The 140205-nt window shown below is 33.0% G+C and overlaps 8 protein-coding genes and 3 long non-coding RNA genes across 15 annotated transcripts; 4 read left to right on the top strand and 7 right to left on the bottom strand.

Annotated features, from left to right (window-relative positions):
* The first annotated feature begins 19675 nt into the window (after positions 1-19675).
* Positions 19676-24253, top strand: LOC107625815 (patellin-6). Its single transcript, XM_016328539.3, has 5 exons — positions 19676-20522; positions 20738-21048; positions 21253-21377; positions 22893-23034; positions 23746-24253. The coding sequence occupies exons 1-5, from the start codon at positions 20030-20032 to the stop codon at positions 24007-24009; spliced, it is 1335 nt and encodes a 444-aa protein (XP_016184025.1). The 5' UTR covers positions 19676-20029; the 3' UTR covers positions 24010-24253.
* Positions 24254-41525: 17272 nt separating this feature from the next.
* Positions 41526-43153, top strand: LOC107625816 (protein transport protein Sec61 subunit gamma). Of its 3 annotated transcripts, none has more exons than XM_016328540.3 (3): positions 41526-41712; positions 41782-41897; positions 42902-43153. In XM_016328540.3, exons 1-2 carry the CDS (start codon positions 41619-41621, stop codon positions 41895-41897), a joined length of 210 nt encoding a protein of 69 aa, XP_016184026.1. In that variant the 5' UTR covers positions 41526-41618; the 3' UTR covers positions 42902-43153. The 3 variants fall into 3 exon arrangements, with proteins under 3 accessions (XP_016184026.1, XP_016184027.1, XP_016184028.1); XM_016328541.3 differs by having other exon boundaries at positions 41533-41712; positions 42890-43153; XM_016328542.3 differs by lacking the exon at positions 42902-43153 and adding an exon at positions 42021-42721 and having other exon boundaries at positions 41533-41712.
* On the bottom strand, positions 42726-45071 carry LOC110269009 (uncharacterized). The gene is made up of 2 exons (XR_002357865.2): positions 44849-45071; positions 42726-43993 (listed from the first exon to the last, which is right to left on the bottom strand). It is a non-coding gene; the product is annotated as an uncharacterized LOC110269009 (long non-coding RNA).
* A 4046-nt stretch (positions 45072-49117) lies between these two features.
* Positions 49118-49564, bottom strand: LOC107627723 (uncharacterized). The gene has a single exon (XM_016330544.3). The coding sequence runs from the start codon at positions 49562-49564 to the stop codon at positions 49118-49120; it is 447 nt and encodes a 148-aa protein (XP_016186030.1).
* A 1668-nt stretch (positions 49565-51232) lies between these two features.
* Positions 51233-53950, top strand: LOC107625820 (uncharacterized). 2 transcript variants are annotated; one of them, XR_015904879.1, is made up of 2 exons: positions 51233-52887; positions 52981-53950. It is a non-coding gene; the product is annotated as an uncharacterized LOC107625820 (long non-coding RNA). The 2 variants fall into 2 exon arrangements; XR_015904880.1 differs by having other exon boundaries at positions 51233-52016.
* Positions 53951-54560: 610 nt separating this feature from the next.
* LOC107625819 (uncharacterized) lies at positions 54561-57831 on the bottom strand. Of its 2 annotated transcripts, none has more exons than XR_015905322.1 (5): positions 57697-57831; positions 56056-57000; positions 55894-55946; positions 55754-55806; positions 54561-54840 (listed from the first exon to the last, which is right to left on the bottom strand). It is a non-coding gene; the product is annotated as an uncharacterized LOC107625819 (long non-coding RNA). The 2 variants fall into 2 exon arrangements; XR_015905321.1 differs by having other exon boundaries at positions 54561-55094.
* A 6425-nt stretch (positions 57832-64256) lies between these two features.
* On the bottom strand, positions 64257-64685 carry LOC148575233 (uncharacterized). The gene has a single exon (XM_088506129.1). The coding sequence runs from the start codon at positions 64683-64685 to the stop codon at positions 64257-64259; it is 429 nt and encodes a 142-aa protein (XP_088362255.1).
* Positions 64686-65558: 873 nt separating this feature from the next.
* Positions 65559-66825, bottom strand: LOC148575234 (uncharacterized). Its single transcript, XM_088506130.1, has 2 exons — positions 66237-66825; positions 65559-65884 (listed from the first exon to the last, which is right to left on the bottom strand). The coding sequence occupies exons 1-2, from the start codon at positions 66823-66825 to the stop codon at positions 65559-65561; spliced, it is 915 nt and encodes a 304-aa protein (XP_088362256.1).
* A 21984-nt stretch (positions 66826-88809) lies between these two features.
* LOC107625818 (indole-3-glycerol phosphate synthase, chloroplastic-like) lies at positions 88810-92432 on the top strand. Its single transcript, XM_088503795.1, has 10 exons — positions 88810-89182; positions 89662-89925; positions 90034-90210; positions 90488-90562; positions 90680-90724; positions 90792-90956; positions 91429-91507; positions 91616-91698; positions 91788-91856; positions 91981-92432. Exons 1-10 carry the CDS (start codon positions 89048-89050, stop codon positions 92065-92067), a joined length of 1179 nt encoding a protein of 392 aa, XP_088359921.1. The 5' UTR covers positions 88810-89047; the 3' UTR covers positions 92068-92432.
* Positions 92433-93228: 796 nt separating this feature from the next.
* LOC107627724 (putative protein phosphatase 2C 65) lies at positions 93229-96851 on the bottom strand. Its single transcript, XM_016330546.3, has 5 exons — positions 96642-96851; positions 95703-96014; positions 95437-95554; positions 94630-94856; positions 93229-93399 (listed from the first exon to the last, which is right to left on the bottom strand). The coding sequence occupies exons 1-5, from the start codon at positions 96849-96851 to the stop codon at positions 93229-93231; spliced, it is 1038 nt and encodes a 345-aa protein (XP_016186032.1).
* A 7357-nt stretch (positions 96852-104208) lies between these two features.
* Positions 104209-106434, bottom strand: LOC107625823 (methyltransferase). Its single transcript, XM_016328544.3, has one exon. The coding sequence runs from the start codon at positions 105911-105913 to the stop codon at positions 104384-104386; it is 1530 nt and encodes a 509-aa protein (XP_016184030.1). The 5' UTR covers positions 105914-106434; the 3' UTR covers positions 104209-104383.
* Positions 106435-140205: the final 33771 nt, after the last annotated feature.

Consider the following 140205-nt stretch of genomic DNA (forward strand, 5'->3'; position numbering starts at 1 on the left):
TTTTTTGAAAAACTTACAAAAAGTGTTGCCTATTTTCAACTAGATCTCAAAATCCAAACACGCGTTTTCATTTTGTGTTCCTCACTCTCGCTCTTAGTGCTCTGAAATGGTGAAACCATCTCTCCATCCTCCTCAATTTCTTACTCCACCTCTTCAATCTATCGCGCCCCTCATCGATCTCATGGTTCACAAATGGAAACCATAAATCGCGTGCTCTACGCTGAATTCGCCTCTTCATTCTCTCATTTGCTACTATCATCGAAGTCGCTGCCATCATCACCGCCATTGTGATGATAGGCAAGGATATTTCGAATTCAATCTGAAATCTCTACTCTAGGATCTGAATTGGAAACTCTCGAGGTACATAGATCTTAATCTATTATTTCATGACAAATAGAAGAGAAATGATTGAAATTACTTCTCTTATCTTTCCTTGAAGTAGTAATTGCATGAGAAATGAGAATAGTAACATGCAAGTCGATAGTAACTAATTAATTGTATTTCTCACTCAACTGATTGAAACTTCTCATGATCTGCAATTGAAATTACTCATTTTGATCTTAATTGCATGTTAAAGCTTCGTATTGTAGATCGAAGAAGAGAAACTTCAATTGCACAAGTAACTTCTCTTACCTTTCACTGATTTTTTTTTTCATTTGGCTTCTCAATTATAGCTAAAAAATTATAGTTAAGGATTTTCATTGTTATGCGAATGAATACATATGTTGTGTTTGATAATGAATCCAAATTTTTTTAATATAAATTTTTTTATAAAAGTTCTTTGAGTTTTTGGAAATGCATTTAAGGTATTTGAAGAAATGTCTCAAAAAACTTTGTTACTATATATCTTAGAGGAACCTAGACATGGTACAATTTAAGAGAGTCTGCTTCAGCTTAAGATTTTAGATCAAAGTATTACTATCATGATTTTACAGTCAGAGATTCTGATCAATATAATGCATATTCTGATCAAAGTAGGTCTCGGTACTTTGCCTGGCCTAATTCCTTTCATAATATGTGGACTACTCAATGTGCCATTTGCAAAGGTGATACAAAAGTCTCAGTCTCAAGTCATGTTAGCACAAGATGAGCGCTTAAGATCAACTTCAGAGATACTTAAGAGCATGAAGATCATCAAGTTACAATCATGGGAGGAAAAATTCAAGAGCTTGGTAGAGTCACTTTGCGCGAAAGAATTTATATGGTTGTCTAAGACAAATATCATGAAGGGTTATGGTTCAATTCTTTATTGGGTGGCTCCTACAGTTGTTTCTGATGTTGTCTTCCTAGGATGTGTTATATTCCATATTGCTCCATTGGATGCAGGGACAATTTTCACAGTTCTTGCAACATTGAGATCATGTCAGAACCAATTAGGATGATCCCTGGGGCTCTCTCTGTTCTTATCCAAGTTGTGGTATCTTTCGATCGGCTCAATACCTTTTTGCTTGCTAAAAAGTTAGGCAGTTATAAAATTTTCCTTTGGACATCAACTAATCCCTAAATTTGGGCCTCTGCATCCACCCCTCCACCTTGGGCCTCCACTTCAATATTTTAGGCCTCTCTAATATTACTTGGCCCACTATCATTATCCACACACTCTTCCTCAATAACCTTGCTTCCACCTCCAACATCTAAATAACCAATGTCATAACAGAAATCATCAGGGACTGAAGTCTTATGCACTACATACAAGTCAACCACCTTTTTTTCAACTCCTATATTTACCATTTCCATTGCTTCTTTGTCACCCCTCAACAACTTCAATCCTTCTAATCCTAACTCAGCATCTTTGTACCACAGTATCCCAATGTTCTCAGCAATGTATCCAAGTTTTTCAACCACATCATAAGCCTCCATCTATAACACTCCATCTATCTTTGTCACACCAGTCAACTGTTGTCATCTCACCATCAATATTCTCAGTTTTACCCTTATCATTACAAAACCTACCCCTATGATAAACCTAACACTGAAATCATCCATCCTGCCATTATAAAAAAAATTTCAGAACAGAGATCAAAGTAACTAACTTTCAAAAATATAAACCACGTAAACATGATATTTTTCATAAAAATAGAACAGAAACCCCTCAATCCCTGAATGCAATAGAATCTTAACAGCAATCAAGAGTGATAAAAAACCCTAACTGTTCAAACAATGCAGTTTCAAAACTAAATAGTGGCCTACCTCGGTAGAAACCTTGATCAAACGGCGCTATCCCAGACTCCCTTGTTGATGACTGAACCCTATCCCAGGCTCCTCGCTCGGCCCGGACGGTGTCGCCACCTACGCCATTCTGCACGTCGCCGCGGCGGACTGAAGACAACGGCACGACATCTGACCACCCGTCAAGTTTCTTTGTGTTACTCTATTTCTCTGGCTATATTCCTTCATGCCAAAGGAAAAATAAATGGGTTACATTTAAAAAAAAGGAAGACAATTGGGTTACTTGGGTTACTCACACAAGGATATTTTCGGGATTTCACTTTTCTTGCCACATCAGACACTCCATTTTACCACATCACTAATGCCTTTGACGACTGATTTAAACGGCATCAATTTAAAGGATAGAATTGATGCAAATCGAAAATTTCTAGGATAAAATTGAAACAAATTGAAACTTAGAGGTAATTTTAAAACTTTTGGTAAACTTCATGGACAAAAGGTATACTTTACCCTTAAATATAAATGTAGTTTCGACTGAATTTGCAAAAAATTTAAGAGAAATACAAAGCGGTAAAGAAAGAAATGTATGACAATCATATTTTAAATTATGTCTATATAAAACTAGTTTATCTGCACAAGAATTTTGCTTCTCTAAACTTATAGTAGAGGTTCCAACTCTCTATAAGATGAAGATCAATTAAATCTTAAAGACATATAGCCACAACTGTTTTTGAGTTAACTTTTATTTCTACTTGAGCGAAATTCATATTCAGTGACAGATTCAACCCCAAAAAGAAATATATGACAATTATATTTTAAATTATGTCTATATAAAACTAGTTTATCTGCACAAGAATTTTGCTTCTCTAAACTTATAGTAGAGATTCCAACTCTCTATAAGATGAAGATCAATTAAATCTTAAAGACATATAGCCACAACTGTTTTTGAGTTAACTTTTATTTCTACTTAAGCAAAATTTATATTCAGCGACAGATTCAACCCCAAAAAGATGTACAAAAGCTCAGCAAGCATCATTATACAAGTGCTCAAGTTAGCACTATAGGCCATTAAGAAATTTTCTTCATGAACCCTAAAAATTTCTCCACATACTGCATTTTCGTCATTCATCATAGAAACATCTGAATTAAGTTTAGTGAACGGAAATTTGAGAGACAACAAATGCACCTGTTTCCTATGAAATTATCCATTCCCTATTCCTTTTCCTTTTTTCGAGACTTATAAATTTATTATTTTAAAATTATAGATCGAAATTATATTGTCGTAACTCATGATTTGAGAATCAATTGAACTACCTAATTCGATTAAATTAACCGGGGAATTAAGGGTATTTATGGGTTGGGACTAGCCAAATTTAATTAAATACGAACCCAATCCTAAAAGGACAACGGGTCCATTTTGACCCGACCTAAAAGTGACCCGAAATAAATCGGACTAACCCAATACAAAATTAGTGTATATAAATTTATAAATTTTGTATACTAAAGTAATAAAATTTTACTTTTAAAAATTAAATTTAACAAATATTATATTATATTTATACCAAAATAAATTATTTTAAAATAAAAATAATACTGTATAATTTAAAAAATATTAATTAAAGTGTAAAAATATAACTTGACATTACGAATTTCACTCTAATATATATATTTTTTAAAAAATAACTTCAAAGCCAGCCGAGTCATCCGAAGCATAACTCGAACCCAATCCAAAAATGACACAAGATAAAAATAACAAATTCGAATATGATAAATATGTCTTGGATTTGGACCAAATTTTAGACCAAGTCAGATCTTAAATACTCTTACTGGAAATTAATCACTTAGCTAATTTGATTGAGACAAAAAAAATTGTTGTAACAAAATTAGTCAAAACCGGTAAATTAATCGAATCGATTTGAATTTTTTTAGATAAATTTATTTAATTTTTTAAAAATGTATATTTTATAAAAATATACTACTTTATAATATTTGATTCAGTTTCAATTGAATCTCAGGTAAATTTTTTAACTTTTAAATTTCTAAGCAAAGAGAAAAAAAATGAAATAGTCCGTAGTCCCTCATTTTTATTTAGTTTTTTTACTTGGAGTGGTCCTTTTTTTGTTATTGGTTGTATTATCATAAATTGACAAATCCAATTCAACCTGTGATAAAATAAACAAGCTCAGTAAAAAGTGTACGTATTGCCAAACGGTAAAAAGCTAATAAAATGAACTGGCATGACTGAAAGTCAAAGTAAATAGAAACTAACAAAGAAAATACAAGGGAGAGGGGGAAAAGAGATAAAAAGTGTAATGACAAAGAATATAAAAGGCTGAAATGCTGAAATACAAAGACAAAAAGTCAAAGGCTAGAAACAAATGGAAAATAGCTAGCCTTGTGTTTAATTGATCGTAATGTTGTGTAGTGTTTTGTGAACAGTTTACAGAGACTATTCATATAGGTAATAGGACCAAGTCCAAACCCCTAACTAAATACTATCTAGGAAAAAAACGCATTATTTATCCAATCAATAATGATATTATTATGGACAATTTACACATTTAAAATTTAAAAATTTTGTACTCATAAATTAAAGTCATAATCAAAATATAAATAATTTGAGAATATTATATTTATGTAAATTTAAATTTAATTATTTAAAATGTATAAATTATTCTTATTTTCATCCACGAATATGATTATACTTTTTAAATATCTCGATAACTAAAAATGAGTTCAAAATTTTAAAGATTTTTTAAAGTTCAAATTGAAGATATATAAAAACTTTAACATTTGATTAAGAGAGAATGAATTTTTTCTGTTTAATTATATTCCCTGAATTAAAACTTTTTAAATTACAATATAGAGTAACATTTTTTTATTTTTTTAGCAGAGAAACTAAATTTTTAAAAGGCAGTAGTTCACTGTATAATTTTTATATAATACAATAATAAAATAAATAACATTAAATTCTGTATTAATAGGTAAATTCCAAAATTCTTACCTAAAATTTCAACCTGCAATATCAATCAAACTTAGATAAATGTAATTTTACACTCGAAAAAAAAAAATTTTTTTCTGTCTTTCAAAAGGATTTGCATCCTCTAAAGTTTGAATTTCACTTTAGAGAAAAAAGTATGATCTTTTACCATTAATTTTATAGGTGGAACCAATAATAAATATGAAAGAGAAACTATTCAAGGATAGAAAATCACACTTTATTCTCTAAAGTGAAATTCAAACTTTAGAGGATCTAAATCCCTTTCAAAATGCTCGAGTATGACTTCAAGTAGTTATGATTTTCACATTTAAAAATAAAAACAAAAAATAGTAAAATATGAGAAATATAGGAACTATTAAAATTTATTATTTTTTGTTATTACTTAACTATCAACTTAATTCGTTTAGTCTAGTAATTAAATAACATATTTTTTTATATTTTTAAATTTTAAATATTAATGATTAACTGATGACAAAAACAAAATAAATTCTAATAACTTTTTAACATTTCTAAAAAAAGGGATTTTTTTATAGAAATTAAATATAATACATAACCTCAAACTTTTATATAAAAGAGTTTTAACGAATTTTTTTTTTAATATTAGATTCAGATGAGTGTTATTCTCTTAAAATAACTCATTATGTGTGTTGTACCGTAGTGTGGAGTGCTACAATTTTAGTTTTTTAAATTCGTTAAAATAATAAAATGACGATGTCATTTTCTATTTTAGCCATTTTTTAAATTTAAAAACAAATATTTTTTAATAAAAATGTCAATGACTTTTTTTAATTAATTAAAAAATTAGAGAAAGTGTTTTCTAAAAAAAATTCTATAATAGAGTAAAACTTACCTGAATTCAAATAATCTAGCGTAACACATATCTTTGACCAATATTAAAAAAAATTAGCCAAATTTTAACTATTAAAGACATGAATAAATAATATTTCTCACAACGTTTGTCCATTCCAATATAAATAATGGAGTTATCAAATTAAAAAAGGAGGGATCAATATTAGAATTTAGAGTTTGGGTTCAACTGAAAAAATAATGCAAAACATATTTGTTATGTTATACAAAAATGATATACATTATCTCATCCATTTTAAGAAATTTAATTTAGATTAGACTCTAATTATTTTATATTAGATATACACAAAAATTAGTTATTAGTATAAAAAATTAATTAAAATATAAAATATATATTAAAATAAGTTAAACTACATATTGAACTAACTTTCATCAGTTCAACATAGTAAAAATACACAAAAATTAATTTCAAATTCAACACTTAGAATAAACATTTTTTTCTGTTAGTTTCATTTTACTCATATTTTTTTTTGTTTTAGAATGTGGTAACTCATCTTATCTTTTCTGTTAGGATAAGATTCTTTTTCTAAATTTGTTCGTTGTTATATAAATTTGATGGGCTGTATAATTTTTTTTCCTATGTATTTTCAATCTTTGTAATCATTAATCAATAATGAGAATACAATATACATTTTCATTTACTCTTTTACTTCTCTACCTTATTCTTGTTATGATATCAGAGCCATTAGGGATCTATTGATACCCGAGTCATGGTTAAAACTTTAAATTCGAACGGAAAAAATTTTAAATTCAAATGTTCAGCATATACCATCTACTCTTTCTTCTTCATCATATATAATGGATATTTTTCAAGACCAATCTAATTCTTATTATACACACCCTAGCAAAAATTCTACATCTATACTAGTTACGACTGTTCTAACAAGGAATAACTACCATTTTTGGAGCTCCTCACTATGGCAGTTATTTTAAAAAATAAACATGATTTCTTTAATAATACAATACCTTCCTCTCTTTCTGATGATCCGCTCTTCTTAGCATGGGAATGCTGCAATAACCTAATACTTTTTTGCTTTTTTATTCTCTTTTACCGTCCATTACTTAAAGTGTGATATACCTCGACATTGTTGCCTCTTTTTGGTTGATCTTCGTGAGAGATTTTCTCAGTCAAACCTCTTAGAAGTTTATAGCCTAAAATATGGTATTCTTACCATCACTCACTTCTACACTTCTCTGAAGACCCTCTGGGAGAAATTCAAAAATTCTAGGCCGCTTTCCAACTACATCTATCTAGCCAAAAATCATCGAACCCAGGACTTCATCATTAAGTTTTTGAAGGGCTTGAATGAATGTTCTCTATAGTTGGTTCTCAACTATTTCTAATAGGCCATCTGTGTCTTTTGTGAATAAGAAAAATCAGGTCCAAATTCAACACTCAAAATAAGCATTTTTTGTTTCTGTTAATTTCATTTTACTCGTGCTTTTCCTTTTTTATTCTAGAATGTGGTGACTCATCTTTTTTGTTAGGATAAGATTTTTTCTTAGATTTGTTAGTTGTTATACATATTTGATAAGTTGTGTGATTTTCTTTCTGAATATATTCAACTTTTATAATCATTGATCAATAATAAAAATATAATATATATTTTCATTCACTCTTACATCTTTGTCCAATTTTTGTTATTACACATGAATTTATAAATAAATATATAATAATTAATTTAATGATTAATTTTTTTTGTATACATAAAATTTTTGATATATTAACACCTCAAAATTAACTCGTCTCTAAATATTTTGACTTTATAATAAATGATAAAAAAAATTATTTTCATTGACTTTAATCCAATCTTTGATGAGATTTTCATTATTGATTTTATTTCTAATCTTTGTTGCAACTTATTTAATTTTGGACCAATTTTATGATATCTATTATTTAGTGTTTATTTTTTATTAATTTATTTTTTATAATAAATCTTAAATATTTAAAAATTATTTATTTTTATATTTTTTAAATTAAATATTTATTTTTTATTTTTTTAACAAACTAAACATCATTAGAATCAACTTAATTTTGAGCTTGCAATTAAATATGAGATCATGTTATACCCTTAATATTTCCTTTATGGGTTGAAGGTGCAAATCTAAATATAAAATTGGAAGACCTTGTGGGGCCAATAAAGTCATGTTAAGCGGATCCTTTGAGTTTGTATTAATGTATATCCTCAATTAAAGGGTGAAAAGATAGAAAATCAAGATGCATTTACAGTTTGGCAAGTATAATAAGATTGATTATTCATGTATCTATTTGCATATTTTGATTCCATTATCGTTGTTTCTAGTAATTTGTTGTCACTTTAGCTTAATCCAGTTGAAGTTTAGGTTGTTATAATATCACTACAACAAAACAGTATTTTGACGACGGTTTTTTTAATGTTTGGTGACGGTTTTAACTGTCACTAAATGGTTTTGTGACGGCTAAAAAAAGCGTCACAGATTTGAGCGTCGCCAGCTAACATAGTGACGGTTTTGGACCACCGTTGGTAAGGAGTGTCGCTAAATTGTTTGTGACGGTTTTTTAAAGTATAAAACCGTCACTAATTTATAACACTTGTAAAGGTGTTTTTTTATACTATATTTCGCGACGTTTTGAAACCGTCGTTAAATTACTAAATCATGTGACAATTTTTAGGCATATTTAGTGACTATTTAAACCGTCACTAAGTTACTAGTTCTTATGATAATTTTTAGGCACATTTAGTGACTATTTAAACCGTCACAATATTTTTAGTGACATTTTTTCGATTTAAAACCATTACTAAGTTACTTATTCCTGTGACAGTTTTTTTTTGTATTTAGTGACTGTTTTAAACTGTCATAATCTCTCTAACATCAAAATTTCTATTATCAAAAATTGAATTCTCCATAAATGACATTATTTTTCAACAAATCCAAATTCAATCCCACAAGTTTTACAAAAATAGTAACAATGTATTTCAAAAGTTGAATTCTACAAATTTTAATTACATAGTAATAATCCATATGTAAATTCAAAAAATTCCAACTTAATCCAAACTTGTAAACCTAACAATTCAATCATAAAACTCCTTTAAACGTTGGATGGCCTATGTTGTTGAGGTTCATGACTAGCAGAAGAATATGATCTTGTATGTGTCGGTGATTCAAAATCTGCAACCTACAATTGAAAATAAAAAAAATATATATTTTAGAAAATATTTTAGAAGGATACTTATCAACAAGTGTTATACAAGAGGCTATGATTACAAACTACAATCATTTTAGAAGAAGTTGATGACAAAATTAAGTACGCAAGTCTATAAAATTAAGTATAACACATATCCTTATCTTACCTCAGTAGGAAAACCGGGTGGCAATTGACCCTTTTGATGATTCACAAGAAAATTTACTTGCTCCTGTAGCAATTGTACTTGTAACTTCAAGTTTTGATATTCAGCTCTTGATGGTCCACCAGTTGTAGTAGATTGCATAGACTCTCTTGAGCGGGATAAGGATCCAATCATTTGAGATGGACGAACACCAAATCCCATACCTCTAACATAGCTTGAATTCTCTTTGCCAAATACTTTAACATATGCTTCATTTTCAGAAGCACACTCACCAATTTCCTTTTGTAAGTCTTCCTGGAGTGATTCATAGGTAATTTTCAAGTAAGAAAACTAAAAAGCAGAAAAAGTGGCTAAAGTGATCACAGGTAAAGAAAACTAGCTTCATGACCCAGTTTTGCACTAACTACACTAGTGACACACAAATCCAAACTGATGAAGTGGGGTGGAAGAATGTACATGCAAACTGATAAACTGATAACTATAATAACTCTTGGCAAGCAGCTTGCTCCACAAAACCAGAGCAACAATTCAATGTACATGCATCACTATGGTCAACAAGTTGGTTAACTAAACAAGTTTCCTTCACCTAAAATTTTGAATTAAAATAGTGAGAAAAAAGAATTGCAGCCTCTATTGAGGGCTATAAATAATTTCTGAAAACTTGTAAGGAACAAATATTGTGCAAATCGAGTCATGCATGTAAATAAATTTTGTTTATGAATTTCATCATCTAAAAGTATGAGAGGATAGTATAAATTGGAATGTGACTGATAATAGTATCAAAATAACGCATGACAGTTTTAGTAGCAACACTGATCAATATATGACTTGGCAAGAAGTCCAGAAAGCTTTAATAGGAATCTTAACAATAACAGGATTTTTATATATCCTGTAGGCAATCGAGAAGGATCAATGAAAATGAAATTAATACTTCCTCTGTTGAACTTGATCCATAAGAACATGCAAGCTTTATATGAGTTGAAAGTGAGCAATGATGTAACCTATCAATGAGACTAAACTCAGAATACATGTAAGCTGTCATTGGTGGAAAATCTGCTAGACTCTTGTGGAATAATAATAAGGTTTGAAAAGTAATTTTAATAGTTAGAAAAGTTTTGATTCTTAAAAATAAATCCTTATCATAAAAAAGTCAAAGTATATATATATATATATATAATATGGGAAATGCTTTAATTAAATTTGACGGTCCAGGATCCCAATAGCAGATGTCTTAGTTCTATCCTTCCTGATCCTGGTCCAACATTGAAAAACACTAATTCTGGTCCAAAACTGGTATTAACGAGAAAGAAAGCACTAGTAAAAATAGCAGCAGCAGTAGTCTCGCGATGTGAAATATATTAGCAATGGAGAATTGGAAATCTCATATATATATTAGCAATTCCATTTCTGTCTCATGACACATATGCTACATTAATTTATTTCCTATAATATAGAAGTTAGACACCTAAGTCAATATGAAAACAAGAAAGTTAGTAAGAGATGGTTTTTTTATACTAGTAGTGAGGTGGTCTTTTGCTTTTAGCTTTTGCTATAAATTAGTCATCAAACTTACATCAAGTTTATAGGTGCACAAAAACAAAACTACCAGGTTTTACAAGGATGGACATAAGATAGAGAGATGAAATCTAAGACTAAAGTTCAGCTAATTAACTTTTCCATTTCTAGTATAGCAATTTGCATAATTCAGGAAGATGACTAACCGATTCATGATGTCATCAAGGCACAAAAACATCAAAGAAATCAAGAGAAGAAATAATAAAGGGAGAACTCAAAGAAATCTAGTTGAAGCATTTCATCGAACATGTTAAGTGCAGAAAAAAGAAATCAGAGAATTCAAGATTATATATCCTAATACCATAACTCATTACGAAAATAATCATCAAGAAAGGAAAGTAAGAGAAAAATATGCCACTATTTATATGCAATTGAATAAATACATGATTATTACCTTCAAAGGAAGTTTCCTTTCTCTTCCTGCTGGATTAATCACACCCTTCTCCTTTAGATTCTTCAAGGCCTTGGTCCATGCAAATATCTATCCATCCCTCTTCAAAATTCAGATGCCTAACGTTGTGCCAACCTTGTACTTAATTGGACCATTTTCTTAACATCAAAAACTTCAAAAACTTCCAACATATACATATATATTATATTATATTTTTTCCCATTAAATCCCTAATATCTACAATATCTTTTGGCAAGGCCATTTAGTACTATTCTGTACATCAAGCTGTACTAGTACAACTTGATGGGGGAAGTAACTAACGCTTCATTGATGACTTCGCTTCTCCCATCTTACTCAGAAAATTTGAATTCACATCTATGATTTATTCCTCTTATATCCAATTTAATTCAAACATATTACTTAGAAAATTTTAAAATGTGTACAAAGCATTGATTTTAAACTACAAGAATGAAGAATTAATTCTCAAATATCCAAATCTGACATCCCTGGTAGATCTGAAAACCTAAATTAATAATTCCAAAAAATGCATTAATTGCTCAAGTTTGAACCTAAACCAAAATTAATCATACTCAGATCATTTGATTCCAAGACACTATGATAGATATATATAGTTTGAAACTTACTGCGGCAATGGAGAAGAGCAGCTCCATCGCAGAGTTTCAAACAGAGGAATGAGGCTTCTCCACAAAAATGAATGGAAACGCGAACACTAACAACGAAAGAAGGAGGCGAAGGAAGGTGAACACGGTGAAGAACACAGCGAAGAGCGCGAACCGCGAAGAGCGCGAACCACGAAGAGTGCGAACCGTGAAGAACGCGAACCGCAGAGAGCGCGAACCGAACACTGAATGGCGAAGAACACAAACATCGTTGTTACCTTCTCTTCTCTTCTGACCTCAACGCCAATTGCTACTGGAGCAATCCATCAATGGAAACTAATTGAACCATTTAAGGTTCTGAGAAGTAGAAATGGTTATGAAAATAGAAAATAAGAAAAAGGAAGGAAAGGGATAAATTGCTGTTACTTATTACTTAGACATTTAATTGTTAGTGACGGCAAAAAAATTATGTAAATAAGTGATATTATTTTATTTAACAATGACTGTTTAAATAAGGGTCACAAAATAAGTGTAACTATTCATCTGATTTGGTGTAGTGTATATATATATATACATACACACACTACAAAAAAAAGGGGATTTTGCAATGCTTTTAAAGCGTGCCAAAAAATGTGAAAAAGAGTAACGATAATTTTTTGCCATACTTTTTGAGCTATCGGCACGTTTTTAAAAGGGTCACATCTACAAACATGTCGATTACTCTATCGCCATGCTTTTGTCGATCTATTGGCACGCTTTATATTTTGTCACACTTTTATTGATTGCCACGCTTAAAAGCATGGTCATATATATAACCCTATAGCCACGCTTTTAAAGCGTGCCAAAAAGTGAATATACAACTACGCTTTTAAAATGTGCCCATTGGGTTGCTTTTGGCTACGATTCAAAAGCGTGACAATGGGATAAGATATGGCTACGCTTTCTTAAACATACCTAGATGTGAACCTATTGCCACGCTTTTAAAGCATAGCTATATCTTCATCAAATTAAAAAAAAAAATTCCTAGTATGTGCTTTTACATGTACTTTAATGCACTCCAAAAATAATTAAAAACATTGACAAAAATATGTGAATATTATTTAAATAAGCTTGCAAAATTAATAAATTCCTCAAACATGTCTCTCCTATAAAGTGGTAAAAGAATAAAAGTTAAGTTATAAATATTTTCCTTAACCATACTCCATAAATCTCTTCATTTCCTCCTCCACTTCAAATCTCACATATGTCACGTGAGGAACTGTCATCGTTGTCTTTCAAGTATGTGTTTATATTATGCTTCACTAAATACTCAGCTATTACTTCCCTCTCACAAACAACAGCATAACACAGTGGTATTTGTCCATCATTATCCTTATAAAAGTACAAAACACACGACAATATAAGCAAAGTATCAAATTCAGCATTCGAAAAATAATTAAAATGCATAGAACGATCTTCTAGTGCACATGCTAAACTGAGAGTTAGAGTTAAGCAACTATTGCAATAAGGAATAACAACTTAATTTAACATTCAAGCTAACTTCCATCATGTTTCCGTTCCAGAAAAACAGTGGCAATACCTCTAAAACTCTAAAGCATATAGATTAGCTCAAATATCTTAAGTACTTAAATTGGAATGCTTTTAATTGCAATATATGAAATATCTTGGCATTAATATCAGCATTCCTGCTAATAAGCAACTCTGTGACATTAAGGTGGCCACGATCCACGGCCCAGTGTAATGGTGTCCAACTTTCAGTGTAATATCCAACCACACAGAACTTTACGCTTAAGACGTAAACCTGAGGTGGTGAGGTATTATGACCTCTAAAGTAAAATATATACATAATAATAGTTGAAAGGAATTTATAATGAGGAGCCATGAAGGAAAGTTTAAACAAAATCGTGAAAATAAAAGCGCAACGCTCATGTAGCCAAAACTTGCGTACGAAGGAAAGCAAACACACACACACACACACACACATATAAGAGTGGAGTGTCAAAAGATACAGAATATTAAGCTCCGAATTCGACCTGCGAAGCCAAGGCCGGCCAGAGAATACTTACATACATATATACATATATATAACCCAAAGTCTCTCCAAAAATACTCAAAATAAACACTTAGTTCTCCATTAAGTCTCTAGGAGTTTTAAACATAACATACAAGTGGAGAAAGGTCTAGATACATATATAAATACATAGTAAAATATCATAACCCACATCCCAACTTCGCTTGTAGAGTAAATCCAGACGCCTAGCGCGGTGTCTCTTGACTTGCATCTAAAAACCACAAATATATGTATAGAATGAGAACCGGGAGTTCTCAACATAGTAATGGTGCCAACATACATAATATATAAGGTCCCAGAAAAGCCAGGGGCGATCCTAGAACTCCGACACTCAGTTAAAACTTAAAGGATTAACTAAACCAGATCTTTAGGTGCATAATCTAAGGTTTTTCAAGTTATATCTCAACTACTAACTTAACCCTGCGAATCTTGCTTCCTCCTGCCCTCTGAAACACCGGTGGAACTGCCCTCGTCACTCCTCCACTAGATAAGGGGCCTCTCAGTTGTACAGACAAACAATACAGGCAAAGAATTTACAAATAAGATGCAGTTACAGCAGATAAAACATATAGCAAGTAGACTTAGTAATTCAAGTAGGCAAACCGAAGTAATGTAAACTCAAACAAAATAAACAAATGCATATGATGAATGCCTGCCCTATGGCTGATGATATCATCTGTTGGTTATATAGCCGACCCAACATCTCTTGGTAGCTAACCTTGGACAAGAAACACCATTACAGAGCAAGTGGAATGAGCCACAACCCCCTTGCTACTACCCAGACGGGTGTTTAAAAACTCAACTTGGAGCAAGTAGAATAATCCACTACTGCTACTACTATCTAGGCATCACAATCACTGACCTGGACCAAGCGAGATGGACCACAATTCTTGCTATTGCCCAAGTATCTCAATCACTAACCCGGAGCAAGCGGGACGAACCACAATCCTTGCTACTGCCTAGGTATCTTAATAAAAAATCCATTCAGTCTCAAGTCAATCATCAATCATGATTTACCACTTCACAAGCTTTCTTCATTTCTAAATTACCACCCTCTCAAGGTTCAACCCCCTCACTATAATTAAAACTAAGTTTTAGGGCCTTAAAGAGTAAAAATAGAGGTTTAGAAGTCGGAAATCATGTTTGAATCATAAAAATGCAATGCTTTCGAAAACAGGGTCCCGCGTATGCATGCCATGTTGTGCATACGCGGGGGTGTCATTTACCTCACTCGCGTACGCGACTATTGTTCGCGTACGCGAGCCCCCTAGACAGAAGAGAAGTCCTGCGTCATTTGCCACTCACTCGCGTACGTAGCTTGCAAAATTCACCTCTCGCGTACGCATGCACACACCAGCGTACACGAGAACGTCTGGATAGAACTAAACGTTCACATCGCCTGTGTGCTTGCGTACGCATGCCCCTCAAAAATGGTAAAAAGTTAAGTTATGCAAAAAGTACTCTTACACTCCGAACATCCGACGCGCATAATTTTTTCGTTAAAAATTATTTTTTGTCCGTTCTTCGAACGGCGTAAATTTCACGGTTAAAATTTTTATTCAAAATAAGTTTGGAAAAGTTTGGGGGTCCGGAAGCCGAGTTATAACCCGTCGAAGTTTGGTCAAGAATCAAGTTTCTCTTCAAAATCACAAACCTCTATTTTTGCAACTTCTTAACCCAATACCAATAACCCAAGCTTCAAAACATCATCAAAACAAATCAAACCATATCTCAACACTCCTCTTTCACTCCATAATACACCAACTATACAATTTCATAAGATTCAACTCCAACCATTCATAATCAATACAACTTTATACTCAATCATCAATGTATCATTATTAGTCATCAAAATCATCATTTCACCAAGCATCACTCACATTAAACAACACAAATTCATAACAAGTTTAACATTTTCATCATTTACTAACCATCAACATGCTAACATAATCTAACCTATCATATGGTCATCTAGCCTATGTTTTTAGAAGACATTACATATTATCTATGAGAAACCAAAACCATACCTTGGGCGATTCCTCCCTAAGCCAAATACACCTCAAATTGGCAAGATCCCAATCCTCCACCACCAAGATTTTAGCACCTAAAGCACAACTAATCTTCCAATCTCCTCAATTATGCTCCAAAGTCACATACATACTACCTCATTCATACCATTACATTCACACTCACAAACTCAATACTCAACCACATATAATCAAGAAATTTACTAGGGTTTGAGAGTTCTTATCTTACTCATGCATCAATTTAGCAAGACCCACTAATTTTCTCAAGTTAATTTGACCCTAGAATATCAAAACAACCAAAAATATCAACATCCAATTATCAAATTTTTGAAATTGAGGAAAAGAGAGACTGAGAGTGAGATTGAATTTTTCTTACCAAATTGGTTAGTGGGCTTTGTAGAGCTCGACGTGGTAGACACGTGGCTGCAAATAGTGTGGTGATCAGAGCTTGGAATTAGAGGATATATAAGATTGAAGTTTATGAGTGAAAGTTAGGGTTTCGCATGCATTCTTCCTACCTCTCTTCAGTTTTCAGCATGGTATGAAGTGTTCTAATGGAGAGAGAGCTGAATTTTGCTTCTTATATGATGGACCTTGGGTCCGGTCTAACTGGTTTGGCTCGTTGGCCCGATTTTGGGCCAAAATTTTTAAAATTAGTGTTAAAATTAATATTTTAATTATTTCTATCTCATTAAACTATAAAAATTAATTTTTTAATTTATTTAAATAAAAATTTAATTTATTAATTAATTAGTTACTAATTACCCGGGATTTACATTCATTGTCTGCAAAAATAAGAATGTTAATACAAGAATCTAATGTAAATAGTTTTCTGAATCGATGAAACTGTGACTTAGATATTTATATTAGAGTCATAGGATCGTTACATTTTACATTTTTTTTTTATTTTGTGGTATTATTGTTGTAGATCCATTTGTTATCATAGACGATGAGTTCGTCATCATAATGAAATTTAATTCTAAAAGGATTATAAGTACAACAATCAAACATTATATTATTTATAGATTATTGATTATTAGGTGTATGAGTCTGAACTAACGATATTTTATGCTAAATACATACAATATAGAGCAATATGTTGTGATTGGCTTAACAAGATTAACATGATCTGAAAAAAGTATTATTGGAAGATAAGATGAAACAATTTACATCTGCACCAAAACAATTTCTTAGGATCATTCTAAACTAGATTCAGACATGATTGCAAAAGGAATTAAGCAGTTTGTAGAAGCTGACTCATTTATAAAGGGACGCTATGTGATTGTAGATGTTTACTCAAAGTTTAATTATATGATAAGTTACCGCAAAGTATGTATGACTAAATAGAAGTCGGTTGATAAATTTTTTGATAGTTGAAAAGCCTCTTATAAAGCGTTGTCGATATGAATTGAAACAATGTATAAAAAAGAGCTATCAACAACTGTGATATTTGAAATGATATCTACCTACCACGGAATGAGTTGGCTCTAGAAATCCAAATATTATATCGAATTTTTTTTGGAGTTTTTACCATTACGTTATAGCATTCAGATACAACAAATCGATTGTACCGATAAATGACACACACTTGTATGAAAAATATATAGGAACTCTATTGGTTGTCGTTTTACACGATAACAACTAGAATATTATGTCTATTGCCTTTGCTATTGTTGAGGGTAAGACTTCTGATACATGATACTTTTTTCTCTTTGCAAATACATTTGATGACGAGGGATGACATGGGTCTTATATCTTATCGACATGACTATATCAGGTCCATCATAACTCGTAGTAATGTGGCATGAGAACCTGCGAAAGCTATCTACATATTTTGCATCAGAAACATAGCATTCAACTTCTTGATGAGGTTGAAGACACCGTTCTTGCAATAGTTTGTGATCAACATAAGTAAATAACATGAGTAATATAAGATTGTAAGCATTATGTGATGATAATGATCAACTCTACAATTAATATATAATTGCGGTCTACTTTTTTTTTTTTTGCAAAGTTATTCCAAAACAATGCGTAAATACAACATTAATTACCAACGATTATGTGATCGAAGGCGAGGTTTATACTCAGTTGCTGGATGAGATCCCCCACTCACAACATGCTTTTGGCATACAATGGTGGATATCCATTGGGCCATATAATCACGAACTTAGTTAAGTGCATCTTTTCGGCGTTGAAAGGAGCGCATAATCTTCTGTGATAATACTTATTAAGGAAATCTTTTATAGATTAAATGAGTTATTCACCAAGAACAGGGTTAATATTAGGCTCGAATTAGTACGTGACACGTATTTTCTGGATCAATGACCCAAAGATTTTAAGCAAATTAACACATTGCAGAAACGTCAGTCACTTATTTTGATAAGTAAAATGACATATTTGAGATGCGTGAGATGTCCAATGTTGTGGAATATATTAAGGATTTATCCTTAACAATGGGTTGCTGCATGCACAAAATAAAATTTAAACACCTGACACTTTCTTAAATGGACAAGTCAACTGATTACTCGACCAATTCAACTTGGTTAAATATTGAGTAAACTATCATTTCTACCCATAAAAATTTAAAATGCTGACAAATCTACCCACGAATAAACAAAATTATCATTTGTACTCATAAATGATGGACTTTTACTAACAAAATTATTCGAACCCTAAAAAATTATTTGAAATTTCCAAAATACCCTCTAATATAACCTAACTCTAACTTCTCTTTTTTACTCCACACTACTACTCCTCCAATCCCAAACCTCACTACGACCCAAATCCTTCCTCACCACCACCCAAATCACTTTTTACTCCACACCACCCGTCGTCCGCTTCACCACCTCCGCCGCCTCCTCCCCAGGTGGCCCCCTCTCTACGAGTGCCCCGTCTGCTGCGTCGCCGCTGAAGCCTCCAAGAACCTTGACCGCGCTTTCTCCCTCGTTCGCAAGTACAAGCGCCGCTCCATCCTCCGTCGTGTTATCACCATCGTTTTTGCCGCAGACTTTCGCAAAGTTCTCTCCTATCTCGAAGCCTCCATCGGTGACATGCGTTGGCTCCTCTCCATCCTTGACACTGACACCTCTGCCGCGACTGCTAGTGGCAGTAGTAACATTGTCTTTTCGCTTCCTCCAATCGCCAGTAACAACCCATTCTGTCTTAGGCATGGTCTTTTATTTCTAGTGTTCAAATAGGTCAATTGAACGATAGGGTAGAAGCTACTAATGAATTTGCTTCGCTTGCAAATAATAACGATAGGAACAAAATTATTGTTAAGGAAGGTGAGATTCTATTTTTATTGAAGTTCTTGAAAGAGAATAGTGGTGGTGGAGTTTAGGATTGAGAAAATGATGGTGTGGAGTAAAAAAGAGAAATTAAAGTTATGTTATATTATAGTATATTTTAAAAATTTTAAATAATTTTTAGAATTTAGGTAATTTTATTAATAAGAATCTATTTTTCATAAGTTGAAATAATAATTTTGTTTAATCATAGATAAATTTATCGGCGTTTGTTATCTTTATAGGGAGAAATAATAGTTTATTTATTAAATATTTATGATAGTACTTTGCTAAAGTTAAACAGTGCTTAATTTAGATATTCTAACCAGGGCATTCAGGCCAACACAACTCAACTTTTTGAAACTCTGCAGAAAAGAAAACGCAATGCAGTGGAATGATTGAAACACACAGCGCGTGCTCTCACTCACTCTCTCATTCACATTCAAACTCTTTCTTTCTCTGCTTCCTTCCCCATACAACAATAACAACAGCAACAACAACCTTTGTCTTTGTCATTTTCCTCTCCCACTTCCAAAACTCACATCTCGCTTCTCCCTTCTCTTCTTCTTCTTCCCTCGTCTCTTTTTCTCTCTCTGAAGAAAGTTCTGCTTTTTACAAGCATTGGATCACGGAATCACCGCCCCATTTTCTTCTAAGGCCTCAAAGGCTCAAACCCAGTTGCATTCTCCATTTTCATGCAGAGATTCCATCTGGGTCTCTCTCAAAATCGAACCTTGATGATGGATTCAAGTGCCCCAAACACACCCTCCTTTCAGAACACCCCAGACTCTAACATCACCACCAACACTCTCTCTCCAAAGCCTTACAAGAAGAGCTTCGTCACCACTCTCATGGAGGCAGCAACACTCCGCACTCCTTCCTTCAAAGAAGACAACTACTTCGTCTCTCTCCTCAGACCCTCAGAGAGAAAGGCACTTCAAGAACTCAAGGAAAAGCTCAAAGCTTCTATTGACAGTAAGAATGGTGAAAATGATGGTGCTGTTATGTGGGGGATTCCACTCCTTGGTGGTGATGATCGTGCTGACGTCATACTCTTGAAGTTCCTTAGAGCAAGGGATTTTAGGGTTGCTGATGCACTCACCATGCTCCTTAAGTGCTTGCAATGGAGGAAGGACTTTGGTGCTGAAACCATTGTTGATGAGGATTTGGGATTCAAGGAGCTTGAAGGTCTTATAAATAAGCATTTCAAATTTGTCATCTTTTTTACTCTTCTTAAAAACTTTTTTTAAAGATCTAAAAGTAGAAATTCATGCATTGAATTAAGTGTTACTAGAATATTTAGTTTTGTTACTTTTTGGATATTTAAAAAAAAATGCCTCATTACCAATTTATTTATAAAATTATCACTTATTATTATATTTGGTGTTTGTGCAAAAAAATAGGTGTGATAGCATATATGCAAGGGTATGACAAAGAAGGGCATCCAGTGTGTTACAATGCATATGGTGTTTTTAGGGATAAGGAAATGTATGAGAGGATCTTTGGTGATGAAGAGAAGCTGAAGAAGTTCCTTAGATGGAGGGTTCAGGTCCTTGAGAGGGGCATCAAGCTCCTACATTTCAAGGCTGGTGGGGTCAATTCCCTTATTCAGGTCACTGACCTTAAGGACATGCCCAAAAGGGAGCTTAGGGTTGCTTCTAACCACATCCTCTCCCTCTTCCAAGACAATTACCCAGAGATGGTGGCTCGCAAGGTACAATCTTTTCCAATAATTATTAAAAAAAAAAGGAATCATTTTGATGGGTCTAGTTAGGGATTTAGATTTTGTTTGTTTTATTAGGGGGAAAAGAGGGAACTTTTCTTGAGTTGGTTTGTTTTCTAGTTGAGTTCTCTCAATGTACTCATATCTTACATGTGACAAATTTTTCAACCTTTTTTTTTTTGTGGGGTGATTCAGATTTTCATCAATGTGCCATGGTACTTCAGCATGTTGTATTCAATGTTCAGCCCGTTTCTGACTCAAAGAACCAAGAGCAAGTTTGTGATCTCTAAGGAAGGAAATGCTGCTGAGACGCTCTACAAGTGAGTTCTAATTTGGATTAATTAATGTGCAGATTCACATATCCATTGTTCTAGAATATTTTTTTATTTTTATTTTCCCTTTTTCCTCTCTTTTTTTTTGTTTAAAATTCTGTATTAAAATAATTCAAAAGTATCACGGATTCCTAGTCATTGATTTGGATTTTATTAATTAATTTAATTTCAATATATTGTCACATCACTAAAAAAAATATTTTTTAGTTGCCTTAATTAAACTCTTAATTAACTAATTAATGCCTTCTATTGTTCGAGTTGTTTGTCCTCTATATCGATGTAATGTCCATTTTGACCCTGGAATTTTGTTTTAGTCAATTTGGTCATTGTCTTTTTAAAATGACAAATAAGTTCGTTGTTATCCATAAGGTAGCATTTGTTTTGAGGTATGGAGACAGAAACTGAGAGACTAAGATTTAGTATCATATTTGTTGGTTCAGAGATAGGTACTAAAATTTCTATCTCTGTTTCCAAAATTCAGTATTTCAGTACCTCCAAAAAGTGGGAACACAAGAGACTAAAATTTTTAGAGATGGAGGTTGAAACTTTAATAATATTTTATACCTAAAATACTCTCATTTTAATTAAAATTTCAATTTTACTCTTTGTGCAAATTAAATTAGAGTTTCATTCTTGTTTCAAATTCTGTCTACGTTTGTTTTGAGGTACTGAGACAGAGACTGGGAGATTAAGACTCAGTGTCATGTTTGTTGGTTCAGAGACTGGTACTAAAATTTCTGTCTCTGTTCCCAAAATTTCAGTACCTCCAAAAAGTGGGAACACAGGCGGCTAAAATTTTTAGAGATGAAGACTGAAACTTTAATAATATTTTTATACCTAAAATACCTTCATTTCAATTAATTAATTTCAGTTTTACTCTTTGTACAAATTAAATTAGAATTTCATTCTTGTTTCAATTTTTGTCTCCCACTTTTTACCAAACAGAATACTAAGATTTATTTTAATCTCTATCTCTCAGTGTTAGTCTTTTCGTCTCTGCCTCTCCACCAAACACTAGCTTAGTCTATATCTCTCAGTCTCAGTTTTTTCGTCTCTGTCTCTCCACCAAACGCTACCTAATAGTTAATTGTTGTGAACGCTCTTTAATTATTAATATGTTAATTTTAGATTTTTGTTAGATATATAGGGCATACTGAATATATTAAAAAAAATATATTATAGTTTTAATTTTTCATATATTTTTAAAAAATATTTTTAACCTCTTTTCTAATTATGTAAACATCTTATATAATTTTTAGATATTAATAATTAATAGTACATACTATTTCTAAATTTAATTTAAGAATAATGTCACAGACATGTTCATACATGATCATATTTTAATGAATTTAAGAGACCAAAATGGGTTATTTCATTTTTTTTTACCTCATTTTTTTTATTTTGTCTTGGCTAGTCCTATAATAGAAATTAAAATTCCCACTTTCCTATCTATATATCCATTTTGGGTTTGGCTTCTGAAAGGAGTTTGTTTTTTATGGTCAGATTCATAAGGCCCGAGGATATTCCTGTTCAGTATGGAGGGCTGAATAGGCCCAGTGATTTGCAGAATGGTCCCCCAAAACCTGCTTCAGACTTCACTGTTAAAGGTGGAGAGAAAGTGAACATACAAATAGAAGGAATTGAGGTGACAATAATAACCCTCCTTTTTTTTTTTCACTAAAAAACTCTTCCCTATGCATATTGTGATGATGATTGATTGCTACTTTTGTCATGCAAGTGGTTTCTTTTTCCACATAAAAAATATATTTTTTTTTCAATTGATTGTTGTCATGTGCTCCAAAATTTTCAAATCAAAAGTTCTCCTAATTCAAAATTTTACACAATGTTCAAAGGTGAAATTTTGTAGTAAGAATCTTTTTAAACATCACATATAAAAGAGGAATCATCAGCCTTTGTTTCCAATTTAAAGCTTGAACCAAGCATTAAGCATAATAATAATAAGCTTTATGTTTTGGGACAATGCTAAAGGTGTAAAGATTTATTTTGGCTTCTTACGGTATCCTCTAGTTTGGGAGGCTAAGGACTAATTTGTCACAGATCTAATTTTCATTTAATGGTGTGTCGTTGACTAATGGGTTGCTGCATACACAACGTATAAGATTTTAATAATGATAGATGCTACTCTCATGATTTAAATCTACATTAATGGATTATCCTAATGCATGATACACTAAGTTCAATTTGGTCCGTCGCAAAATATGTCTAAAGTTTTTTGCTATCGCAAAATTTTATGTGTTGTCTCTCTTGGTTGAATTTTGTCCTGTTTTTTATGTTGTGATAATGATGTTTTCTTTGTTTTTTTTTTTTTTTTTTTATGTTGCTGGATTTTGAATAGGCTGGTGCAACCATCACATGGGACATAGTGGTTGGTGGTTGGGACTTAGAATATAGTGCTGAGTTCGTACCAAATGCTGAAGGAAGCTACACCATAGCTGTTGAGAAGCCAAGAAAAGTTATGGCCTCAGAGGAAGCAATTCACAACTCATACACATCAAAGGAACCAGGCAAAATGGTACTCTCTGTTGATAACACTTCCTCGAGGAGGAAAAAGGTCGCGGCGTATCGCTACGTCGTCCGGAAATCCAGTAGTACCGTGTAATAATAACAACCTCAATTTAGATTTTAGGACTTTCTATGATGTTTTTCCTCTTTTCTTGGTTTTTTGGATGGTCTAATTTTATGCTTATGAACTCGTTAAAGCCCTACTTAGAGTTATTAATGGTAATGTACTAATGCAATGTAAAAAAGGATGGGTGAAAAATGGTTAGTGTATTATTATTGCTTGGTATAGAAGAAAAGCAATTAAGGTTGCTTATATAACATACCATGTTACTGTTTTTGTTTGTCCTTGTGTTTGTGACGTTTTGTTCGTGGGATTTACTAATATGTCCTTTTGTGGGGGGGAGGGGCACATGGGGGGGGGGGGATTTTGAATTGGAATTGGTTAATGGTGTGAATCCAGGATAGAGAAGAAAAATTGGCAATACTTTTTGTTGCTTTTGGCCATTGTGTATTACTATTATACAATCTAATAGAAGAAATGGTTGGTGAATGAACAATCTATGTTTTTAACTTTTTATGATTCCAAGTAATGTTTGTGTGTTGGCTTGATTGGTTAAAGGAACATCACTTGAGATGTGTTACCATAAATGAAAAGGAAAATTGAGTAAGATAAATATTGACAAGACTTATGTATCATTGAGATGGATATTCATTTTGATTTGTACCTAGTTGATGCATGCTTTTGCTTTCTATTATTTGGTCAACATAAATTATTGGCTCATTTTTTTTGTTATGGAAATTTTGTTTGTGATGTGCATGGTTATGGGTTTCTTAGGTGCTATACTAATGTATGGGACAGCTTTTGCTCAATTTGAGTGTGAAGAACTCGGATCATGCGAGTTTTTTGTGTATGAAAAATGTGATGATCAAATCGGAGGATCTGATTTGTATTTTTAAATTTTTTTTATTTTTGAAAATAAAAATTGGAGGGTCCAATTTTAACATTAAAATTTTTTTATTTTTAAAAATAAAAATCGGATGGTCCGATTTTAATATTAATTTTTTTTTATTTTTTAAACCACAAATCGGACCGTCCGATTTGTGATTGTTTGTTTAAAAAAACAAAACAGTACAAAGAAATTGGAGGCATCGATTTGTGTAATTCATAACAATGTAAAACACTTCTCTTCTCACACCATTCTGTTATACACATCTCTCTCTCACATGAAAAAGAATAATAAGCGTAAATTATTAATCACTTTATAGTTGAGACTTGAGATGACAGAAAATCATTCAAAATGGTTTAGTAAATTTTTTTGGGTAGAAAAAAAAATAAGATAAATGGTGAAATATTTGTCCTTCAAATATTTTAAATTAGTTACAGTAGTTCTTTTGTCACTTTTGTATCTAACGGCGTCTGAATTTGCTGATGTGGCACGTTAAGTGACACCATAACATGCACCTAATAGTTTTAATTGACTACTAACATAATAAATTTATAAAGTTAGATCAAATTAATCCAAATTGAGAGATTCTAATGTCTCAAAGTCTCTCATCAATGTTTTGATTTGATTTAATTTCATAAATTTATTATATTAATAGTCAATTAAGACTATTTAATGTGTGTTGTGATGTCATCTAATATGTCACATTAGCAAATGTTGATGCCGTCAATAAAAAAATGACAAAAGGACTAACATGATTAACTTCAAATATTTTAAGAATAAATTTAATTAAAAAATTTTTTAAAAATTAATTCAAATCATGATTGATATTTTAAGACAAATTTAGCCATTTTCTCGTAAAAATAACAACAAACTAAAATAAATTAGCACCATCTTGATTAATAAAGTAAAATTTTATTAGGAGTATTGATTATTGAAAAAGCACACTCGAATAAAACTTTTTTTTTTGTCAATTTTCAGCCACTATATTTATCGTTTTAGACATATACGACAAAAAAATTACCATAAACACTAGTAAAACTAAAATTTCTGAAGCAACTTTGTTTAGCTCATGTTTTTAGTAGAGATATTTACATGATAGTTGATATATATGATATCCTATGTTTTTTTTTTTTTTTTTTGGTGACTATATGATATCCTATGGTTAAATTACATTGTTCGCATTAAAAAAAAAAATCCATAATATTCGAAGAAAATAAGTATGATAAATTTATGCTCATTCAAGAATTCATCATAAGTAATGTAAAATAATGTATATAAAATGAGTCTTTTATATATAAGTTAAATTCCAAAATAATCTACTAAAATAATTTTTAAAATTTCAATTGCATGAATATGATCTCAGATATTAGTAAAAGGGAATTACGTTAGTTTTTCAACCGTTTTTATCAAATGACCCACTGATAGAAATTAATACGGTGCACTTTTATCGATTTCGAGAATATAATTAATATTTTAAAAACTATTTTAATGTATATAACCAATTTTAAGATTACTTTAAATTAATAAATATATAAATTACGGAAATACATAAAATGTGAGGTATTTATAAAAGAAAAAGTATAGGTAGATAATAAAAGTATTAAACAATATAAATAATAGATATATCGGATGTTTAATTCACTAGGTGTTCGGATGTTCAATCTACTAGGTGTGCGGATGGTTATTCTAATATTAAGATTTATGTGAGTAATTTAGAAGGTAGTATGTTTTACTTGAATTGGACCAATTTTTAGACCCGTTGTTCATGTTGTTCGAAAAAGTCAGTAGTTACCTAGCATAACCCTTTATAAAAATGCGTACTCTTACACATCTTAAATGCTGAGGGATAGGTTAAAAATTGAACATATCTCAGTGTCTGAGACTCCATGCTATGACTGGCGACGCCGAAACATATCCTGAGTGCACATGAGGTATGTGTTGTTTGGAGATCCTGAATTGAACACTCGAGATATGTGGCAACTGAGAAAGGGGTCTTAGTATCCGAGATATGTACGATTTGCTTAATTTGGGTCTTAGCATTCGAGATATGCTCGGGTGTATATATAAGGTCACAGCAGCTGAGATTGTTGTGCATTTGAATAGTTTTTAAGAATTTTATTAGTTTCTAAACGCCTGAGTTCGAGTTCCTTAAGTAAATATGGCCCCCGAGAAAATGTCCGCGATGGAGACATTAATAGATTGAATGCTACTTGGCACGTGGCTGGAGTTTTAGATTTTGAGGTTAGTAATTTTTCCTTGTTTTATTTTTAGTGAATAATTAGTTTAGATGTTCAGACTTTAGTAACTTAGTTAATGTGGCAGGACTTAGTGACTAGACAAATTTAGACAATTTATATATATATATATATATATATATATATTCATCAGGTATAGTATGGTTTGATATTTTGTATAATTGATTGTAACTAATTGTAACTTAAGTTGTATAAATAAAATACTAAAATAGATAAATAATTGTAACTTAAGTTAAATAAATAAAATAGATAACTATTAATTGGTGAAATTAATAGGTAATTAATTGAAGTCATGCCCAAATATGACAGTCAGGTTAGAATAGTGCAACATAAATGATTTAATTTTTTATATATTGCTTGATAGTCTTGTCTTTAGTAAGTTCTATGAATATTAGCAATACAAATTATATCCGTACTGTATCTGTTGCATTTATTATCGATGTTTATCTACTTGGTTTAGAATTTTTAGTAATAGTTCAACACAATTAATGGTTTAGACGAGATTAATATGCAAGAGTAAATGTTATGGATATTCCAGAGACCACGATTACTGTTGCCACGCCGTGTGACCCTGGATTTCTCCTCGCTGGATATCCTATTGCCTTATATTAGGGAGGTGGGATTTAGACATGTAGTAGAGTTGAGAAATTTTATGTTTGACAATTTTTTTTATCTCTGCATTTGTCGAGTGGTGGAGGCTCGAGACCCACACGTTCTACCTTCCATGGAGTGAAGTCAGCATTGCGCTCCAAGAAGTTGCCTACCACATTGGTCTGCGCATTGATGGAGAGCCGATTGGGAGTTATACCACAGACTTTCAGCGATGGCATGGACAACCCACGTGGGAGTGGGTTGAGGATTTACTTAGCGCCAGGCCGCCACTACAGCCAGAGGGAGGAAAGCAAGTTTTCGGGGTGAGGATGACCTGGCTGAGGGACAGAATTTCACACATTCCAGCTGGGATAGCTCCGAATACACTCCGCTAGTACTCCCGGTGCTACTTATTGGGGAGTTTCTGTTCACGGACAAGTCTGCTACACTTGTCCCTTTGAGATGGCTGCCGCTGCTGGAGGATTTCCATCGTTACAGCCAGTTGTCGTGGGGATTTGCACTGCTCTGTCATACGTACCACTCACTATGTACCGTGGCAGTGTGTGATGTGACTGACATTGCAGGTTGCATGCCACTTCTTGTCTCTTGGATCTATCATAGGTTCCCGTGTTTTAGTCCAGCAGGATATGACGTCGTCAGGTTCCCACTTGCAACTAGGTATGCACATATTGTAAATAATGATGGCAGTACTAGGTATGTACACATGCGTAGGTTGGCAGGACTAGGGCAACAAAGTAGAGATCGTCATGATAGCAGGATCCAAACTCTACATCGTTACATCGATGGCCTCACATTTGACCAGGTACAACCTTTTTTGGTTTCTATATTATTTCATGCATTGGTAGGTCATTCCTAATTATGGTACTTTAACACTGTGTGAACACTTTTTATGTACACCATACGAGGATCTCCTACTACATCAAATTTCGCCTGACTGGATTATGAGTGACGCAAAGACTTATACACGGAGTTTTGTGGTTCCTCATGTCTGTTTTCACTTTGTAGAGTTTCATCACGTTGACAGAATGAAGAAGCAGCTCAGGGGATAGCAGCACAGGCCAGCGATCCGATTAACGTCGACGAGTATCTTTTCAAGACGACGAGAGGAGATGACTCCTAGTGGCTAGACGTGCACCGTGAGTGGTACAGTTTGTTCAGGGGCCGTTACCAGCTACAATACTTGGTTATGATCGATGGCCATCCTTACTTTTGTCTGACACAGGAGTACCTCACCTAGTGGTAGCAGGCATGTAGAGTTAGATTTTTGTCAGGGGAGGAGGTTCTTGCTAATCCCAGAGCAGCAGCACCATCGGCTGATATCCTTCCTGCGGCTCCGGATCAGATAAATGAGTTACAATTACCACAGGATGCCCCAGATCGAAGATGACGGGAGGAGGCGTTCCTGAGATGATGTCTGAAGACCGGCATGGAAGGTACGTGATCAATGCGTTAGACAGGATGGCAGAGATCCTTAGCGGGTTGACGGAGATGAGCAGTTGTCAGACGAGGATCATGAGTATGTACGATAGGAGGATATACCAGAGGATCAGACGGCCGCTGCACATGCAAAGATTTCTTCTGATACTGTCCTTTGGGCATGAGGAAAACATGGCCAGGATCCTTATCCGAGGTAGCTCCAGCACTGCTCACCACCCGGATGATGACACCACCTGGAACCAGACCCAATTTGACATTGGCTTTGATGTTGAAATAAACCTCGATGACATGTTCTAGATTTTTGGTCGACTGGGGATGCGATGGATGAGTTTGCAAGTCGTTATCAGTAGCGGAAAGACCATACCGACATACCAGACTCATCGAGCGGAGTAGCTGTTTAGCATGGATCAACACCATCATTGTATTACTAAACTCCACCACCACCCCACCATCAGTATGGATCTGCACCATCATCGTATTATCAAACTCCACCATTACCATCACACCCACTTCTGTTGGGATCGATTTGGCTACCACCTCCTCCGCCGCCACCTATACATGGAGTAGTTCCTCCACCACCACTACCACAGCGGACCCCCTACTGTGAGCCACCCAAGTGTTCATCCTCGGCCAGCCTGTCCTCCGAGAGTGACTCGTCCTCGTGGATGTGGGACTGGACACCATTTGGACCTTGTAGGCAGACGGCATTAGTATATGGTTTGGATAGATATTCTTATGTTCTATACATTATCTGACTTTATATATTATATCATTATATGTTAGGTTATCGAATATTTCATGTATGACTATATATTATGCAGTATTACGATCATGAGTTATGCTTTTTACGTTAATGCTTTAACTTGATACGAAAGCAACACGACTAAAGAAAAACAGATACAATAACAGGCATGTGCTTCACCGAACCTATGCATCTTCCTACAAATTACTCGTGGATGTCAACATTCAGTATAACACAAAATTAACGTAATAGATTTTAGTTCATCCAAAATAAATCGTAAAATATACCAGTAGTTCAAGTTTCGACGTAGTGTCACACGAAGACTACTCCATGGACAACCGTTGGTGAATTACTTGCAACGACAGTGGTATTTAAGCCTATTCGACCCCAAAACTCTGTACTCCGCATTCCGTCAAATACTGTAATTCTTCACTGCCATTAGAATTGCATTGCAGTTCCTGAACCTATGGCCAACTCAGAATTTCACTCCACCATTTGTATTGTAATCCTCCCCTTCATCGGCATTCAAAAGATCATCTGGCTGCATTGCGTCCAAATTCAAAGTTGATAATGACTAGGAACTTCTGACAATCGAGAAATGGCCAAAGGGGGAGGTAGGAGAAACCGACCAATACCGCCGGTGGGAGTCTCCGGCACATACTCATTAGCAGAAGCAATATCGCTAGACGACCTGGACCCGGCAACATAAGTTGAATCTCCCTCACTGTCGTATTCGTCGGCACTATCATGAGGTTGGGTGTGGCCTCCAGCGGGACAACTTCAGGACTCGAAGGAGACGACCCACCACTAACAACCACGTCACGGACGACAACATACAACTCCATCACAACTTGTGGCATTAGCCGTGCAGGTACGTCGAACATTACTCTCACATGCTGATTCCCATCAATTCAAAATAATCTGTTAGTAAATCCACCATTTAGAAGTGCGTGCAGAAATCTATATGCAACCTGCCCAACCTCCTTGGTACCTATTCACCCCATATTGCTTAGCATGACCGTCTTTAGCGCATGTAGAGTATCAACCCGGTTGGTGCGTAACATGACAGTCTTATCAGACTCAAAAATCACTCCTTTATTTCCGTGTTTACTATCACATTGGGATAAACTATAACAAAAAAGAATTGAGTATTCTCCATCAGAATATAATGGAAAGAGGAGGAATAAAAGATTGATTTATGAATTGTGAGGAGATGGTTGAGGGATGGGTCTATAAATAGAGTTATTCTCTAATATATCTTGGATGCAGAGACATTTAAACCATTATACGCATACCCCGGGTGTTGAGACCCAAATTACGCCCTTGACTATATCTCGGATGCTGAGACCCCATCAGGTGAATTGTATATATCTCGGGTACTAAGACCCTTTTCTCAGTTACCATATATCTCAGGTGCTCAGTCTCCGATCTCCATAACAACACATATCTCGGATGCACCTAGGATATGTCTCGACGTCGTCCGGTCACAGCACAAGATCTCAAACGTCGAAATATGTTCAATTTTCAACTTACTCTTCAGCATTCGAGATGTGTAAGAGTATATATTTTGTAAAAATCTCACATTTTATGTATTTTCATAATTTATATATTTATTTAATTTAAATAAAAAATTCTAAATATATTTGGTATCAAAACATGGACCAAAAGGGTAGTAGTGAACTAGTGATTGATGAATGAGAGTTCAAAAGTAAGAAGCGGGAAAAGGGGATAGCGGGTAGTAAAATAATGAAGTAACGTGTTGAAAGAGTTATAATTGGATTGTATAAATATAATAGTGAAACCTCTTACAAACCACACCATGACCTTTTCCTTTAGACCATCTCCAGTAGGGAACTCATCCCAGTTCCTGTTTATGGCCCACCTGTCATAAAAAGTAACTCCACATCAGTTTTTGCATCATAAACAGTAAATAGGAACTCAAAGCATCTCTCTCTTCTCCATTAGGAGGAACTGACTTTAGTCTCTGTTGTGGTCCCACTTAATTAATTAATTAAAATACTTGTAATTAATGTAATTAATTTTTTTTAATAATGTAATTTAAATATTTAAATTTAAAAATAATTCACTATTAAAAAATATTAATATTAAATAAATTCATATATAACAATAATACACAATAGATAATTCGGATATTTGGAATTTGAGGAAAGTTTTGTAAGTAATTGAAGAAAGAGTTGAGTTGGTTTAGATCCATTTTTTCGAACAAAAAATAATAGTAGCAGAACTTTAATTTCGTAAACTTGGAAGAAGATAAAGAAGAGTAGTAGATAATGTGAGAATAGAAGTGTATCTAAGTGGTATATATAGAGTAACAAAATATTAATTTATTAATAATAACGGTAACATAATAACAGCTAGTTTTGCAACAACTAATTTTACAACGGCTAGTTTTACAACGGCTAATTTAATATAATAATATAAATATAAATAATATTTAATATTGATTATTATATAAATAATTAATATAAATTATTAATTAAATAAATAATTAATATAAACTATTAATTAAATAAAATTATAATTATTTAATTTAATTAACTATTATAATTATTATTAAATTTAATTTTATTTAATTATTTAATATAATTATTTATTATAATTTAATTATTTAATATAATTATTTATTTAATTATAATTTTATATGTATTTATTTAAAAAGTAACTTGCCATGTGGCAAGTTACCATTGGTTATGTTTGAGTCCCTGCTCAGAGGGACTCTTCTGCCTTGGCCTCCGTGAAAGAACTCATCTCTCTCCTTCTCCAACGGTAAATTCCACCATGTGTCAGGAAAAAGTGCAATGAGGACCACCCATTGGAGCTGCTCTTATGTTTTGAAAGTGATGTCTATGTTGCTGCTGGGTTTGGTTAGGTTAACCTGAACCCACTTATTAGGTAGGGGCCTTTGCCCTTTTTCTTTATGCAATTTTAAATTCTGATTCTCTTTCCTTCTCGTCTCTTCGAGTTTTTAATTTTGATATTGGATTGATAGTAGTGCTTTTTAATAATGTATAAAATTTAGTGTATTTTTTTTCATATGAACATCATAAATTTGATTTTCTTATTTGTGAAGTTTAACTTTTTTTTTAATTTTTAAAACGCAAAATTTACTTTCCAATTTGTGAAGTAATACAAAATCTACCATCTAAGATGTGAACTTTAATGTTTTAAAATTTTTAAATACAAAATCTATCATTCGATTTAGGATTACCTCCATACTAAATTAAAACACACTATTTTTTTATAATCGAAAATAACACAACAATAATTTTCGTAATAGATAATATATTTATTGACAAGTCACATAAAATAATCTCCTTCTAATATTACACAAATCTCCTAAATTAGATTTAACCTAAAGTTGATGTAAAAAATTTGTGTAGTATTAGAAAATTATTTTTTTATATATGTGATTTATCCTAGTAATTATATATATTCAATAATGTGGGAAGTATATTAGCTTTTCTTGAGTTATTAATAATAATAATAATAATAATAATAATAATAATAATAATAATAATAATAATAATTTTTGCTAAGAGAGATCTATGGATCTCCTATGCATGGGATTTTAGTCTAATTGGACTAAATTAGTCAAAATATTATACATTTTGATCAGGGAAAATATATTATATAATATTATTCTTATATTCTAACTTCTTAAAACTTCTTCTTATTCATTATTTGTTATTTTATATATATATATATTCAACCTGATAAAATTCCCCAGGCATAATAACATTCATCACATTTTAAGGTAGTTTAACTATGACAAATTAAAGATCGCTGAATGTAATATTACTTAATTTCAGTTGGTGTTAATAGGGTTAATATATAGCGTACTTTACAACTAATTCTGAAACATAATATAAAGGGCAATGTTATGGTGAGATTTTTGTGAATTTCAGAAAGATGGTGATGTTAGGAAAGGATTATTTTTTAATTTATTTATAGATAATATATATATTAATTATAATTATAAATTAAACTGTTTTATATTAAATGATTTATATAATAATAATTTTATTTATTATCATAAATATTAAATTAAATAAATTATTATTATTTTTTATTTAGAATTAAATAAAAATAAAATAAAAAATATTATTTTATTTAAATTTTAGAATTTAATGAGATTACATTTAAATTTTAAAATTTTGGTCTCTAATATCATCAAATCTGCCTCTGCACTCTTTTTTTTATTAGAGGAATTACGATTCGTTCTATTAAGAATATAAAAAAAATTTGTTGAGAAAGATAAAAAAAATCTAATTACTTTTAATCATGTTCACAAATTCAATTAGGCTCCTATACTCTCAATAACTTTCTTTGTTAATAATTAATATAGGTAATCTTAGGATTAAGGAAACTAGAAATTCCAACAAGAAAGCCTTCTTCGCTTAGAACCAAGTGTTAAAGTAGCCGGTTCTTAAAAACCCAAAATTGGGTCTTGTCATGTATTAATTAATTAATTAATTAGTTAATTAATAATTGTATATGTGATTCTGCAAAGGTTCTGTATAAGTTGTCTTCTCATCATGGACTGCATTGATTATAGTAGTTTACTAGTACAACAATGTATCATGTTGGCATCTTATTCAAACCAGCATTGAATTTTGAAAATGTTGATAAATGAATTTGTTTAGTTTTAAAGAAAATTAATAAAAACATTTGAATTGAAAAAAAAAAATCTTTTACACAGTCCATTCCTTTCAAAACATTTGTGATTTTAAAATTTATAATTAGTTCAAATTATATATTTTACTTAGGCTCTGGATAATATTTCTTGATATAAATTTGTCAAAAATTATTTTTAATATAAAAATAAAGATAGTATTTTAGTTAAATATTGATATTTGAAATATATAGTATTATAGATATGTAAAAAATATGTCCAACACATGTTGTGTGTTGGTTAGAATATTGACACGTACTCAATACGCATCTTACGTGTTGACAGAATAATGACACGTGTCTAACATGCATCTTGCGTGTTGTCAGAATGTTGACACATGTCCACACGCATCCTGCTTATGGACTCTCTACCTACAAAATTTACCTACCTATAATTACACCAAATAATCTAATTTTTAACAAAAATACCAATATTTTTCTATATAAAAAAAAAACAGGGATGCTATACATCCATGTAACCAAGTTTGCCCAAACCCAAAACAACTTACGCGTTTTCAATCTTATTAAATAAACGTGACTTCCACGCGCCCTATACACACGAAACCACTATCTTCATTCGCGCTTCATGATGAAAAACCGTCTCTTCTTCTTCAAAACGTACGAAATCGCTCATTCTCTTCGAATCTCTCTCAAAATCACTCAAACTTCAGTCACGTTCTGATAGTTAAAAAGGTTTGGATTCTAGAGATATGGGAACAAGAGAAGCTCTTAATGAATTGGATAGATTGCACTGCATTTGATGCTTTTTTGGTTCCAAGCACAATCACAACCGCACGTGCTGCTTTGGTTGAACAAGATAAAAAAAAAAACAACCAATGCTACTGTTGCTTCTGCTGGACTAAGAATAGAGAACATGTGTTAGAAATATTTGTCCCCTCTCTTTTTCTTTCTATTTTTCTGTATTATTCTGTTTAACCACAACCATATATTATTCATGATGGAATTGGATGGTTCATTATTAATATTGTCTTTCTATGATATAATTTTATTCTTTTTCCGGGAGGTTGAAGATCTGAAAAGCTAATTAACTGAGGGATTTATTCTTCACATGAATATTATTCGGTTTGGTGGCATTCTTTTTCTTTTTCAGGGTTTAGGATTACTATGATTAAATTTTTACAGTATAACTAGGATTTTGAATGAAATTTGTTGTTATTTTCATTCAGTTAAGTGGATAGTTTAACTAGGGTTTTGAAATTGGTTGTTACTCTGTTCAGTACTTCTTTCGCATGGAGAAATACTGTTCTTGTTGATTGAAAGTTGATCGCCATTTATTCATCACATGAACGTTATTCGATTCGGTGGCCTTTGTGATTTTTATTCACCAAATGAATGTTGTTCGGTTCAGTGTTTAACATTATTGTGATAGCATGCAAGAATCATTTTCTAGTATTTTCATTATTTATGATGTTTGATTCTGTGCATGAATGAGTTTCGGTTCTGTGGCCTGTGGTATTTTAATAGACTTGATTAAGATATACATGCTTGTGCTTATCGGTGTATTGAGTGAAGTATTGACCAAATTTTTTCAATATTTAAGATTATTGTGATAGCATGCAGCAATCATATTTCTAGCTGTTTCATTCTGTGCATGAATGAATTTCGGTTCGGTGACCTGTGACATTTTAATTGACTTGATTAAGATATATATGCTTGAGCTTATCAGTGTATTGAGTGAAGTATTGACCAAATTTTTTCATTACAGCAAAACAGAACAAGACAATGGTGACAATGAAGGAGAAGCCGCACTATAACGTAAGTACATTAACTGATTCGGGAATCTGAAGCAATAAGACTCCCGAAGCCATCTGCTACCCTCTCCAGCCCTTATTGTAAATTCTCATATGGGATTTAGATAATAAATATGACATACTATGATTAACTGGTTGTAATTAACAATATTTTGTTTAACTTGTTTAAAAAAGCAAACAATACTTCTTTCAAATGTATATGTGTCAATGTAAATGTTAATGTATATATATATTCTTAATATCAATGTATATATCAAATGTTAATATTTATATCTGATTCAAGATGGATTACTCCTTGTCCTATCTGTTGGAACTGTCTGGCTGCTGTTTTGTTCCAGGTTCTCCAGTGATTGGAATTGGTGTATTTACCAATATATTAAGAACACCAAAAAACATAGTGAAGCGAAATTAATACACTGGCCGAACCAAAAATTACAAACACACTGTACAGAAATTCAGAGAGCTAATTATAAAAAAAATGTTTCTATCAGTATTCAGTTTTAGAAATACCTAAACTCTATGACATAGCACAATAAAGAAAAAATTGACTTTTGGAATAAAGAATTTCACAAAAAAAGTGACTATTCATTAAAGACTAACAACAGTCAGAAATTAACCCACCTATAACCTCGGTGAACCGAAATTAATATACTTGTCGAACCGAAATGTGCTCATGGGTGAACAGAAAAATCTATTAATAAAAAATAAAACTCGTATAATCCTCTCTTGGATAATTCATATCTGGTGCATTGTAAATACTGGAGTTTGACTGAATCGATGATACAACGTCTAAAAGGTTCAACTACAAAAAAGACATAATTAATTGTATATTAGCAAAATGCACAACTGAATTTTTACCTAATCGTAAGCAAGTCAATTTTACCTTGCTTGGAGCTGTCTTTTTCTTTTTTTTCATGGCATTTGAGATCTTTTTTTCCAAGTTTGATCCAAGTCTGTTCTTGGGCCGGTCTCTTGTTTTGACGCGTGGCGGGCTTTGAAGGTCGTTCACATCGTTCAACGTCGCTTCTTCGTGGGATAACAAACTTTTTTTTCTAATTTTTTTACAGACTACTTTCTGCATACCAAACTGAACACATGCTCATGGTGAAACAATTCTATAATACTTACCAAACTGAAAAGTTACTCACAGTGAACAAAAGATAATCCATTATACAAAACCAAATTCGAAACAACTCTATCTACAATTTAGATATTATCAATTCAATTCAATTCATTTCAGATTCAGATCACCTCCGTCCATTCAATTCAATTCAAATAAATTAGCAATTGCATTCCATTGAATTCGATTTAAAATTCAATAATCCAAACCTCATCAAATTTATGCGTTTCGGAAGAATAATCCAAATCGCACTCATTCAACTGATTTGAAGTTAATTCATTCATTGTTTCAATTCAAAAGTCCAGATCGAAGAAGAAAACGAAGAAGAAGAAGAACGACGAAGCTAATTACGTCGAACTCAATCCAGATCCATAATGCAGAGAAGAAAAATGCGAACAGAGAAAAATAAGGATTTTTTATTAGTTTGAAGAAAAAGAAAGAAGAAGAAAAAGAAATGCGAGAAGAGAACAATGTTTACGAGAAGAGAACAAGGTTTACGTTGAGAAAGGTTTATCACGCAGTAGAAGATTTACGTTATATACGTTACATGAGGCGCGTGTATAACAAATGATTAGAGTAAAGTATCGTTTTTGTCCTCAATGTTTGGGGTAAGTTCTATTTGTGTTCCTAACGTTTAAATCGTCCTATTTGTATCCCTAACGTTTATAAAAGTGATTCAATATTATCCTACTATCAATTATACTAACAAATCAGATTATATTTTTCAATTATTCTCACTTTGATGTATTCATTCTCAATTAGGTCTCACTTGGATGTGTTCGATTTTAATATTATACCCACTATTTGTATTTAGATTTAATTATGTCTCTAGAAAAGTGAATTATGTAAATGTTGTAGGAATTAGTTTCAACTTTTGATGAGCTATTTTTTGGAGTGGATCATCGATTCTATCCCAGACATTTGTATTCTTCAAGAAGAGATTTTTAAAACTCAAACTAAAGCGTTTATGATGTGTAATTGGCGGCAGGATAACATTGAATTACTTTCATAAATGTTAGGGATACAAATAGAACGATTTAAACGTTATGGACACAAATAGAATTTACCCCAAACGTTGGAGACAAAAACAATACTTTACTCCAAACGATTATGGGGGTGGAGGAACGCGCGTATGGAGAAAGTTACTTGGATAACATCCATATATTTTTTACATGGATGTAGAACTTTTCTGTAAATAAAATTAGCCTAAATTTAAAAATTCCAAATAATTAAATTATCACCATATCAAATTAAAGTATAACAATTAGCACATATATCAAGAGTTGAAGATTGATGTAATGCGTAGTGTTGTACGATTTTCACCATGTGAAAGAAGAAACACATTAATAATAATAATAATAATATTGGTTGTCCTTTCAGGTTTCATCCATTGTATTGCTTGTGACTTATAAGCTGCAGAATAATAATAATATTTTTTCTCTAGGGTTATTCTATGAATTTGTCTTGTTGAATTTTGCGTCTTACATAAGTAAAAAAAGGGTGTCCAAGTACTGTCCCTTCTTTAATGGAACATGTACTTTATGTTATACATTAGGGAAGCATTGCCAGAATTTACAGTCTATGCATTCGAGTGTGGGGTGAGTAGCACTGTGTATGCAGCATCATTTGTTTATTGCCTTTAAATAAATTTTTTTTTTATTATAAAAAACTGCAACATTTTGTCCTTGTAATTTGTAAATATTGATTTTTGTTTAGTTTTTAATTTGATAGATGTTAACGTGATAAATTAAATTACAATGTACACCATGTTGGTTAGCTTTTAAAACAAAGTAATGATATCGGAACAGAATCAAATATTTTAAATTTGAACTAATCGAAAGAAAAACTAAGAATTTTACGTTGTTTATTGCCTTTAAATAATTTTTTTTTTATTATAAAAATCTGCAACATTTTGTCCTTGTAATTTGTAAATATTAATTTTTGTTTAGTTTTTAATTTGATAGATGTTAACGTGATGCTAGCTATCCTGGCAGTGGTGCTCGAGTTGGTTTTGCTTGTGTTAGCAGAGATTGGAAGGGAAGGTGGCAACGAGGCTGTCTGGGAACAATTGAGAGTCGTAGCATTTTGCAAGGAGAGTTGTTTGCTATTTGGAGAGGCTTTCTTTTAGCATGGGACTCGGGACAAAGAGACATTATATGTGAGACAGACTGTGTGGAGGCTTTTACTATTGTCAATAATTTACAAGATTGCTCTGGGTTTATTGATCCTTTGGTGTTAAAAATCCGAGATATCATGTCTTGGAAATGGCGTGCTGATCTTCGGTTGATCTTGAGAGATGCAAATACAGTAGCAGACATCATGGCAAAGACTGCAATGAGGACTATTTCTCCCCAAGTGGAGCTTCCATTGCCTTGGAAGAAGTTTGAGAGTAGTATTCAACAGGACTGCCTTTTTTAAGCAGTTTCTTGTTTTTTTTTCTTTCTTAGTTTTTGTTTATTTTCTTTTAAGTCACCAAAAAAAATTACAATGTACACCATGTTAGTTAGCTTTTAAAACAAAGTAATGATATCGGAACAGAATCAAATATTTTAAATTTGAACTAATCGAAAGAAAAACTAAGAATTTTACGTGGATTTTTTCATTATTTCCTTCTGGTTTTTTTTTTTGGGGGGGGGGGGGGCTTGTGTCTTTCTCTTTTAATTTTGGCAGGCATATGCCTTGTTTCTTTCACTGGGCTCTCTTTTTTTGTTTTTTATCAGAAAAAAATTCATTGTTCTTTATGCAAGAATAAGATAACATGAAGGGACATGCTAAGGCCCGGTAGTAGGCCCATGTGCAAACTTAACAAATCTGACCTAAAAAGGAAAAAAATTTCTCCTACATGCTAAACACAGTAACAAAATAAGATAAGAGAAAAGGACAAATAGGTCCTTGACCTTTTGTCTCGCGAACATTTTCGTCCCTGACCATTGAAAAATACTTTTAAGTCCCTGACCTTCACAAAATTTGGACGGATCAGTCCCTCCGTCCAAATGCCTCCGTCAGGGACTGATCCGTCCAAATGTCTTCGTCAGGGACTGATCCGTCTAAGTTTTGTGAAGGTCAGTGACTTAAAAGTATTTTTCAATGGTCAGGGACGAAAATGTCCGCGAGACAAAAGATCAGGGACCTATTTGTCCTTTTCTCATAAGATAAAGATCCACCATCATAGATTTATGGTTATCAAAACTGAACCATTAATCGATCTGACTAAGTTATTGAGTCATTGGATTAATTATTCAATCGGTAAATAACTGGTCGTTTGATTCAATAATAATTAAATAAATATGTAATTATAATAAAATTAAATTTAAATAATAAAAATATAAATTTAATTTTAATGTATTATATTCAATTATGTAATACTATATTATAAAAAAATAGTTATCTTTTATATTAATTATATAAATAATTATTTAAAAAAATAGATATAATTAAATAACTGTATAAAATATTTTATATTATTAATATATTAAAATTAAATTATAAAAATAAATAAATACAATATTATTATTAAAAAATAAAAATAATATTTTATACTATTTAAATTTTATTGCTTTAATTTAAATATAATTACTTTAATATAATATATATAATTATTAGTCATTAATATGATAAGTAGTAACAAAAAGGCGTATTTTTATAATATATATTAATTTGTGAGATTTGATTTTTCTAAAGTTTGAATTTTATTTTAAAGAGTAAAATATGATCTTCTACTTTTGTATAGTTTTTTTTTATATTTATTTTTGATCCTACTTATAAAATAAATAGTGAGAGATTATATTTTAATTTCTAAAATAAAATTCAAACTTTAGAGAATCTAAATCTCACAAATTAATATATATTATAAAAAAACGCCTTTTATCATATTAAAGACTAATAACTATATATATTATATTAAAGTAATTATATTTAAATTAAAGCAATAAAATTTAAATGATATAAAATATTTTTTTTTTTTAAATAAAATTCAAATTTTAGAGGATCTAAATGCTAAGAATGAGTTTGGAGTATTATAGTAATTGCCAAACAGCAAGAGAATGCTAAATCATTTCTAAAGGGAGTTGTTAAAAGGAGTCCGGAGTTGTTAGTCTTCAATCTCAGTTTCGAAAGCACAAGAGAGAGAATGGACGCCATTGATTCAGTGTTCGATCCCCTCAGAGAGTTCGCCAAGGACAGCGTAAGGCTCGTCAAGCGTTGCCATAAACCTGATCGCAAAGGTATTTTTTCTTTTTATTGTGATTTGAATCTCTCTGCTGTGGATCTGAAATTTTCCTTTTCTTTTGTAGAATTCTCCAAGGTTGCTGTTCGTACTGCAATCGGATTCGTGGTTATGGGATTCGTTGGCTTCTTCGTCAAGCTCATCTTCATTCCCATTAACAACATCATCGTCGGATCTGGTTAGGTATACTTCGAATTCTTTATTTTTCAAAGATGTGTGAAATTCGCACAATTGTTTTGTGTTAATAGCTTAGCTGCATGTGTTGTTTAAAATGGGAAAATTGTAATGTTGTTTTATTGCGCGCAGGATGTGGTTGATTTTGTGCTTGCTTACTGTTATTTGAGATTAGGGTTTGAAATTATGCAAACTTAGATAAAGTTCTTTGTTTGAGATATGTCCTTATGGTTTTCAAGTATCATCACCGTATATGAAGCATTTTATATTGTGATCACTTGAATAGTATGTATAACCAGGTCAAATTTCTACTATTGCTGCATATCGTAAAGGGTTATTAGTTGAGTTTTATGATCTACATTTATTTAAATTCCAAGAGTTGAAGTGAAGTCTTCAATTTGATTACTTAACAAGAGTTTCATCTGTTACTTTCATTATCATTCACACAAAAAGCCATGAGAAGTTCCAAATTTAAGATATAATGGAAAGGGTACTGATATTTCACCTGCAATTTGGTTGGTAAATACAAGGAAAAGTCTAGGGGCCAGCAATTTTATTAAATTTTGGCCTGCATGTAACCAGCAGAGAAGGTGAGTCATTAGATGAAATCTCACACCAATCTCACACCATTAAATCATCATTGATGACTATTTGATGACTACCAATCACAAAAGTTGTTGGTCCCCTAGCATTGCTCATACAGAAATATCATATGTTAAATTTCTTTAATAATATTACTTTACACATTGATATTTCTGTTCTATTCAACTCTAACCAAGAAGTTAGGTAATATAGAAGTTCTATAATGATGAATGTTATTCTTTAGATATCATTGAAGCTTAAAGAGAGATATAAGAGGTTCATATATATATATATATATATATATATATATATATATATATATATATATCTCGCTTAGCATTTTCTCCCATTACATAATCTGCATGCGCATGATCATTTCTATATTGTACTACAAGCTTATCTCCATCATGATCTTCAAGAGTTTGTAACAGCCGTTGCACGTCTTTGACATTGGAAAGAGCGTCAGTGCCGCCATAACTCAGGTAGATAGGAAGGCTGTTCAGAATTCTGGTCATGTCATACACCAGAGGAGTCGGCTGTCCATAACATCTTGTATTTTCATCTATGTTCATGTAATCAAACCTTGCTATTGTTCCTTGTCTGATCACTGTGATATGAATAGGATTAAAACTTAGTTTCAATTCATATGAAACAAATTTTAGTTATAAACACCTCTTTCTAGCTGAATTTTCAGAATCAAATTCCTTTTCGTCATGAGCTGCGCCGGCCATGGATTTCGTAACTTAAAAGTTCAAAAGGCACCTTAGCATTGCGCCGAGGCCAACCTTCTTTATAATATATACTTCCCCTTTAACTTGATTCAAGAACTACTAAAATATTGTTGTTATGTATGGTATTTAAAAGTAAAAGACAAATAGGTCCCTGACCTTTTTAAACTCGGACATTTTTGTCCCTCAAGATTTAAAAATATATTTAAATCCCTCACATTGTAAAACACGTGGCAATTAGACCCCTCTGTCAAGTTGGAGTTCAAAACGGCAACGGAACATGCTGACCTGGAAGAGTAGAGTGTAGGTGTCCGTTTTGGTTGCATATGTGGATGGAGAACAAATTTTTAATGGACAAATTAGTCCTTGTGGCCATCATACGTTCTCTCTCTCTCTCTCTCTCTATCGCAACTCACCTTAGTCTGACTTCGTCAACGCTCTCATCGACTCTGCCACCAACCGCCACCTTTCCTACGCCGATTTTATCCGCCGTTCGGAAACCCTAGCTGCCAACCTTACATCCCTCTTCACACTCTCCAAAAACGACACTGTTTTGGTCCTCTCTCCACGCCCTTCTTCTAGAAACTTCTTCGGGAAAGAGGAAGCAGTAGCAACATAGCAGCACCATCAAGAACAACGATAAGGTAACCATTGACATTCTTTCTTTTGAAGTAGCTAATGTCATGTCCAAAACGGTTCACCTTCACAAATCCCTTTCGGATTCTGAGATCTCGAGGTTCAGGAATGATCTTTCACAAACTGTTTCCAGCCACCATAAAATGCTTTGGGAAGTGTCTATAGTCAAAATTTAAATTCCAGCTATGAGAAAAAGTAGGAATGAATGGAAAAAAGCAAAAATCCCCTGAATATGAATGAATGGAAAAAGCAACAAAAACTTGATTCAGGCTAACAGGTAGTGGAGGGCCAAATCTTATCACTCCATTCAATGCATGGGAGCGAGATCTTGGTGTAGGCAACATAACTCCAAACACAATGTAACTCAAACCCTACTAGGTAAGCCCAGAACATAGATCACGATGCCATGATGTCATGTCATGAAATATTACATTTACCATTTTATATCTCAAATATAGCTAGTGATTGAATAACCACCACCAAAATAATTATGCAGGAACAACCCACATATTATTTTCTACTTCTCCACTTTATTATTTTCTTTTGTTTTAGTTTCTCCTTTTTTTTTTTGAATCAGTTTTAGTTTCTCCTTCAATTAAAAAGATCTAAACATTGTCACCGTTCACAATGAGGATCATAGTAAGGGAAAAACCTACAATGTTGATGCATATTTTTCCTCTACTACAATGTAAGCTCAAACCTTTTCAATTATATAGCAATTTTCTAGTTGTAGAATCACTTCTTGCAGAACCTAAAACAACATTGAATTAAACAAAAATTCTTTCTACAGAATCCAATCACAAACCCTACATTGCAAATAACATAGTTGAAACAAATTGAAGGAAAAAAATTAATCAACGGAGCAAAAAGAATATGCAGACACCATGCATGAACTAAAATTCCCAAATTCAATTTTCCCCACATCCCAAAATTAAAAATCACTCATTTTTTACACACACTTAAAAGGGTATGTAATTTTCGTTGATTTACAAAAGTGAGGAAGAAGATACTTACAAGGTGCTGATTATAAGTGTTGGACATAAACTATACGAAATGGAGGAACTGAAAATGGTTCCAATAAATGTCTTCAACCCAGGATTTGTTGTGATGGGAAATCTCCGATCCTTTCATGATCTGGATTCTTCTGCTCAAAGAAGAGGAAAGTTTGAGTTTTGATTGAAGAAAGGAAGAGGGATTAATGGGAATTGTTCACAGTTGACAAAACGGCGCCGTTTTGAACCCCAAGAACTAATTTGTCCATTAAAAATTTGTTCTCCATCCACATCAGCAACTAAAACGGACAACTGACACTCTACCCTACCAGGTTAGTATGTTTTGTTGCCGTTTTGAACCCAACTCGACGGAAGGGTCTAATTGTCACGCGTTTTTTAAGGTGAAGAATTTAAATATATTTTTAAATCTTGAAGGACAAACATGTCTACGTTTAAAAAGATCAAAAACCTATTTATCTTTTACTCGATATTTAATCATGAAAACATGACTACTTACTCTGAGATAGATGAATCATGTTCACTTTTATTTGTTGACATGGGCTTAGTTAGCCCTACTGAAATGAATCACGTTCCTTGTTGCTGTTGACTAAGGCTCATGATCCAAAAATATATTGACAATTGATGGGCTTAGGCAGCAGTTAGGGCCAAAAAACATTTGAAGGTCAACATATTTTGGATTTTAGAACTGTCAAATCCATTTGACTAAAAAAAACATATAGAGATTTGAGAGGGAAAAGGGAACCTGTGAAAGTGGTCAAGAAGTTAATGCAATCAATGCCTGGTTTTTTTGCGCATGTCCTTAAGAAACTGTATTACAGCATCCCTGTTTCAAACATGTCCAAAATATGAAGTGGAACCAATCATGTTCTCATGCATATATAAATTGCCATCACAACTGATTCATATGCCAAAACGGAAGCAGAAAAGCATTAGGATTGATGGCAAGTATTTGAATCAGTCTTGGTGGTTCTGATCTAATTCCAACCACGACTAAGGATGTGTTTGGCAAACACGTTGGGGAGGAGAGAAGTCCGTTTGAGCTTCTTGAAAGTTTCATTTTGATATTTGGCCATTTTTATCTTTTTGATCGCAGAATTGATTCTGCCTCTGAATCCACGTTTAGGAGAAGCTAAAATTTGTAGTTTTTGCGTTTCACGTTTGGTTGTTGATTATTATTAGAAAATTAAGTAAGAAATTTATTTCTTTTTTACCAACCCTACCCTTCATTTTCTTCTATAAGAATGATACCAGTAACTATTATCTTCACAGTCGTTCTTTGTAGTTCTTCCTACTTCTTCAGAGTTTTTTCATTCCAATTTTTTCATCAAAATCGTTCAGATTTATTTCAATCACTAGTGAATATTTTAATTTTTTATTATTTTTAGTACTCATTTTCATATTTTAATTTTTATGTTTTTTTATTGTATTTTTTATTTATATTTTTTATTATATTTTTATTTATATGATAAATATTTTTATATTATTTGTGTAAGTGTTCTAAATTCTGATGTTATATTTTTATATGGATTTTTTTATCATTTACTATATTATTTTTTTATATGTATATTTTTTATGAAATATTTTTTTTTTATTTTTAGTTGGCTTTGTTTATATGATTTTTTATTTATTTTATTGTATTTCTTTTATTTATATGACAAATGTTGTTAACTTTTTTTATTTTTTATAATGTTCTGAGTTTTCAAGTATTTTATTAATTTTTATGATATTTTTATTATTTTTTCATATGAATTCTTTTTTTTTTATCCTTTATTGCATTGTATTTATGTTGTGTATGAAATTTTTTTATTTTTTATTTGATTTTATTCATATGAATTTTATTTACGCTTTATGGTATTTGTTTTGTTCATATGATATATGTTATTGGTTTTATGAAATTTTTATTATTTCTTATCTGGATGATTTTTTTTCTATTCTTTGATGTACTCTATTTTTGTTTTGTATTAATTTTTTTTATTTTTTATTCTGACTTTGTAAAATTTGTAATTGTAATTATTATATACTACGTTTATTATCAAAATTTTATATAATATAAATTATGATCCTAACAAAAAAGAAAAAATAAATAAAAAATTAATTATAAGTAACAATAGAGTCATAAATAATGAAAATTTATAGTCTAAAATAATACTAAATTAAAAAGTACTCACGAAACTAAAAAAATTATAGAATATTTTCTTTTTGTGTGACATTATAAAATTTATAGTACTCTCTTTTATATTTTTATTTTTTATTGTATTTATTTTATTTATATGATAAATATTTTTATATTATTTTTTATAGTATTCTGATTTTGCAGGTATATAAAATTGATGTCTCTTTTAGTAATTTTTCATCTAAAAGTGATTTTGAATAGTATAATCCAAACAACATTTATTTTACTATAATCAATTTTAATATAAAGATTGCTAAATATAAATCACATTAACTCAAACTAACTTATCATCAAAATCAATTTTACAAAATCAATTTTATGAAAACTCTCATGTGTAAACTGTAATCCAAATACTGTTTGTGATTTTCATAATCAGAACCACGCTATGCCATCCTGCACCCACAGCAGCATTACGTTAATTTCGAAAACATCAAACACAGCAGTATTGGGAATTCTCTTAGAAAAATATAGAGGCATCGGAAAACATAAACTTGTCTAGAAAATAAGAACTAATACTCGTATGTACTCTTTTTATACTATTTCAAGTAATGCATCTTTTGCTGCTCAATACTGAATTTACTAAGGATACGGAGAAACTGAACAATAATCTAAACCTGTGAGAAAATTTTTTTAATTTTTTAGTGAGTGAACTTTACTTTGGTGCTAAATAAAAGTTACTTTTTAGTCAAGTAATTGAGATTTTTAATTTAAATTAATAGTTAATCATAACAAAAAATATAAAATTATAATTATATAACATATTTCAAAGACGGTACATATTAATAGAAAAATAAAATTTAGAAAAATTAATACATATTGTAAATTAGGGATAAAAAAATGTATTCTTTTTATCATAAATTTTATACTTTTAATATTCATTCTCAATTAATTAGAGTTATAGCCAATGAGTAATAGTTTAATTAGCATAGTCTTTCCATACTCAATTAAGAGGTTGTGGGTTCGAGTCTCCTATCTTTGGTAAAAAAAAAAAAAAATTAGAGTTATAAACATGTACTCTTTTTATACTATTTCAACTAATACATATCTTATCAATTGAAAATGGTTTGAAAAGAGAGAGAAAAACCAACTATCAACAAAGTGGATAAGCCTATACCCTTAAAAATTGAAATTTATTATTAATGTTTAAATTTAGAAAAAGTAGAAACTGCATGTAAAATTTTTGAAAGAGATGGAAGAAAACATTCTTGGGTGAATGCTATCCTACTCTCTTTAAAGTAACATGTAAGTTACCCTCTCAGATGTGTCATATTTTAATTGAGTGTTTATTTTAACTTGAGTTACTTTAATCTTGTGAGAGTTAATAATATATTGGAAGACGGTGACGGCCTGACAGATGAAGAAAATGGAACACCTAATAAGACGGTGATACTTAGGGAGCACAACGACGACGGGGAGGAGTAAATGCAATTAGAGAGAGTTGGAGTACCTTTTTTGGAAGAATGATTTGGGAAGAGAAAATAAGACACCGAATGAGACGGTGATGCAATTAGAGAGAGTTGGAGTACCTTTTTTGGAAGAATGATTTGGGAAGAGAAAATAAGATACCGAATGAGACAGTGATGCTTGGGAGGCGTAATGACGACGACGAAGGAGTGAAGAGGAGTAAATGCAATCAGAGAGAGTTGGAGTACCTTTTCTAGAACAATGATTTGGGAAGAGAAAACGAAATAACAATGAGACGCTGATGCTTGGGAGGCGCAACTACGACGAAAGAGTGGAGAAGGTAACTCATGTTAAAATAAACACCCAATTAAAATATGACACATGAAAGATGGTAACTTACATGTTACTTTAGAGAGAATAGAATAGCATTCACCTAAATATAAATATTTTATGTTCATATTTTTATTATCCGGGTCTTTGTGTCTATGTCTCATCCTTATAGAACGTGAGTAATAAAATTGACAAGACAATCATGTTGTTACATTTTATTTAACCATGTAAACTTTTGAATAAGTAATTTCATTATATATATCATATATCGTTTATTGCACGTTCACTCCTTCGATACAAAAATGAAAAATAATATAAAACTAAGATTTAATTAATTAAACAGCATTAATCACACAAAAAAAATTAAGCAGCATTAGCAAGAAGATTATTATTAGAAGAAGCAGCAGTACAGGAATATTCACGTTTAACAGCCTTCAAGAGGAGACTATCATGTTCAAGCGCCATCTGAACCGGCAATGATCCAATCCCATTCGCCATGGCCAGAAGCATCTTTTTTGTTTCTTTCTTGAACTCATTCTTATCTACCCTCCCATTCATGTCGTGGTCAAATTGCATGAATAGCGACTCGTACACACGCGCCAGCTCCTCCGGCTCGCGCTTCACGTCCACGCCGAAGTGTGTCTCCATCACCCTCAGCCTCTGGAGCTCCTTCACCATCTCTGTGTAAGACAGGAGGCCGTCTTTGTCCGCATCCAATTCAGCGAAGAGGTCACTCACTGACGCGGAGAAGGCCTCCTCGTCTTCCACAAAGCTGGTAATAGTAGTGCCGTCTATGATTTCTACGCTCATGACTGGTGGTTGATTTTCAAAAATCAAAATCAGCTTAATTAGGGTTTTTGTAATTGTAACAATAATCAGAACTTAGAGCTTAGAAGAGAGACTAATAAACCTTTTTTGTTTTGTTTGATGAAAAGTGGGTCTAATTTGAAGTATTTATAGAAATAAGGAGAAGACAGTTATACGGTCAGCAAACGCAATATCTTTAATAATATAATTTATTAAAGAATTTATCTTTTTAGTTAATATCTATATATTAATCTTTTTAAATTTTAAATTTAAATTTCGATCCAAATCACAATACTTTCAATCAAGTTACATTCAAAATAAATTCAAAAATTAATACAATATACATTGCAATCTTTTGAAATAAAATTAGATTAGATTAAAAAATAAATATCAAATTGATATCATAAAAATCATAACAAATTATATAAATTTTATCTTTTAAATTAATCTAAATCATACTACAAATATAATCTTATCTTGTTAACAGTAACAATAAATTAAAATATATGTATTACTATCTCGTTATTATTATCAAAATAAATAATAAAAAAGAAAATATAAATATTTAAATATACATAGGTCGGTAAATAATTAATTTATTCAGTTATAAAAAAAAGTTTCCCTTTTTGTGACCGTTGTTACACTTTAAGTCCTAAGTTAAAAAAATGTATTTTACTTTTATAAAATTTAAAAAATTTTTAGAAGACAAGAATGTCTAACACAATTTTTAGGATCTATTTGAGTATATATTAAAAAATTTAAGTTGATAAGTATGGACTAAATAGTTATATACATACCTAACACATTTTTTGTACAAAAATATATTTTTAAACTAGTAGTGTACATCTTTTTATATATAGTTAAACTTTGTTTCTTTTTTCTTTTTGTTTTGTTTTATATTTATTTTTTTTTATGATTAAGAAAGATCAATAAACTCTTAATCTTTTTAGTCATGCTATGTAGGACAAATTTGATATACAGTTATGCGTAAAGGAAAAATATAGGTAAATAACTTTTTCCCAGCTTTAAACAACTGTAATTAATACTTGTTGATTTTATATTTTTTTAAAAATAAAATTTAAATAATTACAAATTAATAACAATCTAAACAATAAAAATTACTAATTAATAATAAGTGTTTTTTATACTATGATAAATTTATCATATATATCGATACATTTAAAATATGAACAAGTAGTAATAAGTCACATAAAATTTATTTTTCACATCAATATTTAATTTTTTTTAAATATATGTTATATCACCACTTTTATTAATATACTCCTTTAATTAAATAAAAATAAAAATATTTTTTTATTTAATTTTATAAAAAATCTTAAACATTTTTTTATTTAGTTAGACAAAAATAATTTTTTAAATTAATCAAACTTTAGAATTAAACAACAAAGCAAAACAAAAATATATCTAAAAAATATGGAAAAGTATATGAAACTAAAATGTGACCAGCCAAAAAGTAAACAAAATTGTTTAATTAAAATCACTTTTTGAATAATATGTTTGAAAACCGCTCCAGAGATCACGGAGCACAAACCAAAATCCGATTTTTCATGAAACCCAAACACATTTTAGCTGATTTTTGGCCGATATGCTTTTGGTCCCTAATTGTTCTCAAAAAATATATTTCTAAAATCTGGGTTCAGAACCCTCGTCATCTTCTCAAGTTCTTTTGATAAAAAATTATTTCTGAGATTGATTTCAAAAACCCTGTTCATCTTCTCAAATTTTTCTCTCCTCTTCGTATCTCTTTTCCCCCCTGGAGCTCGGTCTCTCTCATCTCTCTCACCGTGGTGTCGCCGTTGCTCTCTGTCTCGTCATCGTCTTGTCCATAGTCGCGCGCCTTCGTTGCGCTCTTCGTCGCCGGCGGCAGAAGCAGCAGGTCCTGGGGCTCATCGTCTTCTTGCTTCGAATGTCGCCGTCAGCCTCCTTTGCGCAATCAGGAGCTGCTTCATGATTTGGTGAGTTCTAACAAAGGTAAGATTTTATTGTTGTTAGTTGAAACTTGAAACCGTGACGCTGATGTTTTCTTCCCTTTTCATTGGAATCATCGAAACCAAAGCCACACACTGTTAAAACCAGTGTTCCTCCTTCGTAGTTTCCATCATTCATTGCAAGCTTTTCTCCATTTCCTCGCACACCATTCTCCATTCCTTCTTCGACCTCGTCACCACAAAAAATCCTTTATATTCTCGCTCACCCACTTCGCTAGATCACACTGTCATTTGAGCTCAGCAGCTAAAAAAAATCGGTTTTTGGTTTTTGGGGTTTGTTCAAAATGGCGTCCTTCACCATCCCTTGTCCCAAGTGTCTCTCTTTTTCACATTTGGGATTGAACTCTCATACCAAACAACGGAACATGCACGTGGCTGGGTTGGGATTGAAGAAATCCCAATCATTCGGATCTTTGGTTTGTGATTCAAACTCAAATGGGGTTCAGGTGTGTGTGATTTGTTCTGATTCCAAATGTGATTGTTTTTTTTTGTTCCTTTGTCGTGCATGGTTTATGTAGATTACATGTTTGAGACTTTGATTCTATGTTTTTGAAGCTGAAAATGTCGCTATAGAATGGTGCCGTGCAGTTAACTTGTTTCTTTTTTAGCATTTATCAGTTGTTAATTATTGTCTATGTTCTCATTTTAGCAATTCTATTGTGTTTGGCATAAATTAGTGTGACCCATTATATTAACCAATTAAGTGAATTTCCACTTGCATTGCCTGAAATCTGGACTCTGGAGTGGATTTATGTCCCATGTTTATTCTGAAGAATAACTTATTTTGTATTTTGGGTATAACTTTTGCACAATTGTGCCTGCATGAATGTATGTTATTGCATGGATGTAAATTTAGTTATTAAAATACTAATGTAATGTTTTCAGAATTGTGGTGGATATCACAATATTCATTTTTTATATCAATGATCAGATGTAAAATGTGGTAATAATATTCTTGAGATCAACATGCCAGCTACTTTAACATTCTCTTGTATATTTGATTATTTTGGTGACATGCAGTAGGTAGACTTTTTTTTTTTTGGTCCTAACCGCTCCTTCCTTCTTAAAACATCACTGTCATCTGCATGAACAGCATTGAATTTTGTGAATACCAAATGCTTCAGACCATTTATGCTTTCCAAGGAGATCATATCAAATAGAAAGTGGAATGGATATCTGAGATTAGTTATTGAAATTGCAATTTGCCTTAGCAGTCTAGTACAATTTACGTGGTTTCTGATCATGACATGAAGGTTTTATTGATATTTCGAATATTCAAAGGGGATATCCTCCAATTTTTATTCTACTTAGCCTAAGGTTTGATATGCCTCTTGATCTGACATGTTTCGCTATCTGCACTTGTCATGTAATCCATGCTCAATTTCAAGTGATTGTTTTTTAAAACTGCAGCCGACCATCTATAGGATGGGTCAAACTTAATGGAGGTTGGTGATGTAACGTATATTGCAAGGTCACAATATAGGAAATTCAGCAAAAAGCTATGGAACATTCATTGGAGGGCTTCTGTTCACTCTGCATTATGCAGGCTTGATGCTACTTGTGGAAGGAACAAGTAGTTTATAGAGAGGGTTTCGCTTTTGAAACTTGATCTTATCTTCGTTGGTCTGATGTGCTTTGGATTACTTCTTCACCTGTTTCAATAAGCGCTTAAAGCTTTTGTGCTTATCTAATTGCAGAATGTTCACCTGGTTTGAAGCTTTGGCATTCTCATTAGGATTCAAGTTTTGGTTGAAGTGAATTGTAGTACAATTTGCATGAGCCAGTGGCTGCGACGATGGAGAATGGAGAGAGCATTACAGCAAGAAATTACAAAATCAATGGTATCAGTTTTGTGATTAACCATGGACATTAGACATCTAGTGTGTAACAACTTGACCATCAATAGGAATAATAAAACAGGGCGAGCGGAGAAACAACTGCATTTATTGATTTGCTGACAGTGCTGTTGGACGGTTGGAAGTTCCTCGGCTTAGATCATGAACAGCGACATTCATATATTGCATGCAAGTACAACAATTACCACAAAACCTTTTACCTTATGATAGAGATATAGAGTTATTTACATGGGTCAATACCACCAAAGGATCCAATATTCCTATTGTAAATCATACAAACAAAGCATTGAAATCACAGAGCACCAAATGTATCTATAGTTGAGACGAAATTCTAAAATTCTAGCAAATTTTGTAGGTAGGAGTGGTTACTATATACAATGGAACTTGAGGAGGGCTTTTTTGAAATCTTAAATGAGACCATCAAATCTGATACCCTCCAGGATATGGTAGATGAATTTCATTTGGTTGATGCCGGTAAATCACATATTCAAAACATTTATTTGTGAATTATTTTTCAACAAAAATTATGAGATGAAGATTTATCTTTTTAGGGTGAGATGTCGCCGGTTTCAGCGATAATGGCAATGAAGGATCGATACTTATTTGATAGCTAATAACTACCTGTTGACATTTATGTAAGCAATCCATTTAATTTTTGTAAATCATTTTAGATAAAATATAATACTTAAAAAGGAGCATGTTACTACTACAAGATCAGCGGTTATATCTTACAAAAATTGATCTTTAATTTCGGAGTTACAAGAAAGAAGTGTAATATCACAATTGTAAAGGCGAAAAAGCTGTCAATTGGAGAATAAAATGATGCCTCCCTCCCATCTTGTTATTGGGAAAAATTGCATGTTATTTTCATGAAAGAATGTAGCCAAGTACTAAAAAGGTCTAAGCGAGAAAATTTAGAGGATGGCATTTCCCTTATTCTATAAACAAAAATGAAAGAAAAAGGAGGACAGACAAAATAAGAGCATTAGTAAATTTCCAAGCTTAGCAGAGAATAAGGGAAAGGAGTAAATATAACCAGTAGTTTCTTGGCAAGAAAGAGTAAAACCATTCTTCACATATAATAAAGTACTATAGCAGACAGTTTCAATGAACTGAACAGCTGATCTTGGGATAATGACAGGTTCAATGATGTATCATCTATGACATGCCCACGCTCAACGGAGGGCAAAGAGAAAGCACAAGATTATCCAAATCAGTGTTATGTCTATCTACTTGGACAAAAAACATACTCACCAAGATCCCGGCTGAAAGCACCAGATTCCCTCAACTTCATCTCTTCCTCGTGCAATTTCTCTACATTATTCTTCTCTCTATAAAGCTTATAGAACTCTTGTAATTGAGCAACATCCCGACTTCTATCTATGGTTCCAACTTCTCGTTTAGACAGCTTTTGCTGAAAATATAAGTAAAAAAGAAGACAAGAAAGTAATAAAACATAGCTACCCAAAAGAACCATAGGAGAGGTCTACTAAGGTGGAAAGAAACATTAGAAGATGATAATGAATACTTTACAAATAACAAAGGAAAACGAGAACAAAATAGGGGGTTTCACAAAAATTCCCTTTGGGAATAAGTGGACAAAGTGGCTCCGTGAGTAAAGTTTATAGTTGTCTGCAAATTTGGCATGGAAAACCACAAAACCTCGACCTGTAGGCAATAGTGATCTACTGAGTGAAAGATAATAGATCAGTGAAAGACACACAAGTAGATTCATAAACCAACTAAAGTATTTAGCATATGGCAAGGAAACATAAACATTTGCAAGACCAATTATTATTTATTAACCACACACAAGCCCCATATCCAGCACACAACTAAAATAGTAAAAACAGAATACTAGATTGTATAAAAGAACAAAATTTCAATCACCAAAAGAATATAAATTCATACATAGGCAACAGATACATTCACAAGTCACCACACATATCATTCCCTTGATTGTTGAGGACTAGATGAACAGTTCCACGAGTAGAATAATTTGGATGAGCACTTAGACGCAAACTTTCATATGCTACACCTTGTCCTGGTAAACTACCATCTCCATGAATCAAAATACTAATGTTCTTGATTCTTTCAGAATCATTTGAAACATATTGTTTAGCTCTAGTTTTTCCTTCTACCACAGGATCCACTGCTTCTAAGTGACTAGGATTTGGTACTAATGAAATATGCACATTCTTCGAATTTCGAGTTTTATGATCATAATGGCTAGTTAGATGTACTTAGCCATCAAACCTATTGCAACCACAATGAAGGATTTCTATAATCCATCTTAAGAACAATGCCATTTGAAATAAGATCACTACCTTAGTAATAATAGACTTTTGAGCACTCAAGCAAGACACAGCATCTTTCACCTCTGCAGTAACACCAAGGATATATGGACAGTTTTGGTATGTAATAATTCAATATTTGAAAGAAACAGAAAAATTGATTCGAAACTTACTAGAGTAAAATTGAACTTTTTTATCTAACTTGCGATTGGACTTCGATTCCTTCCTGCAAAAGCGAGAGAAGAACATAAATAACTGCAAACTCCAGCTCAAGTCGTAAAGTAGATTTTAAACTTTGGAAACTAGGAAAACAGGGAAGGAGGGAAGATATTAACTTTTTTCCTGGCCACAGACAGAGAAGCCAGCGAGGATGGGGACGACGTGCCGAGCTACCTGGGTTCTGGACAGAGGGAAGAGGAAGAAGCGGAAGCGCCGAGCCTGGGACGCCGGCGGCAAAGAACCTAGGGCTAGGATTTTGCCATTTTGATTTGAGATTTTCATTGCTTTGCTTCAGAGGGTAACACAAATGATTAGGAAAATTGGAGAAGATGAAGAGCAATTGATTTTTTTTTTTTGATATGTTTTACTTTGCTTTAGAAGTGGAAAAGATGAAGAACCATTGATTTTTTTTATATGTTTTTGTTGAGAAAATACTCAGTTTGGTCCCTGAAGTTACACTCGAGCCTCAATTTGGTCCTTGACGTTTCAATTGCCTCTATTTAGTCCCTAAACTTTATAAATTTTAATCAACTTAGTCCCTGCCGTGGTTTCCGCTGCAGAGTCATTACCGGAGAGATGATGTGTACAACAGACTGCCACGCTGGACGTCTAACAGATATATTACGTGGCATTTGAAACTTTTGCATCAATTTAGTCCCTAGAAACTATTTAAATCCTTAATCCCCAAATCCATTTGAAACCCCTTAACTTCTTCGTGGATTCTTACTCCTCAACATAATCCGGTTCAGAGACTCCATGCTCATAATACACATGAGCAACTCCGTTGTTTCTCCCAGCATAGAAGCACATTTTTAGCATCTCATCGTCATTAGTCAATATCCTCAAACCAGTTGTCAATGGCATGTTAGGAACCAACCACCTGCATTGCTCGATCTTATCATACCCAAGGTGTTTGTAGTAGTCTCTGACTGAAAAAACATCTAATGTGTCTGTATCTAACCCAGGTAACTCTGAAATTTGTTCCTTGCAGTATGTCAAGTTTCCATCTTTATTTCTGACAAATGATTCTCCATGGTGATATATAATTTTAATGAATTGATCTCCCATCCGCACACAGAAAAATTAAAAAATATCATCAAAAATATCATTTCACCACTATAATTTGAATTGTAAATATAAGAAACTAACAATTATGACATACAGAGTACATAAAGAGTACATAAGGTTACCCTCAAAATATTTTTTTTCTCTTCCGTTAGACTTGCTAAAACATAAATTGCATTGTTGTTATGAGACAACAACAGACCAAAACGAGTTCATTTAGAAAATCAGATCAATTACTCCATGTTACAAGATGCAATAAGCAATTGATTTAATGAGATTAAGACTTTGATAAAACTGCACCTCTCTTTTAAATAAAACAGAGGAAGAATCAAATGTAACATATTGCATATGACAATCTGATTCCATCTTTTTATTTCTTAATCCATTGATTATCAGACAAACACAACCATGTTGAAACGCTAACCCAAAAAAATTCTCCTAAAATATTCAAAATCAAATTAATGGTACAGAAACAGGGAATGATCGAACATCTAACCAATAAGCCAAGAAATTAAATGATACTCACTGAAAACATAAACCCTAACATAGAATAAGCACAAAAACTAACATATACTAACATGCAAAACAAAATGCATTTAGCTAGAATGCATAAAAAAGAAAAAAGAGGAGGAACCAAAAGTGAAGCAAAATAGCAAAGCATCATCACGGGTATAGAAGTTTTTTATGCTTACCTCGAACTTAGTCAACGTTGGTGAAGAGAAGACGACCGGTGCAATGTGAAGTGGTCGAAGAGAAGAGAATCGCAACTTCAACGAATCTGATAACTCAGACTCGCAACGCCATTGAAGAGAAGAGAAAGAAGAAGAACAGTCCTACTATGGGGGAGAATATGTTGTGACTTGTTTAACTAAAACGTTTTTCATCTCATATAACATGATACGACGTCGTTTTGGGCTATTTGAGCGCCAAACAAAAACGACACCGTTTTAGTGGAGTCCAGCGTGGCAGTCCGTTGTACACATCATCTCTCCGGTAATGACTATGCAGCGGAAACCACCGCAGGGACTAAATTGATTAAAATTTATAAAGTTTAGGGACTAAATAGAGACAATTGAAACGTCAAGGATTAAATTGAGGCTTGAATGTAACTTCAGGGACCAAATTGAGTATTTTCTCGTTTTTGTTTTGTTGTTTAAATTAATTGAAACTATAAAATTAGGATTAATTGAATTCTAAAATTTGATTAATTTAAAAGGGTATTTTTGTCTAATCAAATAAAATAAGGATATTTAAGATTTTTTATAAAATTAAATAAAAAATATATTTTTATTTTTATTTAATTAAAGAGGTGTATTAGTAAAAGTGGTGATATAACATATATTTAAAAAAAAAAATTAAATGCTGATGTGGAAAATAAATTTCATGTGACTTGTTACTATTTGTCTATATTTTAAACGTATCGGTACCTATGAATTTAGCAAACACCTTAATAATAAATTGGCAAATAGTTGACTGATTGTGTGTTGGTTATCTAACGGATCGGAGTTAAAAAATGTAGCCAATTTACATTCATAAAATAATAAACAATGATAAAATTTCTAATAATAAATTGTTACAGGTGTAGAATCAGTGGCAGTAGAAGGCGAAAGCAAAGACCAATTAGTGGTAACTGGAGATGGAGTTGATTCAGTTTGTTTGACTAATCAGATTAGGAAGAAGTTCCGGGGTGCTTCCATTATAAGTGTTGAAGATGTGAAAAAAGAACAACCACCACAAAATGAAGAACCATCTTTTACTACTTATCATCATCATTATGATTACTATCGTCCACCACCATATTATCCCTCATGCTACGTCTATGATTCATACCCCAACAGTTCCTTCTTCTTCTAATTAATAATTATCAATTAGCTTATTATTGTTGTCATTCTCAACGGTCAAAGACTTCATTTCTATACATCAAAGGGGTGAATCCATGCATCTATACTATACACACTTTATATAACGTGTGTGTATAAACAATTTTCATATATATAGTATAATAATATCATGTGGTATACATGATGTTTGTGGTGTAATATTCTCCCTTTTCTTTGTAATCCTTTTACCATCTAGCTATAGCTATAGCTAGTGTAAGAAATGTAACGAAATAGATGCACTTTATTTTCTATAAATTTATTATAGTATCAGAGTTCATAGAATTTTGCTGGTACTCACCATAATCAAAACCTTCAATCCAAATAACCAATCTTCTTTTTCTTCTGTCTCACCTACAATAGAAGAATCCACCCAGCCATATTTTTTTCCAAGACCCAATCAGTCTTTTTTACATATATCAGGCTACGTTTGAAATTGAGAATAAGATAGAGAGACAGAAATTAAATAATTGATATTAAAAAATTGATATTAAATTAAGTCTTTATATTATATTTAATGTAAATTGTATTATATTGAATTATATTTGATTTAAGATAAATATAAAGATTAAATGATAGATTTAAAGTTTAAAAAATTAAATAAAAATATTTTAAAATAAAATTATTATCAAAGTTTTAGTCTTTAATCTTAAAAATTTTAATCTCCTCTTACTCTATTTTCTAAAAATATTAAAAAGACTAAAATTTTATATTTTATAACTAAAATTTTAATTTCAGTCTCAATACCAATCTTTAAAAACAAACACTACATTAGAGTGAAAATTCTACTTCAGTCTTTGTCATTCATGTCCTCAAAAAAATAACTACCATTTCTAAAGTCGTTGATTTTAGTCTAATACAGAAATAAGCAAAATGTCTGTGCCTTGAAACAAAATTTGTTCATTTCTTTGTATACTAAAAAAATGAGGACAGTGGCTACAAGGACAACTTTGAGCCAACATTGTTGCTTTTGAAACAAATACTTACCATGAATAAACCATGTTGTAGCAGAACCGGTGGCCTATTGCCCCATGGCCCCTGTGACCGCCCCACCGGAATTCTCGGCACACTGAGAACATAACCATCCACAGTTGTCACCTATAAAACATTTCACACATACACATATAACTTAGTAGCTGCTCAAAATCTTGCTACTGATTAGTGATAAAAATTGCAACAGATTCAAGAAAAATACCAAGTGTTCTTCACAAGCATATCCTTGAGTGAACTAGTGATGAGAAAATACCTTAAGGGGAAAATGATGGCAATGTAGTAAGGTAGCGTTTGGTGGAGAGACAGAGATTGAAAGACTAAGACTGAGAGACAGAGACTAAGAGACAGAGACAGAAATAAATTTTAGTATTCTGTTTGGTACAAAGTGGGAGACAGAAATTAAAATAAGAATGAAACTCTAATTTAATTTGTACAAAAGGTAAAATTGGAATTAATTAATTCAAATGAGGATATTTTAGGTATAAAATGTTATTAAAGTTTCAATCTCTGTCTCTAAAAATTTCAGTCCCATGTGTCCTCACTTTTTGGAGGTACTGAAATACTGAAATTTTAGGGATAGAGACAGAAATTTTAGTACCAGTTTCTAAACAAACAAACATGATACTGAGTCTCAGTCTCTCAGTCTCTGTCCCAGTATCTCAAAACAAACGCTACCTAATATCACTACTTTGAGTTCTGAGTGGATACAATCTAGTTCCAGCTGCAATTGCTATATAAAAGTATCTTATCATTAATTAAAAAGTAATAATTATTATAAGTAAAAATGGTAATTATCTTATACTTTACTAATAGGTTTTGTTTATTACTATTACTTTTTTACTAGGATTAGCTAGACATTTTAATTAGGTAAATAATTGAGTAAAATATCATTTTTATTCCAATGTTTACGATTCTTTCTTTAAAAAAAATACCCCTAACGTTTAATTTTATTCAATTTTGTTCCTAAAATTAGGTAATTTTGACACAAATAAAAAACGATAAGAACAAAAATAAATAAAACTAAACGTAAAGGTATTTTTGAAAAAGATCGCAAATATTAGACACAAAAAAATATGCTTTATTCTAAATAATTTTTTACTTAAAAGATGTACCAACTTATAATGTATATATTTTTTGGTGAATACTCATCCCAACCTTTGATAATTTTTTCTAAAGACTATGAGGTCCTCAAGAAAAAAAATATTTCGGCTCCTGATAATTAATTTTGTGAGACTGGTTAGCTCATTTGTCAATGATCTCTCTCAAGAACATGCTTATGTGACTCGTTAATTACTAATGTATCCTCCATTTAATTTTATAAGTAAAAATAATTTAAAAATTACTCATATTTTTTAGTTTTACACCGTAAATTTTGTCAATGTATTTAAAAAAGGTAAATAAAAAATAAAAATACTAACAATTATCCCCTAAGAGACAACAAAATTCCCAACAAAAAAAAATTGTCAATTCTAGTCAATTTTTAACATATAAATCAACAGTTTAATATGTTATGTAGACTTATTCCATTAATATTAAAAAAAATATTGACAAAAGGGTTAATCAGTCTTACAAAAATAAAATTTAAAGACCAAAAAATATATTTTTTATTAAAAATCTCGTTACCTTTAAAAATAATTGGCCATTTAAAGTTTTTCTTTATATTTTTTAACACAAATAGATATGAATATATGATGAGTAAAATAAAATAATATCAATAAATTAATTTTATTATATTTATGAATTTTTTTATACCACTTTTTTTCTGTGTTCAAAAACTACAATCTCCAACCAAACTATGTATCAACAAGAAAACACACATCAACAACAGTCACTTTTTTATTTTAATATGGAGAAGAGTTTGGTGTGATACAACGTTATGGAGAACATGGGTGCTTTACCTGCATGTGGTGTCAGGGGGACTGAAATCGGACGGAGGAATTTGGAGGTAGGAACTCGAACGGTCCGATTAGAGGGCACAACTCGAACCGTTCGATTTGTGCGATCCCAGCCACGTTCGCGCGTTCGTTGCTCCCCAGAACGGTGCCCCCTTATACCAACATGCTTCCTGGAACCTAACTCACTCCCTTCGAGTCACTTTCATAGTGAACTCCACCAGCAATCTCTTTCTTCTCTTCTTCTTCAGCCTCCAAAATCCTATTGTTCTTCATGCAAACTTGAAGGAAAAATTCACAATGCCAAAGAAACAAAAATATAAAGATGTTGATCGTCTTGAACTTCATATTATACATTATCTCAACCACTCTGATTATGTAAGTTTAGTTTTTAAATTTTTTTTATATTTTAAATTTATTATTATTGTTAAAAATTTAGAAATATATATTTAAATGAGGTAAATATTATATGTTATAGAATTATTATTATTATTATTGTTAGAAAGTGAATTTAGGAACATATAAGTTAAGAAATTGTGATTATCGTTAGAACTTAGAAATTTATTGTTGAAAGTATATATATATATATATATATATATATATATATATATATAGTTGTAGTTGATTAGTGAACTTTTTAATTAATGATAATATTTAAATTGATGTAATGTGATAGATTAGTAAAAATATATGTTTAGAATTTTTTGTAATAATTTTAGAAATTATAATTAATTATTACGTTTAAGTTGTATAATTATTGGAAATGGTTTGGGAAATTGAGTAAATTAGGTAGAATTTTTTGTAATAATTTTTTGTTTGTTGTTAGATTTTTAATTGAAATAAATATGTTAGTGTAGTTGAGGGTTTAATGAAGTGAAATTTTATTAGTTAAACAAAAATTGAATTTATTTATTAGTTATTATTAGTAGTAAGGTAGTTTGTTGTTAGTGACTAAATAAATAAATAATTATATAATTCAATGCTCAGTTGAGAATAGAATGAGTAAAATATGTATAATAATAATATCGTAATTTTTTATATTTTATAAAGCATTTAAAATAATTTATAGGGTTGTTAATTAAATTTAGCAGTTAAGTTAATTACTCGGGGCTTTAGTAAATTTGATTAAGTAAAATTATTTGTTTGAATTAGATTTAGTAAAATTATATATCATGGCTTTGTGATTTCAATTATTATGTCTTAGTTTAGTTAATTGTGGAAATTATTTAATAATGATAGTTAATTAATTGGTAGGTTAGGTTAGTCATACATGATAATTACTAAATTAACTAATTAACAACAAGTTTAGCATGAGTTTAATAAATTAGTTGCCCTAGTTAGATAATTATTATCTTTTAGTAGTAAATTAGTAATTGTTAATGATTTGACTAATAATCTGATATGTTTTTATAAAGTTCACGGTATCTGACATGTGATCACCCACTCCCTCCGGATCGGTAGAATGATAGGATTGAGGAGCATTTACGGTTTATCGGTTTCTTGCATGTTTCCCAAACTGGAGTAGTTCAATGTCAGAAAGTACTGGTAAATGCTCTAGTCGAAAGGTGACATCCAGACACACATACCTTTCACCTTCCTGTTGGTGAATGTGCTGTGACACTGGAAGATGTTGCTGTTATTCTTGGTCTTCTAACAGACGGTCTTCCAGTCACATGGATGACTATGAGTAGTTTTGAAGCCTTAGAGGCGGAGTGTTTGCAGCGATTCGGGGTTGCACCGAGAAGTCGGACTGTAGAGCAAACTGCATAAAACTGACGTAGCTTCGAGATCTAAAAGAACGATTACAGTTGGTTAACGAAACCAGCATGCAGATGTACGTAAAGTGCCACATTATGTTATTATTTAGTACAGTCTTGCTCGGTGACAAGTCTGGGACATTTGTGCACTGGAAGTTCCTGCCTTTACTTCATAATTTTGTTCGATGACATGGACGAAGATGAAGAATCTCGTAATGATGCTTCTGGTGATGATGACGGTGCAGGTCCTATTATTGTTTTATTCTTTAGCCAATTGATTATATTATATTCATATATGATTGATTTGCTTATATTATATACTTGCTGGGTCAATTGATGATATTATATTCATGTATGGTATTTGTGTTGATTTGATTATATTATAAACTTGTTCAGTCAACTAATTAAGTTGTACACAGGTGATGCACGAACTCCAGCTGAAACAGAGAAAGACTACAATCTCAGGGTTGATCCGCCTCTACTGAGCATTGTTGTCAGCACTTGCACCACCTGCCTGGCGGCATCTACTACAGCTGTGTCCCTCAGCCCCACATTGCCTACATCGCCTAGGACGACATAACATTCGCGTGTCCATCTCGTTCAAGAAGTAGGTCATCCTTGGACGACCTTTGGTAACTCGTCTCAGGTACGGATTCGGTACGAATCGAGGCCCGTTGTAAGCAGGCCGTGTAGTAGGATTCCTCAGTGGCCTAAACCTGGCTCGGTAAACCCGTCAAACTTGGTCCATCTTATACACATCATGAATATAAACTTGCCAATCTAGTCGTTGATTTTCATAACATGCAAACACATGTCGACAAGGAATTCGGTCCACCTGAAACTCACCGCAGTCACATCGTTGTCGACGGAGGTCGACAGCATACTCCATTCCACTTGGCATCTCACGCACTTCAAAGACCTCATTCTGCCTGTCGAAGCAATTCACCTGGATGTTTCCTGATGCAAGTTGATTTGCATGCAACTTGGAGGTCACAAGCTCAGAAAAAACATGGCCAGCATTAATCCGAGCCTCTGCCTCACCTCTTTTTCGAGTGAACAACTCGTTGAGTCTGTAGAAAGTTGCTTTGACAAGTGCAGCGAAGGGGAGATTGCGTGCACCCTTTATGAATGAGTTGATGCATTCCACGAGGTTCGTCGTCATGTGACCCCATCGGTAACCACCATCGAATGCCAATGCATACTATTCGCGGGGGATTCGGTTTAGCCAGTTAGTATAAGCCTTGCCCCATTCTCGTAAACGTTGGTAACGCAATTCATACTCGCGGACCGTCCTCGAATATCCTGCGCAATAAGAAAGGACAAATTACAAAAAACAACCAATAACAGTACCCTGTTAATAATGAACTTCAAATTACAACAAGGTTACCTATATTGATGACAAGTTTTTATAGATACGGTACCTTGAACTTTCTCAAAAAATTTGACTCTATATGCCTGATGCAAAACATGTGGAAAGCTCTGGGAGGCGACCAAGCTCCGTTACCGCGGGCCACAGTTGTATTGATGGATTCGTGTCAGTCAGAGATCAGTCCCGCACCATCCCGAGTCACTACATGTTGTTGCAGGTTACTCAGAAAAAAGTACCACGCATCAGAAGTCTCTCCCTCCACAATAGCAAATGCAATTGGGACGATATTGTTGTTACCATTCTGTGAAACTGCAACTAATAAACAACCCTTATACTTTCCGTACAAGTGAGTCCCATCTACTTGGACAACTGGTTCACAATGTCTAAATGCTCTAATACAGGGGTAATAACTCCAGAAGACTCGATGCAACACCCGGATATCAGTAACCAAGTCATCGCCTTGATATGCAGGCATAGTCTCAAAATGGACAACTGCTGATGGCTCCTTATGACACATGGCCTCAAACCATATAGGTAAAGCTTCGTACGATGCTTCCCAACCTTCAAATATTTTTTCCATTGATTTTTGCTTAGCCAACCATGCTTTCCGATAGCTGATGGTGTAATTGAACTTTGACTGCACTTCCGCAATAACTAATTTCACCTTTATGAGGGGTTAGCCTCAACCAACGGCTTTATTGCTTCTGCAATTGTGTTCGAATCTAACTTCGAATGATCCTGAGAAATAGTTGCTCTGGTGCAAGTGTGATTACCATTATACCTCCTTATAACCCAACAGTACTTTCTGCTGATCATGCTAACCCTGATAAGCCAATCACAACCTGACCCATACTGTGTACACTTGGCATAAAATGTCAGCGGCTCTGACTCATACACCCGGTAGTCTACACCTCTTCGGATAGTATAATCTTTCATCGCCCTAATAATAGCTTCCCTGGAACTGAATTCCATTCCCACGGCAAATTCACCATCTGCGACAACAGGAATTTTTGCCATGACGACAACCGTAGCATAAATATTTAATACACAAATATTTAATAAGTGCAATTAAAAGTAAATCAATACTCACTACATCATTCTTAATATAATTAATAAACACTAATTAAAAGCATAAGCACATAAATAAATACTAATTAATAAACACTAATTAATATTTAACTTAATCAATAACTAACTACAAATAATATTATTAACTAAACAAACACACAAACAAATGCTAATTACGTATATTATCACATGTCACGTAACTATTTGGTCACATCGATCAATATAAATTATTATAAAATTCTAATCCTTCGTGTATACATATAGGCAATTACGTACCTGCATTCGTATACTCTGGAAACTCCGGAGCATGCATGGCTTCCAAGTCCAAAACTCGCATGAAAGACGGCTCCTCAAACGGATGTTCGTTTGCGAGTGCATTTGCCACGTCAGTCACATTTGGTGCCATAGTGCCGTCACCTTGGTCTTCGTCTCTGTCTGGACCAACAACTTCGTAATTACTTTCAAACTCTTCCTCACTGTTGCTGTTGTAATCTTCCCGTTCAATATTTTGATCAGCTTCAGACTGTTCGAATTCAATATACACCTCAATGAACGATATCTGACCGCGACTTTCAATGTACATTGAAAACATCTCTTGCATGCTCGCTTCATGAGTTACATATTTCGTATGAAATTGAACGAATCCACTAAATACCGGTATGGGATACCTGTATAAAATACATGATATTCTCCTAGACAACCCAGATTCTATCTTCTCACAAATCACACATTTTAGTTTCTCGAATGAGATTGTGAATGGAATAACAATATCTAAGGGATTTTCAAAAATAAATTTCACTCCTTCAACTATTTCTAACAAAATCTGACCGGAATAATATACTTTCCGTAAGACTCTATCATCCATTTTTCTCACTCACATGAATAAACTTCACACTCAAATTATTTTTCTTCGTTCGAAAGAACAGAGAAAGATAGATGGAGGTGCTGAGGGAAGAAGACGATGAATTAAAGAACTGCTCTAATCAGTCCAATACGAGCTACCCACACTTATATAATGTTAAAAAAATATATTATACTCAACTCGGACCCAGCGATTACCGTTAACGTTAGGGGTGTGCATGACTCGGCCCGGCCCGAAGACCCAGCCCAGTCCCGAACACTTTAGGGACTAATTTAGTGTGATTTCATCGGGTCTAGGGCCGGGTATGGGTCTCAAAAATAGACCCGGTCATTATTTCGGGTCGGGTCCGGGCCATAGCTCGGGTCATCCGAAATCGGCTCGGTGGCCCGGTCATCATACATAATTAATATTTTGTGTTATTAGTGATGGATGATGGCTATTATTATGTGAAATTTAAGTGTTGTAAACCTTAATATTTTGTGTTATTAGTCATTATATATAAGACTATAAGTTAATATTTTATGTTTAAAATGCATAAGACTTTAGACTAATGCATAATCTTGTGTTATTTGTATTGATTTAAATATTTGGTGTTATTAGGCAATATTAGTATTGATTATGGTTATGCTTTAATTTTAGAGAAGAGTTGGTTCTTATTATATTTTTCTAAGTGAATTTTACCATGTCAAATAATGATTGGATTCTTGGAAATTTGGATATTTTTACATGCTAACTTACAAGAAGGTATCAAGGTAATATAATGTTAACGGTCTGATTTTCACCCGGTTTTTACCCGGTATAATCGTGGCCCGAAAGTGTATAGGTTTCATCGGGTCTAGGGTCGGGTTCGGGTCTAACAAATAGGCCCGGTATATATTTTGAGTCGGGTCTGGGTCACATCAAATCTGGTTTCACCCGATCCATGCACATCCCTAGTTAACGTATTCAAAAAAAATATTTATTAATCAAATTCGGACGATCCGATTTGATTTTAGAAAAAAAATTTACTAATCGGACAGTCCGATTAGTCACTCCTGAAATTCAAATTTTTCCTCTCTCACAACTCGAACCATCAAATTTGGTTATCCAAATTTTTTTGCACAGAACTCGGATAGTCTGATTTCTTCCACCAGGTTTCAGCAAAAGCTGTCCCACATCCATGTATAGCACCCCCATATTCCATATCAACGCATAACACACATATGGCTGGCATATCTAAAATAATGAGCCAACAACAGTTTCTGACTAACTTTCTGCCATTAAAAAAAGAAGCCTGAGTCGCATGTGTTTCATGCCACATATATGCATGTTTCTGAAAATCGATCGGGATCGGTCAGATTAACTTAGAATTGGTCTTTTGACTAGTTTGCTGGTGATAAAAAATCGTCAAAATCAGTAAAAAAAAAAGAAAAAGAAATTTGCACTTAGTAATCCAAAATAATTTTTCATTAAGAACGAAAAATCATATTGATTTATCAGAAATTAATTATTGAACAGATTCGATTCAAGATAAAAATTAATCAGCAATAAATTAGTCAAAAAATTAAAAAATCAATCTAGCAATTGATTAATTAGTAGAATCAATTTAGTTTTGACTTTTGAGCAATTAACCAATTTTAAACCAAAAATATAAAAAAAAAACATATATATTTTATTATATCCGGTTGAAATTAACCTTGATCCCTAACCTCTACTGGTTCGATGAAGCTTGTCCAAAACCCACTCAGCCTGACCCATACATGAGATATGACTTGTTAGAAAATAAAATCAAGTGGTATGCAAGTAACAAAAGTTTAGAAAAGTCAAAGGCAAAATTTAATTTGAATTCAAAGTGGTTACAACTTCATGGTTCATCACCAAGATTCTACAAACTTCTTGTGCTATCTATCAACTTGCATGGATTAGAATTTTCATGAAACATGGTTAAAGAATTGAAGAAGCAAAGTTTGAGTTGAATACAATAATCATCAATTGGCTAGATATTGCTAGAAGCTAACATATTGGAAGCTTGAAGATTTTTGAAGAACATTCAAGAGAATAGTGCAACTACAACATTCTACAATATTGGAGAAATTCAAAATCAAATTAAATTGAAATTAGAAGATTATGGAAACTATATGAATACAAGTTGCACCCATCATCTCCATATTAGAAGAATGAAGAATCATGAATTGGAAGCCTCAAGATTGATGATTAAGAATTTGAAGCAAAATTGAACAAGAAATTGACTAGTCAAAGTTTCTACATGTTTCTTGAATTATTACAACTAGTGCTTAGTTATTATGAGAATTATTATTTTATTATGAAGGTTTGCCTATATAAAGGCTTCATATGTATATGTTGTTATCCATCTCTCCATGAACCAAAATACTTAGTGTTTGTTTCAAAAAATTCTCTCCTTATTATTATGAGTGTTAGTGAGTTTGAGAGATTGAAAATATGATAGCGTCATTTATATGAGTGAGTGATCCTAGGGCCAATTAAGTGTAGATATTATACTTACATTTGGTATCAGAGCTGGTTAATCCAGTGCCTAGTGTTTGAGATTTTGTGAGGTGTGAGAGAGTTCTCACAAAGTTGTTTATTCATAGAGTCGGTATAGCAAACGCTTTCAATATTGTGTGGTCTGGTCCCAAGTTAGATGGGAAACTTGATTATAGTTATTGGGAGACTTTGATGTCTACCCATTTGAAGGCCAGAACCTGTGGAATTTTATTGAACCGGGTTTGCAAGAAGGAGTAGATGCTGCTCAACAGAGGAGAGATCAATTGGCGCTATCTCAAATTCATCAAGGTGGAGATTATACTGTGTTTGGCAAAATAGCAAATGCCAAAAGTGCAGAAGAAGCATGGAACACGTTGAAGCTGTCATATAAAGGCATAGATAAAGCTCAGAAAGCAAAGCTATAGTCTTTCAGAAGAGAATATGAAAGGTATGAGATATCTAGCTCAGAAATCATTGAGCAATCTTTTACTCATGTTACAGACTTTGTCAATAAGATAAGAGTCTATGGAGATGATATGCCCGATGGCAAAGTGGTGGAGAAAATTCTTCGTACCATGCCGATGAAGTATGACCATGTGGTGACTACGATACTAGAGTCCCACGATATGGATACTATGATGATTGCAGAGTTGCAAGGAACCATGGAAAGTCACATCAGTAGAATACTGGAGAAGTCAGAAAAATCAACCGAGGAAGCCCTGAAAAGCCGAGTGAATTTAAGCAATGTTGCAGAATCAAGCCGTACACAAGAAGGACGAGGACGTGGTTTCAATCTTCAAAATAGAGGTAAAGGAAGTTTCAGAGGTAGAGGTCGTGGCAATTACAACCAAGGAAGTTATAATAATTTTATACCACCTAATCAAGGAAGAGGTGGAACAAATTTCAGGCCTGTCAACCGAGGAAGAGATCGAGGCAATTTTTATCAAGAAAGAACTAATTTCAACTACTTTCATTGTGGAAATTTTGGACCCAAAGCAGCAGATTGCAGATTCAAAACGATGAATAACAATCAAGCACACGTTTTAGAAAAATAGCATTAAAATACTAATGATAATCCGGGTACTCAGACTTTATTTTTTTACAAGTAATTCATGTGTTGAAGATAAAAATATATGGTACTTGGATAATGCTTGTAGTAATCATATGTCTAGTAGAAAGGAGTTTTTTTCTTCATTAGATGATTCTGTTAAACTATTATTGAAGTTTGGTAATAGTACAAAGATCCCTATTGAAGGAAAAGGGCACATACCAATTAGATTGAAGGATAGTTCTCTGAGTTATATTTCTGATGTTTACTATGCTCTTGAACTTGATTACAATTTACTGAGTATGGGGCAATTATCTGAGATAGGATATAAGATGATAACTTATCATGGATATTGCACTGTGTTTGACAACAATGGAAGGTTCATAGATAAAGCAAAGATGACTTCAAACAGAATGTTTCCATTAAAAATTCAACATATTAATCCCTCTTGCATGAGCTCTGTGATACTTGATGATAACTAGCTGTGGCACATGCGGTTTGGATATTTTTATTTTTCTGGCCTAAACTACCTGTCAAGGAAAGGACTTATTTCTGGCCTATCACGGATTCATATTCCCAATTGTATTTGTGAGATTTGTCAACTGGGAAAGAAGCATAGAGATCCATTCCCTACAGAAAATTCATGGAGAGCTAGAAGATTACTTGAAATTGTGTATTCAGATCTCTGTTCTGTAGAAGTTCCAAGTAATGGTGGTAGCAGGTACTTTATCGCTTTTATTGATGATTTTAGTAGATATACATGGGTATACTTTCTAAAGCAAAAATCAGAAGCCTGTGATGTCTTTAAGACATTCAAGGCATTTGTCGAAAAAGAAAGTGGCTATAAAATCAAAATTCTCAGAATTGATAGAGGAACAGAATATCTTGCATGTTCAGAATACTTTAAGCAACATGGAATTCAACACCAACTAACAACTAGATACACTCCTCAACAAAATGGAGTTGCTGAAAGAAAGAACAGAACCATCATGGATATAGTCAGATGCATGCTCAAGTCAAAACAAATGCCTAAAGAGTTTTGGGCAGAAGCATTCGCAACAGCATATCATATTTTAAACAGGTGTCCAACAAAAAGTGTTCGTGATAAAACTTCAGAGGAAGCTTGGAGTGGAAAGCGGCCTTCCATCCATCATTTCAGAGTCTTTGGGGGTATTGCTTATGCCCACGTACAAGATCAATTAAGGAAGAAGTTAGATGACAAAGACGAAAAGTGTATCTTTATTGGCTATAGCACAGTCTCAAAAACATACAAGTTGTACAATCCAAAAACAAAGAAAGTAATCATCAGCAGAGACGTGACATTCGATGAGAAAGACATCTGGGACTGGAACACAAAGACAGAAAAGCAACTTACTATAATTCCAAATACACGTGATGAAGTAGAAGAAAGGCAACCTGACACAACCGGACAATCAGAATCATCTAGAAGATCACAAAGAGAGCGGAGACTACCTGCTAGATTAGCAGATTATGAAGTTGGCAATGACAACGATCTGTCTAATGAAGAAATCATAAACTTTGCTTTATTTTCAGACCGTAATCCGTTGAACTTTGAAGAAGCTTCTAAAGACAACACTTGGAAGAAAGGAATGGATGAGGAGATTCATGCCATTGAGAAGAATGACACATGGGAGCTGACAGATTTACCAACAAATAAGAAGCAGATTGGAGTAAAGTGGGTTTACAAAACTAAGTACAAACCCAACGGTGAAGTTGATCATTTCAAAGCAAGATTAGTTGCAAAAGGATACAAACAAAAGCCAGGTATCGATTATTTTGAAGTATTTGCTCCTGTTGCTAGATTAGATAGTATTCGTATGATTATTTCACTCTCAGCTCAAAATAAGTGGAAGATATATCAAATGGATGTTAAGTCTGCATTTCTAAATGGCACTTTAAAAGAAGAAGTGTATGTTGAGCAACCTACAGGATATGAAGTTTTTGGAAAAGAAGATAAAATTTACAAGTTGAAGAAAGCCTTGTACGGGTTAAAACAAGCACCAAGAGCATGGTACAAGAAGATTGATTCTTATTTTACTCAGAATAGTTTCAAAAGATGTCCATTTGAACATACGCTTTATATCAAGTTTGTTGAACCTGGAGATATCTTGATCATGTGTTTTTATGTTGATGATTTAATCTTTACTGGCAACAATTTGAAGATAATTACAGAATTCAGAGAGGCTATGATAAAGCACTTTGAAATGATAGATATGGGCTTGATGTCTTACTTTCTTGGCATTGAAGTGGTTCAAAGAGATGATGGTATTTTCGTTTCTCATAAGAAATATGCAAATGATATTTTGAAGAAATTTCAAATGGAACATTCAAAACCAGTTCATACTCCAATCGAAGAGAAGTTCAAGTTGTTGAGAGAAGATAAAGGAAGAGCAGTAAATCCTACATATTACAAAAGCTTGATTGGAAGTCTAAGGTACTTGACTGCGACTAGACTAGATATTGTATTTGGAGTTGGTTTGCTTAGCAGATTTATGGAGGAGCCTTGTACCAACCATTTGCAAGCGGCAAAAAGAATTCTTCGATATATCAAAGATACTTTAAATGATGGTATTTATTATGAAAATACTACTGAAGTGAATCTTGTTGGTTACACTGATAGTGATTGGGCTGGAGATATAAAAACAAGAAAAAGTACCTCAGGTTTTGTATTTCATCTTGGTTCTGGTGCAATTTCATGGTCGTCAAAGAAACAACCAGTAGTAGCACTCTCTACAGCAGAAGCAGAATATATAGCAGCAGTAAGTTGTGCAACATAAGCAGTTTGGTTAAGAAGAATTCTTGAGGAATTGAATGAGAAACAAAGTACTCCAACAACAATATTTTGCAATAACAAGTAAGCTATTGTGCTTTGCAAAAATCCAGTATTCCATGGAAGATCGAAGCATATTGATATTCGATTTCACAAAATCATAGAGTTGGTGAATGAGAAAGAAGTTTTTATTGAGTACTGTCCCATTGAAGATGGTTAAAAATTGAAGAAGTAAAGTTTGAGTTGAATACAATAATCATCAATTGGCTAGATATTGCTAGAAGCTAACATAATGGAAGCTTGAAGATTTTTGAAGAACATTCAAGAGAATAGTACAACTACAACATTCTACAACATTGAAGAAATTCAAAATCAAATTGAATTGAAATTAGAAGATTATGGAAACTACATGAATACAAGTTGCACTAATCATCTCCATATTAGAGGAATGAAGAATCATGAATTGAAAGCTTCAAGATTGATGATTAAGAATTTGAAGCAAAATTGAACAAGGAATTGACTAGTCAAATGTTCTACATGTTTCTTGAATTATTACAACTAGTGCTTAGTTGTTATAAGAATTAATATTTTATTATGAAGGTTTGTCTATATAAAGGCTTCATATGTATATGTTGTTATCCATCTCTCCATGAACCAAAATATTTACTGTTTGTTTCAAAAAATTCTCTCCTTATTATTATGAGTGTTAGTGAGTTTGAGAGATTAAAAATATGATAGCGTCATTTATATGAGTGAGTGATCCTAGGGCCAATTAAGTGTGGGTATTATACTTACACTTGGTATCAGAGCTGGTTAATCCAGCGCCTGGTGTTTGAGAGTTTGTGAGGTGTGAGAGAGTTCTCACAAAGTTGTTTATTGTAACACCCTACCACACAGAGCTTTACGCTTAAGTCGTAAAACAGAGGTGGTGTGGTATTACGACCTCTAAAATAAAATGTATATATATAATAGCAGAAGAATTATAATATGCTAGGAGCCTTGAAGAATAGAGGAAATAAAAATCGCGAAATAAAAACGCAACGCTCGAGAAACGAGTTAACTTGCATGCTAAGAAAGCTACAGCTGTCAAGTGTAAAGTAACCCAAAACAGAAACAGAGAGTCAAAGATACAAAATAACGAGCTCTTGACTCAGCCTACGAAGTCAAGACTAGCCAGAGAATATACACACATATATACATATATATACATATCCCAAACCCAAATGTACATAAACAAAATCCTGCCTCTCCATACACCTCTAGGAGGATAAAAAAGAATAAGTTATGTGGAGAGAAAGCTAAGTACATATATATACATCATAGCATAACAAAATAACCTAGTAACCACTCCGCTTCAAGAGTCTAGACGCCTAAGGAGATGCCTCTCGACCTGCATCTGAAAAACAACAATATAGTATGGAATAAGAACCGAAGGTTCTCAGTATGGTAAAGGTGTCACACACATAATATATAAGGTCCTGGGAATGCCAGAGGCAATCCTAGAACGCCGACACTCATATTATAGAGCTTAAAGTATTAAACAGAAGCCATAAAAGGTAGTTTTCTAAGAGTACCTAAACTTGACTTAACTTAACCTTAAATATAAACCCCATATTGCCGTTCCTCCATACCTCCACCTCCTTCAGTATTTTACAGACAGTTAAAACAAATATAAGCAAGCACAAGAAGGTTACAAATACAGCAGGTAATAATTACACATTTAACATGGAAAATACAGCTAGGCACACCCAACTAATGCACAAGCAAGTAATTCAAGTAATATGCAGATGATGCATGCCTGTCCTACGGCTGATGAGACTCATCTGTCGGTTATCCAGCCAATCTGACAAGTTTGAAAATACTTAGACTGTCCCCCGACGTGCATCCCCAAGAGTCTATGCATAGCTTTTTCTCAAATAATCAATATTACTCAATGAGGGTTACATTCCCGAGAATTTATATAGTGCCCGGTCACACTTATGTCGTAGGCTCAACAGAGTATCGAGTTTTCAACCTGGTACACGTGGTAGCAAGCCACAGTACTTTATCCAGGAAATATCGTATCTCAGATCGTTCAAATTCATAAGCCATATAAATGATTCAATTATAATTCATCAACATCCACATCATTCTCAATCACATCTCATTCATCATCATACATCAATCATATTCAATCCTTATCCTTCATTATCACACCTCCCATTCCATCCATCAATAGTTCCTTTTCAAAACATAATTCATTCTTTTCTAAATGAATCAAACTTAAAACATACTCATTTTCTTAATAACTCAAAATCAAACCATATAACCTTTGAATCTAAATCATTTTAAATAATCATATAAAAAAATCTCTAATTTTTATAAAATTTCGGCAGCATCTCCTCTAAAACTCGGACTTTGCCACCCTTTTCGGGTCCAAACCTGCGTTCTTATCAATTCAACATACCCTCCTCATCATCATAACAATCACCACAATAAATCTACCTCAGATCAATAATTATACTCATACAATATTCAAATTCAACAACCAAAATTCAACTAAGAATCATAGTTCACAAATCTTAGGCTTTTAACACAAAATACCTCATTATCACAACAACTTCCACGATAGTTATACCTCAAATCAATAATTCACCAAATCACCAGTTAATAAACAAGCACCAAACCAACCATGTTCATCAACAGGATACTAAGTATTAAATATACACATGCAATCCAACTTATCCTATGGTCATCTAGCCTAAGTTTTCACAGAACATTATATATTAAATGCAAGAAACATAAACCATACCTTGGCCGATTTTCACGTAACGACCAAAGAAAATTATTTAAAACCAAGGAAGCCCCTTCAAAATTCAACTAATCAACTTCTTCCAAGTTCCAATATTCACAATTCCAAGCTCCAATTATTTATTCACAACCTAATACACATTCATAACACATATATATCCAATTTAATACTCAAAGCTCAAATTTAATGAAATTAAAATAAAATTATCGTATTCTCACCTTACCCAAGCTTCACATAAGCAAGAGTGAACGTTTTTCTCAAGTTAATTGGATCCTAAAACATCAGAAATCAAAGAAATTCAACATTCCTATTCATAATTCAAAAATTGGGGGAAGAAGAGGCTGAGGTGAAATAACAAGTTACCTATGAAATTCTTCCAGTAGAAACATAGAGCTCGATGCGGTGAACACGTGGCCACAAACGGTGCGGCAATTGGAGCTCGGACGGAGGAGTTACGGGAGTTGGAAATTTGCCGTAGGGGGTTCAGGAGTGTTTTCTTCTCCCTGGGGCTTTTCACGCTGCTGCAGGTGAAATGAAGAAGAAAGGGCTTTCGGGCTCATTTAAAGTGTTGGTCCGGTTGGATCGACAATCCGGTTCGGGTCCAGTTCAACTAGTATGGCCCGTTCGGTCCAATTTTGGACCGATTTCTTCGAAATTAGTGTCAAAATTCTCATTTCGATGAGCTCTATCCTAATTTGATATAATATTCACATTTCTAATTTTTCTTATTAAAAACTAATTTATTGACTAATTATCTACTAATTTATCGGGGTTTACATCCTACCCACCTAACAAAGAATTTTGCCCTCAAAATTCAAATCTAGTTACCTGAAAAGAGATGTGGATAGTCCTTTCACATATCTGATTCGAGCTCCCAGGTATGTTCCTCGATACCAGCTCGACTCCAAGCTAATTTTACCAATGATACTTCCTTCCAGCGTAATCATTTAATACTAGTATCATCAATTCTCACTGGAATTACTAGAAGTGTTAGATCTTCTCTTACTTGGATTGGTTCTAGTTCCAGAATATGACTTGCGTCAGGAGTATACTTCCAAAGCTATGACACATGAAACACGTCATGCAAATTCGAAAGATACGGTGGTAAGGCAATTCTATAAGCCACTGGCCCAATTCTCTTCAGGATCTCAAACGGTCCAATATAACGGGGATTCAGTTTTTAGTCTTAATAGCTCTTCCCACTCCAGTGGTTGGTGTTACCTTCAGAAAGACATGTTCTCATTCTTCAAACTCCAAAGGCTTTCGCCTTTGATCAGCATAGCTCTTCTGACGACTCTGGACTATAAGCATTCGATTACGAATCTTTTTTATCTGTTTAGTAGTTTCAGCTATCATCTCAGGCCCTAACAAATTTCTTTCTCCAGTTTCATGCCAACATAGTGGAGACTGGCATTTTCTGCCATACAAAGCTTCATATGGAGCCATTCCGATGCTCACATGGTAGCTATTATAAGCAAATTCCACTAATGGCATATACCGATCCCAACTCACTGGTTGGTCCAAAACACAGGCCCTTAGCATATCCTCTAAGGTCTGAATTGTTCTCTCTGACTGACCATCTGTCTGAGGATGATATGCAAGACTCAAACTTAACTGAGTCCCAAATGCACGTTGAAAAGCTCCCCAGAACCTTGATTTAAAATGAGGATCCCTGTCAGATATAATGGTAAAAGGCACGCCATGCAACCTGACAATCTCTTTGATATACATTCGAGCCAATTCCTCCATTGTGCAACTTATTCGAATGGGAAGAAAGTGAGATGACTTTGTCAATCGATCCACAACCACCCAAATAGCGTCACAACCAGATCGGGTTTTAGGCAAACCTATCATAAAATCCATTGCGATACTCTCCTATTTCCATTGTGGAATCTCCAAAGGCTGAAGGGTCTCTGATGGTCTCTGATGCTCAATCTTAACCTTCTGACACGTTAAACATTTAGATACGTGTAATGCCACATCATTCTTCATCCCTGGCCACCAGAACATCGCTTTCAGATCTTGATACATTTTGGTACTCCTTGGATGAATTGAGAACCCACTCTTATGAGCTTCCTTCAAGATACTTTATCGCAGGTCTCTAACATCAGGCACAATAATCCGATTCTTGAACCTCCATAAACCATCCTGACCTTTTGACACTCTCCACTGTTTTCCCTGCTCAACTGCTGGTAATACCTTACGTAACGTTTCACTATCTCGATGAGCCTTCAGAAGTTCTGATTTAAAATCACTTGAAATCTGCAACTGACTCAAACACAGAATTCCAAATTCTTCTCTAACTCCCAAATTCAAACCTTGAAATGCTTTCAGTAACTCTTCCTCCCGTAGCATCATCCAAGCTACATATAAAGACTTCCGACTCAAAGCGTCCGCCACAACATTCGTTTCTCCTGGATGATAATTCAATTCAAAATCATAATCTTTCAGAAGCTCCATCCACCTCCTCTGACGCATATTCAACTCTTTCTACTCAAAAAGATACTTCAAACTCTCATGGTCTGAGAAAACATAAAACTTAATGCCATAAAGATAATGCCTCCAAATCTTTAAAGCAAACACAACAGCAGCAAGTTCCAAATCATGTGTCGGGTAGTTCATCTCATGCGGCCTTAACTGTCGTGAGGCGCATGCTACAACATTCTGGTGCTGCATCAGAACACACCCCAAGCTCTTCAGCATGCATCATAGTACAGTTCAAACGGCTCACTTGGTTCAGGCAATACTAACACGGGTGCAGTAGTTAATCTGTGCTTCAGTGCTTGGAAGCTCTCTTCACATTTCAGAGACCAAACAAAAGGCGTATCCTTCCTAGTCAACTTAGTTAAAGGTAAGGCGAGCTGTGAAAATCTCTTAATGAATCTCCGATAATACCCCACCAAACCTAGGAAACTCTTGATCTCTGTCACTGAAGTTGGTCGCTCCCAATTCATTACTGCTTCCACCTCAGCAGGATCTACAGCTATTCCCTGTTTACTCACCACGTGACCGAGAAACTTCACCTCACTCTTTCAGAACTCGCATTTAGATAACTTAGCATATAACTTCCTGTCTCTCAGAATTTGCAACACAGTTCGCAAGTGATCAGCATGCTCTTCTTCAGTCTTAGAATAAACAAGAATGTCATCAATGAAGACAATAACAAAATTGTCTAGATATGGTCAGAAAATTCTGTTCATATAATCCATAAATACTGCCGGGGCATTAGTTAACCCAAAAGACATCATTGTATACTCATAATGACCATAACGCGTCTTGAAAGCAGTTTTCGGAATATCCTCGTCTCTAACCCTTATCTGATGATACCCGGATTGCAAATTAATCTTAGAAAACACACCGGCACCTTGTAACTGATCCATTAGATCATCAATTCTAGGCAACGGATATTTATTCTTCACAGTGATCTTATTCAATTGCCGATAATCGACACATAACCGCATACTCCCATCCTTCTTCTTTACCAGTAACACTGGCGCTCTCCACGGAGAAATACTTGGTCGAATAAAATGCTTACCCAACAGATCTTCTAGTTGAGCCTTCAGTTCAGCCATTTCTAAAGGTGACATCCTATAAGGAGTAATCGAAATTGGACCGGTTCCAGGTACCAACTCAATTGCAAATTCGACCTCCCGGTTAGGTGGAAATTCATTAATATCATCCGGAAACACATTTGGAAATTCACATACAATCGGAATCTGCTCTAAACTCTTATCATCACCTGATACTCTCGCAGTTAATAACATAATACTCTGACATTTAGTTCCAGAACAGTTTATTATCATAGAATTCAAATATTAACTATTCACTACAACCGGTGCTTCTGACCCTTCCGGCATAAACTGTACTGACTTCTCAGAACAATCAAGAAAAACATGATTCTTAGATAACCAATCCAATCCCAAGATGAGATCAAGACCAGTCATAGGCAAACAAATCAAATCATACACAAATTCATGCTGTTGTACTCGAAAAGAAACTTGTGGACATCCTATCCTAGTCACCATAGCTTCATGAGTAGCATTATATACTTTCAAATCATAACCTAAAATCACCATTCTCAATCCTAACTCATTGGCCTTTTCAATTGCAATAAATGAATGAGTTGCTCCTGAATCAAATAAAGCGTTTAAGATTTTACCAGCCATTTCACAATTAACTCTAATCAGTGTCTCAGATTCCTCATCACCTATTGTAGAAGTGGTGTATACTCTCCCCGGCTGCTACACCCTACCAGTCTCATACTTCTTCTTTTCTGGGCAATGAGTGGCCATATGCCCGGTCTGTCCACAGGAATAGCATACTCCAAGTCCTAACCTGCACGGAACTCCAGGGTGATACTTTCCACACTTCTGACAATTCAGATCCTGTTGTGGTTGCTTCCCAAACCTTCTTCCCTGATTGACATTAGTATTCGGCCTTCTATAATTGCCTTGACCCTGAGTCTGCTACGGAACAAAGACTCCACGCTTGAAATTCCTACCTCTCAGAGCAAAGTTTCTCCCTAAAGGCCTCTGAAAAGGCACCCTCAAACTCCCTTTCTCTGCTGCCGCCTTTCTCACACAATCTTCAGCCACCTTACTCTTATTCACCAGTTCAGAAAACACCCTGATCTCCATTGGGGCAACGAAGCTCAGAATATTGCTCCGAATACCTCCCTCGTATTTAATACACTTCCATTCAGCAAAATCTTCAGGCGCACCTTGACAAATACGAGAAAAGTGACACAACTCCTCAAACTTACTAGTATACTCAGCAACGGTCATTTGTCCCTGCTTTAACTGCATTAATTCAAGTTCTTTGGCATTTTTGGCTGAATTAGGAAAGTATTTCTTATAGAATTCTATCCGAAAAACCTCCCAAGGAATTGCAGCACCATCAGGCTGTAGGATACATCGGGTCCCATGCCACTAATACTGAGCTTCACCTTACAACTGATAAGTTCCAAATTCAACCCATTGCTCTTCAGGAACCTGTTGGGACTGTAATGCCCGTTCCATAGCCTGAATCTAATTATCTGCATCAGTGGGATTTGAGGTTCCCCCTGAAGGTCAGAGGACGAACTTTCAGAAATGTAGCAAGTGTCATAGGACCATCCTCATCATTATTGTTTCCATGATTACCCTGATTTATCTGATTACCCAGTTCCTCGGCTGTCACCTGCATTGCTGCAGCCATATTTCTCAGGGAAGCCATAAAGTCTACTGGATCAGTCCCCGCGGGGACAAGAGTAATAGTGCCTATCCTACCTCTACCTCGTCCGCGTCCGCGTCCGCGTGTTGACATCTGGTCCCTATACACACCAAACAAGTGATATTAAGTTGATCAGTCTCAATATCGCAGGTCTAATGCTTTAAGTTCCAAATGCATGCTCACAAATGTTTATGCCATATATATCAGTCAGATATCCTAATAGCACATAAACACATACACAGAGAATGCACAGAGGCACAATCAGTCTATTTTTCAGGCTCTATAGGAACGAACTGCTCTGATACCATAATGTAACACCCTACCATACAGAGCTTTACGTTTAAGTCGTAAAACAGAGGTGGTGTGGTATTACGACCTCTAAAATAAAATGTATATATATATAATAGCAAAAGAATTATAATATGCTAGGAGCCTTGAAGAATAGAGCAAATAAAAATCGCAGAATAAAAACGCAACACTCAAGAAACGAGTTAACTTGCATGCTAAGAAAGCTACAGCTGTCAAGTGTAAAGTAACCCAAAACAGAAACAGAGAGTCAAAGATACAAAATAACGAGCTCCTGACTCAGCCTGCGAAGTCAAGACTGGCCAGAGAATATACACACATATATATACATATATATACATATCCAAAATCCAAATGTACATAAACAAAATTCTGCCTCTCCATACACCTCTAGGAGGATCAAAAAGAATAAGTTATGTGGAGAGAAAGTTAAGTACATATATATACATCATAGCATAACAAAATAACCCAGTAACCACTCCGCTTCAAGAGTCCAGACGCCTAACGAGATGCCTCTCGACCTGCATCTGAAATTAACAACATAGTATGGAATGAGAACCGGAGGTTCTCAGTATGGTAAAGGTGCCACACACATAATATATAAGGTCTTGGAAATGCCAGAGGCAATCCTAGAACGCTGACACTCAGATTATAGAGCTTAAAGTATTAAACAGAAGCCATAAAAGGTGGTTTTCTAAGAGTACCTAAACTTGACTTAACTTAACCTTAAATCTAAACCCCATATTGTCGTTCCTCCATACCTCCACTTCCTTCAGTATTTCACAGACAGTTAAAACAAATATAAGCAAGCACAAGAAGGTTACAAATATAGCAGGTAACAATTACACATTTAACATGGCAAATACAGTTAGGCACACCCAACTAATGCACAAGCAAGTAATTCAAGTAATATGCAGATGATGCATGCCTGTCCTACGGCTGATGAGACTCATCTGTCGGTTATCCAGCCAATCCGACAAGTTTGAAAATATTTAGACTGTCCCCCGACGTGCATCCCCAAGAGTCTATACATAGCTTTTTCTTAAATAATCAATATTACTCAATGAGGGTTACATTTTCGGGAATTTATATAGTGCCCGGTCACACTTATGTCGTAGGGTCAATAGAGTATCGAGTTTTTAACCTGGTACATGTGGTGGCAAGCCACGGTACTTTATCCAGAGAATCTCGTATCTCAGATCGTTCAAATTCATAAGCCATATAAATAATTCAATTATAATTTATCAACATCCACATCATTCTCAATCGCATCACATTCATCATCATACATCAATCATATTCAATCCTTATCCTTCATTATCACACCTCCCATTCCATCCATCAATAGTTCCATTTCAAAACATAATTCATTCTTTTCTAAATGAATCAAACTTAAAACGAGTAAAGTATTGTATTTGTCCCCAACGTTTGGGGTAAGTTCTATTTGTGTCCCTAACGTTTAAATCGTCCTATTTGTATCCCTAACGTTTATAAAAGTGATTCAATGTTATCCTACTATCACTTTTCTTAATAACTCAAACTCAAACCATATAACCTTTGAATCTAAATCTTTTTAAATAATCATATAAATAAAATCTCTAATTTTTATAAAATTTTGGCAGCATCTCCTCTAAAACTCGGACTTTGCCACCCTTTTCGGGTCCAAACCTGCGTTGTTTTCAATTCAACATACCCTTCCTCATCATCATAACAATCACCACAATAAATCTACCTCATATCAACAATTATACTCATACAATATTCAAATCCAACAACCAAAATTCAACTAAGAATCATAGTTCACAAATCCTAGGCTTTTAACACAAAATACCTCATTATCACAACAACCTCCACAATAGTTATACCTCAAATCAATAATTCACCAAATCACTAGTTAATCAACAAGCACCAAGCCAACCATGTTCATCAATATGATACTAAGTATTAAATATACACATGCAATCCAACTTATCCTATGGTCATCTAGCCTAAGTTTTCACAGAACATTATATATTAAATGGAAGAAGCCTAAACCATACCTTGGCCGATTTTCACGTAACGACCAAAGAAAATTATTTAAAACCAAGGCAGCCCCTTCAAAATTCAACTAATCAGCTTTCTCCAAGTTTCAATATTCACAATTCCAAGCTCCAATTATTTATTCACAACCTAATACACATTCATAACACATATATATCCAATTTAATACTCAAAGTTCAAATTTAATGAAATTAAAATAAAATTATCGTATCCTCACCTTACTCAAGCTTCACATAAGCAAGAGTGAACGTTTTCCTCAAGCTAATTGGATCTTAAAACATCAGAAATCAAAGAAATTCAACATTCCTATTCATAATTAAAAAATTGGGGGAAAGAAGAGGCTAAGCTGAAATAACAAGTTACCTATGAAATTGTACCGGTAGAAACGTAGAGTTCAATGCGGTGAACGCGTGGTCGCAAACGGTGCGGCGATTGGAGCTCAGACGGAGGAGTTACGGGAGTTGGAAATTTGCCGTAGGGGGTTCGGGAGTGTTTTCTTCTCCCTGGGGCTTTTCACGCTGCTGCAGGTGAAATGAAGAAGAAAGGGCTTCCAGGCTCATTTAAAGTATTGGTCCGGTTGGACCAACAACCTAGTTTAGGTCCGATTCAACCAGTTCGGCTTGTTCGGTTGAATTTGGACTGATTTCTTCGAAATTAGTGTCAAAATTCTCGTTTCGATGAGCTCTATCCTAATTTGATATAATATTCGCATTTCTAATTTTTCTTATTAAAAACTAATTTATTGACTAATTATCTACTAATTTATCGAGGTTTACATTTATTCATAGATTCGGTATGGCAAACACTTTCAATATTGTGTGGTCTGGTCCCAAGTTAGATGGGAAACTTGATTATAGTTATTGGGAGACTTTGATGTCTACCCATTTGAAGACCCAGAACCTGTGAAATTTCATTGAACCAGATTTCCAAGAAGGAGCAGATGCTGCCCGACAGAGGAGAGATTAATTGGCGCCATCTTAAATTCATCAAGGTGTAGATTATACTGTGTTTGGCAAAATAGCAAATGCCAAAAGTGCAAAAGAAGCATGGAACACGTTGAAGCTGTCATATAAAGGCGTAGATAAAGCTCAAAAAGCAAAGCTACAGTCTTTCAGAAGAGAATATGAAAGGTATGAGATGTCTAGCTTAAAAACCGTTGAGCAATATTTTACTCGTGTTACAGACCTTATCAATAAGATGAGAGTCTATGGAGAAGATATGCCCGATAGCAAAGTGGTGGAGAAAATTCTTCGCACCATGCCGATGAAGTATGACCATATGGTGACTACGATACTAGAGTCCCACGATATGGATACTATGATGATTACAGAGTTGCAAGGAACCATGGAAAGTCACATCAGTAGAATACTAGAGAAGTCAGAAAGATCAACCAAGGAAGCCCTAAAAAAACGAGTGAATTTAAGCAATGTTGCAGAATCAAGCCGTACACAAGAAGGACGAGGACGTGGTTTCAATCTTCAAAATAGAGGTAAAGGAAGTTTCAGAGATAGAGGTCGTGGCAATTACAACCAAGGAAGTTATAACAATTTTACACCACCTAATCAAGGAAGAGGTGGAACGAATTTCAGGCTTGTCAACCGAGGAAGAGGTCGAGGCAATTTTTATCAAGAAAGAACTAATTTCAACTGTTTTCATTGTGGAAAGTATGGACACAAAGCAGCAGATTGCATATTCAAAATGATGAATAACAATCAAGCACACGTTTTAGAAAAACATCATTAAAATACTAATGATAATCCGGGTACTCAGACTTTATTTTTTACAAGAAATTCATGTGTTGAAGATGAAAATATATGGTACTTAGATAATGCTTGTAGTAATCATATGTCTGGTAGAAAGGAGTTCTTTTCTTCATTAGATGATTCTGTTAAACTATTATTGAAGTTTGGTAATAGTACAAAGATCCCTATTGAAGCAAAAGGGCACATACCAATTAGATTGAAGGATGGTTCTCTGAGTTATATTTCTGATGTTTACTATGCTCCTAAACTTGATTACAATTTACTGAGTATGGGGCAATTATCTGAGAAGGGATATAAGATGATAACTTATCATGGATATTACACTGTGTTTGACAACAACGGAAGGTTCATAGATAAAGCAAAGATAAATTCAAACAGAATGTTTCCATTAAAAATTTAACATGTTAATCCCTCTTGCATGAGCTTTGTGATACTTGATGATAACTGGCTGTGGCACATGTAGTTTGGACATTTTCATTTTCTGGCCTAAACTACCTTTCAAGGAAAGACTTGTTTCTGGCCTACCACAGATTCATATTTCCAATTGTATTTGCGAGATTTGTCAACTGGAAAAGAAGCACAGAGATACATTCCCTACAGGAAAGTCATGGAGAGCTAGAAGATTACTTGAAATTGTGCATTCAGATCTTTGTTCTGTAGAAGTTCCAAGTAATGATGGTAGCAGGTACTTTATCACTTTTATTGATGATTTTAGTAGATATACATGGGTATACTTTCTGAAGCAGAAATCAAAAGCATGTGATGTCTTTAAGACATTAAAGGCATTTGTCGAAAAACAAAGTGGCTATAAAATCAAAATTCTCAGAACTGACAGAAGAACAAAATATCTTGCGTGTTCAGAATAGTTTAAGCAACACGGAATTCAACACCAACTAACAACTAGATACACTTCTCAACAAAATGGAGTTGCTAAAAGAAAGAACAGAACCATCATGGATATAGTCAGATGCATACTCAAGTCAAAACAAATGCCTAAAGAGTTTAAGGCAGAAGCAGTCGCAACAGCAATTCATATTTTAAACATGTGTCCAACAAAAAGTGTTCGTGATAAAACTCCAGAGGAAGCTTGGAGTGGAAAGCGGCCTTCCATCCATTATTTCAGAATCTTTGGGTGTATTGCTTATGCCCATGTACCAGATCAATTATGGAAGAAGTTAGATGACAAAGGCGAGAAGTGTATCTTTATTTGCTATAGCACAGACTCAAAAGCATACAAGTTGTACAATTCATAAACAAAGAAAGTAATCATCAGCAGAGACGTGACGTTCGACGAGAAAGACATCTGGGACTGGAACACAAAGACAGAAGAGCAGCTGACTATAATTCCAAATACATGTGATGAAGTAGAAGAAAGGCAACCTGACACAACCGAACAACCAGAATCATCTAGAAGATCACAAAGAGAGCAGAGACTACCTGCTAGATTAGCAGATTATGAAGTTGGCAATAACAACGATCCGTCCGATGAAGAAATCATAAATTTTGCTCTATTTTCATACTGTGAGCCGTTGAACTTTGAAGAAGCCTCTAAAGACAACACTTGGAAGAAAGCAATGGATTAGGAGATTCATGCCATTCAGAAGAATGACACATGGGAGCTGACAGATTTACCAGCAGATAAGAAGTCGATTGGAGTAAAATGGGTTTACAAAACTAAGTACAAACCCAACGGTGAAGTTGATCGTTTCAAAGCAAGATTAGTTGCAAAAGGATACAAACAAAAGCCAGGTATCGATTATTTTGAAGTATTTTCTCCTGTTGTTAGATTAGATACTATTCGTATGATTATTTCACTCTCGGCTCAAAATAAGTAGAAGATATATCAAATGGATGTTAAGTCTGCATTTCTAAATGGCACTTTAGAAGAAGAAGTGTATGTTGAGCAACCTGTAGGATATAAAGTTTTTGGAAAAGAAGATAAAGTTTACAAGTTGAAGAAAGCCTTGTACGGGTTAAAACAAGCACCAAGAACATGGTACAAGAAGATTGATTCTTATTTTACTCAGAATAGTTTCAAAAGATGTCCATTTGAACATACGCTTTATATCAAGTTCGTTGAACCTGGAAATATCTTGATCGTGTGTCTTTATGTTGATGATTTAATCTTTACTAGCAACAATTTGAAGATAATTACAGAATTCAGGGAGGCTATGATAAACACTTTGAAATGATAGATATAGGCTTGATGTCTTACTTTCTTGGCATTGAAGTGGTTCAAAGAGATGATGGTATTTTCATTTCTCAGAAAAAATATGCAAATGATATTTTAAAGAAATTTCAAATGGAACATTCAAAACCAGTTCCTACTCCAATCGAAGAGAAGTTCAAGTTGTTGAGAGAAGATAAAGGAAGAATAGTAAATCCTACATATTACAAAAGCTTGATTGGAAGTCTAAGGTACTTGACTGCGACTAGATCAGATATTGTATTTGGAGTTGATTTGCTTAGCAGATTTATGGAGGAGCCTTGTACCAACCATTTGCAAGCGACAAAAAGAATTCTTCGATATATCAAAGGTACTTTAAATGATGGTATTTATTACAAAAATACTACTGAAGTGAATCTTGTCGGTTACACTGATAGTGATTGGGCTGGAGATATAGAAACAAGAAAAAGTACCTCAGGGTTTGTATTTCATCTTGGTTCTGGTGCAATTTCATGGTCGTCAAAGAAACAACTAATAGTAGCACTCTCTACAGCAGAAACAGAATATATAGCAGCAACAAGTTGTGCAACACAAGCAGTTTGGCTAAGAAGAATTCTTGAGGAATTGAACAAGAAACAAAGTACTCCAACAACAATATTTTGCGATAACAAGTCAGCTATTACACTTTGCAAAAATCTAGTATTCCATGGAAAATCGAAGCATATTGATATTCGATTTCACAAAATCAGAGAGTTGGTGAATGAGAAAGAAGTTTTTATTGAGTACTGTCCCACTGAAGACCAAGTTGCTGTCTGCTGGTATCTTTACAAAACCGCTAAAGACCGAGTTATTTTACAAATTAAAGAAGATGCTTTGAATGATAAACTCTACAGCTTAATTTAAGGGAGGCAATTTTAGAAAATTAAATCAAGTGGTATGGAAGTAACATAAGTTTAGAAAAGTCAAAGGCAAAATTCAATTTGAATTCAAAGTGGTTACAAGTTCATGGTTCATCACCAAGATTCTACAAATTTCTTGTGCTATCTATCAACTTGCATGGATTAGAATTTTCATGAAACATGATTAAAGAATTGAAGAAGCAAAGTTTGAGTTGAATACAATAATTATCAATTGGCTAGATATTGCTAGAAGCTAACATATTGGAAGCTTAGAAGATTTTTAAAGAACATTCAAGAGAATAGTACAACTATAAGTTGCACTCATCATCTCCATATTAAAAGAATGAAGAATCATGAATTGGAAGTTTCAAGATTGATGATTAAGAATTTGAAGTAAAATTGAACAAGGAATTAACTAGTCAAAGGTTAGTTGTTATAAGAATTATTATTTTATTATAAAAGTTTACCTATATAAAGACTTCATATGTATATGTTGTTATCCATATTTCTATGAACCAAAATACTTAGTGTTTGTTTTAAAAAAATTCTTTCCTTATTATTATGAGTGTTAGTGAGTTTGAGAGATTAAAAATATGATACCGTCATTTATGAGTGAATGATCATAGGCCTAATTAAGTGTGGATATTATACTTGGATGACCATATGAGAGACTAGCCCTAGCAGCCTCCACCTTCTCCATCGCCGTCGGCCAGAGGGTGCTCAAGATGGAAGCTTTGACCTCTCTCACGGTACCCTTTCAGGCCTTTTCATCCTCTTCTAGACCCAGAAGCTGGATTACCCCAATCCAAATGAATGTTTCTAGAAGAAAGCCCTTTTTCTCTTTCTCTGTCCGTGCTCAGGTAAATTTATTTTACCACCGTAAATTTTATATCTTTTGTGGGGTTTTGTTGTGCATTGATATGGGAATCTCTCAATTTTTTATGGGTATGTTGATTTTTCATTTTGAAGTTGTGTTCAATTGGTGTATATATTGCAGAGTCTTGGAACCCCAGTTGATTTTATCATTGGTTTTGTGAATGTTTTGAATTGTTGTTTCCTCCCGCTCCTAAGTTGGATTTCATGTGGTTCACTTGATTTGAATTAGATTAGAACCATTTGAATTAGTCAATTGCAACTAGCTGAATTTGACTAATCCAAAAATTCCAAATGATGAAATTGATTCTAATAATTAGCCTTAATAAGCTGTGAATGTTAATATATGTTATAGAAGTAGAATTTGGGTTCAATTGGAATGTAGAATGGAGAACACTGCCTTTTAATTTTGGACGAACCCTGATAAGTTTTTTAAACCATATGGTTCTGTGGATGGTTTGGTTAGGTGGAGTCTACTGAGGGTTCGGCTACAATTGCTGCAACCTCTGCTGAATCTGTGGTAGAGGCACTGAAAGTGAAGGAGTGGGAAGTGGGAATGTTTCAAGATGAAGTTGCTGCTAGCCAGGGTATAAGGATAAGGAGGAGACCACCAACAGGACCTCCTTTGCATTACGTAGGACCCTTCGAATTCCGATTGCAGAATGAGGGTAATACACCCCGTAACATTTTGGAAGAGATTGTGTGGAACAAGGATGTAGAAGTTTCACAGGTATGATGGTTGATTTGCTTTATTCTCAATTTTTTTCTGTATATATATATATATATATATATATTTTGAAAGAAACTGCTTTAATGCTGAATTATATCTGATTTCCAGCTTAAAGAAAGAAAACCCCTCATTTCTCTGAAGAAGGACCTTCAAAATGCTCCTCCTACGCGTGATTTTATTGGTGCTTTGAGGGCGGCAAATGAACGAACTGGACTTCCGGGGTTGATAGCCGAAGTGAAGAAGGCTTCGCCAAGTAGAGGTGTCTTGAGAGAGAACTTTGATCCAGTAAGTCCATTTTGTTTTTATGCCTAGAATTGTTATATTTCTTGTTTCTTTGTAACACCTTTCAAGTTGTTACATTATGAGTGCTTGATTTGAGTTATGTTTGCAATGATAGGTCTTGAATTATTTCATGCTGTATCAATTTCTTCATTGGAGCATCTTAAGCCTTTTGCTTCCCTCTTATCTCTTACCCTCTGAATTATTTTTATCCTTTTGTCATGACCACTAAAATGAGTTGTTTGTTTCCTCATGATATTGCTCTTGTTTGCTTATCTTATAGGTTGAAATTGCTCAAGCTTACGAGCGAGGTGGAGTGGCATGTCTAAGTGTTCTGACAGATCAAAAGTATTTTAAGGTAAACAACTAACTTAAAAATTGTTAGAAACTCATTACAATACTTGGTCAAGTGTGAAGTTGGTCTTATTCGGCCACTAAATAATAACTGACTCTTGATTCTGGCTTATTGATTCAGGGATGCTTTGAAAACCTCGAGCTAATAAGAAAGGCTGGAGTAAAGGTTTGTTTTCTGAATTTGGTTTCATGCTTTATGTAGGTCATTTTATTGACTCTTAAAAAATATGCAGTGTCCTTTGTTGTGCAAAGAGTTCATCATAGATGCATGGCAACTCTATTATGCTCGAATCAAAGGTGCAGATGCGGTCCTTCTAATTGCCGCTGTTTTGCCTGATCTTGACATAAAATACATGATTAAGATATGCAAAATACTTGGACTGGCAGCACTTGTTGAGGTATGGGTAGTGTTTCTTTATTCCATCCCCTTAATTTCATGTAACATCCAACATTAAATAACCCTTGTGATCTTACTGATATATGATGTTACTTATGAATTTAACCATGTTATATAGTGTAAACTTGTCCTTTGTGTGGACCTGATTTGAGTCTTGAGGTGTGAATAGTGCATATGTACAAATTTAATTCGTTAACGTAATGATTTTCTTTTCTTGAAGGCAAGAGGTTGATTGTTGTGTGGTATAGATTGACTAAATTGGAGTTAGGCTGAAACCATGTTACCTTTAATCAAAACCATGAATTACTATAAAAGGTTTCATGAATGTGATACTCAAATCTGTTTGGCATGTTCTTGTTTGTTATTACCTCATAGTCCTACGTCAACTCGGTACTGAATGTCTTATTTCGTGATGGTTCTGAGGAAAGAAACCCTTTTCTTATTTTGAAAATCTCATGATTTTTTTCATCTAGGTGCATGACGAGAAGGAATTCGATCGTGTTCTTGGCATAGAGGGGATTGAGCTTATTGGCATCAACAATCGGAATCTTGGTATGCCTTACCATTTGTCTTTCATCCTTTTTGGTCAATTTTTTATTATATATAAACTTTCGAGGCTAGGATCATCAATGATTTTGCTTTACCTTTATCGGCTTGCAGAAACATTCGAGGTGGATATCGCCAATACGAAGAAACTTCTTGAAGGAGAGCGAGGCAAAATTGTCCGTGAGAGAAACATAATTGTAAGTAGCCTTCTTTGTTAATTACAGTTGTATGAAAGAGATGTTATCTGATTTTGAAAACCATTCTAATGGTTTTATGGCTTCTTCAGATGGTAGGAGAATCTGGTCTGTTCACACCAAATGATATTGCATATGTACAAGAAGCAGGTGTTAAAGCTGTAAGTATTGCAAGTTTAATATGTCCATATAAAGTGATTTTTTTAACTTAATTTTTTTATCCAACGTGTTTGCAAGCAATTGTGTCATATAATGTTAATGTGCAAGAATTTTACTTTTATGCAGGTTTTGGTTGGAGAGTCTATTGTAAAACAAAATGATCCGGGGAAGGGAATCACCAGCTTGTTTGGCAAGGATATATCTCTAAGTTGATTTCACCAAACATTTCTTCAGATATTATTTATTATCCTCCTTTCAAAATTATCTCTCCTGTTTCACCAACTGTTTTACGACGATGACGACAATGACGACGTTGAAGAAAAATTGTACAGAAGAAAAAAGATTATGATGATGATGAAAGAAGAAAATGAGAACGAGAAGGTGGAGGTGGAGGAAGAGGAAGTGATAATAATAATCATGATCATGATAATGAAGGAGGAGGAGAAGGAGAAGGAGAAGGAAGAAGAGGAGGAGGAGGAGGAAGAAAAAGAATGTACGAAGAAAAAATTAAGTGTATATAAATTTGAATTGGTTGGACTTGATTAAAAAAAAATTAGTTATTTAGTATTTCTGTTAAATTAAAATGTACACCATGTTAGCTTTTATTAACATGTTATTTTATTAGTATTAACAAACTAATGATATCGGAACAAAATCAAATATTTTAAATTAGAACTAATCGAACAAAAATTACACAGACACGGATAACAACTTAATTAATTATTATTATTATTATTATTCAGGTTGATTTTGTCCTTGTTTCCTTATCCCCTGTTTCTTTTACTAGACTTTCTTTCTTTTTTGTTTTTGTCTGAAAAAATTCATTTTTCTTTTGTTATTCTTTAGTTCGACAAATTAAAAATTAATTTATTATAGATTTGAGTTTTATTTAAGGATTTGCTGTTAGCTAATAAATTACTGTATGTATAAAGCAGAATTTTAACATCTAATACTTACTTAAACACACTAATAAAATTAGACTAGTCTAAGTTTGAAAATTTTATTCTTCTCTGCTGAAGAATAATACAACATGAAGGGAAATTCTAAGGCCTAGTAGCAGGCCCATATGAAAACTTGTCCAACCTGACCCAAAATGAAAAAAAAAAAAACCTCCTACATGTTAACACAGCAACAAAATAAATAGACATCAGCATGTAACCGAAAAAAAAAAAAATAGACATCAGCATATCCTCTATCTATCTTTGAATTATATTCTGGAATTTCACAACTGCAGCAAATTGAAGATTATCCATATTTGTTATATAATGTGTGGAACAGAATTGATTTGACCTAATTCCTTTAAATTATCACTTTTTGTTCCTTGTGAGTTGGAATTTGGGGTCCATTCTATCATTCTTTTAAATTTCATTATAGTTAATTATTCAAGAACAAACATATAGCTGTACAATCATCAACTGCAGCATTAGGACACTTGACTTTCCAGGCTTGAAGGGCATGCTTTACTAATGTTTTTGCTGCTTCTGACCTCTTCCTTGCTGAACTAATTATGTTAATTACTTCTTCATTTGTTAGCACATCCCATATCTGTGAATATCATAAAAATAATTAAGTATATATAAAAAATTAATTTTGAATTAACTAACATTAACTAATTTTTTATTATAATTCTTTTTTTAATGCTCATTTTTCAAAAGATTTGGAGTTTAAATTTAAAAATTTATGATAAAATGTAAGTTTAAAAAATGTTTAATTACTCCACTAGTCCCTATAGTTTTATCGAATTTTCAATTAGGTCCCTATAATTTTTTTTTCTTTTTAATTGGGTTTTTAGTGCTTGTTTGGGCGTCATTATTTTGATAAAAAAAGATTTTTTTTCAATGAAAAAAGATCTTTTTTTTTATTTTTTAGCGTGTTTGGCAAATTTCTAGTAGTAAAAGTAAAAGCACTAGAAAAATAAAAAAAAAACATCTTTTTTGAGAAGCTGTAATTTACATCTTTTTTTAAAAGATCTTTTTCTCTTAAAAAAAAGATATTTTTCATGTAATAAATAAACAAAAAAGTACTTTTATATTATTATACCCAAACATAATTGATAGATAAAAAGATCTTTTTACATGAGATATCCAAACATAAAATTACTTTTACTTTTCTATAAGATCTTTTAAAAAAAAGATAACTCGAAAAAAGATCTTTTCTTAGAAGCTCACCCAAACAAGCTCTTATATCATATCAGATTTTGTAATTAAGTCCCTGCTGTTACAAAAATATTGTAACCAACTAAATATTCTGTTAAACAAAATAGAATATTCATTCAAGCGTTGGACATATTCGTCTTGTTTAACAGAATATTCTGTTAATTCCAATATTTTTGTCACGGCAAAGATTTAATTATAAAATTTGATATGATATAGAGATCCAATTGAAAAGAAAAAAAGTATAAGGACCAAATTGAAAATTCAGTAAAATTATAAGGATCGATAGAATAGTTAAACCTTTAAAAAATTTACTGATATTTGTTAAAAAAAAATTAATTCTCTAATTAAAATCATATAATAATAGTATAGTCATTTAATATGCCAGTCTCTTTATTTTAGCTAAAATAAAAATGTGTAATACTACATGTACACTAAAATCAGCTACCAAAATCAGTCACCAGTATAAAATATATGTTAGAATACAAATACACTTTAAAAATAAATTAAACCACACATATTTATATACAAATACATTGGTGACTGATTTTAGTGACTGATTTTGGTATACAAATAACATTTTTGAATAAAAAATTATTATTTCAATAATGTATATACTTACTCCATCAGAGGCCAAAACCACAAATTCATCTTGTTTGTTAATTCTTCTATAGATTACATCAGGAACTGAGATGAGACCATAATCTTTTAGGCAGAAATCTCCAAATGATCTTGTCATAGCCAAGCCAGGACAATCTTCTTCAGCCATCCATATTCTATTTATACCACTTGGATCATCTTTTGATGGAAAGATTCTGCCTCCACACTTAGTTATTCTTGAAGCTTCACCTGATTATATGAGTGACAATCATAAGAAAGGTATTTATTAACCATAGTAGACTTGATTTTGATTTTGATTTTCATAGGCATGAAAGAATGGCACATCAATTATGACCTTTTATGAAAAATATTTTATCAAATAAAAGTATTTTTTTATACAATCCAAAAAAAAATATATATTGAAGCTATTTTTAATTGAAAATATCCAAACATATAAGCTAATACTCACATCAATTATATCAAAATTATTATACAAATAACAGCTCATTAAAAACAATGTTAATGTTATTAGAAACTGCTGCTAAATGTTTTATGGCACCCAATATTGGAGTACTTGCATTGGCAAAACCGCCACTAAATTTGTCACTATTTGGTTTCAAAACCGCCTGAAAATCCTGTAGTATATTATTTTCAAACATACATCTAAATATTTGTATATGTGAAATAATAAATATATATAATTTTTTCAAAGTGTATTTTTCCAAAAGTTTCATGTTTTAACTCCTCAAGAACAAATAAATAAGCCAAATGGAATTAAAAGCTAAACAAGTGATTTTTTCTAGATTTATAAATAAACTTTAATACTTACTTGGAATATTTGGTTTTAGGTCAACGGTAAGTTGAATAGGAATTCGAAAATTGTCATCTGTTTTTGTGCAAAGAATTGCACGAGAATCTCCTAAATTACCAATTATCAACTGATTTTCCTAAAAATTTTTGAAAAAGTAATGTAATAATTAATATAATATAATTTTATGAATTAAGAATTTATATCATCAGATTATAAGTTACAATAAAAAAAACTGCAAATATTAATAGTTAGTAATAATGCAATTGTGATATTTTCAATTATACCTGCTTAACTATAGTGACAGCAGTGCTACCGCCACTAAAGCTACCAATGTAAACGTTCTGAGCAAGATCTCTATCCATTTCACTAAAAGACTTCAAAAAGCTTCCCTCCCATGAAACACAAGGCATGTTTTGGTTTTCATCACCATTGATATCCAATCCAAGTTGGCTCTTACTAATTTGCTGTGACATTTTGATTGATGTGGAGAGTTTTGAAGGAAGATTATTGCATATGGTTTGTGCATATTTGTGCCCTTGAGGACCATGACCATCGAACACACCACAAAATATCATGTCTTTTTCTCCAGTGAAGTTCTGAGTATACATCATATATATTGAAGATAACAATTTACTTGCCCTAGCTAATTCATCATTTGATCATATAAATTTGTGTGTGCAAATGATTGAGATTGATTATTGAAAAAAAAAAAAAGAAGAAAAATTTTAATAAAATGATAGAGGCAGAAAAATGAGACACATAAAGAATCGGCCACGCTTTTAAAATGCTACTATAACAACTTTATTGGCACGCTTTAAAAGCGTGCCTGTTTCTCTCTATGGCTACGTAAAAAGCATGGATAAATCTCGAATCAATTGTCACCCTAATAAAAACGTGGCTATAGACCTCTTTCGCCACGTTTTTTAAGCGTAACAAGAAAAAACATGGTCAAATCTGTAATCAATCACCACCTTCATAAAAGTGTGGCCATTGACCACTTTTGACCACGCTTTTAAAGCTTAGCAAAAAAAAGCGTGATCATTGACTTTTTTTCGTAGTGATATAATTAAACAAGTATGTCAATTATTTCATAAGATACTGATATTTCAATAATTTTAATCATAATTTTAGTTTTATATATATAATTAATCTGAGATTAATGTTTAAAACTATTAGAAGATGGATATTTAAAATACCTAAAAGATTAATCCTATTAATTATACCTCCCAAACTGTCATTGCATCTTGATTCACTTCTTTTTGACCCTTTTGGGAATACATTGATACAAATTTAGAGGATCCACTTAACATAACCTTGGCTCCACAATGTCCATATCTATATGGTAAATAATCATTTGAATTATTTGAATCAGAGTCATCAGCATCATACACTTTTCGTCCAATAGAAACTTGACACGTACAAGCATTTCCCATATATCTACCAATAGATTTCTGGATAAAAGAACCAATAATGTGTAGGAAAAAATGAGTTATTTTTTTTCTTTGGGGGTGGGGGAGGAAAATTATGATTGGGAGTTTGGATAAAAGTGAAAGGTCAAGAGAAGGATTTTTTTTTCTTTTGTCATTTAATTTATAATAAGGTTAGGATTAGAGACACATTATAGTTTGAGTTGGCTCAATCCTAATTCGGTTCAAGATTTTCGTAATGGATATACTATTTTAATCAATAAAAATCTGTATATTCTTTGAAAATTTAACTGTTAACAGCTCCATTTATTGTGGCAACGACTAATGTTGTTAGAAGAGAGAGTTTTCACGCACTGAAATAAAAAGAAAATATTAGGATGCTAACATTTCTTTTTTTCGGAAAAAATTAGAAGTTCGTTAGAATTATATTGGCTCAAATACATGATAAATATAAAAGAAAAATATTAATCATTTAAAATTTTTCATTAGAGAAAACATCAAGAAAATAAGGAAAAAGAAAACATAAAAGCAAGCAGAACATAAAACAAAATTTTACTTATTATTGTAAAAACAATGTACAAATATATATAAATTTTTGTGCTTAAATAATTCAATCAACTCAAACTTAAGTATTAACTTAACATATTTCTATAATGAATTGTATGATTGCATGAGGCAAATAACATTGGTCTTTGAAAAAATACTGTGGTATATTCTTTTGATTAAAATAATATTAAAATTTAATTTTACTATATTATTAATAGTTTAAAATATTTATATGTCCAATCACATGCTCAAATCAACGCATGCCCAAATTCAATCTTATGTCTCAAAGCAAATTAAACTAATAAAAAAAATCTACTGACTCAAATGCATGGATATAAAAAAATAATAATAAAAGATGTACAACCTTTTTTACCACTTTTTAAAACTCTTGACATGTATTTTCTACTCTTAAACACGAGACAGTAATGCACTAACAAGTTCATTTCTCACTATTCATAATGTGGAAGAGTAAAGTATCAAAATTCTCGTTAGGAAAAATCAAATCATTTTAAAATCATCCATAAAAAACCAAAATCCAACAACACCACCAACAATAATAATAATAATATCATTTTGCTCTAACAAATTTGTCAAATAAATTAACCATTTTGTGTTTTTGGGTGAAACTTTTGTTATTTATAATACTATTTCAACGACCTTTTTTTGTTTACAAATTTATATTACTTCATTATCTTTATACGAAACTAATGTATCAATAAGTACATGTTTCTATTGATTTACTCTTTTATTTATTTTTTATTAAATATATATATAAATAAAATTAGTTGAAATGACAAATAATTTGGGGGTAAAGTAATATTTTTGTCTTTAATATTTTGGTCAAATTTTAATTTGGTATCTAACGCTTTAGTGTGTGTTTGGATTGAGGTTTGTCAAACTAGAGTTTGAATGAGAGATTTTATAAAATTGATTTTGAATAGAAGTAAGTTTATACCAACATGATTTATGTTTGTCAATTTTATACTAAAACTGATTTTGATAAAATGAATATTGTTTGGATAATATTAGTTAAAATCACTTTTAGATAGATAATTAGTTAATTATTAAAAAAAATATAATATTAAATTATAATATTATTTTTTGAAATATATTTAATTTTTTTAGTATTTTTTATATAGTATTTTTTATAATACTCTATTTTATTTAGTATATTATAATTTTTTACTATTATAATAAAATTAATTTTTATTTATAAAATTAAAAATAACATATAAAAATTGACAACCTTTTAAATATTTTTTAATAAAAATTAATATTTATTTATTAAATTAAAAATAACATATAAAATAACATATTTTAATATTTTTTTAAATACTCTCAATAATCTTATTTTTATTATTGTTTTAGGTTCTAATTTTTTATTAGTTATATTTTTATCATTATTTATAATTAATTTTTATTTAATTTACCATTTCTAATAAAAACAATAATACATATTATAAAAAATTAGAATAATAAATAATGCACAAAAATTACAATGATAAAATTTACAATATCAAATAAAAAATATTCTATAATTATTTTAATATTCTCAGTATTCTTTTATTTAATATTATTTTGGACGATAAAATTTTATTACTTATGACTCTATTGTTATGTATGATCAATTTTTTTATGTACTTCGTCCTTTTTAATAAAATCAATAATTCATATTATAACAAAATTACAACAAAAATTTAATAAAAATAAAAAATCAAAATATAAAAAATAATAAAAAAATTATGAAAAAAATTATTAAAGCCAATAATCACAAGCAACAAACTTAAACGCCTGTTAAGTGAACGCAGAAGTTACAATTTTTTGCTTTTAAGAGAACCCACTTTTAGGATGTAAAATCACTTCTGTGTTCAGAAAAAAAAGGTTAAACGTGTTTAGTATTTGACAAACACACCCTTAATCGTCTTATCTTTATCCCAACAAATTTTATGTTCAATGTTATCTTCCATTATTTAACACTAATAGTTGATAGAATGAGCGATGTGAATTTAATAATATTACTAGTTAAGTCATATCTTCTTCTATATGTTAGAAAAACATAACCAAAATATTCTTGTAATACTTTTTCTCTTTAATTTATTTTTATACAAAACTTCAAATACTAATAATCAATCATTAATGTTCCAAAATCAAAGAAAAGTCTTTTATATGGTAGATAGATTTTACTTACATAATGAAATTAAATGCTATTAACTTTTCAATATACAAATTGTTTATATCAGATTTAATGGTGTGACACTGAATATGTTTAAAACTTTTTGGGATTGAAATAGGAAGTTTAAAAGTTTTGGGGACTGAAATATAGTAGGAATGTCAGCGAGGTAGGACAAAGGCGGAAATATTATTTTCCATCTCCATCTCTCTAATAGTTCTAGTTCTGACTAATTATTAATTTCTATAGGAATAGAGTTGAAAGTAGTTATTCTATACAAAACAGTAAGATTTTATACAAAAAATCTAAATGACACAAAAGTAACTTCTTTCAAAATGACGCAATAGAGGACATCATAGCAATGGATAAGGTAGGAGATGCGACGACAGAGAGGAGAATGAACACGGTGACAGAGTTGTAGAAAGGAACGCCATTAAATTTAAATTTACCAACTTAAATAAGATAGATTTGAATTCAAATCTCTTAAATTTAAAATAAAAAAAACACATACTTAAATTCGGAAATGGATCCTCTCCGGTTTTTTCAACACTTGAGAAAATGCAGTGTGATCTCTCACCAGTTGTTTCTTTACTGGAGAGGATCCACTCCCCTTAAATTCAAATTTTATCTTAAAATTTAAATTTTAAATTTTTGAAATAACAAAAAAAAACTAAATAAATAACAAAAAATATTTTGAGATGAAGAACGAAAACTATTTCTTAAAGAAGAATCAATTGCATGAATTAGAAATAGAAAAAATAATTGCATTAATCTATAGACTAACAGAGCTTCTCACCTTAATATAGGAGAATTAAAAACTCATGCTTGTTCTTGAAATTCTTAAGAAATTGAAAACTGTAAAGTGGTGAAAAAGAGAAGAGAGTCAGCGATCGAGAGAAAGAGTCCCTTCTCTATGAGTGATCTCACTTATTTATACTAAAATTTCTACTGATTCAAATTCAAATTCTAAAACTAATCTTATTTTAACCAGAGTAGTTAAGATAACTTCCTAATTTAAATTTAAAAAACTTAAATAATATCTTTTTCTAATTAAAAAATAAATTCAAATACAAATTAAATACACGAGATTGATTGATTTGCTGAGGACGTGGGGACCACCTTGAGTGCAGGAACTGGCGCCAACTTGAAGTCGTGGCGTTTGGCGCCAAGGTTGCTTCGCGGACTGGTACTAAACGCCAATGTCACAGCGTTTAGCGCCATGATTCTAGAAAGAAAGTATAATTTATTATATATCGTTGAAAAGCTCTAAAAGCTGGCTTTCTAATGCCGCTGAAATCGCATTATTTGGACCTCTATAGTTCAAGTTATGCTCGTTGGAGTATGAAGAAGTCATAGTTGATAGCATTTACAAATTCTCTCTGCACTTGTCTTCAATTCTTGGTTTCTCCTTGTGCTTTTGCTTCTCTTTTCCTAAAATTTTTCTAAAAGAATACCAAGAAAATCAAAGTACTAATAAAATAATCTTAAAAATCATATAATTACTAAGCAAAAGTCATGAATTTTTTTATAAAAAATGTCTACGTACTTAAGATGCAGACCCAATTAAAATTGGGGCTAAACTTTGAAATCAAAATAACACTTTAACCAATAATTTATACCTTAACTAAGGTTTTGGATTTAACTCTTGAAAATATAAAAAATAAAATATAGTTGTGCCACTAATCATTCTCATATCTTCATTATATACGGTACGGTATAGAAACATGAATGAATTTTACATTTTGAAGGTAGCAATAAAATGTCCATTAGAAATTATATGGACTCATCAAGCTACAAAAGGACGTGATTAATTTGGAAAGAAAAAGAAGGTACCAATTGCCAAATGGAAAAGCAAAGAATTGCGAAATTTGAACCACAAACAAAAGTCGTCTTCAGTGAATTGGAAAATTCTCATAACCCCACAAATACAGAGAATAAAGGACCCGACATGTCAAGAGATGTTAGTTACAACACAAGCTTAATCCCCACCATATTCGCCACATTTACGTCATTTTTTGGGGCATTCATTTAAAGAGCTTCATTCATAGTTTCGTACCAAATACTTGAATTGATATATATCATGAACAATTGAAGTTCAATAATATTGTATTGATTTATATATTAATGTGGGGTTGATTTTCTTTCTTTGACAAGTAATCTGCTTAAAATATTGAGAATATAGAAAAAAAAAAAAGTTCTGTTAATATATCTACAACATACAATATTTACATATGTTTAAATTGATTATTAAGAAGAGAATAAAATGTGATCAAAATTCATCGAAATTAGAATGAAACTAAAAGAACAAATATTTTTATTTTATTTTATTGTTTTGGTAAAACATAATTCCATCTCAAACCTTTTAGATTGGGGCAAATAAAAAAATGAGAATAACGTCTAATTCGAACAAGTCTTTTGAAATTTCTGTAAGTCTAAGAAAATTACTTAGATTCTTGGTTAAAAAGAAGAAGAAAGCATGATAAATTGGTATAGGGTTTAGTTAAATAAACTTCTTTAGTTGTATTCCTTGAAACTACCATCCTTTTGTCATACCATGTTAATTATGTTGTTTAAGTTCTCCTTATTGGTTGATGTGCGTTGATAACAATGTGGAACCTTCTAGAAAGCAATTTTTAGTTGCTGTTTTCACTATTACATTAACATTAGGGTAACCAGGTATTTTAATTTCTAATGTTTCCACTACCTTTTAATTTCGTTTTTAATATTTAAAAATATTCTATTTTTAATCAAGCAATTAAAATAAAATAAAATAAAACGTCAAAAAAAAAAATATGAGTTCTTAAATATAAGAAACAGAATTATAACTAACGACTTAGCTCAAAAGTTAAGAATTAAATCGATACTTTATTCTTAAAAAATAATAAAAAATATATACATATTAAAAATTAATTACCAAATTAACCTTTATATATTTATGTATGTTTAATTTACATATATTATTTCAAATATTTTGAATTTTATATATTTCATATTCTAATATGAATTTTATATAAATAATTAATTAATAACTAATTTTTTTATACACATCATATAATTAAAAAATAAAATAAAATATCACAAAACAAGATTCTTTTCTCTTGCATGGAGTTCATCTTTTTCTTGCAACCATCAAGAGACCTTAAAATTTAAATAGAATCAATGCGCCCAAACCCCACAGGCCACCAAGAACAGTAAGCTAGAAAAAGTGACAATATATATTGTTCTGATTTCCCTACTTGGTAATAGTTACGCTTTTTTTTTCCCCCTCATTTTGTTAATTCATTAATCTCCAAATACTTAAAAAGAAAAAGAGAATTTATATCAAAAGTCCCATAAGATTTTATAGACTCAAATAATATGCCCAATTACAAATTGCCCGTAACATCAAGTAAAGGGTAAAGAGCAGATCGATTATTGGAACTTGGAAATTTATAATTTTGGGGACAGAATAAAGTGTGACTGTGACATAAAACAACGTTTGCTTCATTGCAGTGGCAAATAAAGTTGCGTTGGATGCAAGATACATTACTCATACTATTCCACCGCTATCATAAGAAACAAGATTTCTGTGAACCAAGCTATATTTATTGCATAATTTTGATCTTCAAATTGCATCATTTTCATAAGTAACATGCTTAATAATTGTATACGGACACAGCAAGTGCAAATTATTCATTCATATCAGTTTGTTGTTTCATCTTTTGTAGCTTTCTTTAAATGCAGAGAAAACCACCTCACAGAAACTTCAACAACCACGTGTTTAGTTTCACATGGCGGCGCTCATAATTAATGATACATTGTATTAGATCAATCTATCTTGAAAGAATCAATATATCAATGATATATTAGAGAGTTTAACTAATATAAAAAAGTATTAAAATTATTCTTAGTGAACAATTTCAAACTTTTTAATAAAAACATAATAAATATGAATTTAGTAAAAAAAATTTAATTTTCATGCACTATTAAAATAATTTTATACAAACAACTAATTAGATATTATTTTATTTGTAAAAATAACTCATTTTTATCATATATTATCATGTTAACAAAACTAATTAAATTTTAAATAATTATTTAAATATATAAATCTGATTAGATAACATATATTATCGGTATATTAAAATTTAAATTGTCAAAATGGACTTATATATAAACAATATGATAAAAATACTAATGAAATAAACCTATTTTGACAACTTAATCATGTGAGAAATAAGATGTTAGATTTGAGTTGTCGATCTTCAAATATATATAGACAATAGACAACTTAATCATGTGAGATATATAGATGTTAGATGTGAGTTGTTGATGATTACTAATGAAATAAGCACATTTTGGCAACTTAATCATGTGAGATATAAGATGTTAGATGTGAGTTGTTCATCTCCAAATATATATAGATAATATGACGGAATTACTAATGAAATAAGTCCATTTTAGCAACTTAAATCAAAATTCAGACATGAGAATTCGGTATAAATTCGGATTATAAACCATAAAAGGACACTCAAAAAAAAATTCCCGAAATTTTATTATTTGATACATTTAAACTACTCATTCTACAACAATCTAAGAAAATAACAGGTTGGAGTATCCATTACTAAATTTACTATATGTATACAAGAAAATTATGAGACTTTGGGATTTGGAAACAAAATGCAATTGATGTATAAAGAGATGATTTTCATTCTCATTTGCAACTGTTACAGGTAATGAAATTTGTAAAACAGAGGAATCTTCTGTGTTTGCTGAAACTATGAAGAAAAAACATGTAGAAACAGTAATGATACAGGAAGTGTGTATGATCACATGGAAATCGTTACCACCATTGATGAACAAGAACACCACTTTGTCTAAGAGAAGTGAATAGCTGCAAGCATTGATCATATGTTTTCTCATACTTTGGACTCCTTTGTCCAGGGCAACACCTCTGCCACCTATTGTAATGGCACTCAAGAAAAATCTCATCAACCAAACATATGGCACCGGTTTCAAACAACCTTGGAATAAGATCAAACTCAGTACCCTCAACGTCCATCTTCATAACAACAAAATCATTCTCCGAAACCGTGTTCTTCAGCCAATCGGCAAAATCAAAGCCTTGAATCCTCTCAATCTCACCACCATCGAACCCACCGGGATTCTTCACCGGTTGAATCCTTCCCATCCCTCTTCCTTTCGCAGCTGCAACCTTCTCCTTGTCGCCAGGATCGCCATTAATCTCAAATGTCAAGGTCTCATTCTTCACCCAAGCAGCATATGGAAGCAATGTGATCCCTTTCTTCAACTCATACTCCTTGTGAAAATGCTTATCTGCTTCAATTGCATACACATGGAAGGTCTTGTTCTGTTTCGGATACTGCTTTCTAAACCAGCTCCCAATGCTAGAGCCATAGCTTCTAGCTCCAACATCAACATACACATACCTATTCTTGAAACTAATATCAACCATTGAAGGAAGGTACTTTATGTTCTTCACATTCCTCTTGAGAGTGATCCATGGTTTCAATGGTTCCTCTTCAATCAAAGGCTCAGCATGGTTAACCAATTCTTGCTTGTACCCAGGAACATAGCATTTTCCGTTAGAACTGGAACCTGATTTGGGATCAGAACTAACCCTAGCACCTTCTTTTCTCAGAACAAGTTCTCTAATGTGAGGCATTGATGAATCAAACCCTTCTATATCATGAGATTTTTCTACTTTGCAACAATTGAATAAATCGACAAATGAATTGAAGCTGTAAGTATCGTTTGCCTTTACATGGAAAACAGCAATACCTCCCGGTCGCAGCGTCCGGCCGACCTCCGCCGCGAACTCAACCGGCGCCGATGACCGCTCAATCCCTCCGGCGGCGGAGAAGATGAAATCGAACGAATCCTCGCCAAACGGAATCCGCTTACCCTCGCCGGACTTCACCAGCGGCTTCGACGGTTTTTTCGCAATTCCGACGGCGTCAACGACGCCGATCTCCCTCAGCGCCACGACGTCTTGTCCAGCCGGAGATTCCACGCAGAGCGACTTCGACTCCGGAGAGAGGTAACCTCCGGCCATGAGGTCCTGGAACACCGAGGAGTAGAACCGCACGGCGCCGATCCACTCCTTGCTAGTTTCGCCAGAAGATACGGCGATGGTGCGTGCGGCGAGGGGGCCTCGGCCGGATCCGGCGCCGGCGACGGCGAGGTTAACTCTCTGCGGGATAGAGAAGAAGCAGAAATCGCCGACGGTGCAGGATTCTCCGGCGACAGTAATGACGTAAGCGAAACGTACAATGACAACAAAAACACCGAAGACTAGTAACCGTACCATTACGTTCCGGAAGAAGCCCGGTTTCCCTAAGGCAGGTTCCATAGAACCCGATTCTGCACCCTCGCTCTCGAAAATTAGGTATGTATGTATGTATAGAAAAAAATGTATGATTATGAACAATTGAGCACTCAGAAATTGAAGGAAAAAAGAATGAATGGAATGTCTGAAGAAAATTTATTCAAAAGAAAAATGGCGTTTGGTGTATCTGGTTTTTATCGGCTGCAGAAGCGAGCAGAGGTGTGGTTTGCTCCGACGAGTGAACGTTTTATGGTGATGGCAATGATTGGAAAATTGAGAGGGTGGCGAAGGGCAAATCGGGAATTCATGTTTCTTATTTTTGTCAACGGCTCTCTCTTCTTTTCTTTTCTTTTCTTTCCTATGGAGCAGTAGCAGCGAAGAACGAGTCCATGACTCAGAGGAGGGTGTGTTTGTGTGTTGTGTGTGACTCGGTTTTGGTGTTTTCTTTAGAAAAAGGGAACGCGGACACAGAAGCGTAATTGAAGGAAGTAAAGGGAACGCGTTTGATTCAAATTACGAGAATGCCATGGTGAGGTTTCTTCATCCTTTTCTTTCTTTATTTTTTTTTTCGCTTTTTTCTTTTTGCCATTTATGGATAACAAGATGTCAAGTTGGCATGATACAAAATTCCAGAAGCCCTGATTTGTCAGTTTCGGAAGCATTTACATCTTCATGTCTGTATTTGATGGGCTGTTTACTTACATCACTCAATCTTATCCTATAGAGAATTAGTACTTTCTAATTAATTATTAAATATATTTTAGAATTTAATTTTCATACTTTATATATAATTAAAATATTTGAAAGATTGGTGTATAACTATGTTTTTTTAATTATATATAATTTATAAAAAATTTATTATTTTCAAAATTTAGATTCATAATTTTTTAGTTAAATTATAAATTATTTTTTAGGAGTGTTCAAATCCAAACCAATCCAAATTAAATCGCTCATCTAATCCAATCCAAACTGAAAACTGATTAAAACCGCACTAATTCGGATTTGATTGGATCTTATTTTTTGCAAACTGTTGGATCGGATCGGATTTTAGATCTACTTTTCACAACCGATCCAATCCAATTCAAACCGCACAATATATTATATTATTATTTTATTATTATGTTTACAATTATACTTATAACATATTCAATTTGTTATATAGTTTTATATTTTTTATGTATTATTATTTAATAGATATTTTATATTCAAAATGTGATTTATTTATTTATTTTAACTAACTTATAATTTTATTTCTATTGTTATGTTACCGTTAGTTTTTTAAGATATTGTTATGATTTACTATGTCATTGTTGGTTATTTGAAATTTGATGTTGAGACTTGTTATATATATTTAATTTTTTTAATTTACAAAACCGCAAATCCAATCCAATCCAAACCGCTAAAAATTGGATCAAGATCGGATCGAATTTTTTTAAAAAAATCATCTAATCCAAACCGCACCGCAAGTAAATATATTGTTCAGATCGGATGAATCTTTTACTCAAAACCGATCCAAACCGCACCGCAAACACCCCTATTATTTATTTATAATTTTAACTAATTTTATTTTTATTAAGATAAAATTTTATCCCTAATATTTACGATTTTTTCAAAAATACTTCTAATATTTAATTACATTCAATTTTATTTCTAACGTTTTTAATTTGAGTCAAATTATTTCTGTACATTAATTTCATGTAAAACAGTAGAAACAAAATTAAAAATTTTTAAGAATAATTTTAATACAAATCGAAAACGTTAGGATAAAATTGAATTATTTAAAAATATTAGAGATAAAATTAAATAAAATTAAATGTTAAAGATATTTTTAGAAAAAATTACAAATATTAAAAAAAATAAAATCAATAAATATGATTCTTAACATAAAAAATTATCACGATAATTAATTGTATATATCACATTGATAAAGATATATTTTAAATTTATTATTTAAAAATTGTGTAACTACATAAATTTAATTAAATAATGGTATAAAATTCTATTCATTCTAAGTGCATCACAATAAAAGTATATATTTTATTAATATTTATATCATGATCCAAAGTTAAAGTTATGGTCCAAATAACCTGATTCAATTTTACAAAAAATTATTAAAATTTACACACGCGTCAATTTACCTTATTTATTCAAAATACGGGTGTCACTTCTATCCGACTTGTATAGCAAGTAAGATATTGTTAAACATCATTTTTACTAATTCATAGTTTATCCATTATTTTAATGTGAAATAATTTTTTAAATATTAGAAAAAAATTGCTCATTGTTAGAAGTGGAAAAATTCATAAGTGATAGTAAAATTATTATCTACTTCTATAAATATTTTATTAAATTTAAGTGTTTTTAATTTTAATTCACTTAAATTTGTTTTAAACAGTTTTTAATTTAAATATTAAAATTTTTTACTGATATTTCTATCATCATCAAATGAGAATGTCGATTATCCACTATCTCAACGAACAAGTCAGAACTTTCACTAAAAAATTCTGAATCATATATCTAAACTCATATTTTTCTTGATTTCAAGTATTATTTTAAAACAGTTAATATTTTAAATTAATTAATAATTATTTTTATTATTGTTTTTGAAAATAACTTTTTCTTTCAGTAAAGAATCCCGGGATGGAAAGAATAATATATAGAAAGTTGACTAATTTAATTTGAAGATGCATGGGTTACACTATTATTAATTGATCACTTAATTTCAACGATTTAGTCATTTAATGTTCTGATATCATAGAAGTTATCTATAATTTTCATATATTAATCTTAAAATGGTTTAATTTTTTGTTAAAATTTTGTGTTCATATTATTTTTAGGAGACTTTTTAAATAAATTTTAATTTAAAATTAATGTATTCTTCCATTCAAGGTCCTCTAGGCTCTATATATATATATACTTGCAAACTATTTCCAAAATTATTTAAAACAATATAAAATAATTGTTCGCCACTCTATTATGTGCGGTTCAAATTAAAAAAAAAAAAAAAAAAAAAAAAAAAAAAAAAAAAAAACTATATTGTTCATTTAATTTTGTGTACCATTTCTTATAGAGCAAGAAAACCCTTCATCAACTCGAGAAGAACGTGGAAACCTATACAGATCCAAGTAATTATTAAGGTCTAAGTAATATGTATTTTAAATGTTTTTTTATATATAAAAAAATATTAGTATTTTTTTTTTTAAAAATAAGATTATTTAGTATAATTACATGTGAATGAATTTTGTCTATACAGAGCCAACACCCAAAGTGTTTGTTGCAACACATGTTTTGCGTGTTGGGTATGTGTCATCATTCTTGACAATACACAGGAAGCGTATTGACATTTTTTTACATATTCATACTATAATACATTTCAAATATTAATATTAAACCAAAATATCAATTTCATATCTATATTAAAAAATTTTTCTGTATTTTAAAGATATATACACCTAAGATGTATTGATAAAAAATTTTAATTTTTTACTTTATTAAATGTATGATAAGTATTAAAAATTTTTAAATATTTGTAATTTTGTATATATATTTTAGAAGGTTTTAATAAAATTAATAATTTTAATATATATTTTTAGAATAGATGTTAATTAAAATGCTGGATCCATTTCGCATCTGACAATTTTGGAATACTCTCAATTGGTTTTATCATTTTATGAAAATTAAAGGATAATTGAGTAAATATTTGACAATAATAATTAGAAAATTAGTAAATAATATTCTAAGAGAGCAAAATGATAGAAGAATCTGGAAGTGTCTGACACAAAATGAGTGCTCTCCATGTGTCCAATTATTACCAGAAAGAATAGTATGATTATTAAGAATTATTAAGAAATAGAATATAACAATGGAAAGTCAAAAGGTAGGGAAATGTGAAGAGAGTAATGAGAAGCTGATAAGAAACCAGAGGAATCACATGGAGGCGGAGATAACTAATGAGCGAGTCACAGACCGAGTCAGACTCACTCACGGGTTAGAAAGACACGCGTGACGCGTTAGGAGAGGGTTCGGTTCCGGTGCGCGGTGGGTGGGCGCACGAGCCATGAAAGTAACAAAACCATTTTCATAGCCGTTAGAGTTTGTTTTAGACTTTAGACTTATCTGATGCTCGTGAGTGAAATGACCAGAAGACCCTCATTATTATTCGCCAGTGGTGGTCCATACGACAGGTCGTTTTGTTCTGGTTCCAGGTTGTCCATACAAACTCTTATTTGCCGGTTTTTCTTGTGATGGAGTTTTTTGTAATCACCTAGAAAGATTTATCAAAAGTTTCTCTTGCAATCTAGGAAGTTATTCCATCATGCATGCTGAATTCTGAGGCACTATTAAGGGTTTTTAGATCGCTACAGCAATTGAGTTTCGTCATCTCATTGTTAGAATCAATTTCGATAATGGCAATTAATTTTAGAGAAAATTTCACTCTCTTTTTTTGTGAGATGTTAAAATGACACTCTCATCTCTTTTATTTTATAAATATATATTCTTCTCCTTTCTAACTTTTAAAAAATCTTTTCTTTAATTCATTTTAAATTTTTTGTGTTAACTAATATTAAATTTATCTATTTTAAAAAAAATAAATTATTTTTTAAAAAAATATCCATTAACAAAAATTTTATTTTTTTATCATTAAATTTTATTTACTAAATTTAATAAATTATTTTTTTATTGATTAAATTATATTTTTATCAAAATATTTTTAAAAAAATTAATAATTAAATTATTTTTTCTAAGATACATACCTTTCAATAATTTTTTAATTATTAAATTGTGATTTTATCAAAATTTTTGTTAACAATTATTTTTATATTTTACTATTAATTTTTCAATATTAATATATATTATTTTAATATTAAATAAAAAAATCTTACCACTGTTAATATGTATAACAATTAATATATATTGATATTGAAAAATAATCTTACTAAAATTTTTTATTTAATGTTAAAATAATATATATAAATATCAAAAAATTAATAGTAAAATATAAAAAAATTGTTAACGAAAATTTTGGTAAAATTATAATTTAATAATTAAAAAATTATTGAAGGGTATTTTAGAAAAAAAATATAATTTAATCAATAAAAGAATAATTTATTAGAGAGTATTTTGGTAAGCAAAATTTAATGATAAAAAATAAAATTTTTGCTAATGGGTTTTTTTTAAATAATTTATTTTTTCTTAAAAAATGAATAAAGTTAACACAAAAAGTTTTAAATGGATTAAAGAAAAAGTTTTTTAAAAGTTAAACGGGAGGGAAATGTATATTTATAAAATAGAAAGAAGAGGAATGTCATTTTAGCATCAAGAGAGGGGGCGGAATTTTCTCTTAATTTTATTTGAGAAAGTTGCTCTTCTTTTCATCCTTGTGACACTCTTTGCAAATATCAAGAATTTGTATGCCCATATCCATCATATTTAGTGGAATCAAACCTTTCGTAAAGCGACATTACCAGAATCTTTATATTAGCCCGGATTTTGATGGGTTAACGACGAACATAATTTTTAGTAATAGAATTAGTGACGAATAAAAGAGTATGGATAACTCGTCATTAATTGGTGATGCTAGGATTTAGCGACACTCTTTACACGATCTGTTGTTAACTCGAATTCAGGAAATTAATTTTTTATTTATGATGATAGCAATGGATTTGACTATTTTCATTTTGGTCCCTGAGATTCACACGATTATTTATTTTGGTCTTCGAAATTCAAAATTACCTATCCTGGTCCTGCAGATTCAAGTCCGGGCACCAATGTGATCTCTCGACTCTTTCCGGCGATGACTAGGCAAACGGAGTGCTGAGATGGCACTCTCCTTGCCATGCTGGATGATGAGTAAACGACGTCGTTTACCTTTGGCGTCCAAACAAGTCAAAAATATCGTCGCTTTGTATATGAAGGGAGAAGAAACGATGAAGACCCAAAATAAAGTATTATTCTTCTTTTCTACCTCCATTATTCTTCATTTCTGACTTGTTTGGGCGCTAAGGATAAATGACGTCGTTTGCTCATCATCCAGCGTGGCAGGGATGGTGAGATCTCAGCACTCCATTTGCCTAGTCATCGTCAAAAAGAGTCAAGGGACCATATTGGTGTCCAGACTTGAATCTAGAGGATCAATATAGATAATTTTGAATTTTGAGGACCAAAATAAGTAGTTACGTGAATCTCAAGGACCAAAATTGGGATTTAGTAATAATCAACTCCGGTGTAGAAGTTGAGAATGGATCCATATGTGTTCATCCTATAAGTCTCTATACTTCACATATTTTGTGATCCGTTAGTAATTTTGAGAAGATTTAAAGAAAGAATATCTAAGGATCTTAACCTAAGGTTTGATTTGAATCCTCTTTAAAGAAATTAGAAGAATATTTAAGATTTTTAATTGGTGAGATATTTAATTGAGTCATTTTTTAGTCTGAAAAGACTTGATACAATAGTATTTAGGGTAAAGGACAAATAGGTCCCTAACCTTTTAAAATGCGGACATTTTCGTCCCTCAAGATTGGAAAATACATTTCGATCCCTCACCATGTAAATTCTGTGACAATTAAGTCTTTCCGTGGAATTGGTGCTCGAAACGGTAACGGAGATTGCTGAGGTGGAGGGATGGAGAGTGATGTGTCCGTTACGATTGCTGAAGTGGATGGGGAACAAATTGTTGGAGAATGAATTGGTCCTTAATGACCAAAACGACACCGTATGCATCCACACTTTCATGCCCATCATCCCAGACCTTTTCTTCTTCATCTTCTTGTTCCATGGCAGTTTCATCGCGCCCTTTCTTCCTCTCTCGTCTCACAGACCTCTCACTCCACAATCCTTTCATCCCATGGTTCTAGCCAGTGCAGCAAAAATAGCTAACAGAAGCTCTAACATGAAGTAAATATAGAAACAGTACATGCCAAAAATGACTTTTGGATGGATCTGATCACTGTAATCATACAGTTTCACCAAAGAAGCCAAAAGAATGGCCTTTATTGCATATGGTAAAAGTGGCGTGTGACCTTTGCTGGGGTTGGTAGGAGATGTCTTTTCTTTACTCTGATTATTGGCTTTTGGCATTTCTGAAGATGGATTGGTCACAAAATGTGAACTTTTGGAATATTTTGATGGATCTAGGCTTTTGCCATCTTGAGAGGTTTTGGATCTGATGTGTGGTTGATTCTGGAATAGGCAAATTCTTTCGGTTTTGATAGTCATTTATCACCACCAGAAAATAGAGATCTCCGGGCCAAAGCAGGTACTGAAATGAACTGGTCTACATATCAAACTGCAGCAGCAGGAATGTGTGATTCTACTGACTTCAGTATCTCTTCACCAACTTGTTTGCATCCAACCAGCTTCTGCGTAACACAATCCAAACATCAAGTTAGTCACCAAGGAAACTACAAGCTACTTCAGAGAAACCAAGAAAAAAAAAGTGAAAACTGTAAGCAACACATTAACTTAGATGTCCCTCCCACACAATCTTTTTTCCATCCTTCTTTATGAAAGAAACCCCTCCAACATAATCTCACATCAAATAATTGTGAAAGTTCTGAATCATTGGATATATTTTTCACATGTGTTGGCTCAATCGACTATTCTGAATCATTGTATAATAATAAAATCTGTAATCAAATAGTGCACATGAATTCTCTTCCACTTAAGTATTCAACCAAGGTCAACAACTTTGACGAATTCTATTGCAACTATAGCTTTTTGTTTATATTTCACTCACAAATCACAAGCAAGTTATAATTTATATAAAAGATTTAACCCTATGAATCAGGGAACAGCAACTAGAAATTCAGTATAATGAGCGAGGAACCGAAGGAGGACTGACCGCTAGTGAGTTCCCTCACAACCATGAGATCAACACCTTCAGCAACCTCTTTCTTAAGGGTTGAAGCATCCACTAACTAGAGGATAACCAGCACAAATAAAAAGGCATGCAGATTATTTTCATGTGAGAAGAAGCAGCTGATTAGTACCTGTGGGAAGACAGTGGCTAGTCTGAGATTTGTAAAAATTTGAAGGCCAGATCGGAGCTGAAGCAACCCAGTCTCTGACTTCAGATGTTTCTCGTTTTTATCCCATTTATAGCCTCCAATGGCACCAAGAAGAACAGCATCGGATTGCTTCGAAACAGCAAGGGTCTCGTCGGGCATGGGGACTCCGGTGGCGTCCAATGCAGCGCCTCCTAGAAGCATCTCTTGGAACTCGTATGTGATTCCTGATGCAATAAGGAGGGGGGATAAGGAAAATTGTGGGATTTTGAAGAGTGAAAGAGCGGATGAAGTTGGGAAAAGGGAAATGGGGAGGATACCTTTGAAGGTGCCGGCGAGAACAAGAACGTCTTTTGCGACGGAAATGACTTCGGGGCCGATGCCATCGCCGGGGAGGAAGGTGATGGTGTAGGACGCGAGAGAGAGGAAGAAATGGCGCGATGAAACTAGGAAGAAGATGAAGAAGAAGAGGTCTGGGATGATAGGCATGAAAGTGGGGATGCATACGGCGTCGTTTTGGTCATTAAGGACCAATTTGTCCTCCAACAATTTGTTCCCCATCCACCTTAGCAACCGTAACGGACACATCACTCTCCACCCCTCCATCTCAGCAATCTCCATTACCGTTTCGAGCACCAATTCCACGGAAGGACTTAATTGTCACATAATTTACATGGTGAGGGATCGAAATGTATTTTCCAATCTTGATGGACGAAAATGTCCGCGTTTTAAAAGGTTAGGGACCTATTTGTCCTTTACCCTAGTATTTAACATTTCTAACTTAATAGGATATCTAATATGAATCTTACCTAAAAAGATCAATTGCATATTTAAAATGAAAAAGTTTAGGGGATCAACAACTTTATTAAATTCTGACTAGTTGTAATTAGCAAAAAAAAAAAGTGAGTAATTCCACACCATTAAAAATATTATTGATAACTACTTGATAACTACAAATCACAAAAGTTACTGACCCTAACACTCCTCATTTAAAATTATTAGTTGGTGAAGTATCCAATCAAATCACATTGTAATTCTTAAAAGACTTCAAAAACATTATCAAAAGCTTTTAAGTTGTGTTGTGATATAATTTTAGTCGAAATAATAGTTATAGAAAACTTAAACAAAGAATGTTCTTTGTACTGTCATCCTAATAATAAAACTCATATGTCACCATTTTATTAAGACTTGAGTATTAACATAGAAATATTTTCTAAGAACTAATTTAATTTACACGTTGATGGTTTCAAAAACTCAAAACGAGATTCACTCATTATACATAATAATTACACTAGGATATATAGGTTTTGTCCATCTTTCTAATTCTTCACTACTCAATATACATAATTACATACAGACATGAATCAAAATAATTTTATTAACGATTAGATGAAAAAAAAAGAAAAGAAAAATAAATTAAAGAAGGAAGATCATGGATGCATGTGAAGAAATCTAAACTCTAAAGCAATTGATATTCTTTTTTTGTAATGTAATTTCCTATTAAACCCGGGCATTTCCCAAAAAAACAAAAACATTTAGGTCCAGAGATGACTAGCCACTAATATTATGAAAATTGATGATCAATGATTGTTGTTAGCTTTATTAACTCATAATTGTCAACAACTCCTTAAATTTACAACTAACTATAATCCATTACAGGAAAAAAAAAAAGGTTAGATTATGGATGACAGAAGAACTTTCCCTACAAACCTTTAACTAATTTCCTTCTTTCAATATATATTTGACTTTAGTAGAAGGTATAGGAAAGGGAAAAGGAGCTAATATGCTTATTGCCCCCATGTGAATTAAAGTTCCCGTAGCAAATTTATTTAGGTTTTTTTTTTTTTTGGATACAAATTTAGGTTTTATTAACTTATCTACTAATTAATGTAACGAACTTGGCCCTAAAAAGATTCAGTTTATGATCAAATGGCATTCGGAAAAAAATAACGTTTTAATTCTTCGAAAATAATTTCATTATCAGTTTGATAAAATACGTTAATAAAGAAAAAAAAAACTCGAAAATGACTCTTGTTCATACCCTGACCCAATGATAAGGCCCAGGTCCAAACGAAAGGCCCAATCCAAAGGATTAAGCCTCGCTCTATACCGACCTTCACCCCACGAAGTTGGTTCCTACTACAACTTGCTCTAAAGAAGTCGGGACGAAGATTAGCTGGCAGATAAACACCCATTCAAATGAGTAACTGCCCCTAAAATCTCTCTACCCACTTCCTGGAGCCATATCTCAACCTCCCTAAGATAAAGGGACGGTTATTCCCCATGAATAACGGAACTACACCAACGGTGGTTATGGGTTCACCACTATAAATACCCTGACACTCCTCAGGTATCTCTAGGCCCAATACTCTCTAGACCTGTTTTGCTCCCTTTGCTGACTTTGGCATCGGAGTGTCTTTGCAGGTACTACCCCCCATTCTCTCATACCGAAGTCGGACGGGGGCCTTGGAGCATCAATTCGCTTGGATACTCCATCATTCCAACGATTGGGCCAGCCAAACTAATCCAACCCAATAATCTCCGGTTACCCACCGTAACATTGGCGCCGTTGCCGGGGAACCGAGAGGTCAGTCAGTAATGGCGGATGTATCCCCTGAAGATGGTCATGTGGCGTCGGATTCCGAGTAAGAGAATCTGGATACCGGAAACCACGACGCAGACCTGACCCTCCACCAGGAAACCAACGACCAACACAGGGAAGGAACCTCCGGATTTAAAAATCCGAAGACAAATTCCTCGGAGGGGCGTGAGTTAGAAAAGGATGGACCACCCCACGCAACTGAACTAATGGGGCTAGTCCATGTCCACCAAAGTCGCTTGGAACAGCTGGAACAGGAACGGGAGCGACAAAGGAAGATAGAAAAGCACCTAAGAGAGGAGATGGATCGACGAAAAGAATTAGAGAAAAAACTCTTAAAGTTAGAATCCTCCCTCAGAGGTCGGAACTCCCGTGAAGATCGAGAAGAATCGCCCCCGGGAGGGGAGGACCCTTTTAGTGAGGACATAATGTGGGCAAAAATTTCAAAAAACTTTAAAAGCCCCGATATGGACCTCTATGACGGAACCACCGATCCAAAGCATCATCTAAGCAACTTTAAAAGTCGGATGTATCTGGTTGATGCTTCTGATGCAACGCGCTGCAAAGCTTTCCCGACCACCTTATTGAAATCAGCGATGAAGTGGTTCGATAGTCTCCCTCCCAGGTCGGTCACCAGTTTCGAGGACCTCTCGAGGAAGTTTCTGATGAGGTTCTCCATTCAGAAAGATAAAGTAAAGCATGCCCCGAGCCTCTTGGGAATAAAGCAGGAGGTCGGAGAACCTCTACGAGATTATATGGAAAGGTTCAACAAAGCATGCTTAGAGATTCAAGACCTGCCCACCGAGGCAGTCATCATGGGGCTGGTAAATGGACTTAGAGAAGGTTTCTTCTCACAGTCCATATCAAAAAGGCACCCCACCTCCCTGAGTGATGTACAAGAAAGAGCTGAAAAGTACATCAACAAGGAGGAAAATGCCAGGCTGAGAGAGTCGAGCTGGCGACATTGGCACCTTCCCTCAATAAAAGAGAGAGAAAGGGAGCCCAAGAAGAAAGAAGACCTCGGTCCTGACAGACCCAGGAAATATCACTCTTATACTCCTCTAAAGGTTTCTATAATGGACGTATACAGAGAAATTTGCAATACTGAAAGGCTGCCACCTCCCAGGCCTATTAAAAATAAAAAAGGGGGGAGTCGCAGCGACTACTGTGAGTACCATAAAATATATGGTCACTCAACAAATGACTGTTACGACCTTAAAAATGTGATAGAAAAGCTAGCCAGAGAGGGCCGACTTGACAGATATCTCATAGAAAGGTCGGACAATCATGGGAAAGGAAAGTGAGACGATGCAGATAGAAGAGACCCACCACCGCAGACTCCGGAGAGACATATACATATGATCTCAGGCGGATTCGCAGGAGGGGGACTCACCAAGTCCGCTCGCAAAAGACACCTCAAGCGAGTATACCAGGTCAGAAATGAATCATCCGACCTCCCCACTATCTCATTTACAAAAGAGGATGGGCAAGGAGTAATCCCTGGACACGACGATCCAGTGGTAATAACTATGATCCTAGCTAATGCCCATCTCCACAGAACCCTTGTAGATCAAGAAAGCTCGGTGGATATCCTTTTCAAACCCGCGTTTGACAAACTGGGGCTGGATGAAAAGGAATTAAGAGCCTACCCCGACACCTTGTACAGGCTAGGCGATACGCCAATAAAACCACTAGGATTTATACCCCTCCACACTACCTTCAAAAAGGGGGAAAAATCCAAGACTCTGAGTATAGACTTTATAATCATCGACGTAGGGTCAGCATACAATGCCCTAATCAGCAGAACCACCCTGAATCGACTCGGAGCGGTGGTGTCTACCCCCCATCTTTGCATGAAATTTCCGACACCTGCAGGAATAGCAACAGTGCAGGGAGACCAGAAGTTGGCAAGAAAGTGTTACAATGAAAGCCTGAACCTGAGGGGAAAAGGCAAAGAGGTTCACACCATAGAGCTCGGTGGTGCAAGGGCCAAAGAAGAGCTACGACCACAACCAGGAGGAAAAACTGAAGAAATACAGGTCGGCGAAGAGGAAGGGAAGAATACCAACATAGGGACTAACCTAGGGGAGACCCTGAAGCAAGGGTTGACTAAGCTCCTAAGAGACAATTCCAACCTCTTCGCCTGGAAGGCTTCCGACATGCCCGGGATAGACCCCGAGCTCATGTCCCACAAGCTCTCGGTACATCCGGGATCCCGACCTGTACAACAGAAAAGACGCAAGCTCGGCCCGGAATGAGCCCTAGTGGTGGAAGAGCAAGTTCAGGCACTCCTAGAAGCCGGCTTCATTAGAGAAGTTAAATATCCAATATGGCTAGCAAATGTAGTTCTAGTCAAGAAGCAAAACGGCAATTGGAGGATGTGTGTTGACTACACCGACTTAAATAAAGCATGTCCCAAAGACCCTTATCCACTCCCGAGTATTGATACCCTAGTAGACTCTAGCTCGGGATATCAATACTTGTCGTTCATGGATGCCTACTCGGGATATAACCAAATCCCAATGTATGAGCCAGACCAGGAGAAAACATCATTCATCACGCCCAGAGCTAATTTTTACTACGTGGTCATGCCATTTGGATTAAAAAATGCAGGGGCCACATACCAAAGGCTGATGAATAAGGTGTTCGCCCCTCACCTTGGGAGCTTAATGGAAGTCTACGTCGACGACATGCTAGTAAAAACCAAGGAAGAAGTCAACCTCTTATCAGACCTCTCGCAAGTCTTCGACACCATAAGGCTACACAGGATTAGGCTAAATCCCGCAAAATGTGCCTTCGCGGTAGAGGCTGGAAAATTCCTAGGTTTTATGCTAACACAGAGAGGGATTGAAGCAAATCCCGATAAGTGTAAAGCTATCCTGGAAATGAAGAGCCTGACTTGCTTAAGAGAGGTTCAGCAATTGAACGGCCGACTTGCAGCCCTCTCCAGGTTCTTGGCAGGATCAGCACTCAAATCCCTTCCACTGTTTTCTTTATTAAGAAAGGGATGCCAGTTCAAATGGACTCCGGAATGCGAAGAAGCATTCCAGGAGTTCAAAAGGTTCTTGAGTCAACCGCCAATCCTAACCCGACCTCTAGTCGGGGAAGATCTCGTCCTTTATTTGTCCGTAGCAGACAAAGCTGTCGCATCAGCCCTGATGAGGGAGGACAAGGTCGGACAGCATCTAGTCTACTTCATCAGCAAAGTTCTACAAGGCCCCGAGCTAAGGTACCACAAACTAGAGAAGTTTGCCTACTCTTTAGTAATAGCCTCACGAAGGCTACGGCCTTACTTTCAAGCACATACAATAAGAGTCCGAACGAACCAACCCATGAAGCAAATCCTCCAGAAGACGGATGTTGCGGGGAGAATGGTTCAATGGGCAATAGAGCTCTTCGAGTTCGATTTGAAGTATGAAACTCGGACAGTAATCAAAGCCCAATTCCTCACCGACTTCAAAGCTGAGTACGCAGGAGACCAAGAAGAAAAGCCAACTACATGGGAACTCTATGTAGATGGATCCTCAAATAAAGCAGGAAGTGGTGCAGGCATAATACTGGCGGATGAAAGGGGAACTCAAATAGAGGTATCCCTCAAATTCGAATTCCCAGCTTCAAATAACCAGGCAGAATATGAAGCCCTGATTGTAGGATTGAAGCTGGCAGAAGAGGTCGGTGCGACAAAAGTGATGATATACAGTGACTCTCAGGTGGTGACCTCCCAGATAAATGGAGAGTATCAGGCTAAAGACCCAAACATGAAGAGATACCTGGAAAAAACTCTGGAATACCTTGGGCGCTTTGCCGAAACCGAGGTTAAGCATATAACTCGGGATCTCAATAGCAAAGCAGACGCCCTCTCCAAGTTAGCAAGTACTAAGCCAGGAGGGAATAATAGAAGCCTGATCCAGGAAACTCTCCAAGAGCCCTCTGTAGTAAAAGCAGAGGGAAAACAAGATGTCCTTGAGGTATCCGAGCTAAATCTCGGATGGATGAATCCTCTGGTCGAATACCTAAAATTCGACATCCTCCCCAAAAAGGAAAAAGAGGCCAAGAAAATCCGGAGGGAAGCACAATATTACACTCTGGTGAAAAATGTCCTTTATAAAAGAGGAATATCAACGCCATTGTTGAAGTGCGTACCGACCTCAAGGACCACTGAAGTGCTAGAGGAGGTCCACAATGGGATCTGCGGAAACCATCTCGGAGCCAGGTCGCTAGCCAGAAAAGTAATCCGAGCTGGATTCTACTAGCTGACCTTGCAGAAAGATGCCACAGAATTTGTGAAAAAAAAATGCCAACCTTGCCAAATGCATGCAAATTTCTACGTAGCTCCCCCTGAGGAGCTCATTAGTATAACTTCTCCCTGGCCCTTCGCAAAATGGGGAATGGATTTGTTAGGTCATTTTCCCCAGGCGCCAAGGCAAGTCAAATACTTAATTGTGGGAATAGACTACTTCACAAAGTGGATAGAAGCAGAACCATTGGCCACCATCACCGCCCAGAGAAGTCGGAGGTTCCTCTACAAAAATATCATCACAAGGTATGGGATACCTCACTCCATTACCACGGATAATGGAACCCAGTTCACCGATTCCACCTTCAGAAGCCTAGTGGCCAGTATGAAAATCAAACACCAGTTCACCTCGGTGGAACACCCACAAGCAAATGGATAAGCCGAGCCAGCCAACAAATTCATACTGGCGGGGCTAAAGAAAAGACTACAAGATGCAAAAGGAGCCTGGACAGAGGAGCTCCCCCAAGTGTTGTGAGCTTATCGGACGACACCCCAATCTGCAACTGGAGAAACACCCTTCCGACTTGTCTATGGGGTAGAAGCTATGATACCAGTGGAAATCAGTGAGCAAAGCCCAAGAGTGATTCTCCATGATGAAATCAGAAACATACAAGGGCACAAAGAGGAGCTCGAGTTACTCCCCGAAGTCCGAGAACAAGCCCAGATAAAAGAAGCAGCGCTGAAGCAAAGGATGGCTACCAGATACAACAAAAAAGTCATTCGAAGAAGTTTCGCACTAAGCGATCTGGTCTTAATCAGAAACGACATAGGAGTCAACAAATCGGGGGAAGGAAAACTCGCTGCCAATTGGAAAGGACCCTACAAAGTTAGCGAGGTCTTAGAAAAAGGTTATTATAAGGTGAGCGACCTAAGCGGCGCCGAGTTACCAAGATCGTGGCATGCTTGTAATATAAAAAGGTACTATAGTTAAAAGCGAACTCTACTCCCTGATGTACTCTTTTCCCAACTTCACGATTTTTTCCCAAACATTAAAGGATTTTTTCTGAATAAGGGTTTTTAATGAGGCATCATAGTAGAGGCTAAGGGGGAAAAGATTATTAAAAACCCTTAGTAGCAGTAAAGTACCTTCCCAAATTAATAAAGATCTTTTACAATATCTCTTATAAATTCCTTCTCGTTTATTTTTTTCCTACGAAACGCGCCGACTTAAGCTCGACAAAACGTGAAAATCCCATGAACCGACCTAGATGGTCGTCAGGATAAAATGACGAGGTACAAGTCGGTGTAAAGAGGTTATAAAAGTTGATCGTGAGAAACTCAGAGACATTCCGACTCATAAGTCGGAATGAAAAAACCGAGTAGAAAAGAAAACGCATCGCAAAAATAACCTAAGTCATAGAACTCAATAAAACAAAGTTGAGTATAAGGAATAACAAAAAAGAGATCGAAAAACCTAGGAAAAAGCTTAAAGGCTGTCCCAAAATCCTTGAAGCGGAAAGACTTAGAAAGACAGACAAGCAAAAGGTTTTTAGAAAAGATTAAAGGGACTTAAAAAAAACAAAATCAGAAAGCATGCACACAGAAAGGTAGCTGAAACCCTTATACCAAAAAGGGTATTTTCATTAAATAAAACCCTTATCCAAAAAAGGGCAATTATAAATATTTTTGTTTACGGCCATAAAAGGCCAAGGCAAATGTCAATATACCACCACCACAAATATAAAGAGTTTAAAAAAGAGGGGACCTACAGGCCGGGCCCTATATAGCCAACAAATTTTTAAAGAGCATCACCACCAGGACCAAAGGGAGTAGTCGGATCACCACCAGAGTCGGGAAGAGGATTCGGAGCGCCATCAGAACCAGGGAGAGAAGTGTACATAGGAGTCGGAGAAGAGGCGCCGTGAGGTCTTGAAGAACTCGGAACATCCTTTTGATGAGGAGGGGACTCAATGATTCTCTGCCCCCGAGTCTTCAAATCTGACTCGGTGACGACCTCGGGAGGTGGGGGATAAACTATGGCACCATCAATAACGACCTTGTCAGGATCCAAAGGAGAGAGATCCAGGTCGGGAGCAAGAACTCCGACCTGCTCCTTAAAAATCCTCCAGGCCTCATCGGCCCCCTCAGCAATAGAATCCTCCAACTCGGCATAGGCAGTCCGAGAGTTCAACAAGTTCCTCCTTACAGCCACAAGGTCCTCAAATAAACTCTGATAACTCTCCTGCGCCTTCTTTCTCAAGCCCTCCTCCATGTTACATAGGGCTTGTAACTTGCTCTCCTTCTCTCGGAGGCCATCCCTCTCCTCCTTCAATTTGGCAACCTCCTTCTTCAACTCCTTCTCATGTTCCTGATATATGAGAAGCCTTCCCTCCAACTCTTCAACCTTAGAGGTTGAACCCAGAGAGTTAAGATGAGTCTTCTCAAAAATATCAAGGAACTTGGCACAAATTCCCGCCCCCCTGATGCTCTCCTCAGCCAGAATAGTGAGGTGGTTCCGAATAGAAACATCATCCATACCTATACGGTATGGGGATAGATGAACTTTCGGATAAATGCAGGAGCATCCACCTTAGCCTCACCTTCAAAAGAAGAGCCAGACTCTAAAGCCTTGCGCTTCTTCTTCTCTGGCTCAGGAGAAGATCGGGGAGGAGGGGACGGCTGAGAAGAAGCCAAAGCAGGGATAACAATGGGTTGAGAAGGAGTCCCCAAATTTCGGGAAGAAATGGGAGGAAGGGGAAGAGGAGAGCTAGTTACCCTGACACCACCGGTTCTGGCGCGAGACCTCGCCTTGGCCTCCTGGACTCTCTGGTAAGACTCATTAGAATTCTTCCTCGCCATCTCTGTAAAAGAAAATAAATTAGTAAAACAAGTCGGTAAACTTCAAGTCGGTAGAAACAAGTCGGAAACAAAGTAGATAAAAGCTACCTAGTTGTGTCTGGACAAAAGATGACGACCCCTGGAGAAATTTTTTGGTATCCAGATATGGGGCCCTCCCCCATACTTCTCGGAGGAACCCTACAATGGCTGCCTCCACCTCATCCAGATCCTCCAAACCATATTTCTCACAGGGGAAAGCCTCTAACCAGTACAAGGGAAAGCGAGGGGAAGAATTCTCATCCAAGAAAAAGGGGTGGTGACCCTCTACGCCTTGAACTTTGAAAAAATAATTTTTGAAGTCATGAAAGGATTCATCAAAAATGGTGAAAACTCTCCGACCTTGTATAGCTCGGAAAGACACCTATTGTTGCTTATTATTTTGCCCACTGAAGGGCTTGGTCATGTGGAAGAGATAGAAGAAAATTCTCAAAGAGGTCGGAAAGTCTAAAGCATGGATGATAAACTGGTAGATTTTCAGAAAATCCCAGGAATTGGGGTGAAGTTGGGTAGGTGCAACACGGTAGTGACGTAAAACAGCAATTTCGAAATCAGAAAATGGAAGGAAAACACCCAAACGGGTAATCATGCTCTCATACATAAAGAAGAAATGAGGGGCCGTCTCAGTAGCCCTCCCGAAGCAAACCCGGTCTTCCGGACCCGGGGCAAGCAGTTCATACTTTGGCTCATCCTCATCAGAGGTGCAGAGCCGGTGACGAGTGCGAAGGTCAGTAATAAAATCAGTGTCAACCAGAGGTTCTTCTCCTAAGACTGTGACATCGACCCACTGAGCAAGAATTTCTACGGAAAACATTTCTTTTCCTAAAAAGGTGAGTGAAACCTACAAAGAAAAAAGAAAAGAAAATAAAAAATATGGTCTCTAAAGATCAAACTTTAACATGATATTTTGCATGCTTGTTAAGAAAAATAAATATTTTCATCTTTTAAGTTTAATTAGTAATTTTATACTAATTGAATTATTTTTGACCATTTTTTATGTGAATGACAATATTCAAAAAGATGCAATTGAATGCACGGACTTACTATTTATAAGAAAAAAGGTAATGTCAAACTAAAAATTATCTTTAGTGATAAAATGTTAATTTTTTTCTTTGAAGAATTATTTTATCAAAAAGTAAATCTGATTTAGACTAAATAATAGTAGTTTATATTATATCTTTTACATTCTTTTATGGACTTTCGTTGGAGTGGGATAAATTAATCAAATTTCTAATTAATACCGTATTGGTATCCTTCAGTAATTTTATATATTGGGATAAAAAATAATGTATTTTGTAAACAAGCAACTAAAGTTTGAAAATTTTTAAGACTTACTAAATCAATTATGGTAATTAATTTTGCGATGGTAGTAATTAACAGTTATTTCTTTTGCAATGAAAGGATTGAATTATCAATTGCCACCTTGTACTCGCTAATTAAACCATGTGGAACCAGTTGGTATGTATTTATGATGTGTCAACTCTCAATCATGAGCCACTTAATAAACCTGTCCAGTTGTTATTGATCCTTTTCTGATATGTATGCACCAAAATATATAAGAATTATATTATTCTATTTTTCTGCTTTCTTTGATTGGCCCTTTCAACTAAAAATTTATCTATCATGTATTTTAAGAATGGTGTTTGTTACGGTACGATGATAAATTCATACGTACCAATACATTTAAAATATGGACAAATAGTAATAAGTTATGTGGAATTTATTTTTCACGTCAACATTTAATTTTTTTTTTAAATATATATTATATCACCACTTTTACTAATATACCCCTTTAATTAAATAAAAATAAAAAAATATTTTTTATTTAATTTTATAAAAAGTCTTAAACATCCTTATTTTATTTGATTAGACAAAAATACCCTTTTAAATTAATTAATTTAAACAACAAAACAAAAACATATTAAAAAATAAAAAATCAATCGTTCTTCGTCTTCTCCAATTCCCCTAATCATTCATTCCCCTCTAAAGCAAAGAAAAACATATCAAAAAAATAAAAAATCAATCTGTTCTTTATCTTCTCCTAATATCATTCGTACCCCCATCCCTTCTGAAGCACACCAAAACGGCAAAACCCTGACAATAATTGACTGCAGTGATCTCGGTAGCTAGCCACTCACGAAATTTAAAAAACCTAAAAGAAAAAGAAGGCTAAACCACTCAATTGAACAAACGCTGCGTCTTTCTCCTCTACAGAAGTTCTTTGAATGCGCCTTCACCCTCAATTCTTTAGACTATTAAGTGTAACTGACATTCATATGATAATACAGATTGTTGGATCTGCGCCAGGGTTTTCTCATGGGATAATTGACCCCATTGAAATAAGTTCTTTGTTACTATTTTATTTTGATCTAATTGCTGAAAAGTGAACATAACTTCAACTTTATTGATGAATTTCATAACGCTGATAATGTGAAACTTTCTTTTGTAGGAACTTGGTCAGTTGCCATCAAGCTTTGGTATTTGTCTCCATGTAGACCTTTGCCTGGGTGGCTTTGTATTGCCTTTTGCCTGTGAACTTGGGTCTTATTTCAATAAATATTCTTTCAGCGCTGCTGTCAGTATACGTTCACCTTTGGTTCTTACTTTATTACTGTTTTAGTTCTATTCTAAATTTTAAACCTGCCCTTTGGATCCAAATCTGCCACTGTGGGATTTTTTCTTCTCTAGTTGACGATAATTCTATTTTTCTCATACTGAGAAGCTTTCCAAGAATTGAGGGCGAAGGAACATTCAAAGAACTTCCATAAAGGAGAAAGACGCAGCGTTTGTCCAGTTGAGTGGTTTAGCCTTCTTTCTCCTTTAGGTTCTTTAAATTTTGTGGGTGGCTAACTACCGAGATCAATGCAGTCAATTATTGTTAGGATTTTGCCATTTTGGTGTACTTCAGAGGGGAGGGGGGCACGAATGATATTAGGAGAAGATGAAGAATATATTGATTTTTTATTTTTTGATATGTTTTCCTTTGCTTCAGAGGGGGATGAATGATTAGGGGAATTGGAGAAGACGAAGAACGATTGATTTTTATTTTGTTATTTAAATTAATTGAAACTATAAAATTAGGATTAATTGAATTCTAAAATTTGAGTGATTTAAAAGGGTATTTTTGTCTAATCAAATAAAGTAAGGATGTTTAAGACTTTTTATAAAATTAAATAAAAAATATTTTTATTTTTATTTAATTAAAGGGATATATTAGTAAAAGTAGTGATATAATATATATTTAAAAAGAAAAAATTAAATACTGACGTGGAAAATAAATTCCACATGACTTGTTATTACTTGTCCATATTTTAAACGTATCGGTACATATGAATTTATCATCGTACCATAGCAAACACCTTTAAAAATATAGATTAAGATTATAAATTAAAAATTTTAAATTTTTAATATATTTATTTTATATTTATTAAATAAAAAATTTTAAATTTTTTATTAATAATAAATTTATCATATATTTTAAAAACATATATTAGTTAAATTTTTAAATTAATTAAATATAAATAGGAGGTTGGACAAAATAAAACTCAAAACCGTGTTGTGCCTACAAAAATTTGTTAGTCATCGATTATTTTTTAAATAAAATTTAGATCTACGACAAATTAATTTTTTGTCTTATCGAATTGGAAAATGGACAAAAAAACTCAAAATAAAAAATTCGAAAATCTTGAAATTTTATTGATTAGGAATGCAAATTTTCTCTATATGTTACTAACATTTTAACAGATAGGTGAGTTATTTCTTTAACTTTGTTTTAGGCATCAATATCATGTATTAGTTAAAATATTAAAATTGTCACACAACAAATACAAATAAATTGTTTAGTGATAAAAAAAAATGAAAAATTATAATCTAAAGGTATTTAAAGGTGCTAATTAGGGTTGGTAATGGATATAATAGAGTAGAATTTAGATTCTACTCTAATTTTATCTGATTCTACTCTAATTTTATCTGCAGATTAAAAATTCTCTTAAAGTTAAAATTCAATCCTACTTTATTATATCTGCGGGTTAAAAATCTTTCAACTCTAATTCTACTCGCATATTAAAGTTTTCAATCCTTCCTTACTCAATCATATCCGCAGAAAAATTAAAAATTTTTAAACAAATATAAAATTTAATCATTTTATATTTCATACATATTAATAAAATAGAAAATAAAAACTAAATTCAAACTAAAATTAAAAACAATAAAATTACAAATAGTATGAACATTAAATTCTTAATAAAACTAAAATAACACAAATAAAGAAAAATATCTTGTCATTTTTTTCTAATTTCAAATTCTTATAATATTACTCTTTAAATAACAAACGTAATAAATTATTAATTTAAATTATTAACTTAATTGTTATTTTAAATTTTTACAAAAAAAAAAAGTTGTAGCTGGTTCAATACCCGTTTTTTTTATTACACATATAATTTTTAAATAAATATTAAATATATATTAAGAGTGCAAATAATATAAGATAGAATATTTCTTGAATTTATACCCAACTCTATTTAAAAGTAAATTTGTACTGTATTTTATTCTATCCACAATGAGTTAAGTAAATAATCTTATCCAATCAAATTAGATCGAATTAGATATTTACGAGTAAAATATATATTAACAGTGCTAATGCTAATTAAATGTTGGGAAAAGGGTGTTTGAAATGTAAGATATAGATGAAAATATAGCGGACAAAAAAATTTTAATATTTTCTACATCTCTAAAATGTGAGAATGAAGATTCAATACATACATAATATAAAATAGAGTAATTTTAAGGAATTATTTTTAATTGATCTCAGTTAATTTTTTATAATTATTTTATTCATTTCAAATTTTAAATTTTTTAAATTATAAATTTTACAATAAAATTATATTGACTAATATATATAATATATATGGACCAATTAAAAGTTGATTACCTATATTTATACGCGCGTTTTGGTCTCATGGTCATGGCCAGTATATTTGTCTTTTCGATTGTGCATTGATATGTTGCTGAAAATATTAAAATTTTTAAAAAATAAATATAACATTAATAATTTATGTTATAAAAATTTTATAAAACTAATTAAATTTAAAATTTAAATATTTTTAATATTAAAAATAAAAAAATTAATGAATAATAATTTTATTTATTTTTAAAGTATGATAATTACTCATTAATAATAACATAAAGTTTGTGATTAAATTGAAATATTTACATCAGAATCTTATTTTTTTAAATATGATTTGTCTTTAAATAATATTAGTGATTGAATTTGTAGATATTTTTTTATAATTTATGAGTAAAATTTTCAAATCCTCTTACTCTTATATTAAAACCAATTTAAAAAAGTATAATATAACATGAGATAAAATTTGTCTTTGAATGACCTTTTTTATTATCATAGCAAAAGAAACTATTATAGAGAACTGTTGTAACACTCTACCATACAGAACTTTACGCTTAAGTCGTAAAAATAGAGGTGGTGTGATATTATGACCTCTAATATATATATATATATATAATTGAAAGAACGTAGTATATTAGGAGTCTTGAAGAATAGGTAAAACAAAAATCGCGAAATTAAAAGCGCAACACTCAAGAATGAGGATTACTTGCATACAAAAAAAGCTAAAGTACACTAACATATATATACAGAAAGCAAGATTAGAGGATCAAGAATACAAAATAACAAGCTCCTAACTCAGCCTGCGAAGCTAAGGTTGGCCGGAGAATATTTACATACATATGTATATCAAACCCATAATCCAGAATACACGAAAGAAACCCTAGTTCTCCTTACACCTCTAAGAGGTACAAAATAAAACAAGTCATTAGGAGAGTTCTAATAGCAAATATAATAATTAACATAGTAAATTCGCTTAGGTATTCCCAATTAATGCACAAACAATCAATTCAAATAATATGCATATGATGCATGCCTGTCCTATGGCTGATGAGTCTCATCTGTCGGTTATCAAGCCAACCCAACAAGTCCGGTTGCTAAACCCTGGACTGTCCCTCGACGCGCATCCCCAAGAGTCTATGCATAGCTTTTTCTCATTCATATATATAAATTTTGCTCATTGGGGATATCCTTCCTAGGAATTTATACATGTCCGGTCACCCTTACGTCGTAGGGTCAACAGGGTATCGAGCCTCAATCTGGAGCACGTAGTGGCAAGCCATTGCTCTTTACTCAGGAAAACTCGTATCTCAGATAACGTAAGTGCATAAGCCTCATTTCATTCATATTCATTAATAATCATTTCATAATCATTCATTATAGCCATAACATCACTTATACATCATATATTTGCACTTTTATACATAATTCATCATAATCCGGAGCAAGTGGAGGAAACCACACCCTTGCATCTACCCGAGGAGCCTCTATACTAACCAACCTGGAGCAAGTGGGGCGAAACCACAACCCTTGCATCTATCCAGGAGGTACGTTCTCATATGTCCAGGAGGAATAAATAAGGGATTCTAACCTCCCAATATCTCGCTGGGGCAATTTTACAATACCAGGAGGAACAAGGAAGGGGATCCTCACCTTCCACCATCTCCTGGGGTCGCACTTTCGAGAAGAGGACTCGAGATAAAATAATCATTTATGATTACTCATAATCATTTATAATCATTTGCCATGGCCATATTCATCACATGTATACCACACCTTTGCACTCCTCATACATAATTCATCACTTCTCAAGCTTCCTTCACTCCCAAGTTACTTCAACATCCTAGTTCAAACCCTTTCACTACCACTATAACTCATTTCTAGGGTCCTAGAGGGTAAAAATAGAGGTTTAAAAGTTTGAAACCATGTTTAAATCATAAAGATATACATTGCTGAGAAACAGAGTGTGTGCGTGCGCACACTTGTGCAATTGTTCATACGTGTGCATGCGCACTCTGGTGTGCGTACACACGTCTGCTAAAATACACAAAGTGTGCGTGTGCTCCAGAGTGTGTGAACGCTTTCAGCAGTAGGTATGTCCTTGTGTGTGCGTGCGCACCATAGTGTGCGTGCGCACCATAGTGTGCGTACGCACAAGTAAAAACATGGCCCCTGCTCGGAGTATGCGCACAACACTGTGTGTGTGCACACAAGCCAGAAATTCTGGTTTTGCTATAACTTGGAAAAATAAACTTTTTACACAATATTTCCAACGTCCATAACTTTCTCTACAAAATTCCATTTTCCACGAAATATTTAAAGCTTGTAAAACCATCTTTGATTTGAAATAATTTTCATCTCCATCCAAAATTTGAGGCTCCAGTTATAGACCGCCGAAATTTGTTAAAAATCAAGTTTTCATCCAAAACATCAAACCTCCATTTTTACCACAAAAACCTCAATATCAACATTCTATGCATAAAACCAACACCACATTATACCATATCTCAACAACACAATCTCCACATCCTACCACAATCAACCATACCTCAATATTACACAATATCATGCATAATTCCTCAATTAACCAACAAAATCATCAATAATTCATCACATATACATATTCATTTCTAACACCATGTCAATCATCATTAAATCATCATATAGCATTATATTTTCATCACCAACATTAATCACTAAACCAATGCTCACCTTATTGCAACAATTACCATCAAGGCACTAAGCAATTAACATATTCATGCATTCCTACTTATCCTATGGTCATCTAGCCTAAGTTTTCACAAGACATTATATATTAAATATGAGAAACCAAAATTATACCTTGGCTGATTTCTCTCCTAAGTCAAAAACACCCAAACTGACAAGATCACAAGCCTCCAACACCGAAACCTCAACACCCAAGGCTCAAACAAGTTTCCAATCTCTTCAAATAGGTTCCAATTTCACATATACATTACCTAACACATATTATCACATTCATATACCAATTTCAATTCCCAAACACATGTAATCAAGGGATTCACTAGGGTTAAGGGAAATGAAGTGTTTAAGGGAAAGGAAGCTGAATTTTTGCCTTTTATGTGATAGGCTTTGGGCTCGGTTCAGATTCGGTTCAATCGGTTCGGCCAAATTTTGGGCCAAATTCTTTAAAATTAGTGTCAAAATTTTTATTTTAATTAGCTCTACCTCATTAAACTATAAAGTTTATATTTCTAATTTTTTTATTAAAAATTAATTTATTGATTAATTATTCGTTAATTTTACGGAGTTTACAGTTTTTGTTAAAATTTATAAAATTATTTTATATTCTAGTATCATATTCTTTTTTGAAATCAAAGTAGTATGATTATCGTTGTTACCTGTTCATATTAAACTTGTCAATATATTTTATTTATTATTAACTTGAAGTACTTAGAAATAGTTTTATATTTTTTTGTTCGTTATAAACACCTACCAAAACTACTAAAGATAAGATGAACGCATAATACCTTGTCTTAACTCTTGTAGTATTATAAAAAGCATTTGTGTCTAAAGTCTTGAATTGTCTATACGTAAAATAAAAATTATTAATATGTGTTCTTTCCACAAAAAATCTTTTGTTGTAATAAAAACAAAAATGATATTATTGATTATTCAAGAATCAAAGTTGATTTACGTGTTCAATACAATCACTTTTTTTCTAAAAGATAAATTTTTGTGATGGGTAAAAAAAATTAAAATAACACTCAAGTATTTATCAAGTGCTTCATAACAGACCTATTAACCAATGAGTCTTTTTCTAAATTATGAGTTTGATTCCCACTAACAATATTGTTTGAGGTTAATCGAATTAGATCTTGGATATGAAATTCTCAATCACATTTGGTAGTATTTTGAACCTTAAATATACCACATTTTCTATTATGAAGGAGTAAAGATGCAATATCACTTGAATTAAAATTAGTGCATTTTACCCTTTGAGTGAAATTCAACTGAAATCAAGATCCAAATAAATTTCATTGTCATACCACTACAAGAAAAACGCTAAATACCGTCGAATTTAGCGTCGCAGAGTAAGGGCGTCTTTACTGGCGGATTTATCGACGATTTAGGTGCAGAATTTGTAGTGTCAAAATATTACTGGCGGATTCTCAATTCTGACGGTAAATTCGACAGTAATAATTGGAGGGAAAACAGGAAAAATAGGCGTGACATTTAAGGTCGGAATTACTGTAAAAAAAATTACGACGATAAACCTACTTAGTGGAACACTGCGTTTTGGTAACCCGTAATATGTTACCGCGAGCCCTAAATTCGAACCCTACCCCCCTCATTTGAATCAATCTCTCTCTCTCTCTCTCTCTCTCTCTCTCTCTCTCTAACCCTGTCGCCTCCCACTCTCTCTATCTCTCTCATCTCTCTAGCATCCCCTCCTATCTGGAATCCCCTTTTGACGTTGGCAGTCCCCTCCTTTGTCGACGCTGTTTGTCACCGTTGTTGCTGTCATACTCTGCTGCTGCTGTTACCACTGCTTATGCCGCCATCTTCTTTTCGGCGCTGGTGCTTAGGTGATGCTTCTGAACTTTCCTTTTTCTAAAATGGGAATAAAGTTTGTTTTATTATTATAATTTTGGTTCTGATTTATTCTGATTTGTTATTATAATTTTGTGTTCATTCTTTTGGTTCTGATTTGTTCAAATTTGTTATTATAATTTTGGTTCTAATTTATTATTATGATTGTATTCGTTATTTGATTCTGGTTTATTATTATAATTTTGGTTCTGATTTGTTATTATAAATTTTTCTTCACTATTTGATTCTGATATGTTATTATAAGTTATTATAATTTTGGTACTATTTGTTATTATAATTTTGTGTTTGTTATTTTACTTATGATTTGTTCTGATTTGTTATTATAATTTTGATTTTGATTTGTTTTTATAATTGTTTTAATTATTTGATTCTGATTTGTTATTATAATTTTGGTTCTAATTTATTATTATAGTTGTGTATTCGTTATTTGATCCTGATTTGTTATTATAAATTACTATTATTTTGGTTCTGATTTGTTATTATAATTTTGTATTCTTTATTTTGGTTCTGATTTGTTATTATAGTTGTGTTTGTCATTTGATTCTGATTTATTATTATAAGTTTAGTTCTTATTTGTTTTTATAATTTTGTGTTCGTTATTTGGTCCTAATTTATTCTGATTCTAATTAAAACATGTTTTGAAGTGTTATTGATTAAGTTATTAGTTTGATTATGAACAAATTAAAATACCCAAGTAATTAGGAACTCAACTAATTAGTTAACTGATTAAGTTATTTTGGATATGTTGTGGTTATTTGTAAGTTTTAATTCATGATTAAGGTTAGTTGGATTTGTATGAACTATAAAGATGGATATATGTTAAACATTAGGCACCACAAGAAAAACACTGAGTACCGTCGAAATTACCGTAAAAAAATGAATAAAATAATCTGACGATAAAATATTTACCGTCGGATTTTGTGTCGGTATATATCCAACGAAATAAACCTCATCGGTAACATATTACCGGCGGATTTTTTTGCGTCCGATGGTAATTTTCATCGAATGTAGTGACGGAATATAGATAGTAAGAAAACGGAATCTGTTGATATGTCTCTGCGCCATTTTACTGGCGGATTAATCTAACGGTAATGTCGACGGTAGTCTATTTCATTTTTTAATAATATTTTTTATCTATCTATAATGTACCCTAATAATTAATAATTGAAACAGTGTTTCAAACATGATGTGAAATATCAAATATACAAAGTAAAAGTACGGAATGATGGTAATTGAAATATCTGAAACAATGCTAGTTATCTTACATTCTTCTCAAAGTTTGGTAAAAAAATACATATCATAGAACTATATTTACATTAACCCTATTCAAATTCATCATCTTCTTCCTCTGGTTCACCATCCTCCTCTTCCAAGCTAGTTTCTTTATCATCAAACTCGTCTTCCTCTTCTTTGTCGGCATCGACCCCATCTTCTTCTTGAAGATCGTCGTCCTCTAGTGGTAGTGTGTCGTCATCTATTCCAAGGTCAATGAAAGGGAGATTGAGGTAGCAAACCATGCTGGTGCGTTCACGGTGGTGATAGGGAAAGATGCGAACGATGAAATTTGTGAGCATGTTGCTGAAGGTGGTGCGAAAGTTACTGATGATAAAATGGGTGTTATAGTTGATATTGTTAATAGTTGGGATTTTGATTCTGTCACCAGGGGAGGCGATTATTAAGAAGAACCACTTTTAGAGGGAAGAATATTAACACAGGGAGTGGGAGGGGATTCAATGCACGATGAAGATGACGTGGAAAGGGAGTGGGTGGTGATGGTGGTTTGAACAACAATAAAGGGACCAAGGATAACAAAAATGGTCAGTTTATGAAGTTGGAGGAGCAGATGTATGAAAATTAAAAAGCACGGGATATAATGAAGAGGATGATATCATTGCGATTCTCCAAGCTCAGAATGAAGACATTGCTCAGAAAAGGATATTGGCAAAACAGAAAGAGAAAGTAAGACATTGCAGACCCAAAAATAAAAAAAAGAATGTGTAATAAAATTTTAAAATGTCTTTTAGCTCTCTGAATGTTTAGGGATTGAGGGGTGATAGTAAACCGAGCATGGTGAAAGAACTAAAAAAAAAATATAAATGGAATATGTTAGGTATGATTGAGACTAAAAGACAGGTAGTGACTAAGTTTGATGTAGCACGACTTTAGAGGAGCGATGGTGCAAGCTGGGAATACGTTGGGTCGGATGGTGCTTCGGGTGGCTTGCTGTTAATGTGGGATGAAATGATATTTAAAATGAGTAGTTGTCATAAAGGAGAGAGATGGTTGTATGTTAAAGGAGTATTATTAAAAAAATAATTTCAATTGTGCTTTCTGTTTAGTATATGTGACTCATACAAGGGTTGAAAAGCTTGTTGTGTGGGAGGAGTTGAGTTATATAGCAAGATTATGTCAGACTCTTCTGTTTCATGGGGATTTTAATGAGGTTGTATAGGTGGACGAGAGAAAAGATGCTGACAGATTAACCGCGACTGCGGAAGAGTTCAAGAATCGGATACAAGATATGCAGTTAGTGGATTTACCGCTAAGTGATCGCAAGCTTACGTGGTTCCGAGGCCATTCTTGCAGTCGGATTGATAGAGTTTTAGTTAGTTTGCAATGGTTGTTGGAAGAGTTTTTAGAGATGCCTCTAAAAGGTGGCCCAATGAGATTATCAAACCATTGTCCAATGATTATGGAAGATAGTAAGTTGATTTGTGGACCAAGATCGTTCAGAAGTCTCGACTCTTGGTTTACACATGAAGAATTCTTAAAGATGGTTAAGGAGGAATGGAAAGGTTTTGGTGAGGGGCAATTCATAGATAAACTGAAGGCTTTGATGATTCCGTTAGGGAGATGGCACAAGAACCATTTTGGTGATTTGGATAAGAAGATCAAAAAGTTTGAGGAAGAGATTAAGAAGGTAGATGGTATGGTTAGCAATGGGGTATATGATGCAATGTTGGAGGCAAGAAGAAAGACACTAGTTAGCTCCTGTGAGAAATCGTATGTGAGGAAAGAGATACATTAAAAGCAGATGTCTTGGTCTCGACATGCAAAGGACATGGACAAGAACACTAGATATTTCCATAATATAACTTCGGAAAGAAGGAGAAATAACAGAATTGATGCATTAGTAATTAATGGTAGATTGGTCAGAGATCAAGCTAGGATAAAGATTGTTGTTAGAGAATTCTACAAAGATTTGTATCATTAGGAGTGGTCTTCTATGGTGGATTTCAAAGATGGTTTGGTGAATCGGATAGATGAAGAAGACTCTGTAGCTTTGGATAGGTTGCTGTCAGTTGAGGAGATTAGAGAAGCAGTATGGGACTGTGAATCATCGAAGGCACCAGGAGTGATGGATACAACATGGATTTTATCAAAAAATGTTGGGATGACACTGGGCCGGAGTTCACTACAGTCGTGATAGGTTTCTTTCAGACTTCTAAGTTACCTGCAGATGTGAACATTACCTGGGCTACGTTGGCACTCAAGTTTGTTGGGACTAAGAAGATCAAAGACCTTCGACCGATAAGTATGGTTGGTTGTGTATATAAGGTGATTTCGAAGGTTTTAGTTAGGAGGATGAGGTCAGTGATGCCGGGACTAGTGGGTGTGACTTAGAGTACATTTGTAAAGGGTCGAAAAATACACGATAGAGCTCTCACTACGTGTGAAAATGTCCTGCGGCCTAAGTTGAGGAAAAAAGAAGCAACAATTATCAAACTAGATTTCCAGAAGGCATATGATAAAGTCAAGTGGAGTTTTATGGATATTGTGTTACAAAAGATGGATTTTGGTCGGAGATGGAGCTAATGGGTCATGGAGTGTGTTGGCACAACCTCGATGTCTGTATTGCTAAATGGGTCACCAACTAAATGGTTCAACATGGAAAGGGATTTGCGATAAGGAGATCCACTATCACCATTTTTATTTGTTCTTGTTGTTGATGTGCTGCATAGAATAGTGGGAGAAGCAATTAGGAATAGCCACATATCTCCTTTATTGGTTGCGAAGGTTAATATAGAGTTGTCACATATTCAATTTGCTAATAACACAATATTGTTCTGTCCACCTAACGAAAAGACCATCAGAAATTATAAGAGGCTCCTGTGATGTTTTGAGATGAGGTCGGGGCTTAACGTTAATTTTGATAAGACCAATTTAATATCGGTTAACTGTGAGTAGTAGTAGATTTAGAGTATGTACAGTTTGCTAGGATGTAGGGAGGCTACTCTTCCAGTCAAATACCTTGAAATCTCATTAGGAGCTAACCCGAGACTAGTAAAGACTTGAAAGCTGATAATAGACAAAATGGAGAAAAAGCTCAGCTTATTGAGAGCTAAGGTGCTCAATAAAGCTGGTAAGTTGGTGAGTGTTGAATAGCTTACTGATATATTACTTGAGTTTGTACAAGATGCCAAAGGCTGTTGCAAAGAAGTTGATTTCTTTACAAAAAATATTCCTGTGGAGCAAGAAGCACGGTAGGAATAGTATGACATTGGTTAGATGAGAAGTGGTGCAAGCTCCAAAAAAGCTAGGTGGATTAGGGGTTGGAGATGTGGTGATTCGTAATACAGCACTTTTGTTTAAGTGGTGGTGGTGTTTTTCGAAAGAGGAATGTCCATTATGGAAGAAAGTGGTATACTCTTGTAATAATCTGAACCCTAATGAGATGTTATCCAATCAAATACTATCGACTAGAGGCAGTCTGTAGAAGGATATATGTAACCTACAAATTAAAGAGTAACAAGTTAAGGATAAGATTATAGCTGACCTATCTATAGAGGTAGGTAATGGAAGAAAGAATCGATTCTGGGAGGATGTGTGGTTACAATGTGGATCTTTGAAATCTCAATTTCCGAGACTCTTCTCAGTTTCAAACAAAAAAGGATCTATCATAGGGGATTGTGGGTTTTGGGATGGGTTAGAATAGATTTGAAACTTCTAATGAAGGAGATAGTTATATCAATGGAAATTGAAACTAGTGAATCAACCAAATCATATATTAAGGCTGGTTAAACTAGCATATGATAGAGAGGATAAAGTTGTGCAAAAATTTGACAAAAAAAAGTGTTTATTCTACTAACTCTTTCATGCAGATGTTACAGACAGAGACGCTCTAAGAGGATATAACAAGCTATAGCCTTACTAAAATATTTGGAAGGGGCTAGTTCCACCGAGAGTGGAATTATTTGTTTGGTTTGTTTTGATAGGTAGAGTAAATACTAAGGAAAGATTATGTAGATTAGGAGTGGCTAATCAGGCTTGATAATGTCTGTGTACTATATAAAAAAGATATTGAATGTGTTCACCATTTATTCCTTGATTGTGAGTTTACTTGGTAAGTGTGGTGCGCTTGACTTGTTAATTTTGGCAGACTATGGTCTATTCCTGGCACCTTGAAAGATCATTTTGAGAGCTGAATAGAAAGTCACCATAGGAAGGAGAAGCATAAAAAATGGTTAATGAGCTTTTTTACGGTTATTTAAAACGTCTGGTTGAAAAGAAATAGAAGAATATTTTAAAACAAGGAATTAGGTGTTGAGGAAATCATCAACGCATCATTACAGAGTTTCAAGGAGCGAAAGGGAGTGGATCCTTTTTGTTGTTAATAGTAATGCTTTATTCCTGGCGCCTTGACTTATTGGTTCTTGCTCCACTTGTTGTGTTGAACTCCTTTGTTTCAAAAAAAAAAATTTCATAACACATAATTAATGCAATTATAGACACAATTTGTTTTAAATTGAAATTTTAATACTGAAAGAAAATAATTAAAAATAAATGAAAATTATTTTTAAAACTCCTTCCTATCTTAATTTGATTAATCAATCATACTTGAATTTTTAAAACTCCTTCCTTCATGTTTTCTTAATTTGATTTGCATACAAAAGTGCTTTCAATAGGTATTAAACCTAATTTTCTACAAAATAAAAATTAAATATTCAAATTAATCTCAAACCTTGATTTTATGACTTATGATATTTAAGATAAAAAACTAAAAAAATTTTTTTGATAAACATCAACTCAAACATTAATGTAACAATAAATTGAATTAAATAACGTATATTTAATCTAATTAAATTAAATAATTAATATAAAAAGTTAATTATAATTATTTGGCTCAATAAAGTAAGTTAGATAAATAAAAAATATTATAAATATGCCATGTAAAAATTACAATATTTTTAAAATTAGTAATCAAAATACAAAAGATGAAAAAATTAATACAAATTAAAATAGAATAAATTTAATTATTCCAGTCAAATTAAATAATTAATATAATTGATTAGTTATAGTTAATGTGGTCAAACAAAATATTAAATAATTTGATATTTATCTCGATCAAATAAAAACATAAGATGAAAAATTAATATAAATTAAAACAAAATTAATTCATTTATTTTAATCCACTCAAATAATCAATATAATTGACTAGTTATGGTTAATGTGATTAAATAAAATATTAAATAATTTAAAATTTATTCCAATCAAATCAAATAAATGATTAATTAATTAACACATTTAAATAAATTAAATAAAATAAATAAAAAATACATTTAAAAATATGTCACGTCAATTATGCTATTAATTGCATAAATTCAATTTTAATAATATATAATAGATATAAAAGATGAAAGACAAAAATCAAAATATATTTTTATTAACAAATTTCAAGAAGAATTTATTAATCAGATTTTACAAAAATATTATAAAAAATTTGAAACATTAGTAAACAAAATAATAACCTTCTTAAGAATTATTAATAAAAAAATATATACAAATAATATAAAATAAAATCATAAAAAATTTTGGAAAAATAAAGATAAACAAAATTAAAAATAAAAAAATTATAAAAATTATAACTGAAATACAAAAGATATGACCATATTTCGATTTCATATATATAGAAAATAATAAAAGAGTAAATTAAATTAAATTGATTTATTTTATTTTTTTATTTATTAAATAATTTAATATTTTTTTGGTCAAATCAAATAATTAAATATTTTATTAGTTATAATTAATATTATTCACTTTAGTAATATAAGAAAAACATGTTGAAATATTAAGAATAAAATTAAA

This window comes from Arachis ipaensis, chromosome B2, assembly GCF_059453495.1.
Source record: "Arachis ipaensis isolate K30076 ecotype BB chromosome B2, ASM5945349v1, whole genome shotgun sequence".
NCBI lineage: Eukaryota > Viridiplantae > Streptophyta > Magnoliopsida > Fabales > Fabaceae > Arachis > Arachis ipaensis.

Bases quoted from the DNA above. Each gene is read 5' to 3' on its own strand.
- LOC148575233 (XM_088506129.1), bottom strand. From the start codon at position 64,685: ATGACGACGAACCTCGTGGAATGCATCAACTCATTCATAAAGGGTGCA.
- LOC107625818 (XM_088503795.1), top strand. From the start codon at position 89,048: ATGGAAGCTTTGACCTCTCTCACGGTACCCTTTCAGGCCTTTTCATCC. The intron at 89,183-89,661 runs GTAAATTTATTT...TGGTTTGGTTAG, and splicing joins CTTTCTCTGTCCGTGCTCAG to GTGGAGTCTACTGAGGGTTC. The intron at 89,926-90,033 runs GTATGATGGTTG...TCTGATTTCCAG, and splicing joins AGGATGTAGAAGTTTCACAG to CTTAAAGAAAGAAAACCCCT.
- LOC107627724 (XM_016330546.3), bottom strand. From the start codon at position 96,851: ATGGGAAATGCTTGTACGTGTCAAGTTTCTATTGGACGAAAAGTGTAT. The intron at 96,015-96,641 runs GTATAATTAATA...ATGTATACTCAG, and splicing joins ATGCAATGACAGTTTGGGAG to AACTTCACTGGAGAAAAAGA. The intron at 95,555-95,702 runs GTATAATTGAAA...AAAAATTTTTAG, and splicing joins CTGTCACTATAGTTAAGCAG to GAAAATCAGTTGATAATTGG.
- LOC107627723 (XM_016330544.3), bottom strand. From the start codon at position 49,564: ATGAGCGTAGAAATCATAGACGGCACTACTATTACCAGCTTTGTGGAA.
- LOC107625816 (XM_016328540.3), top strand. From the start codon at position 41,619: ATGGACGCCATTGATTCAGTGTTCGATCCCCTCAGAGAGTTCGCCAAG. The intron at 41,713-41,781 runs GTATTTTTTCTT...TTTCTTTTGTAG, and splicing joins CCATAAACCTGATCGCAAAG to AATTCTCCAAGGTTGCTGTT.
- LOC107625823 (XM_016328544.3), bottom strand. From the start codon at position 105,913: ATGGAACCTGCCTTAGGGAAACCGGGCTTCTTCCGGAACGTAATGGTA.
- LOC148575234 (XM_088506130.1), bottom strand. From the start codon at position 66,825: ATGGATGATAGAGTCTTACGGAAAGTATATTATTCCGGTCAGATTTTG. The intron at 65,885-66,236 runs GTACGTAATTGC...CTGTTGTCGCAG, and splicing joins TCCAGAGTATACGAATGCAG to ATGGTGAATTTGCCGTGGGA.
- LOC107625815 (XM_016328539.3), top strand. From the start codon at position 20,030: ATGCAGAGATTCCATCTGGGTCTCTCTCAAAATCGAACCTTGATGATG. The intron at 20,523-20,737 runs GTCTTATAAATA...GCAAAAAAATAG, and splicing joins GGGATTCAAGGAGCTTGAAG to GTGTGATAGCATATATGCAA. The intron at 23,035-23,745 runs GTGACAATAATA...GATTTTGAATAG, and splicing joins TACAAATAGAAGGAATTGAG to GCTGGTGCAACCATCACATG.